Source organism: Salvelinus alpinus, chromosome 4 (genome assembly GCF_045679555.1).
Source record: "Salvelinus alpinus chromosome 4, SLU_Salpinus.1, whole genome shotgun sequence".
NCBI lineage: Eukaryota > Metazoa > Chordata > Actinopteri > Salmoniformes > Salmonidae > Salvelinus > Salvelinus alpinus.
Genome location: NC_092089.1, coordinates 73,340,173 through 73,445,736, shown reverse-complemented (window position 1 = coordinate 73,445,736; position 105,564 = coordinate 73,340,173). Strand labels below are relative to the sequence as shown.

Below are 105,564 nucleotides of genomic sequence, written 5' to 3'. Positions count from 1 at the left end.
TAAACAGTTTACGCTGCTGCTACTCGCTGTTTATTATCTATGCATAGTCACTTTACTCCTACCTACATGTACATATGACCTCAATTACCTCGACTAACCCGTACCCCTGCACATTGACTCGGTACCGGTAGCCCCCGTATATAGCCTCATTATTGTTATCTTATTGTGTAACTTTTTTTTGCTTAGTTTATTTAGCAATATTTTCTTACCCTGCATTGTTGGTTAAGGGCTTGTAAGTAAGCATTTCACGGTAAGGTCTACTACGCCTGTTGTGTTCGGCGCATGTGACAAATACAATTTCATTTGATGTACTACAATAACATTGCTACTTTTGTCAGTGCACAGTATTGGAGTAGTGTTTGACATAAGGAACTGTCCCTATTTCTCCAATTACATAAACCACTTGCTGTGCAAAAACAAAAATACTACAACATGTTAATTCAGTGTTGTGTAAAAAAAACTGTCTCTACTAGGTACAAGACCAACCTAACTTAAAGTGTTGCAGTGGGTCAAAAGAACAGGAGCAATTTTGGGGCGTCACATTATTTAATGTATCTGCATTCCTATTAAGGATGTGAAATGCTTGTGTCTTCTACATCAATTAAGTGTTTATTGTTGGTTTGTCAGCTGTCCTCTTTTAAAAGAGATTTAGTGTTGCAACCTTACGCAGGTTCAAGGTGAAAAGCATTTATGCTACGACTCAATAGAAACAGAGCACACATTAAAGGTGGCTGACCCATATCAAACATATAGCTTAACTCAAAGAGATGCCCGTATTATCATACATCCAGAAGGAATGGCGGTGTTTCATGCATGTGTGAAAGAGCCTACGGTTTGAAGTCTTGTTTGTGTAGCAAAGTCTGCTCTGGCTTGTCTCAAGAGCCCTTTGTGCAGGTGATACATGGCCCATGCACTCAATCAACACTTCTCTTCCAGGCGCCCTGTGAATCATAAGAGGGAGCACTCTCATGTCACCACGATCAGGTAGCTCTGGACTGATGCCACAAAGACTACCGTCATTACGACAAGGCGACTCCGCCATTCCACAGGTCAGATTCCACTTGATGTGAAATATCATACAATAGTAGCTTGTCTTTGTGTGTTAAAACACTGAAAGTTAATGCTATTTATTTCTCCAAGCAGAATGTCTCTGGTTTGGTGACAACAACACGCTTATTGTACACATGCCCTCAGTAGCTACATATACCTTTAGGACGACCCCAACTTGTAATATTAAATCAATTTTGTTTAATAAAAATACATTTTTAATTCAGTGAGTGAGAACTAAAATGGGTGGCTATTCTTAATAATTTAGTTAAGGACAAGATAAAACATTTTTGGCCGATTATATCTATTTAACAGGAAAACAACAAAGATCCCAATCTCCTGTGAGACCTATGGACTGGGTTTATTTAATCAGCAGCAGCGTTTTGGCTTATCTTTGACGTGTGTTGACTTCTTCCCACCAAAGCGAATCTTCAGTACAAAACATCCGTGCTTCATTCAGAAGTATTCATTCAGGAGTATTTTGAAGTCATACACATGCTACTAAAGATACCAGATCCTGCTGACGGTTGAGGAAGAGGGCAAAAAAACGAAACCTTTTCTTTTTCTCACACTCTCAACAGATTGAGTGTTGGAACCAATTGGAAAATGTAGAGGTCTTCGATACTTCTCTTTGAGTGTGAACTACTTTTTTATGTATTTATCTAGTCACAGGTTTCATTCACACAAAGGCAGCTGAAGAGGTTGGGTGAATGCTGGTATGGTATCCAAAGGAAATATTTTTTATAGGCTTTTTGACTGTAAATGGATCCAAAATCACAACTGACCATATAGTTGTTTTGCTTTCAATACACTTTAAGAAACTGGAAAAGGAGAATCTTTATTAATAGAAAAGGGTAGTCGCAGTTCTAACATATGATGTATAGTAGTGTTTTGGTGTCCTGATTGAAAACAGAGTACCTGATAGGAATTCTGATGTACTTTGAACCTCTTGCTCTTGTTCTTGTGTGGTGACATTTTATTGGATACGGGTAAGGCTCTTTGGTGGAAAGGGTAAAAAAACATACTCAGCTTTGGAAAAAAAAGTTTTTAAGCACCTGTAGCAAAACACAATGCACGATTTTGAAAACAGTAAGGATGAGGTATTTTTGTAAAATGGGCCAAGTCACGTCTTTATGGCATCTGAGACAGCAGGATGAAAGAGGCCCATGGTCTGGGCAGAGGAAATGGGGGTTGAGTAGGCGTCACCTGGACAACTGCCTGCAATTGACAGGATCTCAACCAGGCGAGACACCCTCTAAACCGACAAAACACGCAGTCTCCGTGCAGAAAGGGTGGCAGACTGTTGTTTTGAACAATGGAGATCCTCCAACTTGGGTAGACTGATGCTGTTGATATCACCAGAAAATGGAGGTGGTTGAACGTGAGATTTTGCCAGGATTCTAACGTTGAGTTCCAGAAGGTGTTTTCTGGGCTTTTTGTGAACAGTACAACAAGGGAACACTACACAATGGAATAGTACTACTTCCTGGTGTAGGCAACCATCTGTGATCTACGTGAAGTAGAGAGAGTGAAGCCTCATTTACAAACAAGAAAACTGCAGTTATAAAATGCCCCACCCTAGAGATCTATCTAGATTAGCAGTGTGTTGTACTTCCAGATAGGACATTTTTGTTTTGACTTGACATGGATGATAATGGAAGTTGTCAACTGTCCAATGTCTCTAGGTAGACATGGATATTTGTGGATCCCAGACCCCCAAGGTCTAGGGTTTTAGAACAAACTGTTCAGAAGACATCCCACCTGGGCCTCGTTTCCCAGAGAATTCGCTGCGTTAGGTTAATTTTTGGATTCGGACTTTATGTGCATCATTAGCATCCAAGCAGTCTCACAAAAAAACATTGTTGTAATAAAACGTATATATTGTAACTCTCACTTTACTGATAACAGCACTCTATGCAAAACGTTGAACCTTTTCTGGTGTTATGTGAAACAAGGCCTGCTGGTTTGGCTGTGGAGAGGAAGTTGTCATAGGGGTTGAATATTGGAATGAATGAGAAACACTGAAAGATTCCAATAAGTGTGGCATAGTCAACAACATCATGTTGATAGATTAGAGGACACTTACTTTAGGAGGAATGAAAACGTGTGAAACTGTGTGATTGCGTGAAATGATGCAGTTATCCTTTCTGGTGAAAGAACAACAACAAAAGAGAGGCTTCCAATGTTGATCATCTTTTCAAAAAGTCATGATATCATTTAATATAAAACACCTTAAAAGGTGTAAAACACCTTACGAGTAATCCTCTCGAAGAGATACCACTTGCAAACTGCAGTCAGGGAAAGGATCCACCTGGAAGGCTGGTGACCAAGTGCACACAGAAATATTTGAAACATGCATTACTACATTGTACAAAGTCAAAAGCAAAGGAATGGGATCCAGTTTTGTTGCCGTATGGCTGAGAGTCAGTGCTCCCTGTTGGCAACAGGACAGTCTTGATGGTAGGCATCTACCGATGTGTCTGTTAGTGGTCTGGTAGTGAGGATTTCGCTTCGTTCTCTGTTTAGACAGACAGCTGAAGGGAGAGTGAAAATCTAGTGTAAGGTAGGAAAATGACTTGACAGAATCAGGTCTGAAAAAAACTTAGTAGACTCATTGATCATTGTCCATTTCAGTGGAACTAAACGTATGTCTGTCCATGCCAAGAAGTCCACATATGATCTATAAAAGAGAATACGTGGTTTGTAAAGAAATACATAGACAAAACGTCATATCCTATAGGTTTCCTCCTTGTCCTTAATGGCAGTAGGTATGCACATTAAATAAGGATATAATGTAAATTTTAATCATCCAAAACATATTACTGTACAATCCCACAATGCAACAGTCTTTACATAAAATACATTTGAATGTTAAGGCCTCAGGCTCCTCATATGCATCCATCTAGATATGAGTGGTCACTCCCCAACAAATGGCCCACCCACATTTTCCCTTAGAAAAATCATCAATATTACTATTATATTCTTATTATAAATTACGCACACACACACACACACACACACACACACACACACACACACACACACACACACACACACACACACACACACACACACACACACGCACAACCCCCCCCCCCCCCCCCCCCAAACACACACACACAATCATTCAGACCACAGATGCCAGGGAGGTGACGGAGGTCACCTTGTTGTCCTCCGCCCAGGGCTGTAGGTTCTGTAAGGCGTACAAGGAGGAGTTGTGCAGGCAGAGGGGGTCCTGCTGCAGGGGCTGGCTCAGGGTCTTCTGAAAGGCCTCCTGTTGGAGCTGCAGCATCAGACGGTTGGCCTGCTGTCTCTCTGCCTCGCGCTCCTCGGCTGTCTGTCTCCTGGTTCCACAGTGGGGAAAAGGGCATTTTCAAAACAGTGCCTAAATATTCATACAGTATGTCACCATAAATACTACTTTCGAATGCAAAAAGCCAAATACTTCCTGAAATACAAGTATTCAGTCCACGAAAAAGTGATACTGTATTGTTAAAAATAACTACATAAAAAAAATGGATACCCTGATTATTTTACTTAATTATTTTTTACCCTTATTTCCTTTGGATTACCATTATTTAATTTTCATGAAAACAATGATGTATGTCATTCTCACATGGATATTATACTGTATGTATTTACATGTGATTGTTAGGCCTGCATGTGCAACAGGGTCAGAAAAACACCTCTAAAATGCTGTTTCATACACACCATCCTCCTTTCATTAGCCACACGTTATTGCTAACTACATTATCCTAATCCGATTTCGTTGCTGTTCATTTGATCATATGCTTGTTACTAGCGTAGACGTCCCACAAATACATCCTTCATGCACATCCTATCTACACACTATGGGGAAATATCATAAATCACACCAAAACTAGCTCAGAAATCAGGAAAGTGAGTTAGCCAATCCCCTGGTTATTCATGATATGCCATCTAGTCGTTCTTTTTTTCATCTGTGTTTTGAATTTCAGAATTCAACAGAGATATAACTGATCACTAAAATACAAACTGTACCATTACATTTAATTGTCCTTTAAACAGATCTTGATGTTTTCTATCGAAAACATGACCCTGTGTCGACACCTTGCATACAAATACCTATTGAAATAGGATCTCTTACATCTGGTATTAAAATGCGTCGTGTGCCAGCTTTTCCCATATCAGGTCCACCAGATCTGATCACAGGACACATTTTAATGCAAGGTGTGCCAGAGCCCATGAGTCAAGATGACTCAGATATACAGGAACTATTTCTACATTCATTCCCTTTAGGTCCTTGTTTGACATCAAGGTTAAATAAAGGCAAGGTATTATAATTTGATAGTCCACTCATTTATTCCATATGACCATAAACAGTTTGAGTGAATTAGGGGAAGAGTTTCTGCCATGGACAATGCCCTCAACTATTCAGACTAGTGGGTCAGTATTGTTTTTTTAACCTTTATTTTACTAGACAAGTCAGTTAAGAACAAATTCTTATTTTCAATGACAGCCTAGGAACAGTGGGTTAACTGCCTTGTTCAGGGGCAGAACAACAGATTTGTACATTGTCGGCTCAGGGATTCGATCTAGTCCAACACTCTAACCACTAGGCTACGCTGCCGTCTTTGGACAGCACCTTTCCAGAAAAGCCTTTTAAGAACCGGGTTAATTGTGCTTGGTCAAGGGAATTGGCCTCTAAAAACAAGTAGGAGCTAAGCTAAGCAAAAAAAGGTGTTTCACTGTCACAACAAAAAAATGGGCCAGGCACATTATCAACCACAGGAATATAGTATATTCATATAACACATCACAAAAGCTTGCTCACCACAAGCAAAGCAATTCACATACCATATTTAAATGGATGCACAGTTGTTACTTTGTGTCACTTCCCGCATCCATCTAATGTATCATAATGCTTCAGTCTAATGTATCATAATGCTTCAGTCTAATGTATCATAATGCTTCAGTCTAATGTATCATAATGCTTCAGTCTAATGTATCATAATGCTTCAGTCTAATGTATCATAATGCTTCAGTCTAATGTATCATAATGCTTCAGTCTAATGTATCATAATGCTTCAGTCTAATGTATCATAATGCTTCAGTCTAATGTATCATAATGCTTCAGTCTAATGCATCATAATGCTTCAGTCTAATGTATCATAATGCTTCAGTCTAATGCATCATAATGCTTCAGTCTAATGTATCATAATGCTTAAATCATAATGCAGCAAGTACAATGGACAGCAGTTTTGATAAAGAATATCTCCTTTCTTGAAATAATGAATGTCATGAAAGGAACAATAAAAAATGCTTTAACACTGAAAGTGTTTGAAGAATGTCTAGAAGTTTGTTGCTGTAATGTGTTGCTGTAATGTGTTGCTGTAATGTGTTGCTGTAATGTGTTGCTGTAATGTGTTGCTGTAATGTGTTGCTGTAATGGGCCCCTACCTCCATTTTGTCCTCCTGTTCTGGAACCAGGTTTTGACCTGTGCGTCCGTCATCTTCAGGGCCTTGGCCAGGGTGGCGCGCTCCGCTGACGCCAGGTATTTCTGCCGGTGAAAGCGTTTCTCCAGCTCGCAGATCTGCACTCGGCTGAACGAGGTACGGGGCTTTTTTCTCTTGGGTGGTGTCCGGTTCTGATAGGGGTGGCCGATGCGCCGGGTCACGGAGAAGGGCGAAAGGGCTGCTGAGAGAGAGAGAGAGAGAGACTATGTTCATTTTTCAGAGACAAACCTTGGTCAAACAAGAACCTTCTCTGACATATTATACCTTTGCCATAGATTTAGTATGCATGATCACCAGTGTATATTTTATGGGGGATTTTGTTGTCCTTCACTAATTCAACTCAATATTCCAGCATGTATCTTTTTTTTTTACCAGGAATTAGCCAACATTTAATGGTTCATCACTGGCTATTACCCGTTGTAATATGAGGTTTTTTACAAGGTAAAAAAGGTCCTATATTCATGTTTTTCTCATATCTAACGCATATAGTACAAACGGTACATAGAGTTTTGTCCTATGGACCTAAGCATTTTGGTATTTTAACATCCCTGATGGAAACCAGGAGAAAACCAACCAGGCCAAGATGAAAGGCACATTTAAAAGAAGACCAAGGAAGTGACTCACCTGGACAAGTACCCTTTCGAAAGGGATAATCTGCAAGTGGGCCAGTGTCTCGCAGGTGAGCGAGTTCAGGGTAATAGTGTTTGGCTAATGTCTCCATAGAGCTCCAGGTAGGGACCCTGCCGATGTCCCCCTTGGGGAGAGGGCAGAGGCCTGGCAGGGTGGGGGGGGCTCCTGGCCTCCCATTGGGGTCTCCTGCTTGTCTGTCCTCTGCCTGCTCCGCTAAAGAAAGGGAGACACAGTCAGGGACCCATGTGGAGCTGTGCGGGGCAGGTGGGGGTACTCAGGAAGTACCCTCTCATTGCTTTTATCCCAGATGGGGATTGTCATTTAGTACAATAAATGCCTTCAGCTGATTGGTTAGGCCGAAAGTATCACATTTGGTCTGATGCCAGTTCATTACAGTAGGCTATCTAACCTATCCAGTTCTACATAGTAACTTAGGTGATATGTACAAGATACATTTGTTTACTTTTTTACTAATTAAAACCTAATACAAAAGAAAAGTACCAATCTCAAGCATTTTATGGTAAAATATTTATACCATATTGTCTATTGTGTCAGGCATGAGTAAACAGAACATTCACAAATGTAATATAATATGTTTGGATATAGAGCCCTTTTCAAGTCCTATACTCATCTACATCTATAAGATGTAAAACAGACGTTTCTGTTGAAGGGAATCAGGAGCAGGCTTCCTTGTTCCTCACAAGCTGTTTGCCTGTTGTCTTACAGTGTGTTTATTGGTCTAGTTCTGTCTGAGAGCTCACCAGCAGCCAAACTGCATATCAAACATCTCCATAGGTGCCCTGGGGGACCAATGCTACTGTGTTGAGAATGTAGTAACCTGGATTCAGTGTGAACAATCTAAATTAATTTTCCACTGAGGCACTTTGGAGATGAGATGAAACACAAATGAAACACAAGCCATATAATGCACTCAACAATCATTTCAAATCACTCTCAACCTCTCTGATTAGTTATAAACATAAATGGCAAACAATAAATGATTCACACATGATTAAAAATATATATTTCAAAATGTAAATTGGGTACATTTGTAATTTAATTGTAAACATTGACTGCAAGTATTGAGTTTTGAAAAGGTATTTTTAATCTAGAGAGGGTCCAACCCTTCTTTGCCTGAGGATAGAGATGAATAGGTCACACATTTGGAGTAAGCATGTCTGCTCCAGGCTCAACATGCAGGTCTGGGTACAGATAATACCACATTAGACTTCTATTTCAGGCCATCTGGGGACCAGCTAATGGACCAGGCACATACAAGCACGTTCACATGCAACCGAAGAGTAACACGCAAACAGACTGCCATCCAGTCAAACTTGCTAAAGGGCACCTTCAACCTAACTTGAATTCTGACATAAGATTTTCTGAATAAACAATTAAACCATTTGAAATGTAACAATATTCCTATGGATGATGATTGACTGATTCATGTCACAGTAGAACAAAAGACATCATGCCGTAGGTTTTTATTTTATTTTGTCTGTGATGTCCCTATTTATGACCAGCTTCCAAATAAAGAACCGAGTGTGTGGTAGTATTCCACTAAATGCAGCAGTGTGCCAAGAGCCCAGAACACACCTGTCTGTCATCAAAACCTGCAGACCTTTATGGAACAAGGCAGTTAGTTCAATTTAGCCCTCAGCTTCTTTACAGTAATAGTCGTTATAATGTGATATGATTGCGTTTAATAATCAGCCCATATTGCAAAGGACATCAATAAGTTGTTGTCCGAATGTTTATGCATGCACAGACAATTACCACAATAATGTTATTCATTGAAGATATACTGTAATTTCCCATAACTGGGCAAGACCAAATATGGAGAGAGTGATAGAGCAGATGTCCCTCAAAGTCTCAAGGTCACTGAATTTCACAAACCAGAGAAATCGTGTTATGTGTTTCACTTCATTCAATAGTTGTATTTTATTTTCACTTGAATGTTACATAGGACATTTTCAAGAACACATTGCAGGAATTGTTCTAATGTATTTTGCTCTAAGGGATGACGACGGAAATGGTGGGGAATACTAAATCTGATGCCTGGGTAATTTGATTTAGCCTAAGCTATATAAAAAAATTATACCTTAGAGAATATGGGCCCATAATAAAACCACTTATACCTAATAACACATTTCTGTGACAGCGCCTCTCTTCCCCACTGCGGATATTACCTGTGTAGCAATCTAATAAATATATATAAAGGATTCTAACGGGGATATTGAAATATAACATGAACATATTGCTATTTATTACACTATGAGGCAAAACAGAGCCACTTGCCCATGCAACACTGGCTGAGAATAGAAGCAACTTCCCGAGAAAACTGTCCCGCTTTCCCCATCAACATCACCATTACTGCCGCCATCTTTAAATACATGTATTTGCAGGGAAGATCATTATTTCTGACAAAGATAAAGCACTGTTATATTAATGCAATGAGATGTATAGGCATAGTCTTACCTCAATGGCCATTATGGGACCTTACACAGGTACAGCAAGCAGGTACAATGTAATCACTTCGTATTATACATTGTACTTACAACTGTAGTATCTGTTAGTGGTTGTGTAATTACATGGCATTAATGTATTTTATGGTAGGCTATATAATGTTTTTACTATAGACACTAATCAGTGTCCTAATGCTAAAATCTCAAAATACATTAATTATTGCCGGTATGGATGCCATTCATTAAATTACAGTTACCTTACTTTAAGATTATAGTGTGTATTTTACAATATTTTACAAGTTTTTATGGCAATACATGCAGATATTGTAAAAATGAAAATGCCTCTGGGCCTACATTTCGATTTGAAGTATCCTAGTTGCCCATTTCTCCAGAACTTAGAGCCATATGAACAACTTTGTTTATTGACTTGAGGGGACAAATCAGTTTATGCACTTCTTTGCTTCATTAAACCTGAAAACTGCCAAGAAGTCAATCAACGTAGAAACATGTGGTATTCCCTTTCAGCGCCTTCCAATCTGTTCAGATACAGTATGTCCGGTCTGTTGTGAATATCACATCTCCAATCGTAGGCCTGTTCGCTGTTTCACTTGCTTTGACACTTGCGGTGAAATTCAGCGCTGCAATCCAATATGAGAGGGAATTATTTAAAAAAGGAGAGGTCTATTTCAAGCATCCAAAGAAACGCTTTACGGTTTGAGATATGAATTTAGGTTAAGCCAACCGAACAGACAGGTGCTGACTGCTGAGCTAAGTCCATCCAGCAACTAAGAGATACATTTTATACCATATTTCTTACAATGTTTATTATTTTTAAATGTGGAAATACAATTTGCCCCCTATGCTACAATAAAAAAGTATTAACTCAAATGAAAATCGATGGGAGTATGATTTTAAAAAATAAATGTCTCAAACAATGTTGACAAATGGCTACACTGTAATATCCTACTTCAAGCACTTTCAATAAATCTCAAAGATAGGCCTTTGTCTCAAATGGGGATCACCAATGATAACAAAAAGTGATCACTTAAAAGGAACGTCTTGTTGGTGGATGGTTGAAGATGAGGCTATAACCAACACCAAACTATAAACCAAATGAAACAAGTGGCCCGTTGTGACTATGAATGCAATTGATAAGCATATTTACATAAGATATTTTACAGTTGACATATCGTTCTCTGGTTTAAATAATTAATTAGGAAAGCACATCATTGTTAATATTTAATGCGGGCCAATACATAATGGTCTTCATTTCCATCTTCATGGTGGTGACGTCATGCCAGAAAAACTAATATCTCGGCCGAGTGGGGGTGAGGTTATGGTCATTGTAGCCTAAAATATATAGGCCAAAAGCAGGCCATCGAACTGCCAGCCCGTCGAATTAAGTTTCATTTGCACGGCAGTTATAAGTTACTACTATCCCTTTCTGCCCTTTCTATAATATTAAAATGAAATGAAATGTGAAACAGTAGGCCTATCATGTAATAGGCCTATAATGGCCCGTGCAACACTTAGTGTTATGCCTTTTTATATTGGCTAATCGAAAACACCAGAGCCTATGTGAAAAAGGATTATGACATAAGCATAACATATTTTGATCTGTCGTGCTTTTGCTAGGCCTAATTTTTGAGAAAGCCACTTTTCCAATTTCCTAAAATGCGAGAATATCGTTGGTCAAAGGATTCCGGACCTGCAGGGCTATACAGTAAGTCCTATATTCACAATCACAGCCACCGTACTTGGATTCATTCTTCATCTTTTTGTAAATGATATAGATCATTAATTACACCTGCCAATGTCATAGAGATATAGAAGCGTTTACAAGTTTAAGCATTTGCAATATTATCCAATTTACCTTGACAGCCCAATGGTGAAGATACAACGTCAATTCAATGGTTTATGGGCGAAATAAACTGTCCGGCCGTACGCTAAATGTTTAGATGTCATACTTCAACGTTTGTAAAGAATTTGTCACAATTCTTTTCCCTTTTTTATTTTCTTTCAATGGGTCAGTTAGGCTGGACGTAAGACTGGACAATTGTTCAACACTGTGTTGAAGATAGTTCTACTAAAATAAGACAGCGTTTATTCAATAGACCTAGGACACGAATTGCGTTGACGCTTTGCATTTATTGGCATGATATTCAACGCGGAAAGGGACATGTCAAATAACCCCGTGTATGCTAAACACAAAAAAATAACATGCTTGTCAGGTGTTGATAGTGACGGTGTTGCTATCTTCTCTCTGTTTAGTTGGCTGTATATACAACTATAGGCCTATAAATAGCCCGGCAGAGTCCAGACAAAATGATTTACGTAGCCCACCTGCAGGACTGCATCCTCAATGACTTGCCGTAGACTGAATCGCTACATTTAGATACTATTATTGGACGAAGCTATAGGCCTATTTGCCGCAATAACTAAGAATGAGCTACTATGCCTCAAAAAGTCAACGTAATAATGATAATACTACGCTAGAAAAAGGTTGGTTTTAATTGTTTTTATTATAGTAAAGTGTTATATTGTTATTAAACTGTTACAATAAGCAATAATAATAGCCTATTAACAACAACAATACTCACAGACATAACAGTTAACCTTTTATTTTATTATAGCCTATTGAAACTGATGTTGCTATTATTAAACCACATTTGGATGGTGAATATTATATTCAGAAATAAATCAGGTGTTCTGCATTTGGAAAAACAGTCATCTCTTCAAATCATGTCATCCATTTTGTATGGTGAGCTATTCATTTGATTAGGATGACGAGGGGATTTATCAACGTTATCCCCTCCATGTATATATGGATTGAAGGTCGCAATCTTAATGGTTGGCATTATACCCATAAAATTATACAAATGTACATAACATATATTATTAACAATACCTGCAACTATTCACTTGTCTTTTAAATGAACTAATATGATATAGCAGCCCAGCCTCACATTCAATTCGCGCATATATGTAAAACGCACGAAATCTGCTGAAATACATTTTGTACATATATGCGCGAATTGAATGTGAGACTGTGTTGCATATAGACAGGCCTTGGTGTAAAATCGAATTCCTCATGCCATATGCCCAGTAGCACATATGGTTTGATAAATGAGTCTGTCACAAAATTGGCTGCCATGCCTTCTTAACTGACAAAGTCAAGATGCTAAAAACAAAATCCTAGGCATATGCCATACTTTTAAGGATGTGGGTTAAACTGTCAAACAACAACTAAAGGTGACTTTTTTATGAATTCCATTTAAGTTTGAACCTCCTTTCCACTGGAAAATATTTAATATTCCTATGGAGAAATCCATGAAGCAATAGTCCCATTTTGTGACAGAATTGTAGTCTACATAAACATAAATGTTCAGAAGTTTAGTTGAATCTTACCAGTGAGTCTGTCCTTTGCGAATCTTCTACTGCTCTCCATCCACGGGAAGGTGAAGTTGGCCGCATTTCCCATACTTGTCATTGAAGTCACTGAGGGGATGCAAGCCGCGAGGCAAGGCGGATGGCTAGGAGGTGGCGGATGCGGATTCGGTGGCATGGGTCTGTGAGCTGGTACCCTGATAACACCACCGGCGTTCCCTCCGTTTACGTTAACGTTCATGTTCATGCTCACATTCATGTTCATATTCACGTTATAGGAACCAGCGAGCCCAGCCGCCATGGAGCAGGCCGGGTTATAGACGCTGTTATAGCCATTGGTGTAAACGTTCGTGTAATCCGTGTCGCTGGTTCGGTTGGGCAGCATGCAGCTGCTGGACGGGTCAGTGCTGTTCAGTATCTGGTCTATTCCAAAGCTGATGGGCTCGTGCTGCTGGTGTGTCTGGTTAACCTCTTCAATTCCAGTGTTCTCCATTGCTGTATTCATATTAGCGTCTCAAAACGACTCATATGTTGATTAAAAAAAGTATGCTATATATTTGTTTTCCGTGTTGTCGCAGTATCAGGCGCATAAATGATACCCACGTCTGTGTTCAGGTTTTACCCTAAAGATACTTCCTTGAGCAGTGCGCGACCCACACCGACCGAAGCGTTGCCATTATCTGTCCCGAAGACATAGATACGGAGTAGGCTAAAATGCAATGTTAATAATCCATCGGGATAGATTGGGAATCTTAAAATGCATATCCATCACATTGTAGTATGTCCTTTAACATATTTGCTTGCACATATCACAGTAATCTATATCGATTAATAGCCTATTGGTCATGTAAAATAATTAGCCAGACTACTTACAGCCAAATCCGCAATTTGAGGAATTCCCAAGTTCCTTTGAAGAGGATACTGGTGCTCTGTTCTGGCATTATTATTACGACATGTCCAAAAGCAGAGGGTATTGGCGACTCAACCTCTTCGTATCAAAAGATGTAGCAAAATGAAGTGTTAACTGTGCTAAACATGAGTATTAATTGGAAAAGATTGCTCTGTTACAGTGCGTCTTGAAGTGATTTCAACAGCTGAGACACCCCTTCTGCCTAAATATTGCCATTCGGTCATCCATTGGCCCCCGCATTTCCAGTTAGACAATGTTTTGTAGCCTGCTCCCTTCTCTTAAAGAACCCGCAGCCAATTTCCAGTAGCAGTCCAAGTTTTACTGTGCTTTATGACATATAGATTACAGTCTATCAAATGTATAACTGTGTTTAATTAGGCTACATAGGCTATCACCAACCTTAATCCCACTATAAAAAGATGACATGAACAACTGCCTAATAGATATGGACTGTCATGCATGATGGAACTATGTTTAATTGCTATGTAACTATGGATTTTACATCCCTGTTTATTGCCTTTTCATTGTAAGCCTGATAGCAGTCAAATAGCCTAACTCAGAATTTCAACTCATTAGGCCTATGGAAATCGCCTTATTACACACCATTAACACTGTACATCAAGAAGACAACCGTTAGTGAGGTGGGAAGTTGGAGTATAGTGCAGGCTGTTTAATCATGATTATGACAAGATTGTCTTCTTCCATCAGTGTCATGCAAGTAGAAAAACATATCTCGGACAGCAAACTGGGAATCTTGCACTTGTCCACTTGTGCATGAACAACTCAGAAAGACATAAACATGGTCCCGCAATAGGCCTATTCAATGGAACGTTTCATAAAATAAATTAAGATAGACTAGTGCATGGATATTAGGCCAACATTATGGCAATAAGATCCATTAGAGAATCCTGGCTTGCCTTTGATAATGCAAAACACAGTGTTGATTGGCACAAATGATTTAACCTTTCTCTGCCTGAAGCAAGAGGACGGATTGCCCAGTCTAAATGTAATAAACATGAAAAATTACTCATAATAAAACTGCAACACCGGGAAAACGAATTTAATATATGATCGTTTTATTACGGACTTATTTCAGCTTCCGTGCGAATGAAGATATTTCACAACTGCTCAAACTGGCTAAAGGGAATCATAAAAATCAATTGTATGAATTTAAAGCTATATTAATAATGGACGTTGACACGTGAAGCGACAATAATGGGGGTAGTGTAAACCTAAGATGTGTTTGTTTTTAAACGTGATCGAATAAAATAGAGGGGACGAATATTTTGGAGAGCCATCCTTGCAAGCGCGTAAAATTGAACTATATTGCTGTTAAACTGCCTAACTGTTGATATCGCCTTGGTGACGATAGGCTATGCCACTGGACATTTGGGCGATGGATGCGTCATTATGACAAAATGAATGTGTAAAACGTCCATGATGTATCACACAACATCTCCAATTGGTGACATAATGGTTATTGGAGAGGTTCTCTCTTTCGTTCTTCACAATGAAACCTCGAGAGCTAAATGAGGATGTCTCGCTGTATCTGCGCGCGCCCTAAGGTCATAGCAAGGTGGCATTTTAGGCTGCGGCAGTTAAATCTACCCACATGCAGCATAGTGTGAATTAGCGGAATGAGCGTAATGCAGGTCTATGATAAACCTTGACAACGATTTTGATTGACTAAAATAGGCTAATTGTATGGGTATGGGACACGTCATTGCCTTATAGGCTAATTGATCATGCCAATAATTGATGTAGTCTTGGCTCATATGTAGTGTAACAGAACACTGTAGTCTGATTGACTTATCTCAATTATAGATTCATCTGTTACATTCTACCCTCCTGGACGCGTTTATTATCGAGGAGGGACTCATTGAGAAGAGTATGTGAAAAGCATTCATAACTGCATAATTTCTTTGCCCTGTTATTGACTTCAATTAAATGATCTTTCAAAAGAGCCAAACGGTGTTCATTGACGGTCCAGTTTCTTATCTATAGGCCAGCGAGTTATAGTCGCTAATGAAGGCTGCGTTTACACAGGCAGCCTAATTCTGATCTTTTCACGCGCGTTTGTCTTTTGACCAATCAGATCAGCTCTTTTGCCAATAATTGGCGAAAATATCAGAATAGGGCAGCGTTTTATAAACTCGGTTCTCGGGACCTCAACGGGTGCACGTTTTGGTTTTTGTCCTAGCACTACACAGCTGATTAAAATAATCAAAGCTTGATGATAAGGTGATTATTTGAATCAGCTCTGTAGTCCGAGGAAGAAAAAAAAAACGTGTCTTTGGGTTCTCGGGGACCGAGTTTGGGAAACGCTGGAATAAGGCTACTTGTGTAAACACAGCCCTGTTAAATACAAAACTAATTCGAATGAGGCAACATAATATAGCCTTTAATTATGTCTAGTTTATTATATGTTCTAATTATTTTGAACCTAAGAAGCTCTCTCGTTATTGAACCTGACAACTTGAGCCTACCTAACTGGTGTTTCATTTCATTACGTTCATTACCAGCTCATACTGAAATGAAACTAATCAGGCAGGCAAAACATAGTTAAACCTGTATTTTCTAACACAATCGAATAATCCACAAATAAGACCAAACAATGACAGTTTCGAAAAAAATCGAATAAAACTCAAAGCCAACATTTTTGTTCAGATATATAAACAATAGGCCTAAACCGTACGTGAATTAAGGTACATTAATAACACGTGAAACTGTGGATGAAGCATTTGCCTTCAGAAAAAAATTATTTAATCAACCTCTCCCTCAAATGTGTGTGTCGCCCCCCGCCCTCCTCCTTCGCAAGCTGCTCTCTGCGTGCAATCCCCTTCTCAAATGGCAATATGAAGGCCCTTAGCTGGTTGCCCAGAGGCGATGTCTATGGCGGCTTCCATGCAGCCGGTGATGAATCGTTATCTCCAGGCAGTGTTGCTCGTCTGGGTAATAAAGTACCAGCAAAGCACAGACAGAAGGAATTTGTCACAGTTGGTTCCCCGATATATTATAGTGACCCCCCAACCTCTGGCGTGTGCAACGTTTCTGAAAAAGGCTTCAAGAGATTTGCAAACAACTGCGATAGTTTTGCACAAAAAGAAGCCATATAGAAAGTCAGTCCTCTAAGAAAATGTCAAATTATGATGTAAATGCTGCAGTGAAAGGGCAATAAAACAATATTGTGAAACAAATCGTCAAATTGGAACAAAAACAGGCTTTGTGATCATTGTAAGGGCACAGGCACTTGTCTGCTCGTTTTAAGCTAAAGGTATATATTCTGTGCTGTGCACTAGTCACTGATGCCGTATATGCAGTCTATATTCAATGATATTGGTTATTCATACCTTGACTCATTGCATTTGTAATAATCATCATAAGGTTTAACATATTCATAATTAGTACAAAGGTTTATCTTTAGGTTCTATTAACATAATAATATGCCAATAACAGCCTGCACAGACTGTAAAATAATAATAATCGCCTAATAATAATAATGTATATAGCCTATCACTCAATAATTATGTTGTTATATAGTTATTATTATCACTTTGCTGTTACGTCTATTCTTATAAACTTTATTTTCGATAATCACAAGAAAATAGAGAATATGATGTTGTTTAGCTTTGTTTTGGCGAAGGAAAATGGAAGAAAAGCGCCTGCATTGACTCCTGTCACTCAGGCAGGCTCGCGCTATTTGGTGCGTCTGTTCCAAAGCTCTCCACTCGAGGATGTCGTGCATTACGCTGATGAGCCTGCATGTCATCCCGAACCATTTGCATTCGCTAGACTCTCTGCCTGTTTTGCTTTCTGCTGTAATTAGGTTGAATTCAGACCAGATAGAATTACATTATTCTGCATTTCGAGCTACAGTCCTTGACTCCCAGCTCCCCGGGGATAACCTGGCGCCTCCTGCCCAGATCAGACAACTGTAACCGGACTTAGTCGACGGACCACTATGGGAAAAAAAGAAAAACGCTGAGATGCAGGCTCTTCAGGAGTATTGAGAGACCGTAGGCTACAAGAAGCAGCATGGTTCAAGAATCTTGAATAACGTAAATTGACAAGGCCCTGGAAAAGGTGATTTTTGCTTCACTAATTAGAAGAGGATAATTATGGCCTATTGTTACTGTCTCCACAGCAATATTGGGATGTAGGATTTTTTGGTGCAAATTATTTTCACTCGTCAAATTGCATGAAGACTGCTGTAGGATCTGTAGTGGTTATATTGTTTTAACATTTCATGCTTTTATTAAAAAAGTATTCAATTATTATTATTATATAAATGTATGTATTCATATTATTACTAGGCATATTATTATTATTAAGCTATCATTGATATTAATAATAGCCTATTATTATTGCTACTGAGGTTTTCTAATACAGCTACCAACATTGTTTTCCTCATCAGAACAGTTCATCATTGTAAAGTAAATTATTTCCCACTTTTGCATTTTTCGTGGATTGTGTTTCTTTCATTAAAAGTAAATAAAGATCTTATAAATTGAATTGCAGATGCTGGTCATTTAAGTGTTTTGTTCTGAAACCTGGAACCATTTATTAAATTTGGCAAAATGCATGAAATGACAAATGTTAGCATTTCAGCACTGTGTCTGAAATATTGACATTCAGTGTCGATTAGATATCAGTTTCACTCCCAACTCCAACTTTTTCGTTTCAAAATGAATTCTAGAGATTGGGCTACTTTTGGTTATTTTTTTATTGAACCTTTATTTAAAAGGAAAGTCAGTAAAGAACCAATTATTATTTACAATTACAGCCTACCCCGGGCAAACCTGGACCAATTGTGCTATTGGACTCCCAATCACGGCCAGATATGATGCAGCCTGGATTCGAACCAAGGACTGCAGTGATGCCTTTTGCGCTGTAGCGCCTTAGACCGCTGTGCCACTCGGAAGTTCACGATATTTAGATTCATATCATTTACCCATGATATAATCAATCAATTTTAACTTACTTGGTGTTTGTCAAATAGATTATTGACAAAGAAGTTGGAGCTGGGTGATTGACTCATAAGTGTGCAGATACATGATACATACTTACTGTCTGAGTGGTGGTAAGCAATTCACCTCATTTAGACTTGATCAAATGATTATTTTGTATATAACAAAGGTTATGACTTCAACTAAAATAACATTACCCCAATGAAGAATGCGATGATTTCAATGTAAAATCTTAAAGGTCCAATGTAGCCGTTTTTATATCAATATCAAATAATTTGGGTAACAATTAAGTACCTTACTGTAATTGGTTTTCAATAAAAATAATAATAATTACAACAACAAAAAATAGCTTCTTAGCAAAGAGCCATTTCTCAAGCAAGAATATTGCTAGGACTGTGTGGGAGTGGACTGAGTGGGGAGGGGAAAACTGAAAACTAGCTGTTATTGGCAGAGAGGTTTGGAACTCTCTTTCTTATTGGTCTATTAACAAATTTACCACATGGTTATGTCACCAGGCAGACCATAACTTCATCCCACCAAAACAGGCTGAAATTCCAGGCAGTCTTTTCAAACAGCTTTTACACTAAAACGGCATTATCATAATTTTCACAATTTCATACTATTATTCCAACCTCACAGTGTGGAAATATACTGTATATAAAACACAGGAAATCACGTTTTTGACTGAACTAGGCCTTTAATGAACAAAAAGATATTTGCACATTTCTGGTCAGATATACAGAAACAAAGAAAACGGCAGAAAAGTATTAGCAATGAATGATCAGCTTTACTGTAGCCAAATAGGCATTGTAATAATGATGCAATTGTCACGCCCTGGCCATAGAGAGGCTTTTATTCTCTATTTTGGTTAGGCCAGGGTGTGACTAGGGTGGGCATTCTAGTTTCTTTATTTCTATGTTTTCTATTTCTTTGCTTTTGGCCGGTTCCCAATCAGAGGCAGCTGTCTATCGTTGTCTCTGATTGGGAATCATACTTAGGCAGCCTTTTTTCCCCACCTGTGATTTGTGGGTAGTTATTTTCTGTTTAGTCTCTGTTACATGACAGAACTGTTCGCTTTCGGTTTGTTACTTTGTTCGAGTGATTTTTGATAATAAATAAAATCATAAACACTTTTCACGCTGCGCTTTGGTCCACTCCTTCTGACGACAGGCGTTACAGCAATACAGATCAGAAATGAATTGCAGATAGTGTTGGGGGTTTATTCTATAACAAACACTACAACAAGGACTTGGTGAGAATGTATGTTGTGGCTCAATAACCTAAATAACAGTGGGCTGTTATCCATATTTTTGTGAGAGAAAATAAACATTTTGTGTAGCAGAAACATAATTCCACACAGACTACAGGTATCATTTCCCAGGAAAATTAGTGTTTTAGTTTTTAGAGCACGTTGACATATCCCTTTTTCATTTCATTCATTGTATCCCAAATTTTTGTGTTGAGCTGTGGCTGCTATGCTGCCTGATGGGTTCAGGGCAGTCCATGGTTGTACACATGCATTGCATTGAAGTGTAATTGTGCGTATCATTGGCTTTGTGTTGTTTACCAACTGAGCTGCACGAGCAGTAATTTAATTCCCGCTGCCGCAATGAGGAGCCACCGACCGGCCGGCCGGCTGTCAGCTCGCCACCCCAGGCTCTGTTGAAGCAGTGTGGCCTGGAGGCATGCTGGAGAGAGGGACCTTGTGTTAGCAACTGGTAGCTATAATACTCAATACCCCAAACCCTATAAAAACCCATTAAATGAGGGACCATGTCTGGAGAACATAGCGGACCGACGTTTAGGCCTATACAGATCTGATGACGGGCGGCAGGTAGCCTAGTGGTTAGGCCAGTAACCGAAAGGTGGAAAACCCGAGCTGCTAAATTACATAAATGTAATTAACATGCAAGACATAATAGGATTTCAACCAAGTAGAATAGCGCTTTATTAGGTGTGGCTGAATGCAACAATGACCATTCAATGACCAAGCTGAGTAAAATCAAAACGGTTTGAGTCACCAACGTGTATAGGCTAGTGGTTTGGAAAATTCAATGGACGATTTGGTTAGAATCTTTAGAACCTTAAATGTACAGTGTGTTTCTCCATTCAGAGAGAGAAGGAAAGTGGGCGGGATGGAGCAGAGTGATAGACATCATAGCCACAGAGGCCTGAGGAAACATCATTATTACAAAACCTGCATGGCTCCTCTCTCTCGATCGCTCCATTAAGAAGTCCCTATTTAAAAATAAAAGTATTTGTTTCAACCAGGAACACAGAATGGAAAGAGGGGATGTCATTTAGAGTCACGGGGCAGGCATATGCTCAGCATCGAGTTTAAATAAATGTGTTATATTACCCAGACTTAAGCCGAGTCAAACGATTGATTGCTTATGTTTTCCTTACCCTGTCTATGATGATGAGCATGGAGAGTGATTGATGACTGCTCAAAGTCTTCCCCATCAGTTAATAGCTGGAGTTAACCAAAACAGTTACTTCTAATGATAAGTAATCATGTTGTTCATGTGGTGTTTTGTATTTTGGCACCCAGTGATCTCAAATACTCATTAGTATTACAAAATCATTATAAAAATAACATGTAGACTTCCAAGCACAACATTTTTCCTAAAATGTGTCACTAAAAGGTGGAATGCCAGGTAGACCAAATTAAGCCAAAACATTGAGGTACTGTGCTAAATAACATGGTGTAGCCAAATGAAACAGTGTTGGCATGCCTACCCTCCCTCGCCTTTTAAAGTTCAGCTGGATCATACAACAGGGTGCAGTCATTTTTCATAAAGAACATTCTGAGGCTGGATCGATGATAACAGTATGTTTGGCAGGAAAAGGAGGGGAAAATAAAAGGCCAAAAGCAGCAGGGTCCTGTGAGTCAGTGTGAGTGTGACCATTGCTGCCGTGGGGATATTGCCCTGACAACATTTATCATTAATAATATCAATTTCACAGGTGCCTGACGCAGGTGCACCAACAGACAGATGAAAACGCACTCTGCCTCCATTTCTCTCAGTCTCTTTCTCCCTCAAACCTCAATGCCCTCTCTGTCACATCAGGGCCGTTTCCGCCGCCGTCGTTCATAAAAAGCGAAAGGACCTCTGTTGCACAACAATATTTATTTGCTCAATAGAGCTTTTAATAAAAGCTCAAGGCGGAAGAGGAAATCTGAAATAAGTAGGATTTTGCTGTCAAGAAACAGAATGCATTACCCGTACACTTTATACGGTGGATGCTGGCTCGTTGATCTCTGTTATAGCTGCCTAGTTGTTTTAACATGAGAGCTCAGCCAAGCCGAGGCCCTTAGCGCCAACCAGTCCGGCTAATTACGTTTCCATCTCTACAAGAAGAGCTGAGGATCCTTCCGATGTTATTAATCATAATGAAGCCAATGCAATAACCACCATGCATCATGCCTCTGACAGTCCGATAGCTTGCCATTTGCAAGCACCAGTATTATTTTTGTATTTTAATGGCTTTAGTTTAAACCAAATTAACGTACTCTGTATTCTCACTGCTCCATGGCGACAATCATTTATGGATGAGTTGACCCTTTTAGCGACATCCACCTTTACGTTTTTTCAGGGCGAATTTTTTGAAGGTGTCCCTTTAAAGCAAGAGTCCATAATTGAAAAAATAACAAAGCGTTACCAATGTGTTTTGGTAAAAAGCTGAGGGATGGGCCTGCAGAAATGTAACCACTCTCAATTTCATAGACAGACCTATGGATGCAAAGACTGACCATCCATCCAAAAATGATAGTTTTAACCATGTTTTGAGGCTAAAGTGTTTGCTTACATTATTTACAATCATTGGAGTAAAACAAGCGTATCTGTAAGTTCTGATGGGGTATTACAGTTGAACTTAGCTCGTGAGACATAAGTTATCCACTTCAAGAATCAATGGGTGTATATTATTAATTTATAAGTCCTAAAATGTATATAGCAACTAAGGAGTCAAGCTTTAACAGGATAACTGTGTGTAACCTTTAACTGTCAAAATATTGAGAGAATGCTAATGTACATGAGGTGTTTTTCATACCAGAAACAGGCACATGCTATGCAATATTGGTTCAAAAATCGACCACAAATCTCTTTGACAAATAAAGCACATGAATCATGACATGACCTCTGGTAGTAGTTCATTGGAAGAGTATAGAGCCATGTTCTGTGATTTGATGCTAGACCTATGTTGTGACTTGAGACAAGCCTTCTCTTGAGGTGTTGATGGCCAGCTATAGCTTGTGTCATCCGGTCTGGCCTCTCTACAGAGCCTTGAGTGACCGACAAGAGAAAAGCTTCTACATCTGAATTGCTTGCTGTTTGGGGTTTTAGGCTTGGTTTCTGTATAAGCACTTTGTGACAACTGCTGATGTTAAAAGGGCTTTATAAATACATTTGCCTCTACAGGATCGGTGGGTCCCATGCGGGACGGTTGAGCTAACGTAGGCTAATGCGATTAGCATGAGGTTGTACGTAACAAGAACATTTCCCAAGACATAGACATGTCTGATATTGTCAGAAAGCTTAAATTCTTGTTAATCAACTGCACTGTCCAATTTACAGTAGCTATTACAGTGAAAGAATACCATGCTATTGTTTGAGGAGAGTACACAGTTATGAACTTAAAGTTATTAATAAACAAATTAGGCACATTTGGGCAGTCTTGATACAACATTTTTAACAGAAATACAATGGTTCATTGGATCAGTCTAAAACTTTGCACATACACTGCTGCCACCTAGTGGCCAAAATCGAAATTGCGCCTGTGCTGGAATAATACATTATGGCCTTTCTCTTGCATTTCAAAGATGATGGTACAATTTGTTATTTTTTTATTTGTATTATCTTTTATCAGATCTAATGTGCTATATTCTTCTACATTCCTTTGACATTTCCACAAACTTTAAAGTGTTTCCTTTCAAATGGTATCAAGAATATGCATATCCTTGCTTCAGGTCCTGAGCTACAGGCAATCACATTTGGGAATGTCATTTTAGGCGAAAATTGAAAAAAGGGGCAGATCCTTAAGAGGTTTTAACAACTTATCAACTGGGGTTGGAAGGAATGTCTTGTTTTGTAGACAGGGCCTGTTCCAGGAATAAGCGATGTAAGCTGTTGCTTAGGGTCCCCAGCCGCTACAGGGACCCCGACCAGGAAGGAACTCAGTCAGGGTCTCAACCTACTAGTGCTGAGCGATTAGGGGTTTTTGAGTTCTTTTCGGTTTGATTATAAAAAAAATTATCACAGTTTTGATTTTGCTTATAAAATGTTAAAAAATGCACTATGCATTATGTAGGTTGAATGCTGTAACAACACAGAATAAAACAATTAATAAAAGTCCTATGATGGTAGTGACTGCCATTACTGCTTTTCACTTATTAACTGTAATTTATTCACATTACTTTACTTTAACAAAAATTTGTTTTATTTGCTGACTTTATTATTTCATTAAAAGATGGTTTCTGCGTGAAACTCTGTCAAATATTGGCTTGTTGGAAAGTCCCTACTGCATCGCACTGTTTGGACTTGATCTGATTTATCTCTACAGAAACTGCACCAAAAAAATGAAAGAAATAATTCAAATAATTGAACCAACGACGATCAATTATTTGTTTAAAAAACAAAGAACATGCCTCCCGAGTGGCGCAGAGGTCTAAGGCACTGCATCGCGGTCTAAGGCACTGCATCGCAGTGCTTGAGGCGTCACTACAGGCCCGCGTTCGATCCCAGGCTGTGTCACAGCTAGCCATGACCGAGAGTCCCATAGGGCGGCGCACAACTGGCACTGCATTGTCCGGGTTAGGGGAGGGTTTGGCCGAGGGGGCTTTACTTGGCTCATCATGCTCTAGTGACTCCTTGTGGCTGGCCAGGCACCTGCAGGCTGACTTCAGTCATCAGTTGAACGGTGTTTCCTCCGACACATTGGTGCAGCTGGCTTCCCGGGTTAAGCGGGTGGGTGTTAAGGCGTGTGGTTTGGCGGTCATGTTTCAGAGGACGCATGACTTGACCTTCACCTCTCCCGAGGCCATTGGGAAGTTGCATGAGACAAGATTGTAATTGGGAGAAAAAGGGGGTCAAAAATACAACAACAAAATATATACAACATTTTGGTTAATCGCTCAGCACTACAACTTACTATTGAGAGTAAGAATAGTAGAATACTCCAGGTGGAATTTCAACATTTGGTTGTGCATCAGCAGTTTTTCTCTTGTCAGTCACTGACAGTCACTCAATTAGCCATGCCAGCTAACAATTTTTAGATTGGTATTTAGCCTATCCAGCTATCTAATCACACAAGGCACATGAGGGGCCCTGACCTCCAGGGGGCCCCCATTCATTCTGATAGTCATTCTCACTCCGATATCATGGCATAAGTCATTACAAAATGTGTAGAATTGCAAGAAATTTGCTTTAAAATGGTTAAAATGTATGTTGACTCCATGACGGAATGGGTAGAATTGCAGAAAACTTGCTTTAAAACTGAAATATTTTCTCCGCACTGTGGCGAAATGTGTAGAATTGCAGAGAATTAACTTTAAAATGTAAATGTTTCTCTCTGCTATCAAGAGGGGGGCCACAAAAATGTTTTGCCGTGAGGTGGGGGGCCCTCCAACCAAATCTCGCTTAGGGCCCCCAAAAGGCTAGAACCGGCCCTGATGGTAGACCTCTGAGTTTCATCTTTGTGTTTAATAACACAGAGAAAAATGAAAAGATCCTGAAGGAAACCGTGCTACCAAATGTTGTTATCCGGAGAGACACTGCCATAGATGTAATTTATTGTGGTTCAGTCTATCACCTCAGGCTTCCTTTAATAAATCCCCAAACTAACAAACAGGTGAAGAACATTTCTCCTCATCATCTTTCCTTTCTGTGGTTCAACAAAAAGATCCAATATAATGACTTCATTACAAGATGACGAAATAGGGTCAAATTGATCTGGTCAGTCTTTTACTAACTTCATCAATCTTGGAAATACAATCGCACACTGTCCACCCCTAAGTTATTTTCGCCCTTTAGGAGTAGGTGATAGAGATTCATTTTCTAAGAGGGGAACCCATTCTCCCATGTGTAATTAAGAGTATCCAAATAAACTAGATGTTAGCCCTGAAGACAAACACTTGGAAACAAATAAAGGACTAATGAAGAAATGATTGCACTTTCAGTATAGGGAAGAAATGAATCTTAAGGCAGTAGAACGCGTATGCTCATCACTGTTTTTCTCCTTGATTCAAATCATCTGTGGGTGACTAACAAATCTCAACATACGGTAAGTATTTCACGTCATATGAAGCTTGAAAACACATGCAGAATGTCATTGTTGAGTGTCAGTGTGTTAAGAGCTTCACCGGTGAAGCATAAAAATAGATGACAAACCACACACACATTTTCATGACTTGCCTTTACAAACAGATTGAAGAAGGACACAACAGCTAATTTGTGGCATGCGTACATCCTGACCTGATAGGTACACTCATTCATTCTACAGGCGTGTATCTACAGCAGATTTGAGATCAACGGCTGTTAATTATAACAATATTAAATCTGTATTAATAGAGAGAGTATGCTTCATTACTCCTTTCTTAACCTATAGTACCTTTTGTAGTCAAATTCATAATGGGTGTCTTCTCTCGGATCTCCTCAAAGACATTTTTGATAATGCCTTGTTTTTAAGATATAGAATGAATCAAATCTTTGGTGAAACCTTGAAGTAAACTTATAGCCTGCATGATATTTATCTGCCAAGCTGTCGTGGTCTTGTGAAGGCTACTTCGTGGTACTTAAGTTATAGTTAGTGTAACTTTCTCACAATTAAAATGTATCTCATAGTTCACATAATCCCAAACAGGTTTTCGGTTTCTCCAAAGTGTATGCATTTTTTTTGAGTGTTTACTTTTACGCAAGGTAACTGATGGCAGATCAACCCTTTGAGCCATTTGCGATGAAAGGTTTTGACTACAGAGATGAAAGTTTGTGAATTCCACACTACAACTGAGTCTCTGATTACAAAGGGGGCCAATCCACTTGCAGTGTCTGCATTCTAGTGGCAGGGACCTATACATGGTCATAGTGCCAAAGCGATGTCCGTCAGCTATTTCAGGTTTTCATGTTCAGCTGTCATGTTATGTTTCTTTTTTTAATGGTCAAACATTCATCTTAAATATATAAATGTCATATGTACAGTACCAGTCAAAAGTTTGGACACATCTACTCATTCCAGGGTTTTTCTTTATTGTTTACTATTTTCTACATTGTAGAATAATAGTGAAGAAATCAAAACTATGAAATAACACATATGGAATCATGTAGTAACCAAAAAAGTGTTAAACAAATCAAAATATATTTTATATTTGAGATCCTGATGACAGCTTTGCACACTCTTGGCTTTCTCTCAACCAGCTTCATGAGGTAGTCACCTGGAATGCATTTCAATTAACAGGTGTGTCTTGTTAAAAGTTAATTTGTGGAATTTCTTTCCTTCTTAATGCGTTTGAGCCAATCAGTTGTGTTGTGACAAGGTAGGGGTGGTATACAGAAGATTGCCCTATATGGTAAAAGACCAAGTCCATATTATGGCAAGAACAGCTCAAATAAGCAAAGAGAAACGACAGTCCATCATTACTTTCAAAGATGAAGGTTAGACATTTCAAGAACTTTGAACATTTCTTCAAATGCAGTCGCATAAACCATTAAGAGCTATGATGAAACTGGCTCTCATGAGGACCGCCACAGGAAAGGAAGCCCTAGAGTTACCTCTGCTTCAGAGGATAAGTTCAGTAGAGTTATCAGCCTCAGAAATTGTAGCCCAAAAAAATGCTTCACAGAGTTAAAGTAAGAGACACATCTCAACATCAGCTGTTCAGAGGAGTCTGCGTGAATCAGGCCTTCATGGTTGAATTGCTGCAAAGAAACCACTAAAGGACACCAATAATAATAAGAGACTTGCTTGGGCCAAGAAACACGAGCAATGGACATTAGACCGGTGGAAATCTGTCCTTCGGTATGATGAGTCAAAATTTCAGATTTTTGGTTCCAACCGCTGTGTCATGCGTCCTCTTTATGAGACGCAGAGTAGGTGAACGGATGATCTCCACATGTGTGGTTCCCACCGTGAAGCATGGAGGAGGGGGTGTGATGCTGTGGGGGTGCTTTGCTGGTGACACTGTCTGTGATTTATTTAGAATTCAAGGCACACTTAACCAGCATGCATACCACAGCATTCTGCAGCGATACGCCATCCCATCTTAGTGGAACTATCAATTGTTTTTCAACAGGACAATGACCCAACCAACCTCCAGGCTGTGTAAGGGCTATTTGAACAAGAAGGAGAGTGATGGAGTGCTGCATGAGATGACCTGGCCTCCACAATCACCCGACCTCAACCCAATTGAGATGGTTTGGGATGAGTTGGACCGCAGAGTGAAGGAAAAGCAGCCAACAAATGCTCAACATATGTGGGAACTCCTTCAAGACGGTTGGAAAAGCATTCCAGGTGAAGATGGTTGAGAGAATGTCAAGAGTGTGCAAAGATGTCATGAAGGCCAAGGATGGATACTTTGAAGAATCTAAAATATAAAATATAATTTGATTTGTTTAACACTTTTAACACTTTTTGGTTACTACATGATTCCATATGTGTTATTTCATGGTGTTGATGTCTTCACTATTATTCTACAATGTAGAAAATAAATAAAAACCCTTGAATGAGTAGGTGTGTCCAAACTTTTGACTGATACTGGTTATTACAGCAAAATGTGACACTGTGTTCCTCCTGTAGCTTCGTAGCCTATGGAAAGTGTGGTGCATAACTCCCCAGTGAGCTGTTGCAGAGGCTTGTTGGCTACTGGTGTATCAGCACACATCTGAAACTTGATCTTTCACATCTGCGTCTTTCCACCATGGCTAAATTCCTAGCTACTGTAGCCAAGGGATTGTTTTTGTTCCACTGTAATGCAACTTCAACGCTCTTTTCCTTGTACTTCCATAAAAGTGTCAAGATCGAAATATCTGGATTAAGAGAGTAAAGTAGCCACTATTTTCAACATGCCGTTTGAAATTTCTCTGTTGGTTGAACTTAGCTATTTTCCAGGAGGAAAATGCATTAGCCAATAGTTATTAGTAAAAAAAAAGAACCCCAAAGAAACCAGATATGTCACTTCCTTGAGTAGGACACAAGTAAATTTATGCCAGGGATTAAAATGTTGGTTGACTAAGTCTCGTGTTATTTCTGTTTCATGCTATTCCATGATAACAGCTTTGTATGCCTTGCAGGTGTTCTTCGAGTTAAGTCCTAGTATTGGCTGGGGTCATAAACTGTTCACCACTCTTGTTACAGGCACCTGTAGCCACTGTCTATATTAAATGACCTATAATGACCTGTTCTTTGGATGAGCTTTTATGTCGTATTTTTATACCTTTATTGCCAATACATGTATCTTTTTGTCTCTGAGTCTTGTGGTCTCTTACTGGGTTGTGCTGTCCATTCAGGAGTCAAGCATTTACTTTAGCTGAAGAAACATGGTTTCTAAACATTTAAACCACCACAACAACAAGTTGACATGGGGAATCATCAACATCGAAACCCTCTTCAAAGGGGCAGAAGCAAGCTACCTTAAAACGCAAGACAACCGAGTCAAAGAGGAGCTTGACACTGTTGAACTTTGCACGGCGTGTCCTTACACGTCGAGGCTTCCCGCTAATATTGATGCATTCCCATCTGCCATTGTCTCGGCGAAGCGGAGCGAGATCATAGACAGGACAGTCTGCAGATCAACAGCTACTCGGCTCCTTACCACGCTCCTCCACCCAGTGACTTGTGGATGAAAACAGGGAAAGAGTCTGGACAGCATCTCTTCTCTCAGGCTTGTCTGGCCCCTCGGAGCTATCAAGGCTCTTGAAACGTTTTGTCGCCATGCAGTCCAGGCTGTTCCATTTTCATTCCATTCCTCCTGATCCTCTATTCCACCTGTCATCCATCCCACAAGCCCCCTCTGGGTGACTTGATGACAGCTGCCGAACGTGAGGGGATTCATAAACCGCAGAGCAGAGGTGTATCGGGGACTTTGGTGTTTTTTTAGTCACAAGTTTACTGATCAAAACGCGTTTGGTCTAACAAGCAAACAACAAACACAACACTCTTATTTTGTCTGAAAATCAAGAATGAGACAACTCCAGTATTCCCACATGGACTTAGCGATCATTTCACACAAGCTCCAATAACCGATGAACCCTGTGTAGTTATCTCACTTGTTACTTGGGTGAGGGCTTGATATGGATCTGCAGATCAAGACACCACTTCTTCCTTCCAGGATGTGAGAAAGCCCTCAGCCACCATGATGGGCTGGATGATCTATGAGGCTGCGCCATTGAAGTCAGTCCATAATAATCCTGTGACAAAGCTGAGGGTGTTTGGGGAAACAGAAATAGTACCATCATGGCTCTATTTCAATAAGCTGGCCCCCAGTCCTGACTGTATCTCACAGCCATTTTCTGCTTGACTTGTATTACCTTAACCTTGTCTGATGTAAAAGAGATGGTGTTAATGGTTAAAACAGTGAAAAAAGACTATGTTGATGAAATATTTCATCTTTGGTGACACAGGACAACCGTTGTATTTTACAAGCATTTCATTACACCCACAAACGTGCTAAAAACGTGTATGCGACCAATAAAATGTGATTAGATTTCTTATTTATGTTTAGCACCTGTCTACAAAGGGTGAAAATCAGGCATACAGTCTAATACCCAGATTCTGCTGTAAAAGCATGCATGTCTGTTACTTTTCAGTCTACCTTTCAAAACAATAACTATCATGTTGGAAAGTTTGCCTGACTTTTTGTTGTATCACTTCAGCTCCAAATCCATGAGTGATGGCAGTTAATGAAGTGTAGTCACAAGTTCCTCACTAGCTACCATCATTAGTACATTTCAAGCCTTGGTGACTCTGATTCAATCGTCATAAATGAAATAAAAAATGACAGCTGAATAAGGTGATTTAGTATTCTTTGATTATCTAGACACATCATACAACTATTCAAAAGTGATTATATTAATTCCACAAGGTATTTAAACCACGTTTATAGCCTCCATCAACCATCAAATCTCTAAAAATGAAAACGAGCAACAAATTAACAATTTTTGGTCAAAACCAATCCCGACCAATCAGCCTAATTCGCTGCGGGTGTGACGGCATCACACTGTTCGTGGTCTCTCACTCGGTGCCTGTTTTGGGCATAAAACACTCTTGCCCCACTATGCGGTGCTGCCTAAGCAGGAGGAGTTCTTTAATGAGCCAGCAGGTACCTGCAGCTGGGCCTAACGTAATTTCTCCCCAGCTAAAGAACAGATCCTATGGCACGTAAGTGGTTGTGATGGATGAGTGCTACAGCTCATCGTCCCCCTCTCATCCTCATCATAACCACCCCAGCTGCACCCCCTCGAAGGTTCCCCCTCTAACCCCTTTTTAAGAACGGAGCGGTGACTAACTGGTGCCGGGCCTCTGTTCACCTCTCTTCTGTGACATCACCACCATTGGCAGAGGGCTAGTGTTTTGGTTGCCTGTAAGTGCTAAGCATGTCTCCAGCATCAATAATGCAGCGCTCCAGTGGTTGGGACCTGGGGTTTCAGTTAGCCAAGTATGAGTGCAGCACTTAAGCTGGCATGGCATCCAGTTGTCAGGGGTGTCAATCCCTCATTCCTGTCCAAGGAGGATGAATGGTGTCCCCCCTCTCAAGGGCAGAGAGAAGTTGTCATTGCAGAGAGATGTTGTTGTCGTGGGTCAAGGGACCATGTGGTGGGATATCCATATGCGGTAACTTGAGTAAACACTTGGTAAAATGGAGATGCGTCGCTGCTCACTGACTGTTTACACCAGCATGTTTTCAGAAAGCAACCAAGTACACTATCAGGGAATTCTTAATCAAGAGTCAGCTGACCATATCAAACTTGTGGATCTCATATCCAGCCACCTTCATTATTTCAAATACTTTGATGTTTGTGTTATAGTTCATTGCAGTTGACTGTTGTTTTTCCTTCAATTCATATATCATTGGAGTCCCAATCTAAAATGGTTCGATACCAAATGACCCAAGTGGTTTAATCAACATCAAAATATGTATGTTATTAAAATACAAACAAACTGTTATGAGAGTAGGATGGTAAACTTGTAAAACATAACGTAGCATGCTTTATTTGAGTGACACTAAATATACAAATCAAATACTTACTGTAGGTTTAATAGCACATGTAGATATAAATGAATGAATCTACTAATTGAGCAATAAGGATCGTCATTATAAAGGTGGTAGAAGTGACAAAGTTAATTGATTGTAGCATAAGGATCTTTCACGGTAAAGTCTACACCTGTTGTATTTGGCGCATTTGATTTGATTTAAATAAGTGATATTTAGAGACCATTTTGCAGTCGTTTTGATCGTAGCGTCTCATTTTGAAGAGGATTGTGATATGAGGGGGGCTGGTGGTCAATAAAGAAGCACACCGGTCAACTAAAAGTGGAAAGTGTTTTCTCTCCTCCTCCATGCGTTTAGAATGACAGACCGGACTGGGACACCATCTGTTACAAGTCTTCCTAAACTTGACCCTGTCGCTCTGGGTTTTGACCTCTAGGATTGCGCCGTGACCTGTGGAACGTGGAGTCGTTAAAAAGAGTAAAGGCTTCAATATAAATCACGTCGACATCTGTGGGATTAATCCCGAGTCTGGAGACTTTGCTATTATTACCTGAACGCACTAGTTTCAAAACAACTACAACAGTATGAGACTGAAAGGAAAATAGGAGACAGCATTAAATGGCCATAAATCTAGAGAAGGTCCACTTGTCTTCTGTCTTTGGCAGTATTTAACATGACGGACATGAAGACTAGACAACTAGACAACACATTACCCAGGATGCATTCCAGAGCAGCAGAGTAAGGTGCACTTTCACCAGCTCGGGAAAAGTGCTGTCGTTTTCCCTGGCTCTGTTTTTAATCTTTTTCCACCATTTAAGATGGTGTCTGAGATGCCCAGAGGCAGCAGACTAACATTTAATTATGTTTTTTTTTCTCCCTGTATTTGAAATGAAAATAATTTGTCGTTTTGATATTGTTTTAGAAAAGGCAAACAATACAGATAATCATTACATTTTCATTTATTTGCATAATCCACTGGGACACCCTAGGGCAGGATTTTCATGTAAAATGCCTGTTTTGGTTATAATGTGACTTCAGACAAATTTCCTTTACAGTGCCTTTTTCATGGGTAAATGATTGCTACAAAATCGATAATTCGGTAATGAGATGTTGCATGAAAGATTATCAATGAGGACTGCCGCAGACACTGCAAGAAAGGTTATAAACAAAAACGAATTAATGAATATGTCATTAGAGCTTATCACCAACTAGAAAGGCGAATGGTCCACCTCAAAAAGCATTAAGCAAAGCACTTCCAAGTGTGTTACACTTTCAACAGGCGAGACTCCTCTAACTCCCCTCCCCCAGAGGGCAGCACCTCAGTGGTATTAGAACCTGTAGCTACCATCCCAGCTTCAAGCAGCTCAGTGCAAGGCCTGACCTTGGCTCAGCTCTGATGGTGCAATCCTCTCTGCCCCATTGCCCACATCAATATCCATAAAAGTAGTGTAATTATGTATTATGTACTTGGACCATTACATTCCAAACCGGCAGAAGATAACCGAAGGCTTCACTTGGAAGTGTTTTGAGAACTTCTGAGACAACATGTGGTTATGATGTCCAAATACCATTTTCTGCTTCATGTGTCATGTTAGTGTTATGGCAGAACACATCAACTTAAGTGGTATAGATGTTTCCTCATATCGTTGTCCCTTTTCGTTGTCCCTTTGAGGAAGAAAAGAATGTGTGTGTGTGTATGTTGGTGTGCACGTGACAAGTGTGTGCGTGTGCCTGGCTGTGTGCATGTATTATTATAAAACTGGTGATGTTAAAACTTGATTACCCTTATCAGATGAGCCATCTCCAGCACAAGGCCAAAGAGGCAAATGAAGAAGGATAAGATGGCTTTGTTTGTTTGGCTTCTGTCTGCCACCGGGTGACGTGACGTATGTGAGTGGGGTGTCTGTTTGACTGGGTCCTAGGGCTCCGCTTCACTGGTCTGGTCAATTGATACATGCTGCAGCTATTGATCTGTGCTGGTATTTTAAGTTTGCTGAAGTGTGCTCGAGTTTCCATGCACAACTACTCAGTCTGTTGCCTACCCCATCCATAGAAACCTCCGACATTATGGGTCTCTAAAGGCTGTGGGGTTGGGGGATAGGTTAACCCAGGACTCTAACGGACAGAAGAGGAAAATGGGGGAAACATTTACAACATTTTTGACTCATAGAAGACACTTTATATAGAATAAGGGAAAAATGAGGACATAAAGACCACGAGTCAAAATGACGCCAATGCTTACTATGCCACACACGTTACTGAAAACAACTGAATCACATCTGTAAGTGTATCTTAAGTACTTTCATTTGAAGCGAATACATTTAATTGTATTAGTTAATTCAACGGCATTGAAAATTTAACACGTTATCATTGAGCGCAGTAGAGCATCTCCTTATCATATCTACCCTTCAAGCAGTGATAGAAATATTACTCAACACCTGAATGGCAACAAAAACACATGACTCGCGTGGGAAATAAGCTCCAACGAGCCTAATGATGGAAACGGCTTAATGCGTCGGCAACATTACCCAGTCCTCCTCCCCGACGACGGCTGCAGCGGTGTGTAATGTCCATTTGGGACAGCCAGCTAATTTACTGCATCGGGCATATACCCGCTCAGCCATAATGATCACTAAGCCATCAAAGTCTCCCCCTATCACAATCAAACGCTCTCTAGTCACAGCTTCAGCACGAGAGAGCTGGGTTAATTTGAAACCAAAGCTGAGGTTTGAAAAATGACCTTCCCTGTTGTGGCACGTCAGGCTGACAGGAAATATGTGGATGGTGAGGCGTCCTGACATTAATGAGACACCTTGCAGCTGTGGGGCAGCAGCACAACACAACACCGATCCTCTGACCGGGCTTCTCTCAGTAGAAACTGTCTATCACGGTCTTATTCACAAGAGACCAGCAGCTCGATAAGGGTCCATTTAACTTACTGAAGCTAAATTAATGCATATTTAAAATTGAAAACAAAAATAGGGAAATATACTGTACATAAAAGGCTGTTCCCCAGTGACAGTGCAACTACAGTGTATTTTGCGTAAATCCAGGGCGATTTTGTTTGATTGGTTAAAAAATGCCAGTAACACCACAAAGAGAGTCTCTCAGAACTGGGAACAAACCTCATGGATCAATAGTGATGCTAGTGATAGATATTTGCTACTTAAGTCAGTAAGAGAAATATGAAGACAAATGTGGATCTGACCAAAGCATTGTAAAGGGAAGATACATATGAATGCTAAGAAGGTGTAACTGATCACGTGAATGGCTAACCCAGAATAATGAGGCATCGGGTGCGTCTCCCAAAGGCCACTCTGGGGAAACATCATCTCCACCTCGCCGCCATTGGTCTTCTCCGTAACGCTATCCACATCAGAGACACTGCTGCATTGATTTAGCACTTAGCCCCACCGTCCCATATGAACGCTTATCATTTTGGGCTCCCAGCCAATGTCCAGGCGTCAACGTTACCAATCAATGCTCAGAACTTTGAAGACGGGTGAGGGGTGGGGCAAAGTTGTTTTCAGTTTGATGGAACAGCGATGGGGGAGACAGGAAGTGGTTTACTTGAAGGATGTAAGGCAGCAGATGGTGAAGTCTCTACCAGTCGATCATCTGTTATGATAGTTCTTGGTTTGACACAGCAGATACTCTTTCGGTAACACTGACCAGTTGCATGAGCATTTCTAAATAGAACATTGCCACAAAATGTGGATGGGAAGGTGATCATGTTTACTGAGTTTGATTGGTATGATTAGTAACATGTCAACAATGGCTAGAATCTATAGGAGAGAGACAAAAGTATATCAGTGGCAGAGTCAAATGTTTCCCCACTAATGGATGTGACCACCAGATCCAGTTACAGAACTTATTAATAATACTACATTACAGTACATGTATTATTCAAACCCATTCCTTCAAATGGCAATTTGGAATCTCAAGTGATGGTTAATGTGGTACATCTGTTCACTGCGTTGGTACATTTATGGAACGTACATGCAAGATACAGTAATGGGTTTTTCATACCTCCAAATGGACAGTAAGTGGCTCTTCTTGACTTTTTCTCACATAAATCTATCCTAAATCATTTTTCTACAATCAAAGTTCAAAATAACTATAGGCTATGTTACTTCACCCCAACCCAGATCAGACTCTATTGTCCCCAAAGGAAATATGGAGTGCCATAATTAACTATCTTCCCACATAGTCTGACGTTGGGATGTGTAATTATGTTAGTATAGCCTCCTTAATTAGAAATTATACTTCATACTTCATTTAAGATCATGATATATGTTCTCCAGTTCCAGAGAGGTATAGCCTACCTGTGGCTCTGTTGTGAACCACAAGCTACAGTATGCCCCTATTACCCCATGTTTCTTAGTCAGTCACCTCGGAAATAAAGGAGAGAGGAATTGATTCACAGGACTAATGCCAAAAGACAGCAGAAAACACATTTATAATGTTGCATGTAAGCTGCAAACCCTGAGCTCTGGCTTCGTTGACCCTAGGCTAAACACTCATTTGTCTCTACGTGAGCACGTCCCTCGTCTTCCCTGTCAAGCTTTTAACTGAAGAAGTTTCACTGTCATGCTTGATCAGACAATGAGAGAAAATGTGCAACAAATCTCAAAAACATTTCATCAGAGGTCTTATTGGGGCTTTGGCAACAAAGCCTCACATCTGACATTGACAAATGAGGCCTCGTGCCGGGATAATAGCAAATGCATTACAGTACTTCAAAGCAAATGGCTCGATAGAATGAGCTCACACAGGCCTGTTGTCTTTTTAGTTTCATATTAAAGCACACCATAACCCCTCCCTCTTCATGTTGGCAGTCAAAAATGAGTGGCATCCATGTTTAATCGGCAAACAGAAGAGTTGTAGAATATTTATTTATTTGTGCCCTGTGAGCCCAGCCACCTCCAGGCAAGAACTCACACTAGCAGAGGAGGAAAGTATTGTGTAATTACAGGAGCTGCAGCAGCTTGCCGGGCAGTAATATGTTAAGTGACTATTAATCATTTCGGTGACAAATAACAAAATAAAAGCTGGACGTGTTCTGCAGGAGACATGGATTTGATTGATGCTCCAGAGGTAAGGCGTAAGTCACCACGACAACTGGGCGTTGTTGAGAAGGCATCCCTATCAGTTACAATCTTTATTATGTTAATCTTCATAAAACAATATCCTTTGATAACTCAATTAATTGTTTTATATTGCATTTTTGAATATACCTTTTTGCAAATGAGTAAATATGAGCGTTAAAGGAGATGGTTCAGTGAGCAATGCTCATGTGATCAAAAGCATTGCCTGAGACCTGAAGACCCACTAGCTCCCTGAGTTATTGCTGAGGCTTTATCTCCGCAGGCTAATGTGGTCTTGAAACGTGTGGACAGACTACATAAGAACAAAACAGAAAAAATGAACATGGAAATCCCCTTTTTAATTTTTTTGTGTTTCGACTCTTCCGCCTGCCCCACTGGCGTGGACTATTAAAGCACTCACGCTACACACTTTATCATTCTTATGACCTTATCTTCGACAACAGTGCTGAGGCGGGTCTCCGCCTCCACCTATAATTCATCATCCTTTACAGAGACTAATAGGCTAGAGGTGACACTAGGGATAGCCAACCATGATTCTGGGTTGCTGGAGTAGGCCTCAAATCCACTCGGAGTAAGGAGTTTTCATTTGCCTCAGAGACAAAGCGGTATTCATTTGTTGTAATGCACCCAATTTTCTCATGTCTAGAAGGAGCTTCTAGGTCAGCGAATCTGAACAGAACATGGGATACTGTAACCTGTGCCTGTAGTACCATAGTGTCTTCATGGTAGACGTTGCTCCTGAGCACAGATCTAGGATCAGATTAGCAGTAGTACAGTAGTTAAAGGTGCTATCTGTAGGTTGATAAAAAAATGCTACTCTGCCAGGAACAAAAACTGTTGCTGGCTAGCAATGTAGCAACTGCGGTTAGATGACTGTGGTTAATGTTAGCTAGAAAGCTAAGTTAGCTAGCATCTGTGATATTGATACCGTACCATGGCTGGCAAAGTAAACAAGGCAAAAATACTTTCACACATCATTGCATTAACATGTCAATGTAAGACTGATTTATACTTGACTAATTCTCTACATGCAGTGTCTAGAAAGTGAATTGTTGTTGTTGCAAAATGCCCTTTTTTCTCATCCTAAACTATATCTCACCAAGTGTACCCTGCACATCCTCCATCACTGGGTGATTAGAGATAGGGGGTGAGGGATGGAACCAGAGACAAGCTCTCTCTGCAGTGGAGCATGCCTCTTCTCAGGCCAAGTCACAGGCATCAGGCATGATCCCTGGCTCCCATCAAGCCTGACTGAACGGCAACTACATAAGTTTAGCCGAATAAGATGAGCAGCGCATCAGAGTAGGGGAGAAAACCTGTTCACACTGACAGCAAATATACCTCGGAGGGTCGACAAGAGGAAGCGCTGAGTGACTGGCAACGTGGATGACCGCCTCCGGTCTAAGTCTATGTTTCAGTGTGTCTATGTGAGTCTAGGGGTGTGTTTATGCGTGGGATGTGCCAGTGAGCAGTCCCTATTGCACTTGTGTGATTTTAAAAAACTGATAAACTCCATTACTATGCAAATACATTGGAATTACTACACTGAACAAAAATATAAATGCAACACACAACAATGAGTTGCAAATAAAGTCATCTTCAATTGCTTTGCGAAGTTGCTGGATATTGTCAGAAACTGGAACAGAGCATCCCAAACATGCTCAATGGGTGACATGTCTGATAAGTATACAGGCCATCGAATAACTGGCCGTACATTATCATGCTGAAACATGAGGTGATGGTGGCAGATGAATGGCACGACATTGGGCCTCAGCATCTCCTCACGGTATCTCTGTGCATTCAAATTGCTATCGATAAAATGCTATTGTTTTCGTTGTCTGTAGCTTATGCCTGCCCATACCATAACCCCACCTCCACCATGGTGCTGTCTGTTCACAAAGTTGACATCAGCAAAGCACTCGCCCACACAACGCCATCTGCCATCTGCCCGGTACAGTTGAAACCGGGATTCATCCGTGAAGAGCACACTTCTCCACCGTGCCAGTGGCCATCGTAGGTGAGAATTTGCCCACTGAAGTCAGTCACAACGCCGAACTGTAGTCAGGTCAAGACCCTGGTGAAGACAATGAGCACACAGATGAGCTTCCCTGAGACAGTTTGTGCAGATATTCTTCGGTGGTGCAAACCCACCGTTTCATCAGCTGCCTGGGTGGCTGGTCTCAGACAATTCCGCAGGTGAAGAAGCCGGATGTGGAGGTCCTGGGCTGGCGTGGTTACACGTGGTCTGCGGTTGTGAGGCCGGTTGGACGTACTGCCAAATTCTCTAAAACAACGTTGAACATTAAATTCTCTGGCAACAGATCTGGTGGACATTCCTGCAGTCAGCATGCCAATTGCAAGCTCTGCATCTGCAGCATTGTGTTGTGTGACAAAACTGCACATATTTAATCAGCTTCTTGATATGCCACAGGTGAACAGTCAAGTGGATGGATCATCTTGGCAAAGGAGAAATGCTCACTAACAGGGACACAAACAAATTTATGCACACAATTTGAGAGAAATAATATTTTTGTGTGTATGGAACATTTCTGGGATCTTTTATTTCAGCTCATGAAACACGGGAAAAACACTTTACATGTTGTGTTGATATTTTTGTTCAGTGTCGTTCTGGAATTTAGGGAGAGCTGTGTATTTTGACCAATTGCCAGGTTTGAAAGAATCTTTTAAATCCAGTGATTCAATTTCAGTTAAATGAATCTGAGAAATGACTGAAGAGTTGTGACGTTTCCCTTTAACACTACTTATGAAACTGAAATAAATAAGTAATAGGGTTACCGACAGATAAGTCATTAATGCCACCAATACTACCTACATGAACATCCCTGTCACCTTCTCTTTCCCAGAGTGACGAGGGATGTGATTGCACGGAGCAGTCTGTACTGGCGAGACAGTGACACTCCAGATGGGGAGACAGGAAAGTGAACTTTCATGACAGTGGCTTGATCACACACAACCAAACACTACAATAACAGTGTTTGTAGTGCGCAACAAAAAGGAAACTCAACTGCATAAGAGGTACTTTTCACTGCAGAGGAAGTACGCTGTCTGTGACTTAACCCGGAAACCCTGCAACCAGGTTTGATTGATTTTTTTTAAACGGCAGTGAAAATGCACTCTTTCCTTTTAATAACCCTATGTAACATATGAAGAGGTTTGTTGAGCTTTGGGCCTAGTTGATGGTGTGTTTTTAGCTGATAGTCTGTCTGTGCTTTCATTCCTCCAGTCTAGCAGAGCCTCTACTGTCAAAACAGAATACGTGTCTATATAATGAAGATGGATGACTATGTTGCTGCTGTGTGTGCAGACACTGAGGGAAACAGACAGAGAGGGGACAAGACACATAGGGAAGCGTTTCCTCTGTGCACACTCTTTCCTGTAAGGGCTTTTACAACGTATATCTAATGCTTAGCTAACCTTGGACTACAGTGTCCAAACATTCCAAACACCAAAACAGAGATGTGCTCTGTCTACGCTATGGGTGGGATGCCGGTCCTGCCTTAAGCTCTCTTTCCTCGGAACGCCATCCATTAGTGATGACCTTTGACCCGATCCGTTGTGATCATGTGATAGTGGAACATAGAGGTCAAACAGGCCCGGTCAAGTCAGAAGTGTTGATGAGTGAAAATGGGATAACCCCATGGTAGTTTAAAATATCTGTTTATTGTTTTGATGGCATTAAGGTGGCATTAATTCAGTTATGTGATCTAGCTGAAGAGAGTAACGTGTATGTCTCTTGATCAACCCGTCTTTCTAAAGGTAAAGGTGATGCGTAAATCCAACAATTCAATAGAGTTAATTGTTAAATGCTCTAACGAAATATTCTCTTTGAGCGCTATTAGCCCAAAGTCCTGATTAGGACCAGAATTCATAAACACCTGATAGCTCCAATGAATCCTGCAACTCGAACCAATGAGACGTCGGAGTTGCAGGTAATATTTAGTGACGTCAATAAATATCAGTTTTATTTGGATATAATTGTGGTCATCGCAAAGGTTATTGCTTTCATTGAATTTAATATTTCAAACACTTCAATTTCAGCTTTGACTGTAATTCAATCTGCCAATTGTTTTCAGCAAAAAGCCCATCACAAGAAGCTGCTTTTTTTTGTGATACAAGATCTGCACGTTAATCAACAGCTTTGTCAAATTCTGCCTAGAGTACAAACGTTCAGACCTTTCAAGCCATGGTGAATTATTTTAAAGTTAGGTATCTCTTTAAACCCATCTCTTTAATTTCCAGATCAGCATGGTTTGGTGGATGTTTGTGAAGTTGGAGAGATTGGATTTGACTGTTAATGAGCACGGTAGACAGAGAGAAATGAACAACATGTCATGACTTCACTCAAATTGTGAACGCAAATCTAAGCAGTCACTGCAATGTGGTTACACTCTCTCCTCTCCTGCTATTACAAGGCATTACATGCTTATTGTTGCTATGATATAAGAGGAGCTTATTTCTTAGTGGTTCCTCCTGGAAGGAATCACTTTAATCCTAACTCAGAATCTAATCAGTAGGGTAGTAAAATTCCGGGAACTTTCAATAAATTCCCATGTTTATCCGAAATCCTCTTTTGGACGATTCCCAGAACCAGGAAGTAATAAGCAGGAAATCCTGCATCCTCCAACCAGGATTTCTGGAGAACCAGGGAATTTATGGAAAGTTACTGGAATTTTGCAACCCTACTAATCAGGTACATACAGTATGACATATAGCATGTTATACTGTAAGGGTGGATAGGATATTAGGCTGTAAATATTTGATTTTTTTACTGATGCATCCACTTAAGTACTTCTTAACTGAGGAGTATTGGGACTTTACAGGACATATTGTAATGATGATGGTGTCACAAATGACAAATGGCCAAAGTAACTCTTATGACTCTAGGAACAACCTGCAAGGAGGAGTTGATAGGGGAGAGAAGGATGTTGGCGATATATAAAAAAGAGAAGGAGAGATATTGAGAGAGAGAGAGAGAGAGAGTAGGTTTTAAAAGGATTTTGTCGGTTATTGACTGGTTGCACTCCTCTGCTAATAGCCATTTAAAGATTATGGGCCTGCTGGTGGAAATCAAGGCCTCCATTGTTCCCCTTATTGCATTCTGGCAGATGGGGGCTGACAACAACACACAGGCTCCCTCCGGGCACACTCACTCGCTGCACGCCCACCTCCATCAGCAAATCTCCTATTGAACCAGCCCTAATAACTGCCCATGCATTATTAATCTACATACGATATTGAAGGCGAAGAAAGCGGCGGGGTGAAGGGGCTTGTGGGCCGGCTGAATGAGGGAAGATTGCTGTTCAGGTGCCAGTCGGAAGGAAAAGGTCCATCCAAAGAGTCCCAGGGTGACCATTTCTCGGAACAGGGCGTACATTCTGATAAAATATAAAATATATATTCATTAAATATCAGATTGCTGATGAAATGAGTGCGATCCATTAGTGGGCAGCCGAGCGACCGGCTAATGTTTCCCGGTCGTTCCTGGGTTGGGTGGCTTTTAGCGTAGCTGCCGCTGGAGCTTGTGGGAACAAACTTCTTGATATGAAAAAGTTGATGGTGGTTACGTAAGAATGGTGAGAAATAGGAAAGGAACACGGAAAGAATTAGACGCGTGAAATCAACCAAACATTTTGGGGAAATGGAATTGTGTGCTTAGCTGTGTGGTCCCACTGGGCACACACTGGTTGAATCAATGTTGTGTTCACGTCATGTCAATGAAATTATATAGAACCAATGTGGTATAGATGTTGAATTGACATCTGTGCCCAGTGGGGTGATATTGAGTGATTTGATCATTGATCACAGTTACAGTACAACACAGTCCCAGCGTCAGAGGAGTGTGGACCTACATCAGATTCCACAATGAGAACCCATGAACCCTCTCAAACATGTCAACGTCTGCTAACAAATGTGTGTATAACTAACAACAAGCATTCACAATCGTCGGGGTGTAGATTCTAACATTCACGTGTCTCGTGTGTATTACCTGCAGGATAAACGGTTAACATTTGGAATTGTTTTAGAAAAGCAGCTGAGGCTGCTCTGTGAAGAAAAAGAGGCCTTTGGCAAACCTCTTCTCCTTCCAGATGATTCCAAATGAACTATATGTAGGGTGTGATGAATTGATTTCCTTTGCCAAAAGGCTCACATTTGAATGAAAAATAATGAACAGTGCCTGAAGAATCCCATTTCAGATTTCATTATGAAACATGGCCTTTAATTGTGAGGAAATTAAATTCTTCCACTTCAATATGAGTTCTGGAGCAACGACACTGATTATCTAGTGTACTTTGGGGTGAAAATGGCTTGGCCTGTATCAGGATTACTAAACACACAACCTTCTAGCGTATCAACATCCTTTAAGTACAACCTCCATTCTGATAGGCTAGCATAGCTAATATGTCTTCACTCCATTGAAACAACCTGAACACGTGTCATGGGATAGTAGAGGCAAGGCTTTTACTGCTTCCTCAATCCACTCAATGGGTGAAGATAGAGGGTGCATGTAGTAGCCTATACCTCTCAGTAGGTGAAGATAGAGGGTGGAGGTAGTAGCCTATACCTCTCAGTAGGTGAAGATAGAGGGTGGAGGTAGTAGCCTATACCTCTCAGTAGGTGAAGATAGAGGGTGGAGGTAGTAGCCTATACCTCTCAGTAGGTGAAGATAGAGGGTGGAGGTAGTAGCCTATACCTCTCAGTAGGTGAAGATAGAGGGTGGAGGTAGTAGCCTATACCTCTCAGCACCACTCGCTGCCCTCAGATGTCTCTCCCCTCCTCGTGAAGACCTGCCTGGATGAACGCTCCCATTTCATCAGATGCACAGACATGAGAGGAAAAGGAAAACTAATAACATGCTGGCGGCGAGCCAAACTAAAGACGATTAGCCTTGGGTCGCTTCCAGAGAAAACATGCCAGCACGCCATTTGGTTGCATGATCATAATTTGCACTCTGTCAGGTCGAAAGAAATAGAGGTAGGAAAGAAGAAGAAATTAGGAAATGCCATGAGCATAGACATGGGTTGGGTGATGTGAGTGGTGCATGGACATGGACATGGTTGGGTGATGTGAGAGGTGCATGGACATGGACATGGTTGGGTGATGTGAGAGGTGAATGGACATGGGCTGGGTGATGTGAGAGGTGCATGGACATGGACGGGTGATGTGAGAGGTGCATGGACAAGGACATTGGCTGGGTGATGCGTGAGGTGCATGGACATGAACATGGGTTGGGTGATGTGAGAGGTGGATGGACATGGTTGGGTGATGTGAGAGATGCATGGACACTGACATGGGCTGGGTGATGTGAGAGGTGCACGGACATGGACATGGAGTGGGTAATGTGAGAGGTGCATGGACATGGGTTGGGTGATGTGAGAGGTGCATGGACATGGTGGGTGATGTGAGTGGTGCATGGACATGTACATGGTTGTGTGATGTGAGAGGTGCATGGACATGGACATGGGTGGGTGATGTGAGTGGTGCATGGACATGTACATGGTTGGGTGATGTGAATGGTGCACGGATATGGACATGGTTGGGTGATGTGAGTGGTGCACAGACACTGACATGGGTTGGGTGATGTGAGAAGTGAATGGACATGAACATGGTTGGATGATGTGAGAGGTGCACGGACATGGACATGGAGTGGGTAATGTGATAGGTGCATGGACATGGGTTGGGTGATGTGAGAGGTGCATGGACATGTACATGGGCTGGGTGATGTGAGTAGTGGTCACGCACTGACCTTAGAGAGCCTTTTTATGTCTCTATTTTGTTTGGTCAGGGTGTGATTTGCGGTGGGCATTCTATGTTTTTGTTTTCTATGATTTTGTATTTCTATGTTTTGGCTGGGTATGGTTGTCAATCAGGGACAGCTGTCTATCGTTGTCTCTGATTGGGAACCATACTTAGGTAGCCCTTTTCCCTCCTTTCAGTGTTGGAAGTTGTCTTTGTTTGTGGCACTATAGCCTTAAGCTTCACGGTCGTTTTTGTATTGTTTATTGTTTTTGTCGGCGTCATCCTAATAAAAAGGAATATGTATGCTGACCACGCTGTGCTTTGGTCTACTTCCTTTGACGGCCGTGACAGAACTTCCCCCCACCAATGGACCAAGCAGCGTGGCCAGGCGTATGAGACAACCTGGGAGGAGGTAGAGTGGTGGTTGGTTGACCCAGGGAGAGTGCCAGAGCCCGCCTGGGATTCAATTGAGCAGTGCGAAGAGGGATACCGGAGAATGGAGTCGGCGAGACGTACACGGTTAGCGAGGAAGCCCGAGAGGCAGCCCCCAATTTTCTTGGGAGGGGGAACACGAGGAGATTGGCTGAATCAGGTTGGACACCTGAGCCAACTCCTCGTGCTTACCGTGGCGAGCGTCGTACTGGTCAGGCACCGTGTTATGCGTTGGAGCGCACGGTGTCTCCAGTGCGCGTTCACAGCCCGGTACGCTACATCCCAGCTCCCCGCATGTGCAGGGCGAAGATAACCATCCAGCCAGGACGGGTTGTGCAGGCTCTAAGCTCGAGAACTCCAGTGCACCTCCACGGCCCAAGATATCCGGTGCCTCTGCCAAGGACAAAGACTCCTGTATGTCTCTCCAGCCTGGTGAGTCCTGTGCCTGCACCCAGAACTAGCCTCCTGTATGTCTCCCCAGCCTGGTGAGCCCTGTGGCAGCTCCACGTACCAGACTGCCCATACGTCTCCTCACTCCAGTGATGACCCATGGCACGAAGCCTCCAGTGATGATCCATGGCAAGAAGCCTCCAGTGATGATCCATGGCACGAAACCTCCAGTGATGACCCATGGCAAGAAGCCTCTAGTGATGATCCATGGCACGAAGCCTCCAGTGATGATCCATGGCAAGAAGCCTCCAGTGATGATCCATGGCACAAAGCCTCCAGTGAGGATCCATGGCACAAAGCCTCCAGTGATGATCCATGGCACGAAGCCTCCAGTGATGATCCATGGCAAGAAGCCTCCAGTGATGATCCATGGCATGAAGCCTCCAGTGATGATCCATGGCAAGAAGCCTCCAGTGATGATCCATGGCACGAAGCCTCCAGTGATGATCCATGGCATGAAGCCTCTAGTGATGATCCATGGCACGAAGCCTCCAACGACGGCCTCTAGTCCGGAGCCTCCAGCGACGGTCTCCAGTCCGGAGCTTCCAGCAACGGTCTCCAGTCCGGATCCTCCAGCGACGGTCCCCAGTCCGGAGCCTCCAGCGACGGTCTCCAGTCCGGAGCATCCAGCGACGTTCTCCAGTCCGGAACCTCCAGCGACGTTCTCCAGTCCGGAGCCTCCAGCGAGGTTCTCCAGTCCGGAGCCTCCAGCGAGGTTCTCCAGTCCGGAGCCTCCAGCGACGGTCTCCAGTCCGGGGGTGCCCAGTCCAGGGCCCGCAACGAGGGTGCCCAGTCCGGGACCCGCAGCGAGGGTGCCCAGTCCGGGGCCCACAGCGAGGGTGCCCAGTCCGGGGCCCGCAGCGAGCGTGCCCAGTCCGGGGCTCGCAACGAGGGTGCCCGGTCCGGGGCTCGCAACGAGGGTGCCCGGTCCGGGGCCCGCTACGGGGGTGCCCGGTCCGGGGCCCGCAAAGAGGGTCCCCAGTCCGGGGCCCGCAACGAGGGTCCCCAGTCCGGGGTTGGCGACGAGGGTCCCCGCACCAGAGGTGCCACCAAAGTGGGGTGAGCCAGTGGTGGAGCGGGGTCTGCGTCCCGCACCTGAGCCGCCACCGCGGATAGATGCCCACCCAGACCCTCCCCTATAGGTTCAGGTTTTGCGGCCGGAGTCCGCACCTTGGGGGGGGGGGGGGGGGTACTGTCACGCCCTGACCTTAGAGAGCCTTTTTATGTCTCTATTTGGTTTGGTCAGGGTGTGATTTGGGGTGGGCATTCTATGTTTTTGTTTTCTATGATTTTGTATTTCTATGTTTTGGCCGGGTATGGTTCTCAATCAGGGACAGCTGTGTATCGTTGTCTCTGATTGGGAACCGTACTTAGGTAGCCCTTTTCCCTCCTTTCAGTGTGGGAAGTTGTCTTTGTTTGTGGCACTATAGCCTTAAGCTTCACGGTCGTTTTTTGTATTGTTTATAGTTTTTTTCGGCGTCATCCTAATAAAAAGGAATATGTATGCTGACCACGCTGCGCTTTGGTCTACTTCCTTTGACGACCGTGACAGTAGTGCATGGACATGGACATGGGCTAGCTGATGTGAGAGGTGCATGGACATTGTCTGGATGATGTGAGTAGTGCATGGACATGGACATGGGTTAGGTGATGTGAGAGGTGCATTGACATGGATATTGGCTGGATGATGTGAGAGGTGCATTGACATGGACATGTGTTGGGTGATGTGAGAGGTGCATGGACATGGACATGTGTTGGGTGATGTGAGAGGTGCATGGACATGGACATGGGTTAGGTGATGTGAGAGGTGCATTGACATGGACATGGTTGGGTGATGTGAGAGGTGCATGGATATGGGTTGGGTGATATGAGAGGTGCATGGACATGTACATGGGCTGGGTGATGTGAGTGGTGCTTGGACAAGGACATTTGCTGGGTGATGTGAGGTGCATGGACAAGGACATGGGCTGGTGATGTGAGAGGTGCATGGACACAGTTGGGTGATGTGAGTGGTGCATGAACATGGGCTGGGTGTTGTGAGAGGTGCATGGACATGGACATGGTTGGGTGAGGTGAGAGGTGCATGGACATGGACATGGTTGGGTGAGGTGAGAGGTGCATGGACATGGGCTGGGTGAGGTGAGATGTGCATGGACATGGACGGGTGATGTGAGAGGTGCATGGACATGGGCTGTGTGATGTGAAAGGTGCAAGGACATGGTCGGGTGATGTGAGAGGTGCATGGACATGGGTTGGGTGATGTGAGAGGTGCATGGACATGGACATGGTTGGGTGATGTGAGAGGTGCATGGACATGGGTTGGGTGATGTGAGAGGTGCATGGACATGGGCATGGGCTGGGTGATGTGAGAGGTGCATGGACATGGGTTGGGTGATGTGAGTGGTGCATGGACATGGACATGGGTTGGGTGATGTGAGAAGTGCATAGGAATGGTTTTGTGATGTGAGAGGTGCAAGGACATGGAATTGGGCTTTGTGATGTGAGAGGTGCATGGACATGGACATGGGTTGGGGGATGTGAGAGGTGAATGGACATGGGCTTGGTGATGTGAATGGTGCATGGAGATGGACATTGGTTAGGTGAAGTGAGAGGTGCAATGACATTGACATGGTTGGGTGATGTGAGAGGTGCACAGACATGGACATGGGCTGGGTAATGTGGGAGGTGCATGTACATGGGTTGGGTGATGTGAAAGATGCATGGACATGTACATGGGTTGGGTGATGTGAGAGGTGCATTGACATTGACATGGTTGGTTGATGTGAGTGGTGCATGGACATGGACATGGTTGGGTGATGTGAGAGGTGCATGGACATGGTTGGGTTATGTGAGAGGTGCATTGACATGGGCTGGGTGATGTGAGAGGTGCATGGACATGGACATGATTGGGGGATGTGAGAGGTGCATGGACATGGACATGGGCTGGGTGATGTGAGAGGTGTATGGACATGGTTTTGGGTGATGTGAGAGGTGCATGGACATGGTTGGATAATTGGAGAGGTGCATGTACATGGGCTGGGTGATGTGAGAGGTGCACGGACATGTACATGTGTTAGGGTGATGTGAGAGGTGCATGGACATGGTTGGGTTATGTGAGAGGTGCATGGACATGGGCTGGATGATGTGAGAGGTGCATGGACATGGAGATGGGTTGAGTGATGTTGGTGGTGCATTGACATGGACATGGTTTGGGTGATGTGAGAGGTGCATGGACATGGACATGGTTGGATAATTGGAGAGGTGCATGGACATGGTTGGGTGATGTGAGAGTTGCATGGACATGGGCTGGGTGATGTAAGAGGTGCATGTACATGGTTGGGTGATGTGCATGGTGCACAGACGTGGACATGGTTGGGTGATGTGAGTGGTGTATGGACATGGGTTGGGTGATGTGAGAGGTGCGTTGACATGGACATGGTTGGGTGATGTGAGAGGTGCAAGGACATGGGCATGGGCTTGGTGATGTGAGTGGTGTATGGACATGGGTTGGGTCATGTGAGAGGTGCATGGACATGGACATGGTTGGGTGATGTGAGAGGAGCATGGATGTGGACATAGACTGGTTGATGTGAGAGGTGCACGGATATTGACATGGTTGGGTAATGTGAGAGGTGCATGGACATGAGCTGGGTGAAGTGAGAGGTGCATGGACATGGTTAGGTGATGTGAGTGGTGCACTGACGTGGACATGGTTGGGTGATGTGAGTTGTGCATGGACATTTGTTGGTTGATATGAGAGGTGCGTGGACATGGACATGGTTGGGTGATGTGAGAAGTGCAAGGACATGGACATGGGCTGGGAGATGTGAGAGGTGCATGGAATTTGTTGGGTGATGTGAGAGGTGCACGAACATGGACATGAGCTGGGTAATGTGAGAGGTGCATGGACATGGTTTTGGGTCATGTGAGAGGTGCATGGACATGGACATGGGCTGGGTGATGTGAGTGGTGCATGGAGATGGACATTGGTTGGGTGGTGTGAGAGGTGCATGGACATGGACATGGGCTGGGTGATGTGAGAGGTGCACAGACAGGGACATGGGCTGGGTTATGTGGGAGTTGCATGGATATGGGTTGGGTGATGTGAGAGGTGCGTGGACATGGACATTGTCTGGGTGATGTGAGTGGTGCATGGACATGGACATGGTTTGGATGATTTAAGAGGTGCACGGACATTTACATGGGTTGGGTGATGTGAGTGGTGCATGGACATAGTTGGGTGATTTGAGAGGTGCATGGACATGACATGGGCTGGGTGATGTGAGTGGTGCGTGGACATGGACATGTTTGGGTAATGTGGGAGGTGCATGGGCAAGGACTAGGGCTTGGTGATGTGAGTGGTGCATGGACTTGGACATGGGTTGAGTAATGTGAGAGGTGCATGGACATGGACATGGTTGGGTGATGTGAGAGGTGCATGGTCATGGTTGGGTGATGTGAGTGGTTCGTACATATGGACATGGGTTGGGTGATGTGAGAGGTGCACGGACATGGACTTTGTTGGGTGATGAGAGAGGTGCATGGACATGGGCTGGGGGATGTGAGAGGTGCATGGACATTGTTTGGTGATGTGAGTTGTGCATGGACATTGGTTGGGTGATATGAGAGGTATGTGGACATTGACATGGTTGGGTGATGTGAGAGGTGCAAGGACATGGACATGGGCTGGGAGATGTGAGAAGTGCATGGAAATTTTTGGGTGATGTGAGACGTGCACGAACATGGACATGAGCTGGGTAATCTGAGAGGTGCATGGACATGGGTCGGGTCATGTGAGAGGTGCATGGACATGGACATGGGCTGGGTGATGTGAGTGGTGCATGGATATGGACATGGGCTGGGTGATTTTGAGAGGTGCACAGACAGGGACATGGGCTGAGTTATGTGGGAGTTGAATGGATATGGGTTGGGTGATGTGAGAGGTGCGTGGACATGGACATTGTCTGGGTGATGTGAGTGGTGCATGGACATGGACATGGGTTTGGTGATGTGAGAGGTGCACGGACATTTACATGGATTGGGTGATGTGAGTGGTGCATGGACATAGTTGGGTGATTTGAGAGGTGCATGGACATGGACATGGGCTGGGTGATGTGAATGGTGCATGGACATGTACATGGGTTGGGTGATGTGAGAGGTGCGTGGACATGGACATGTTTGGGTAATGTGAGAGGTGCATGGACAAGGACATGGGCTGGGTGATGTGAGTGGTACATGGACATGGGTTGAGTAATGTGAGAGATGCATGGACATGGGCTGGGTGATGTGAGAGGTGCATGGTCATGGTTGGGTGATGTGAGTGGTGCATGCATATGGACATGGGTTGGGTGATGTGAGAGGTGCACGGACATGGACTTTGTTGGGTGATGAGAGAAGTCCATGGACATGGGCTGGGGGATGTGAGAGGTGGATGGACATGGTTTGGTGATGTGAGTGGTACATGGGCATGGGCTGGGAGATGTGAGAGGTGCATTGACATGCTTGGGTGATGTGAGTGGTGCACGGACGTGGACATGGTTGGGTGATATGAGAGGTGCATGGACATGGGTTGGGTGATGTGAGAGGTGCATGGACATGGACATGGGTTGGGTAATGTGAGAGTTTCATGGACATGGGCTGGGTGATGTGAGAGGTGCATGGACATGGACATGGTTTTGGTGATGTGAAAGGTGCACAGACAAGGACATTGTTGGGTGATGTGAGAGGTGCATGGACATTGACATGGTTGGATGATGTGAAAGGTGCACAGACATGGACTGGGTGATGTGAGAGGTGCATGGACATGGACTGGGAGATGTGAGAGGTGCATGGACATGGGCTGGGTGATGTGTGAGGTGCATGGACATTGACATGGGCTGGGTGATGTGAAATGTGCAAGGACATGGTTGGGTGATGTGAGAGGTGCATGGACATGGACATGGTTGGGTGATGTAAGAGGTGCATGGACATGGGTTGGGTGGTGTTAGAGGTGCATGGACATGGGTCGGGTGATGTGAGAGGTGCATGGACATGGACATGGTTGGGTGATGTAAGAGTTGCATGGACATGGGCTGGGTGATGTGAGAGGTGCATGGACATGGGCTGGGTGATGTGAGAGGTGCATGGACATGTGTTGGGTGATGTGAGCGGTGCACTGACATGTACATGGGTTGGGTGATGTGAGAAGTGCATGGTAATGGTTGGGTGATGTGAGAGGTGCACAGACATGGAATTGGGCTTTGTGATGTGAGCGGTGCATGGACATGGACATGGGTTGGGTGATGTGAGAGGTAAATGTACATGGACATGGGCTGGGTGATGTGAAAGATGCACGGACATGTACATGGGTTGGGTGATGTGAGTGGTGCATGGACATGGTTGGGTGATGTGAGAGGTGCATGGACATGGACATGGGTTGGGTGATGTTGGTGGTGCATGGACATGGACATGGGTAGGATGATGTGAGAGGTGCATGGACATGGACATTGTTGGCTGATGTGAGAGATGCACGGACATGGACATGGTTGGGTGATGTGAGAGGTGCATGGACATGGGCTGGGTGATGTGAGAGGTGCATCTACATGGTTCGGTGATGTGAGTGGTGCACGGACGTGGACATGATTGGGTGATGTGAGTGGGGTACAGACACTGATATGGGTTGGGTGATGTGAGAAGTGAAAGGACATGGACATGGTTGGGTGATGTAAGAGGTGTACTGACATGTACATGGGTTGGGTGATGTGAGAAGTGCATGGACATGGGCTGGGTTATGTGAGATGTGTATGGACACAGTTGGGTGATGTGAGTGGTGCATGGACATGGTTGGGTGATTTGAGAGGTGCATGGACATTGACATGGTTGGGTGATGTGAGAGGTGCATGGACATGGGCTGGGTGATGTGAGATGTGCATGGACATGGATGGGTGATGTGAGAGGTGCATGGACATGGACATGGTTGGGGTATGTGAGAGGTGGATGGACATTGACATGGGTTGGGTGATGTGAGATGTGCATGGACATGGACTGGGAGATGTGAGAGGTGCATGGACATTGCCACGGGCTGGGTGATGTGAGAGGTGCATGGACATGGTTGGGTGATGTGAGAGGTGCATGGACATGGGCATGGGTTGGTTGATGTGAGAGGTGCATGGACATGGACATGTTTGTGTGATGTAAGAGTTGCATGGACATGGGTTGGGTGATGTTAGAGGTGCATGGACATGGACATGGGCTGGGTGATGTGAGAGGTGAATGGACATGGTTTGGGTGATGTGAGTGGTGCATGGACATGGACATGGGTTGGGTGATGTGAGAAGTCCCTGGGAATTATTGGGTGATGTGAGAGGTGCACGGACATGGAATTGGGCTTTGTGATATGAGAGGTGCATGGACATGGACATGGGTTGGGTGATGTGAGAGGTGAATGGCCATGGACATCGGCTTGGTGATGTGAGTGGTGTATGGACATGGATATGGGCTGGGTGATGTGAGAGGTGCATTGACATGGGCATAGGTTGGGTGATGTGAAAGATGCACGGACATGTACATGGGTTGGGTGATGTGAGTGGTGCATGGACATGGACATGGGCTGGGTGATGTTGGTTGTGTGTGGACATGGACATGGGTTGAGTGATGTGAGAGGTCTATGGACATGGACATGGTTGGGTGATGTGAGAGGTGCTTGGACACGGACATGGGCTGGGTGATGTGAGAGGTGCATGGACATGGGCTGGGTGATGTGAGAGGTGCATGTACATGGTTGGGTGATGTGAGTGGCGCATGGACATGGACATGGTTAAGTGATGTGAGAGGTGCTTGGACATGGACATGGTTAAGTGATGTGAGAGGTGCTTGGACATGGACTTGGTTGGGTGATGTGAGAGGTGCATGGACATGAGCTGGGTGATATGAGAGGTGCATGGACTGTGTTGGGTGATGTGAGAGGTGCACGGACATGGACATGAGCTGGGTAATGTGAGAGGTGCTTGGACATGGGTCGGGTCATGTCAGAGGTGCATGGACATGGACATGGGCTGGGTATTGTGAGTGGTGCATGGAAATGGACATTGGTTGGGTGGTGTGAGAGGCACATGAACATGGACATGGGCTGGGTGATGTGAGAGGTGCTCAGGCAGAGACATGGGCTGGGTGATGTGGGAGGTGCATGGACATGGGTTGGGTGATGTGAGAGGTGCATGGACATGGGCTGGGTGATGTGAGAGGTGCATGGACTTGGACATGGTTGGGTGATGTGAGAGGTGCATGGACATGGACATGGGCTGGGTGATGTGAGAGGTGCATGGACATGGGCTGGATTATGTGACAGGTGCATGGACATGGACATGGGCTGGGTGATGTGAGAGGTGAATTGACATGGACATAGACATGGGCTGGGTGATGTGAGTGGTGCATGGACATGGGCTTGGTGATGTGAGAGGTGCATGGACATGGACATGGTTGGGTTATGTGAGAGGTGCATGGACATGGACATGCACATTGGCTGGGTGATGTGAGAGGTGCATGGACATGGACACGGGCTGGGTGATGTGAGAGGTGCATGGACATGGACATGGGCTGGGTGATGTGAGAGTTGCATGGACATGGACATGGGCTGGGTGATGTGAGAGTTTCATGGACATGGGCTGGGTGATGTGAGAGGTGCATGGACATGGACATGGGTTTGGTGATGTGAGAGGTGCACGGACAAGGACATTGTTGGGTGATGTTAGAGGTGCATGGACATTGACATGGTTGGATGATGTGAAAGGTGCACAGACATGGACTGGGTGATGTGAGAGGTGCATGGACATGGACTGGGAGATGTGAGAGGTGCATGGACATAGGCTGGGTGATGTGTGAGGTGCATGGACATTGACATGGGCTGGGTGATGTGAAATGTGCAAGGACATGGTTGGGTGATGTGAGAGGTGCATGGACATGGACATGGTTGGGTGATGTAAGAGTTGCATGGACATGGGTTGGGTGGTGTTAGAGGTGCATGGACATGGGTCGGGTGATGTGAGAGGTGCATGGACATGGTTGGGTGATGTAAGAGTTGCATGGACATGGGTTGGGTGATGTGAGAGGTGCATGGACATGGGCTGGGTGATGTGAGAGGTGCATGGACATGGGCTGGGTGATGTGAGAGGTGCATGGACATGGACATGGGCTGGGTGATGTGAGAGGTGCATGGACATGGACATAGGCTGGGTGATGTGAGAGGTGCATGGACATGGACATGGGCTGGGTGATGTGAGAGGTGCATGGACATGGACATGGTTGGGTTATGTGAGAGGTGCATGGACATGGACATGTACATTGGCTGGGTGATGTGAGAGGTGCATGGACATGGACATGGGCTGGGTGATGTGAGAGGTGCATGGACATGGACATGGGCTGGGTGATGTGAGAGGTGCTTGAAGAGATTGAGGAGATGGGGGAGAATGAAGTCAAGGGATATACAAAGGGCTGTTTGATTTATGGCAGATCTTTCAGAAAAGTTGTGTCAACCACTAAGGGAGCCTCCTGATGTTGAGTTGTCTACAGACAATAGGCAATAGAGAAAGCGAGAGAGGGTGAGAGAGAGAGAGAGAGAGAGAGAGAGGGTGATAGAGAGAGAGGTTCATAGATATAGATGGGGTTCTAGAGAGAGAGAGATTGTAGTAGAGAGAGGTTGATGGAGAGAGAGAGGTTGACTGAGAAAGAGAGAGAGAAAAGAGAGAGAGAGCGGTTGAACATGGCTGGCGCCAGTTTGCCCTCTCTCCCTCCCATTAGCTCTGTCATCATCAGATCCTCAAAATGGAGAGGAACCATATGAATCATCCAGGTTGCAGTCATACAGTTTAGATATGGTGCAGACTGACTAAATGTATAAATGGATTCATATGGAAATTAATGCATGTTATTAAGGGTCCAAGCCTCTCAATGTTATCTACCTTTTATCTACCAATGGATGCCATAGATACTGTACATACTGTTGGTCTGGTTTACAAGTGGCTGTTTGTGGGGCTGCACATCAGAGCACTAGACTATTGAACAATAATTAGCCCATAGGCTATGACATGCACTGGAACCCCTATCATATACAATGAACAAAAATGTAAAACACAACCATTTCAAAGATTTTACTGAGTTACTGTTCATATAAGGAAATCCGTCAATTGAAATTAATTCAATAGGCCCTGATATATGGATTTCACATGACTGGGAATACAGATATGCAACTGTTGGTCACAGATACCTTAAAAAGAAGATAGGGGCATGGATCAGAAAACCAGTCAGTATCTGGTGTGACCACCATTTGCCTCATGCAGCACAACACATATCTCCTTCACATAGAGTTGATCAGGCTGTTGATTGTGGCCTGTGGAACGTTGTCCCACTCTTCTTCAATGGCTGTGCGAAGTTGCTGGATATTGGCGGGAACTGGAACACGCTGTCGTGCATGTTGTTAGAGAGCATCCCAAACATGCTTAATGGGTGACATGTCTGGTGAGTATGCAGGCCATGGAAGAAGTGGGACATTTTCAGCTTCCAGGAACAGTGTGCAGATCCTTGCGACATGGTGCCGTGCATTATCATGCTGAAACATGAGGTAATGGCTGCGGATGAATGGCACATCAATGGATCTAAGGATCTCGTCATGGTATCTCTGTGCATTCAAATTGCCATCAATGAAATGCAATTGGATACGTTGTCCGTAGCTTATGCCTGTCCATACCATAACCCCACCACCACCATGGGAAACTCTGTTCACAAAGTTGACATCAGCAAACAGCCCGCCCACATGATGCCATACACGCTGTCTGCCATCTGGTCGGTACAGTTGAAACTGAGATTCATCTGTGAAGTGCACTCTTCTCCAGCGTGCCAGTGGCCATCGAAGGTGAGCATTTGTCCACTGAAGTCGGTTACGATGCTGAACTGCAGTCAGGTCAAAACCCTGGTGAGGACAACGAGCACGCAGATGAGCTTCCCTGAGACGGTTTCTGACAGTTGGTGCAAAAATTATTTGGTTGTGCAAATCTACAGTTTCATCAGCTGTCCGGGTGGCTGGTCTCAGACGATCCTGCAGGTGAAGAAGTCGGATGTGGAGGTCCTGGGCTGGCGTAGTTACATGTGGTCTGCGGTTGTGAGGCTGCTTGGACATACTGTTAAATTCTCTAAAATGACGTTGGAGGTGGCTTATGGTAGAGAAAAAACATTAAATTCTCTGGCAACATCTCTGGTGGACATTCCTGCAGTCAGCATGCCAATTGCAAGCCTCCTCAAAACTATAGACATCTGTTGCATTTTGTTGTGTGATAAAACTGCAAATTTTAGAGTCATCTTTTATTTTCCCCAGCACACAATGCACCTTTGTAATGATCATGCTGTTTAATCAGCTTATTGATATGCCACACCTGTCAGGTGGATGGATTATCTTGGCAAAGGAGAAATGTTCAATAACAGGGATTGAAACAAATTTGTGCATAAAATTTGAGAGAAATAAGCTTTTTGTGAGTTTGGACATTTTCTAGGATATTTTATTTCAGCTCATGAAACATGGGATATGTTGCATTTATATTTTTGTTCAGTATATTATCAAAATCAGGACAAATATCCATCAGCAGCCAAGTCTAAGCCTCCTGCAGCAGAAATTGCAAATTATCTCAAGAACATAGTGCCAAGAACCAGTGAGGGGTGTTTTTGAAGCATCTTTGGATGTGTGCACAAATATGCCAGAGAGGAGAGAGAGAAAGAGATAGAAAGAGAGAGAGAGCGAGAGAGAACGAAAGAGAAAATTGGAGCCTTCAGGCTGAAGATGAATGGATGGGGGGAGTGCAGCAGTGAGAGGTCAAAATGAACACCATCTGGGTACATGAAAGGGAGGGAGTGAAACAAACAAAAGCACCAGTGGTGCCAGCATGTAGCCAGCACGCCCCTCAACCCCTCACCCCCCCTATACTCCCTCCGTCCAACATCAGGTGGAGGGTGTAGGCCGGCCATCACTCACTCACAGGCCCCCTTATTCCCCCGTGGGCACAGATCATTGCCAAAGGAGCTACAGGCCACTTGCCGGCTGACAGTCATCTCCACTAATGGGCCTGGCTGTTTATTTTGTACTGCCTGGAAGTGGATTAGCAGGGGTAATTATGGTTAATGATCTGCCTGCATCACCCCAGTGATCTGTAGTCACCCATTGTTGGCTAGTTGTGTTGTAGCCACCGGTACATTAATATAGTATAATGTTACCCATTAGCTATCGGAGTGTGGTGGACAATTAGGCAGGCGAGAGTAGTTTATCAAATTGAAGGACTTGAATGGGAGTAGCAGTACTGATAACTCAAAATGGGCAAATTATTGTTTTGCAAGGGACGATTGAAAGTCTGATCTGTTGTCAAAAGTTCCAAATGTTTTTGGTCGATAATAGTACATGCTGATCAATGGGTGGCTTTCTGCTCTGCAGGTTTTGGGTTGACAATGCTGTAACAATGCCTCAGTGGATCTATTAACTACAAAAAAATTATGGAGTAGAAATAGATAAACAAAAACAAAACTGATAACAGGTTTATTTATAAGTCATTCTTGTTATAGTTGGCACAACATGTTAATCTTTCCACGTTTATTTACTTGTGCCATATTTGCCGACAGGGTGATGGTTGACTGGAAAAAAACAAATAAAGGTGCAGACTTGATTGATGACATTTTTGTGTGGTTTTATGAGCAAGCTATAAATCATGTAAGTTGATGATTTTTTCCCCTTCTGTATCTTCATTTATTTATGAACACACCTATTACAGGAAATCCACAGTAATGTTGAATGTGGATATTTCCGGGACATTTTGAGAGTAAAATGAAAATAGGAAATGTTCCTGTAGCTCTAATGTTCAGCATTAATCATCTTCTTCATAAGCTCTTTCATCTTATAATGCAGCATTATTGAGAACAGGAGGCTCTTCCCTTGAAAAGCAACATGCTAGTTCTCCTCAGCAGAAATTGATCAATTGAAAGGGACATCCAAAAATGACATTTCAAAGAACAACCTTTTTTTCCACATACATCCATCTTTAAAATGTGCCAGTAATAGCAACAAAGTGGTTTTCCCCCCAAAACGAAGTTTTGCTTGATCGAATCAGGGGTCAGAGAAACATATTTTCGCATGAAAATGACAGGACACATCAGGGTTAAGCCAATTACAGCCTGTTAAACAGGGATTTTAGTGTCTCCATTTCAGACACATTTTCCTGCCTTTTCCAGTAATTTTTGAAAGCCTTCAAGCTGTAATAAAATATCACTTTTTGTGCATTTGTGCATTAAACGCTTATGGCCTCATTGCATTTTTCTCATCATAATCACATTTTCCTCTAACCTTCCCTCCCGTCTATTCCCATCTCCCTTTAAAGCACTTTGGTCTGTTTCAGTGAAGATGACACTAGGGCTTGGGGTATAACTGTTGCAAATGGAAAGCTTCGGCTGGGGCCCCCTCTCTTCCGGATGGCGTCAAGTGTTGATGTGGCTGCGCTAGAGAGAGGACCCGACCTCCTGGGGATTTGATAATGCTGATCATTACCCATAATGCCGCTGGAGATCCCAGGCCCCCACTTAGACGTGGTACTCCCAGAGTCCTCACAGTGTGATGTACAGTGGCTTGCGAAAGTATTCACCCCGTTGGCATTTTTCCTATTTTGTTGCCTTACAACCTGGAATTAAAATTTATTTTGGGGGGTTTTGTATCATTTGATTTAACCAACATGCCTACCACTTTGAAGATGCAAAATATTTTTTATTGTGAAACAAGCAATAAGACCAAAAAAGAGAACTTGAGCGTGCATAACTATTCACCCCCAAAAGTCAATACTTTGTAGGCCCACCTTTTGCAGCAATTACAGCTGCAAGTCTCTTGGGGTATGTCTCTATAAGCTTGGCACATCTAGCCACTGGGATTTTTGCCCATTATTCAAGGCAAAACTGCTCCAGCTCCTTCAAGTTGGATGGGTTCCGCTGGTGTACAGCAATCTTTAAGTCATACCACAGATGCTCAATTGGATTGAGGTCTGGGCTTTGACTAGGCCATTCCAAGACATTTAAATGTTTCCCCTTAAACCACTCGAGGGTTGCTTTAGCAGTATGCTTTGTGTCATTGTCCTGCTGGAAGGTGAACCTCCGTCCCAGTCTCAAATCTCTGGAAGACTGAAACAGGTTTCTCTCAAGAATTTCCATGTATTTAGCGCCTCCATCATTTCTTCAATTCTGACCAGTTTCCCAGTCCCTGCCAATGAAAAACATCCCCACAGCATGATGCTGCCACCACCATTGGGTGGGGATTGGTATTCTCGGGGTGATGAGAGGTGATGGGTTTGCGCCAGACATAGCGTTTCCTTGATGGCCAAAAAGCTACATTTTTGTCTCATCTGACCAGAGTACCTTCTTCCATATGTTTGGGGAGTCTCCCACATTCCTTTTGGCAAACACCAAGCGTGTTTGCTTATTTTTTTCTATAAGCAATGTCTTTTTTCTGGCCACTCTTCCGTAAAGACCAGCTCTGTGGAGTGCACGGCTTAAAGTGGTCCTATGGACAGATACTCCAATCTCCGCTGTGGAGCTTTGCAGCTCCTTCAGGGTTAACTTTGGTCTCTTTGTTGCCTCTCTGATTAATGCCCTCCTTGCCTGGTCCGTGAGTTTTGGTGGGCGGCCCTCTCTTAGCAGGTTTGCCGTGTTGCCATATTCTTTCCATTTTTTAAATAATGGATTTAATGGTGCTCCGTGAGATGTTCAAAGTTTCTAATATTTTTTTTATAACCCAACCCTGATCTGTACTTCTCCACAACTTTGTCCCTGACCTGTTTGGAGAGCTCCTTGGTCTTCATGGTGCTGCTTGCTTGGTGGTGCCCCTTGCTTAGTGGTGTTGCAGACTATGGTGCCTTTCAGAACAGGTGTATATATACTGAGATCATATGACAGATCATGTGACACTTAAATAAAGTCCACCTGTGTGCAATCTAACTAATTATGTGACTTCTGAAGGTAATTGGTTGCACCAGATCTTATTTAGGGGCTTCATAGCAAAGGGGGTGAACACATATGCACGCACCACTTTTCCATTTTTTATTTTTTAGATTATTTTTTAAACAAGTCATTTTTTTCATTTCACTTCACCAATTTGGACTATTTTGTGTATGTCCATTACATGAAATCCAAATAAAAATCCATTTAAATTACAGTTTGTAATGCAACAAAATAGGAAAAACGCCAAGGGGATGAATACTTTTACATGGCACTGTATCCATGTAGATCCTCGGGACACTCCATTCCACCCCACCATCGACCCGTCAATGGTGACGTTTATGATACAGAATTGTCCCCGTAAGACTCTTGTAATACAAAGCTCCAAAAGTTTTGGGACAGTGACACATTTTGTTGTTTTGGCTCTGTACCTTAGCACTTTGGATTTGAAATGATACAATGACTATGAGGTTAAAGTGCAGACTGTCAGCTTTAATCTGAAGGTATTTTCATCCATATTGGGTGAACCTTACAGCACTTTTTGTACAGAGTCCCCCCATTTTAGGGGACCCAAAGTATTGGGGAAAATTCACTTAGAGTACCAGTCAAAAGTTTGGACCTACTCATTCAAGGGTTTGTAGAATAATAGTACATTGTAGAATAATAGTGAAGACATCAACACTATGAAATAACACATATGGAATCATGTAGTAACAAAAAAAAGTGTTAAACAAATCAAAATATATTTTATATTTGAGATTCTTTAAAGTAGCCACCCTTTGCCTTGATGACAGCTTTGAACACTCTTGGCATTCTCTTAACCAGCTTCATGAGGTAGTCACCTGGATTGCATTTCAAATAACAGGTGTGCTTTGTTAAAAGTTCATTTGTGGAATGTATTTCCTTCTTAATGCATTTGAGCCAATTAGTTGTGTTGTGACAAGGTAGGGGTGGTAGTCGCAAAAACCATCAAGCGTATGATGAAACTGGCTCTTATGAGGACCGCCACACAAAAGGAAGACCTAGAGTTACCTCTGCTGCAGAGGATAAGTTCATTAGAGTTAACTACACCTCAGATTGCAGCCCAAATAAATGTTTCATAGAGTTCAAGTAACAGACACATCTCAACATCCACTGTTCAGAGGAGACTGCGTGAATCCAGCCTTCATGGTTGAATTGCTTCAAAGAAACCACTACTAAAGGACATCAATAAGAAGAAGAGACTTGCTTGGGCCAAGAAACACGAGCAATGGACATTAGACCGGTGGAAATCTGTCCTTTGGTCAAATGTGAGATTTTTGGTTCCAACCGCCATGTTTTTGTGAGACGCAGAGTAGGTGAACGGATGATCTCCGCATGTGTGGTTCCCACCGTGCTGGTGACACTGTCTGTGATTTATTTAGAATTCAAGGCACACTTAACCAGCATGGCTACCACAGCATCCTGCAGTGATACGCCATCCCATCTAGTTTGAGCTTAGGGGACTATCATTTGTTTTTCAACATGACAATGACCCAACACACCTCCAGGCTGTGTAAGGGCTATTTGACCAAGAAGGAGAGTGATGGACTGCTGTATCAGATAACTTGACCTCCACAATCACCCGACCTCAACCCAATTGAGATGGTTTGGGATGAGTTGGACAGCAGAGTGAATGCCAAGAGTGTGCAAAGCTGTCATCAAGGCAAAGGGTGGCTACTTTGAACAATATACAATATATTTTGATTTGTTTAACACTCTTTTGGTTACTACATGATTCCATATGTGTTATTTCATAGTTTTGATGTCTTCACTATTATTATACAATGTAGGCAATGACTTCAAAATAAGGATGAGGGTCATAAACGGAAAGGGGCATGCTGGTGTAACAGTTTAACTTTAGTCCGTCCCCTCGCCCCGACCCGGGCGCGAACCAGGGACCCTCTGCACACAGACAACAGTCACCCACGAAGCATCGTTACCCATCGCTCCACAAAAGCCGCGGCCCTTGCAGAGCAAGGGGAACCACTACTTCAAGTTCTCAGAGCAAGTGACGTCACCGATTGAAAGGCTATTAGCGCGCACCACCGCTAACTAGCTAGCCATTTCACATCCGTTACACTGGCAGTCTGCTCCCATTCACACATACATTTTTGTGTTTGGCTGCCAACCGGTTTGACATCCTGCAACCATCTCGAGTTCTCACTATTAACCCTTCCCTACCTAGACAACTCTGGTTGAACAGAGATGGTGCTCCAGGTGTTGGAGAGAGGGGCGGAGCTCGTTTAATGAAAGCCCTGGCATCTGGATCCGATTAATCATCAGTCAGCATCCCGCCGCCGTCTCTGCCCCTAACGAAACCCCAGCATGCCTTGCAACGAGGCACTTTAATTACTTTCTGTGGTGCTGAATGGCGGAGTAGGAGACACCCCGACAGTGACAGACAGGTGCAGCGATCCTGATTCATTAAAATAAAACAAACGGGTGGAGGGAGAATAAACAGGAGGACGAGAAGATGGGCTTTGAGGCGGAGGCGATGGGATAGTGGACGGGGGGCGGGGCTTTGATTTGCTGCGTGACAAGAGTGGCTTTCCGCCTTCGGGGCCTGACGGATTTATATAGAAGGGGGTGTGCTGCTTGTCCCATTTATGTCCTCAGGCCTTTCCTCTAGTCCCAGTGAGGGGACAGAATGCTCACGTGTCTGACTGTCACATGCTGGAGAGCCAGACCAGTGCATGGCTGTCAATAGAGGATTAACTTAATAAAGAAACTCTCTAGTGATTCATCTGTCTAATGGTTATATATTTGATATTGATATATTTAATCATGTGGGTTAAGAAATCAAATAATATGACATCAAAACGTTCAATATTGCTAAATGCTGCAACGATGCGAACGGTCAAAATCGACAACTTTTTCCATTTAAATCTCAATCTTAGACCTTATATTCATCCTAATCTTAAATAGCTAACTTTAAGGGTGGAGAAAACTATCATTCACCCCTTTGGCAGGAGGAAACCTGAGGGCGGAAAGTTTGTTACTGGATCGAATATCTGAGCTGACAAGGAATAAAAATCTGTCGTTCTGCCCCTGAGCAAGGCAGTTAACCCACTGTTCCCCGGGCGCCAAAGACGTGGATGTCGATTCCCTTTTGTGTCTTTGAAAGCTGACCTGCAGTGCCAACATCCTAAAGCTTCCACACAGAGTTGCCATATCTCAGCTGAGCGTGTAAGAGAAACACAGATGAGCAACAACGATGTGGAAAGGACCAGCATGTTTACTACCTCAATCTGAAAGGACCAGCATGTTTACTACCTCCATCTGAAATCAAATACTACAAGCTGCCAGGAGGTCAGGCCATTATGAAAACCCAGCATAAACTACAGTAAATGTATTACCAAATATTATTGGAGAAAAGACATCCATTCAACCTTCCAAACCATAAGTAACATGTATATCAGAGATCATCCACAGCTATTGTTGCTTGAGAAACCTTTCCAGAAAGTCCAGAAAAAATATGAGATATAAAAACAGACCGTATGACGTTTAAAACAAAAAAAGGATCAACATCTGACAATATGGTGGGAAGCTCAATGGCCTATTCACAGCAATAAACAGTAGGGCAATCATTTCTAACGAGCTGAAAAGCCATCAGTCACAATATGAAAACACAATTTGCTTGGATTATTGACGATATTATTGCTGGGTAATTATCAAATTGTGTGTTAATGACTTTTAATATATTAGCTAGCTAATTAGGCTAAGCTGATGCATAGATCCGAGAGGCATACCAATGGGTGGTTAAAATGTAATTTGACAGAAATTAGTATTTAAAGAGCCACTAAGTCATTACCATGCATGCACAGGAGAAGACGCATCCGCTACAAGAAATCATTAATAGAAAGGTTTGATTTGACAGAGTATGACTTTTCATTCTTTCATTTCTCAATGAAGAAGAACAAAGTAAAGCAACTTCTGCCAATGAGGTTTCTTTATTACTTTCCCACAGAGGCAGACAAGGCATATATCAGTCATTGCTATCATGATTAGGGTACTTGGAATCCATCATGTAAATACCAAGATAATGTAGGAAGGAGAGTCTACGTCACCTAGCAGTAGGCTAAACATGGGAAATTAGAGTGCTATACGCCACCTTATGGACACATATTGTATTAGTATGATCCAAGCCAATGCTTGGTAGGTGTTCTCACTGGCTTTGTTTCAAGAAAATAAATGCACATTAATTGTTGTTTTACATTTACAGGCAGGTACAGCATTTCCACCCTTTATTTAAAATATATATTTTTTTTTTAATTCTGTGTGCTTGTTTCTCATCAACAACATCATAAAAACTGATTGGACATACAATTTAAATACAAAAACCCAAAGTAACTTATCTACAAAAGTAAATCAAAATCACTGTCTTATGTAAAAGCATTTTATTGCTGTGTACGGTAGTTAGTGTGAGGAAAGTAAACAGCCCTGTAAAAGCTACGTGTCATTTGTTGTTTTCATATCTGATGAACAGTGACACATAACAAACGGGATTCTTTAACCGTGATGGATTTGACATGAGATGAAACTGTTTGATTGTTTTCAGTTACGAGTCTGTGCCCATCCCAAAAAAAGCAATTTGAAGAGCCAGACTGCCTCGCCCTACTGTCTAATATGAGACTCCCTATATTTGGCTCAAGTCTGGCTGGAGTGCCGGTAATATTAGCTCCCACTTTATTGAGAGATCCATTAATCGTAGCCTTCTGCCGGTGACCCCTGACCTCCCAGACTGACCCTTTAACATCGTGTTACTGTCTGGCACAGATAACTTCTGTACCAGCCCCCTTGGTTCTCATGAGTGGCAGCAGTTCCCTTCGGAGCTAAATCATTAGACGGCTATGAAAATAGGACCAGGGGAGAACTTTATACAATCAAACACTGCCGTAATATACAGCTTCCCTGCTAATAACCATGGGTAGTGTTTCACTGGAGCGAAAATTTATCAGGACGTAAATGCAATCCTTTTTTTGCAGTTATGGTAATAATAATTGTCTAAAATTATGATAGGAATAACTACCCAAATAATACAAAATATGCTTATTCAATTGTTACTAGCTTTTTCATAGGTGTTCACGAGACATATTTATTTTAAAAGGGTCCAATGAGCTCGTTTTTATCTCAACATCAAATCATTTCTGGCTAACAATTAAGTACCTTACTGTGATTGTTAATAATAATTACTTCTTAGGAAAGAGCTATTTCTCAAGCAAGAATTTTACTAGGACTGTCTAAAGTGGTCAGAGTAGGGAGGGGTATACTGAAAAATAGCTGTTATCGGCAGAGAGGTTTGGAACTCTCGTTATTGGTCTACTTTCTAATTTACCGCCTGGTGATGTCACCACGCAGGCCAAAACTCCATCCCACCAAAACAGGCTGAAATTTCAGGCGGTCTTTTCAAAAAGCTCTTACACTAATGATCATTTTCACAATTTCATAGTATTATTCCAACTGCACAGTGTGGGAATATATATGAAACACAGGAAAATCACATTTCTGACTGCACTGGGCCTTTAATTTTACATTAGGTAATTTAGGTATAATTTTTCCAGCGCTTCAGAGACTAACTTCATCCGCCATAAAAGTACCAAACAGAAAAAAGACTTCTGTAACTTTATATAAGCCATAGATGGCTACAACAAACTGCACTCTGCCCGTTTTAGACAGCCAGGGCTTAACTAGGACGAGTGTTGAAAGCAAATACCTGATTGTATTAGTGTCTCCCTTTAAGCTGTTGTCACCTAGCTGACCGATTATGGGCAATTACCTGATCTGTCGGAATCCCAGCCGAATAGATTGAATTCGGATTGATTTCTGCCCAGGAAAGAGGAGGGAATTTAAAGGCTTTTTTAATTGGGTATTTGGTGTGTGCTGATCTGAACACCATGGCCTTCCCAGGGGATCCTTTATAGGGCAATAATGGCATTGGGCTGCAGTCTCGTCTGCTGACTCCCTCCCAAGGCCATAACCCTGCATTTGCTCTGAGTGCTTTTCTATTATGCATTGATAGTTGAGCATCAATCAATAAGTGGAACCAAAAACCCAGCGAAACCAACTTCTTAAGTGTAAAACTCCTCTTAATACCGGGCCTTTCAAACAACTTAACCTGGACGCTTTCTCTCTTCTGCTCCCTCAGCACTTTGAACACATTTACAGGTGCCTGGCGACAAGATGTTTTATTTAGCAGGCTGGGTCTACAGTATGTGTTGGGGGTGGAAATGTCCTGTGCTTGAGTCATAACTCAAACTGTTAGGGAATAAATATAACATGCGTATGATGAAAGAAGAAGCCCTATTTGATGAAAACCTGACCACCAGGTTCTCGGTAAGGGTCACAACTAGGTCTATTTCTTATTTTTGCGTTGAGAGCATGTGCAGCCATTTGTTTTTAGCCTACACAATTTTGTGTGACCTTTGTCGATTCCACATAATGGTCACACTGAAAAAACAATATATTTTGTAATTGTTGTTAGCAAATGATTGTATTTATATCTTTGTATTACCATGTTTTGCAATAACAGCTTTAATACAAAATGGTAAACGCAGGACATATGAAGCCAAAAAATATTATTCTACAACAGTCACCTTTCATATTACCAGGCACTGCCATAGTTTACTACATGGGGAGGATTCCGGGAAAGAAACTGTGGGAGAACTCAGTCTGTCCTATAGTATAGTATTTAACTCAGTCTAGAACTCAGACTGTCCTATAGTATTTATTAACTCAGTCGAGAACTCAGTCTGTCCTATAGTACAGTTTTTAACTCAGTCTAGAACTCAGTCTGTCCTATAGTATAGTATTTAACTCAGTGTAGAACTCAGACTGTCCTATAGTATTTATTAACTCAGTCTAGAACTCAGACTGTCCTATAGTATAGTATTTAACTCAGTCTAGAACCCAGACTGTCCTATAGTATAGTATTTAACTCAGTCTAGAACTCAGACTGTCTTATAGTATAGTATTTAACTCAGTCTAGAACTCAGTCTGCCCTATAGTATAGTATTTATTCACTTAGTCTAGAACTCAGTCTGTCCTATAGAATAGTATTTAAGAGAAATACTGTAAGAGGGAGACGGTCACAGCTATGACTCGCCACATAATACACAAGCCCACGTCTAAATCTCCCATAAGCCCCGGTCCCCATCAGCCTGCCTATCACCACTAATGCACCTTTTCCTTTAGGACAAAGCCCAAGACGCCCAGTACGCCGTAAGGTTATCTGCGGCGAATTTCTCGGAATTGGCAAGTTCACCTTTCCCTGTGTTCAGATGATAGGAAGCGATAGTCAGAGGGATCGATTGCCGATTATTGTTGATATGTATAATGTATGTCTTGGTCCGACATATTCAACCAGTTCATCAAATAAATTCAAACCGACTGTGCCGTAAAAAACTTATGAAACAGGCGAAATAGTAATGTCCACTCTTATGTTGTTTTCTGGGGTTGGTGTTACCTGGGTAATGCGGTTTATTGGGTTTGCACCATGATCTGATCATCATTGCTTGGTAGCAGATTTATCCTTCAAGAAATGTCCACTATTTCCCTGGATTTAATTGCATACACACATAACCTCACATTGTTCAACCAAAAATAAACAATTCGGTGTTATTAAGGTCCCATTGCTAATAGTAAATGATGCATCATGGTTATCAACTGATGGTGTTGAGCTCATTCACTGGGCTCCACCTAAAGAGTGATTCTTATTGGAGTTAATTGCTACAGGCTTCAGAGGACTGTAGTAGTGAAAGCATCGTTGAGAACATTTGTTCTAATCAGTGAGAGTGAAACACCTTCTCAGATGGCCTTTAGTTTACCCCTACTGCATGTCTTAGAAGGCTGCCCAAGGAATCATCTAAGTCATCATTATTGCCAGAAGGTGGGCTTGTGCCTTAATGGTTATGTACTCTTGTTCAAGGCATTCAAACTGTAACTTCCCTGATGTGGAGTCAGTTTTAACTCGTTTAACACCACTGCTACAGTATAAACATTCTTAGTGAACCCGCAGTGCGTTTTTCCTTAATCTGACAATGATTGAATTGGGGCAATGGTTCAGCTTGTGAGATATAGCACCATCACGCCCCAGTGGTCTGTTGAGAAATCACCCATCCACCTGTCGATCTACAGTATAGAAATGGGTGAAAATTACAGGATGAACAACCAACTGTCAAAAATGTTAATAAAGAACAAACCTTCTTTTTTATGCATCAATGACCAACCAATACTTGAGGAAGTTGTATAATTATACCATCAATACAAAGTAACAAAAATGTCCCCCATCAACCCTGCTCCTGGAAAACCTAAGAAGTAGAGGGAGGTGCCCTGGTGAAGCAACAAGACCCTCCAATCTACTTTGGTTACACAAACTTTGTTTACAGCCTCAATACATCAGAGCCCTGAGCCCTCTCCACTCCGTCTACCATCTGCTCGTGAAGAATCTGTTTCACTCGATGAGCCAAGCCCAGCCTTTATTGGTCCTAATGGCACTATCAGCTGAGCCGCCAAACCCAATTACTGCTTAAAAAGGGAGGCCACCCCAGCTAATCATGGCCGCCTAACCTGATTTCCCTGTGATGAAGAGAGGGGATAAAGAGCAGTTAATGGAGGGAGAATGATCTCTCAAATACAAAAAACTCAATTCATTTCTCCAGGAGAGCAATCTGTCTGATTCAGCCTTAATGGAGTGGAGTTTCATTAGACACCAGGCCTTAGTAGTAACGCCGATGTCCCCTTATCAACCAAATGACAAGATTTTCCACATCAAACGGGCCCCACTCATAAGTGCCATGTTGGAAGGATAATATAGCATACATGAACTAGAATCATAGTCAATTCACCTAGATGTGATATTAAACATTTGGGGGGGGGGATTTGTTGAATGTGGCAACAGTACCAACTGATATTCTGCAGAAGCTTAAAGCACTTCAAGTGGCTTACCCGATGTCATGTGACTGATCATTGCATCATACTTAGCATGCATTATGTCACTTTAGCATAGCTTTTTTTTGGTTGCCACATTTGTCAAATCACCCTAACAACCTGTTATCTCACCCTTTTAAACATAATATAATTTGCTTGCTTATACAGGATTTGTATAGAGGCATTATGAAGGCTTTACTACATTCAAATTCAAAGTACTCATCATTCATCACTTATCAAGTGTTGCAACCTTGGCATGACCAGTGAACCATCTCAACTGGAGTCATGGACTGCTTATAACTAGGCCTAACTGACATCACTGCCCCTCACCTGAGGGAGAATTCAAGAATAATTGACATTGGCCACTCAACAGTATTTACCACACAGTACATTGTTCACTAGTTACAGTATACAAGGTCAGCAGCAGGTATGTTGTCCTGGACATCCGAGGGATACCAAGGGAGCATATTAGGTCCATGTGTAAAAATATGCCTTTTTATGGAAATTTGAGTTAAATGATGGGTTCCTGGAATTCAATCAAAGTGAATATCCCATCCCTCACGGAGTCAGATGTTGAAAGACCTCAGGCTTTTCCCATGTTCTGTCTCTGACTATAACCTGTATACATTTCCTATCAATTTAATGTCTTTGTATGTCTTTCTGGGAATGAGTCATAAGGGCAGAGTACGACTGGCAATCGGTGCACATGGAAGGACGACACAGCAGCACACACACACACACACACACACACACACACACACACACACACACACACACACACACACACACACACACACACACACACACACACACACACACACACACACACACACACACACACACACACAGAGACAGATATGATCCAGAGGGCACTGGTTGGCTAGGGCACAGGGCCACAGCCAGGGTCTGCAGACGGACATTAGGCCAAGCCCAAGTTAAAATCCTATTAGTTTGAGTTGGGAATCGGATTATCGTCGTCGAGAATCACTCGTCTGGCAACTAGGGTCTAATTTATGCCAATCAACGACAATTATTGAGGGGAAGGGAGCTCCTATTAGAGAACCTCATCCACTTAGTCTAATGAATGGGGAAGATTCAATCTCTGCTGTGGAGACGGAGCATTGGGGAGCTGCAGCTGGAGGCGATTGCTCCAGGCTGGAGAGCCAGTGCTGTTATTTATCAACAAGGGGGTGCTGTCAGGGCAAACATGAGCTGGGGAGAGGGCACTCTATGGTAGGGGCATTGCAGAGGCTAATGGCATATTTCTGTATTTCTCTGATAGAAATGTGTCACTCCCTAATCTATGGTCATCCATCAAAACAAATTAAAGATTATGAATTTGCTAACAAATTTCATAAACTAGGGATAGTTTTCTGCCCAAATCATACATGTAATTTAATACATTGAGGGATTGGCTTCTAGGGCCATCTAATGATGTGACTCAGGCACCAAATGCAGAATTACAGTTCACATTCACCAAAGGTAAAATTATAGGGTGTCAATGACTTTCTGTCACATCAGTTTCATTACATATTGAACACAGTAAATTGTTAGATTTTCTAAAAGGCAGATAGATATTTTTTATAAACTGTAGATGGGTATTGAAACAGAATGGTTAAAATGTAGTCATGTATTTATGTGTAAATACTGCCCTCTAGTCTCAGAGTTGCAAATAGTAGGCTTGAAGCTCTTCACACAAAACAAGCACAAAGGTCCAATAATGCATTCAGTATCAGAAGAAAATCAATGACCTAATATAGCAAAATAAATTGTCCCTTTCTGTAATGAATGGCAAATGATAAAATCATATTGGCAGACACACAATCATAGCCTGATCCCAGACAGGTTTGTGTTTTTGCCTACTCAATTGTCATAGTCAAACTAAACATGTTTGGAATAAAAATTCCATAAGGAGTTGGCAAGAGCTTACAAACAGACTTGGCACAAGCAAACACAATCCCTTCATCTTGCAAGGATGCCATATTGGCCACCCACTCAATTAGCCCTCAGCTGGAATCTATGAATGGAGATGAGCATCAGTGTTTCGTAGGTCAAACATTTTTCCATGCTACTAATATATATATATATATAATGTTTTTCCTCATGCTGATACTACTTAAATTCTAACGCAAATCCCAAGTGAGATATTTGAGAATATGGCCCAAAAATATGTAACGCCTGGCAAAAACGTTTAGTGCCCTAATTTGCATTCACCTTGGTTTCGGAATGTTTTGATACGACACACAAGAAATAACCTATCAGTGGCCTGCATCCTTTTAAATTTGAACTGCATTCATGCAGAATCTGCTGAGTGACTGACCCGCTAGCCGCACCTGACATTCAAGACAGCAGGTAACGTTAGGTGATGTTTTTGAATTAGCTAGCTGGTTATCAGCTCGTATAAAATGACTATTTTGGAAATGTTTGTCAATAGGTACCTAGCTAAGTAACTATTTAGCTACAGTAGCTATATCCCCACGTGCAATAACTAGCTTCAGACAGTTCTACAAGATGTTAGCTAACTCGCTACATAGTTAACACACATTTTAGCTATCAGCAAATTTTATTTTGACGACGTGCTAGTTAGGTAGATACCGTTTGTAAACGCAGAGACGCAATCATTTAACTAACGTTAACTACATGACTAGCTACAGCATACGCCGCGTTTACCTAATGACGGCTGAGATCCGTCACGCGTAAATTCTAGTGATGTGCAGTTCGCGACTATTTTTGCTTAGTCATATAGAGGAAGGTCTAGCCATTACGAGAGACCCTACTGCAGCCTATAGTCATCACGATTCGTTTTTTCTGAGTAACTCGTTAATTTTGTCCTTCGTTTGACCTGCTGGCCGCAATCACTTATGGAGCGAGATGCCTGCCAAAAGGTTGAACGTACATATCGTAACATGCTGACCAGACCGGACACGTCGCGTGCGCGAGCGTTGCAAAATAAATTTAGAAATCCATGTTATTCAATTATTGCACCCACACTGCTTGTGCGCGCCAAAGAGCGTCTGCGACACCAAGGGCTAAAATAGATGTCGTTCCTATTTCTGAGCAGATCGTGCTGCAAGTCCTGCCTCTCCCATCTCCTCATTGGTTTATAGAAGCAGGTATCCACGTGCCATCTCCTCATTGGTTTATAGAAGCAGGTACCCACGTGCCATCTCCTCATTGATTATACCCACGTGGGTGATAGAAAGACGAACTGTTTTGCCGGTAGTCGTGGTAATACAATGAAAGTTTAGATGCGATCACCATATAATTTAAACAATGAAAAAGTCTGGAAGGAGGAGAGATGACTAGAAACGATTCGGTTCTCCGTTTTATGTGTGGATTAATTGTCGGAGTAGAGATCCATGTGCATTTCAGGTAAAATAACAACTCAATGTTTATATCCCAGGACAAATTAGCTAGCAACAGCAAGCTAGCTAAATAGGACAAATTAACGTTAGCTAGCAAGTGCAAGCTAACTAGCTAAATTACCATACATGTTTAATGCTTTTCGACCTGTCCCCAAATTAATGTCATTGGTTCAGAGTTTGTTTTGATATTTTAACCTGCGTGTCGTGATCGCGTTTGGTGTGGGGGCAAAATAAATTTATGCACGGAGGGGTTAATATGAATTTAAAACAATTTTACATGATTTATATGAAATCAGTCATGAACATATGGACATTGAAATGAACAAGGGAGAGGTTAAACGTAGGCCAACCGAATCGTTTCTAGTCATCTCTCCTCCTTCCAGGCTTTTTCATCTTTGAATTTATATGGTGATTGGCATCAACTTTCATATTATTACCACGACTACCGGCAACAAAGTTCGTCTTTCAATCACCCACGTGGGAATAACCAATGAGGAGATGGCACGTGGGTACCTGCATCTATAACCCAACGAGGAGATGGGAGAGGCAGGACTTTCAGCGCGATCTGTGTCAGAAATAGGAATGACTTCTATTTTAGCCCTTGGCGTCGCAGACGCTCGTTGGCGCGCGCAAGCAGTGTGGGTGCAATAATTGAGTAACATGGATTTCTACATTTATTTTGCGACGCTCGCTTACGCGATGTGTCCGGTCTGGTCAGCATGTAAGAAATCCATACATATATTGTTAGGGGTCAAAAGAAAAGCCATGTGTGAAATGTAAATGTTAATTTAGATCTGTAAACATACTATTGTTTACGTCTATTAATGAGTATTTACACATTTCATTCTTACCTTGTCTCCCTTAACTTGGTTACAGATGTTTTTTTATAAATGCAAACTTTTCTCAGTAATGTGGCATCTGCAAAGGACATGAACGAATGTAGCTAATCGAAGTTACCTAGTCAATCAACTCTAGCCCAGATGTTAGTTGCTTTGCAGCTTCCGGCTTTTCATTTCCAAAATAGCTTGTTTTAGAACTGCATTCAATAACGATGTTACACCGGTAGGTGGCATAGTATAAGCTTGGGCCATCAGTAAATTACTTGGGCCATCAGTAAATTACTTGGGCCATCAGTAAATTACTTATGTGAGAGTGATAAAGTAAATATGATTTAAGATAGGCCAATTCTGCTCAAAATATGCCATGCTGTTGTGTTTATTGGCCATGTAATTGCATAATTAATTGTTATAGCTGCGTGGGGCTACTGTGGTGATCATGTAACCTAATGAATCACACTTTTTCCAGTATTTGGGAGTACGGATGGTAGGCCTTATATTAGGCATTTTGACTGTTGTATTAGTGAATTCCACTCTGTATGTAGGCTTGTTATAGCCATTTGCGTTGCACAACTGCATCACGCAGAGGCTAAATCCATATCAATAAATTAGACAAAACAAAATATTGATTAAGTCTTGGCTATAACCTGTCCTGAGCAAAATAGCCAAGGGGTCAGAAATGGACAAGGCTATCTATAGCCTATTCTTATTGCTAGATCTGTTTTCCGTATCAGCCACTGCACGTTCTTCAACTATTTTTGTTTAACATTTATTTAGAGGCTATATTTAGAGGCCTGTGAACTAGGTTCTAATTTAAAGGGAGCCCTATAATGAAAACAGTTTTACAACACAAATAGAGTTGTAAAATTATTCAGTGAGTTACCAGTACCCTAAATTACAATGCCTACAAGTTGAAGGCCTATTTTTATTTTTTTGGGATAGGCCTAATTAAACATTTAATTATTAAAGTGATAGGCTAAAGAACTTTGTAGAATTGAGCATTTTGAATACACACATGGATTATAATAAACAAATGGATAAGACTGTTCTATTCTCTTTGATTTAGTTAATTTTGCAACTCAGACAAATGACTGAATAGATGATATACTGACTGAATAGATGATATACTGACTGAATAGATGACATACTGACTGAACTGAATGAAGGATGAATTAAATGTTCAAATATGTTGGAATGATGAGTTGCACGTATCATGCATGCTCTGCACTTTATTTGGCTAGTAGGTAAATAGGCCTACATTAGGGTATAATGACTATGGCTGCATGCCTCCAGAAGGACATCTTCTGTGGCTGAGGGGTGCTGCATGGAGATCACAAGCTCTTAAGCTGGGCAGCGGTGTCGCGATGGAGGGAATAACCTATATGGAGACTACCTAAGCCCACAGCAACAGAGTTATTGTAAAGTGTGGGAATAAGCTTATGCCAGACTTAGCCTACGTTTAACCTCTCCCTTGTTCATTTCAATGTTCATGACTGATTTCATATAATTAATGTAAAATTGTTTCAAATTCATATTAACCCCTCCTACACAATGTTCTTTGGCAAGATTTTGAGTGATGAAATATACAGTAATCCCTCGTTTATCGCGGGGGTTACGTTCCGAAAATGACCCGCGATAAGTGAAATCCGCGAAATAGAAAACTTTTTTTTTTTTTTACAATTAGCAACTATTACATGTATACAAATACAGTGACTCACGTGTAGGCTGTTTCGTCGACATTATGGGTTTAGGAGATGTTCGAAATTACAAGATAATTTGGCCAACTTAATGTAAATTTGCCAAGCTGTTTTATGTACGTACACATAACTGCACGAGACGACAAAATGATAGCACAATTCGTAGCATGTTTTGATACAAGAAGCGGGAGTGAGTTTTTAGCGAATCAGAATGCAGAGCACAATGCACCAACAAAAAAAAAAAAAATGCATTATGAAACTCCGCGAAATAGCGAATCCGCGATAAGTGAACCGCGAAGTGGCGAGGGATCACTGTATATCAAAATAGTCGATTAAAAAAAATATTTTGAGTGTCGAAGACTCCAGTGGTCATACGTAATTCATATATTCATCAATTATTATTCTATGTTTCATTATTCCTGGTAGATACTACTGGTTATGATTCATTAATCCTGGTAGATACTACTGGTTTTGATTGCAGATGGAGCCCAGAGAATGGGATGGTGCAATATTGAATGAGTCATATTTTGATAAGGTGGATGCATGGGGATGTCTACGTCACCCAGAGATATGCCCATGCTGTAGAGATACACCTAGCGGACTGAAACTTCACTGTTTTAGGCATACAGCTAATGCTGTCTAGACTTGCGCTGGCAAACAAATCCATTGCATTAGCTACCTAAATGTGAAGTAAACTCAACTGAGGAGTAATAGAGAATGGAGACTTTTAACTTGAAAATGTGCAGGATACCTCTTTCCGGTTTCCCTGACTTCAGTTTTTTTTATACTGTGTTATGCTTTAGTGATGGGCATTCCGGCTCTTTTCAGTGAGCCGGCTCCTTTGACTCCCAAACGGCTCTTTAAAAAAATATATGTTTTGTATTTTTTCAAGTCAAACAGTTTGCGATAGTTTGACTATGATTGGTGTTAAAACAATTCTAATTAAATTATTAAATGAAATCATACTCTACCTTAACCACAATGTATTTAAAAATTAATTGGTTTGTTATGAAAAAGAATGCTATTAAACATTTGCATTTAAAGTATAACTTTTTTTATGTATATCAACAAAGTGCATATACATCTAACCATTCAAAATGATTACAATCTGAACAGCATAATAGAATATTGCACCATATCAAAGAAAAATAAATAACAATGTGCAAACTGCAGCATCCCACTTAAAACATTAAACTGGTCCCTCTTTTCTCTCTCTTCTTTATTGCCATGTTATAACCAGCAGCACACAGCAATGCTGACCATGTTTTGCTTTTATGAGAGATTTGCATTCAGAAATGCAAGCTGCCTCACTTTCGAGGGGCTGATGTGGTTTCTTCTCTCAGTAATTATTTGTCCTGTTTTCGAGAAGACCCTCTCAGAGGGAACGGATGTGGCCACTATGCAGAGTCTCCCTGTCCTGACATTAGTAAGCCGTGGGTAGACGGACGCCTTGTTCTTCCACCAGCTCAGAGGATCTGCAGATCTTTGGAGGAGGGGCTCCTCCTAATAGGATCGGACCTCCATTATGGCATCTGCTGAGGGATTCCTTCGGGGCTGCATCCCCAGTTGCTCTCTCGTCAAACAGCATCCAAACAGCAGACGTTTGTGGCACTACTGCTGGTGCTTCTACTCCATCTGATCCCTCTTCTTCCTGTTGCCCTGGTGCCTGAGCCAGCTGACTGCTGGGGCTGTCCCTCCCTGCTGCTGAGGTTATTCTTTGAAGAGCCTCATCAATCGCTCTGGCATCACTGAAGGCAAAATTCTTAAACCTGGGGTCAAGTGCAGCGGTTTCTGATAGCACATGATTATATTTCATTCTGTGGAACTTTCTGTACATTGATGAACATAGGGTGTCCATCAACTCTGTCACATGTCCTGTGGTTACTTTGCTTCTCTCTGGCGGTTGGCTGTGATTCGCTGCAGACCCTTACACAGGAGTATCATTTTTGAGGCTGTCACAAAGCTGAAAAGAGAGAACAGTAACTTATTAGTTCAGGTTCATGTTTTGTCTACTGATACTACATTTTCATCTACTCCTCATTTACCGGTACATATATAATACAGGATTAAATAATGATGTAGTAATAACTGCTTACCGTACCTCTCCACTGATCTCCACAGTGACCTGCTCAAAGGGTTCCAGGACTCTGCACACCTCCTCCACCACCTCCCATTCCTCTTGGGTCAGAGCATCAACTGGTGCATTGACAATTGCTAGGGTAGAGATGATGGCATCCTTTGACTCAAGAAACCGCTTCAACATATAAAATGTTCAATTCCATCTTGTATTGCAGTCTTGCTTAGGCCCATCTGGCGTTGTGTAGACTTGAGTTTTTCAGCACCTACTGTGCTCCTGTGGAAGTATTCCACAGCTGCTTTCACAGCTGCTTTCACTTTGTCCAGCTAGACATCGAAAAATCTTCAATGAAGTGACATGTAACCAACATGTAAGTAAGTAGTGGTTACCCTTGATGTCCAACAGTCTGTGGTAAGGCAAACTGCAGTAGCTTTTTGGACTCTTTCCCGCACTGAAGCATGTGTGCCTCGTACAGTTGTGGAATAAGTGATTTTGAAAAGATTTTCCTGCTTGGATTTGTGTACATTGGATTTAGTCTATTGCTATAATTTCTAAAACCTCTATCCTTCACGATCGAAAATGGCTGGAAATCGGTGGCAATCATTTTAGCCAATTCAATATCAATTTGGCCTTGTTTTGCTACAGACAGACTTTGGCATAAACTGGTCCATAGAAGACTGCGTTGCTGTGGGTCGCGGAGTAGGCCTACTTGACTGAGTGGATACATCTCACTAGCAGGCCCGCTAGTTTCTCGAAGCTCCGCTACAGCTAGCTTCACAGTTGGGTGTACAGTTCGCATATGCCGGTGTAGGTTGTGCGTAGAACAGGCTTTATTTGAGTTTTTGTTTTGGCAAATTCTACACTGCTCTAACATTGACTACATTATTAAAATGCATCCAAATGCTACTGTGCTTCCAACTCATTTTCCAGCTGTTGTTTTCACAGCTGTCCTTCCTCTCTTTTCAGCTGCTAAGTGTGTGACTGTGAGTGAGTTGGCTCGGCCCTCCCTCACGAATATTTGGTTCATTGGTTGACACTGCGTGTCTGATTGACAGGAACAATAGGTGAGGCTGTTAGTCTGAGCAGACAGTCAGAATGAATGTGTGTGCGCTTGAGCATGTAGGCCTATTATTTTATTTATTTTTTCGTTCTTTGAATTAGTTAATTCTATTAATTTCAATCTAATTTTTTTTTTATAGATTTGTCTCTTCTGATATGCGACTCCTTCGCGAACGACCCATCACTCCTCACTTGCCGTATGGTGTACTTTTTTGTTGTTGTTTTGTTGGTGAGATGAAACTGCCAAAACTCTGAAAGGTATTATAGTACGTCATTGGTTCCTTCATGAACACCCCCCCTCTCAAGCATCCCATTGCCCCTTTGAGTCAAAAGGGAAATAAAACTATTTTGAGTTGTTTCACTCCCGACTGCCTCACCATCATTAACAGAACTGCGGGTAAACAGTGCCCAAAAGACACTGTCTACCGGTCGCCTCCCACTAGTACAGCAGGCGGGAGGCTGGAGCGACACCGTGTGCTAACTAGCTAGCTAGCTACACTGTGCGATAGCTTGCTAGTTAACTAGCTAGCACACCGTGTCGCCCACGCCTGCTGTGTACCGGAGAAAACCATGCCCGACAGGGCAGCAGCAAAGGACACTGTCTACTGGTGTTGCCCCCGCCTACCACTAACTACTCAGGCGCACAGTAGACGGGGGGGCAACGCTGTGTGCTAGTTAGATAGCTAGCACACGGTGTGGCTCCCGCCTGCTGTATACTGGAGGCCTCCTTACTAGCTGGCACACACTGTCCTTCGCTCGCACCTGCTGAACATCTGCCCTCACCGTTATTAACAGAACTGCAGGGAAACAGTGGCAGACAGGCTGGGGGCGATGGACACTACCGGTGTGTAATAGATCAGGCAGCAATAACAGCATGGAGAAGGAAAAAGAGATGTTTGCACAATGAAATCATTATTGAATGGTGTGATGGAGACTAGAGGTCGACCGATTAATCGAAATGGCCGATTAATTAGGGCCGATTTCAAGTTTTCATAACAATCGGTAATCGGCATTGTTGGACACCGATCATGGCCGATTACATTGCACTCCACGAGGAGACAGGCTGACTACCTGTTATGCGAGTGCAGCAAGGAGCCAAGGTAAGGTGCTAGCTAGCATTAAACGTATCTTATAAAAACAATCTTAACATAATCACTAGTTAACTACACATGGTTGATGATATTACTAGTTTATCTAGCTTGTCCTGCGTTGCATATAATCGATGCGGTGCCTGTTAATTTATCATTGAATCACAGCCTACTTCGCCAAACGGGTGATTTAACAAGCCGTTCGTGAAAAAAGCACTGTCGTTGCACCAATGTGTACTTAAACATCAACGCCTTTCTTAAAATCAATACACAAGTATATATTTTTAAACCTGCATATTTAGTTAATATTGCCTGCTAACATGAATGTCTTTTAACTAGGGAAATTGTGTCACTTCTCTTGCGTTCCGTGCAACAGAGTCCGGGTATATGCAGCAGTTTGAGCCGCCTGGCTCATTGCGAACTGTGTGAAGACCATTTCTTCCTAACAAAGACAGCCAACTTCGCCAAACGGGGGATGATTTAACAAAAGCGTATTTTGCGCAATCGTTGCACAAATGTACCTTACCATAAACCTCAATGCCTTTCTTAAAATCAATACACAGAAGTATATTTTTTTTAACCTGCATATTTAGTTAAAAGATATTCATGTTAGCAAGCAATATTAAACTAGGGAAATTGTGTCACTTCTCTTGCGTTTATTGCACGCAGAGTCAGGGTATATGCAACAGTTTGGGCCGCCTGGCTCGTTGCGAACTAATTTGCCAGAATTTTACGTAATTATGACATAACATTGAAGGTTGTGCAATGTAACAGCAATATTTAGACTTATGGATGCCACCCGTTAGATAAAATATGGAACGGTTCTGTATTTCACTGAAAGAATAAACGTTTTGTTTTCTAAATTATAGTTTCCGGATTTGACCATATTAATGACCTAAGTCTCGTATTTCTGTGTGTTTTATTAAATTATAAATAAGTCTATGATTTGATAGAGCAGTCTGACTGAGCGGTGGTAGGCAGCAGCAGGCTCGTAAGCATTCATTCAAACAGCACTGTCCTGCATTTGCCAGCAGTTCTTCGCTGTGCTTCAAGCATTGCGCTGTTTATGACTTCAAGCCTATCAACTCCCGAGATTAGCCTGGCAATACTAAAGTACCTATTAGAACATCCAATAGTCAAAGGTATATGAAATACAAATGTTATAGAGAGAAATAGTCCTATAATAACTACAACCTAAAACTTCTTACCTGGGAATATTGAAGACTCATGTTAAAAGGAACCACCAGCTTTCATATGTTCTGAGCAAGGAACTTAAACGTTAGCTTTTTTATATGGCACATATTGCACTTTTGCTTTCTTCTCCAACACTTTGTTTTTGCATTATTTAAACCAAATTGAACGTTTCTTTATTTATTTGAGACTAAGTTGATTTTATTGATGTATTATATTAAGTTAAAATAAAAGTGTTCATTGTTAATTCAGTATTGTCTTAATTGTCATTATTACAAATTTATATATATATCGGCCGATTTAATCGGTACCAGCTTTTTTGGGTCCTCCCAATAATCGGTATCATAAACGGTCGACCTCTAATGGAGACAGCTTTGTAGACCTAAAACCAACAGTCTGCTCAACAAACAAACTTGAGAACGAATCATTTGGGGGCTGCAGTTTGCAAAATATATTGTGCTTATCGCCCTGGTGGCAGTCAAGCAATGCATTCCAACTAGGTAGCTATTCTCTCTTACCAACAACTTCAAAAATGTGTAGATACTGCCCTCTAGTGTCAGTTGCAATCACAATTAAATAACGAGCAAAAGAGCAGAGACTGGCATCCAGGCTACTGGAAGTTGGGCGAGGCCTGTTTGCAGTCCAGTGCGAAAACCTATGACTACCTTAGGGAAAATAACATATGGCTGCTATCTATGAATGACATGTTACTCTTTCTCTACAGTTTCCAAGATGGCTTGGACTCGAGGTGGATCATTTCGTGGTTCTAGGGGTGCCAGCTTTGCCCAAATCCTCAAGAAAAATATTTGTGCCCCACCTGGATTGGCAGTGGCATATGTGTCTCCGGCTGTCTCAGAAGTTAACAACAACCTCTTTGACCCGGCATGCAACACCAATTGTAAGCTTAAGTAAATGTTGTGAAAGGGATGGGTCCTGTTGGTTTCTGTGCTTACGGTTTATGAAGGTGAAAATGGTCACCCATCCCACTTTGGCACTAGCACCAGAAACTGATGTTTGGTTGTCTTGTTGTTCTGCCACAGGTGGTGGCATCAGATCGAAAAGCATTCCCCAAGAGTTGATTGACCGGTACAAGCGGGGTGAGACCCACGCAGTGTCAGCTCTGTACCAGCTCTCTCAGGTTCTACAGTTCCAGGTTGAGTTAAAGGAAACGGTAACCACAGGTACGTCTAAAACCATGTCCTCCATTGATCCTCCATCCATAGGCTCTTATTCATGGCAGTGTATATACATGGTCAGTAATATGATGTGATGCCTGTCCAGGTAACATCCAAGGCTTCTACTTTGCCTTCTGTGTCGTGATTGATGGGGTGAAGTACAAGACTGGGATGGGTATCAATAAGAAGGAGGCCAGGGCCAGTGCAGCTCAGCTGGCCCTTGAGGACCTGCTGCCCACCTTGGATGGAGATTCTCTGCTTCCAGAGGCATTGGGTGAATAGCTGTACCAACTAGTTTGATGAAATGTCTGTGATTGGAAAAAGATTTTCAATTAAAATTCAATATTTTAGGGAATGGTTTGTAAATGGACTGTCAATATAAGATAGTGTGTGGTTTCAGATGGCCCTCCTCCCTTGCCAGTGAAAGAGAGTCAGTCTACAGGCTCAGAGATCCATCCTAGAAGAGCCATTTATGGCAAGTCATTTCTTTTTTAATTATTCAGTTATTTTATTTATGTTTTGTAGTTGTTGGAAAGCACATTGTTTGTCAAAGTTGCTTAAAACTATTTGATTTTGATCTGCAAACAATGACATGTTAGGGGTTGTTTCTGGACATTAAGCAGTGATGGTGTTTTTTCCCCCTACTGTACCGCAGAGCGTCAGAACCCCATCAACGAGCATGTTCCCCAGGCAGTGAGAGAGCTGCTGAGTAAACTGATGGACAGCTACCCCGAGTTCTCTGCCTGCAAGAGCACAGTGGCAGCATTTATCACTCAGTCACGTAATTAAGGAGGCACTGGGAGACACTCTTTTTCCATGTCTGGTTATATATTGGCTATATTTAAATGTTATATACAGTACTGTGCAAAAGTTTTAGGCAGGTGTGAAGAAATGCTGTAAAGTAAGAACGCTTTCAAAAATAGACATGTTAATAGATTATATTTATCAATCAACTAAATGCAAAGTGAGTGAACAAGGAAAATCAAATTAAATCCATATTTGACCACCCTTTGCATTCAAAACAGCATCAATTCTTCTAGGTACACTTGCACAAAGTCACAGATTTTGTAGGCATATAGTCAGGTGTATGATTGAACAATTATACCAAACAGGTGCTAATGATCATCAATTCAATATGTAGGTTGAAACACAATCATTAACCGAAACAGAATCAGCTGTGTAGGAGGAATAAAACTGGGTGAGGAACAGCCAAACTCAGCCAGCAAGGTGAGGTTGCTCAAGTCAGTTTGCTGTCAAAAATCATACACCATGGTAAGACTGAACACAGCAACGAGACACAAGGTAGTTATACTGCATCAGCAAGGTCTCTCCCAGGCAGAAATATCATGTCTGACAGGGGTTTCCAGATGTGCTGTCCAAGTTCTTTTGAAGAACACAAAGAAACGGGCAACGTTGAGGACCGTAGATGCAGTGGTCGGCCAAGGAAACTTACTGCAGCAGATGAACGACACATCATGCTTACTTCCCTTCGCAATCGGAAGATGTCCAGCAGTGGGACCCTGGTACACCCATCTACTGCCCGGAGAGGTCTGGACAGAAGTGGCCTTCATGGAAGACTTGCGGCCAAAAAGCCATACCTCCGGCGTGGAAACAAGGCCAAGCGACTCAACTATGCACGAAAACACAGGAACTGGGGTGCAGAAAAATGGCAGCAGGTGCTCTGGACTGATGAGTCAACATTTGAAATATTTGGCTGTAGCAGAAGGCAGTTTGTTCGCCGACGGGCTGGAGAGTGCTACACAAATGAGTGTCTGCAGGCAACAGTGACGCGTGGTGAAGGTTCCTTGCAAGTTTGGGACTGCATTTCTGCAAATGGAGTTGGGGATTTGGTCAGAATTAATGGCCTCCTGCTGAGAAGCACAGGCAGATACTTATGCATCATGCAATACCATCAGGGAGGCATCTGATTGGCCCCAAATTTATTCTGCAGCATGACAACGACCTGGAAGTGATGGTATGGCCCCCACAGAGCCCTGATCTCAACATCATTTAGTCTCTCTGGGATTACATGAAGAGAGAGAAGCACCTGAGGCTGCCTAAATCCACAGAAGAACTGGTTAATTCTCCAAGATGTTTGGGCCAACCTACCTGCCGAGTTACTTCATAAACTCTGTGCAAGTGTATCTAGAATAATTGATGTGTTTTTGAAGGCAAAGGGTGGTCACACCAAATATTGATTTGATGTAGATTTTTCTTATGTTCGCTCACTTTGCATTTTGTTAAGTGATAAATATAAACTATTAACATGTCTATTTTTGAAAGCATTCTTACTTTACAGCCTTCTTTCACACCTGCCTTAAACTTTTGCACAGTTTGTACACACACAGTGTATTCGGAAAGTATTCAGACCCCTTGACTTTTCTACATTTTGTTACGTTACTTATTCTTTAATTGATTAAATAGTCCCCCCCCCCCCCATTAATCTACCCACAATACCCCATAATGACAAAGCAAAAACAGGTGTTTAGAAATTTATAACATGTCAAGGGTGATCAATGGAAACAGGATTCAACTGAGCACAATTTCGAATACGTATGTAAATAAGGGTCCAAATGCTTATGCACAATTTATTATTATTATTATGATTATTATTATTATTATTACGTCATATGGATTTCCCCCCCCAATTTTCGCCTAAAATGAAATACCCAAATCTTACTGCCTGAAGCAAGGATATGCATATTCTTGGTACCATTTGAAAGGAAACACTTTGAGGTTTGTGGAAATGTGAAAGGAATGTAGGAGAATATAACACAATAGATCTGGTAAAAGATAATACAAAGAAAAAGCCAACTTTTTTTGTACCATCTTTGAAATACAAGAGAAAGGCCAGAATGTATTATTCCAACCCAGGTGCAATTTTGATGTTGGCCATTAGGTGGCAGCAGTGTATGTGCAAAGTTTTAGACTGATCCAATGAACCATTACATTTCTGTACAATTTTCTGTCAAGAACTTTGCACTCTCCTCAAATAATAGCATGGCGTTATTTCACTGTAATATATACTGTAGATTGGACAGTACAGTTAGATGAACAAGAATTTAAGCTTTCCGCCAATATCAGACATGTCTATGTCCTGGGAAATGTTGTTGTTACTTACACCGTCATGCTAATCTCATTAGCCTACGTTAGCTCAACCGTCCCGCAGGGGACCCACCAATCCTGAAGAAGTTTTAAGAAAAACCTGTTTTCGCTTTGTCATTGTAGGATATTGTGTGTTTAGATTTTCTGTTGATTTTTATTTTATTTAGTCCAATTTTGAATAAGGCTCTAACGTAACAAAATATGGGAAAAGTCAAGGGGTCCGAATACTTTCCGAAGGCACTTTTGAATTATATTGGATACATTTTAAGTTGCTATTATGAATGTTACCGGTAAATGTGTTTTCTGTGTGTGGTCCATGATCATCCATCTAGCCAGTGGATGTGAAGTGGTGGCCATTGGAACAGGGAATTACAACACTAAGGAGAGTGCTACACCAAATGGACGGGTTCTTCACGACTCCCATGCAGTTGTAACAGCAAGGAGATCACTGATGCGGTACATTTATCTCAATCAGTGTATTCATGAATGTGAAAAAACATCCCTTCATAACACCCTTTTTTCTTTATATCCAGGAAGCAAAGATGATTCTGAGAAAGTTTAAATTGTTCTTATTATGGTTCCTGTTGTATTTCCTGGAACTTTTCCACCCTCTGAGAACACTGCTTAGATCATGTAACTTACAACATCGTAAGTCAGTCAAGGGCAATTACAAATGAACCTGACAAAACTAGTTATATTTTTTCCAACCCCTCTCACTACAACCCAGCGATATTCTATAACAGTTCATTCATTCACTGCCTCCTACAATGTTCTCCCTATAAACTTTAGAGCAACAACTTTCAGGGTACCAAATATGCATTAGATTGTAGTAGTTATACCTGTATAATCATGTTTTATTTGCAGTTATCTGTACAGGCACCTGTTGCTGTTCTTTAGTAAGAATCGCAGCCTTGAGGAGAAGTCCATGTTCCAGCAGGACAAGAACACCAAGCTGCTCAGTCTGAAGAGCAACATCACGCTCCACCTGTATATGAACCAGATGCCCAAAGGAGCCGCCCAGATCCCCTCCAATCTGTTAGTGACTGGCACCTCTAAAACTCCTTATGCCCCACCAGTACTCATCTTATAGCCAAGTTGATATTTTACAGCCTGTCTGTCCCTTCAGCCTTGATCTTTTTTTCCCGTCAGGCGCCTGAACCCCCTCTCCATCTCAGCCTGGGAGGTGAACAACCAGATCAGCCTGCACGTGACGGTGGAGGGCAAGGTGTTCTCAGTCTTCTCCCCCACCTTCGACCAGGCCGCCTCCAGGGTGGTTAGCATGTCGGCCAGTGACAAGATCACCCAGTGGCAGGTGCTGGGTTTCCAGGGAGCCTTGCTCAGTCACTTCACTGAGCCCATCTACGTCAGCAGCATCCTCGTAGGCAAGTCCCTCAATCATAGGTTACACCTCAATAGTCTGAAAAGCAGTGTTTCTCAACTCCAGTCGTATGTAGCCCAGTGGACAGGACGTTTGTGTTCTATCCCTGCACTAACACACCTGATTTAACGCATCAACTGATCAGGTCATCGAGCACATAAGTTGTATCAGGTGATGTAGTGCTGGATTGGAACAAAAACGGTCATTCTCTCCTAGTCTTTCCCTCTGGGCTGATTTCAAAGAATAGATTTCTTTCAAATGGTGTAAAACGAAGGCGAGTGCTTCTGCCATCGTCCTCATCCTCAAATGCAGGTGACGTGAGCTGCTGTGACGTGCGGGGCATGGAGATTGCGGTGAACCAGCGTGTGGACGGCATCACCCCCCGCCTACCCATGTACTACTGCGTGTACCGGCCCCACATCAGCCTGGTGCCCACGGCGTGCCCTGAGGGTGGCGCAAACACCAACGCCCAGTGGAGCCACGGCATCAACTGGAGCCAGGGGGACGTCTCCCTGGAGGTGGTGGACGGCCTGGAGGGCAAGACGGTGGAGGCGTAAGACTATTTCATACTCAGACTTTCCCCAAATGTTCTGAAATAATATGCACTTCATGATATGAAATAGGCCCTATTCTGGCTTGAAAACCCAGGGAATCTACAGGTGATCTGTTAGCTGATTCTTCACAACGGCCATGTTGATTTTTGTGTCAGGTCTCCGTTTAAGAGCGGCCCTGCCCTGGCCAGTCGCCTGTGTAAAGCAGCCATGCTGAGTCGCTTCAACCTGGTGGCCCAGGAGGCTTCAAGACGGGACCTGCTAGCTACAGTCTCCTACAGAGAGGCCAAGGTAATAAAAACGCTCCTCTCGTCTACCCCCACCACGGTTGGGCTCCATTCAATTTGAATTCATGCCCTGCCCACTAGCTCCACTAGGAGACCATGAGTGGGTGTGGGACAGGATCAATTACAAACCCTCTTAGATGTTACCTTTCACAAACCTCAGTGTGAAGCATCCTGTCCCATTGTCTAGCATTAATAATCCATGTCCCATTAATGGGTTTTCTAGATGATGGCCAAGCCCTACCAGGAGGCCAAGAGTGTGCTGAGGTCCTACTTAGCGCAGCAGGGCTACGGCTCCTGGGTGGCCAAGCCTCCAGTGAGCGATCACTTCAGCATGTGAGAGGACCCCAGCTTGACTCTGCACTAAAAAAGACATTTGTGAAACTTCTCCACCTACACTTGAACAAAAAAGGACATCAAAAAGCATACCTCAGCAGGACAAATGGGAGCATAAAATAATAGGTTGACATGATGCCCTTAAACTGCAAGTTAATCTTCCACAGCCTGCAAAGTTAAGAGGTTGAGGTTTTTATTTGTTTAATTTGTGCTGTTTTTTTGAGGTGTGTCACAATTTGTTAGAAGGCGCAAAAACCACGTTTCTGAAAATGTTTTTCTCACAGATTTTTTTATGTTCTATTTAGTTCTGTGGTCATGTTGTTGTGCATTATGCTTTGAGATAAGAAATTGAAAATAAATAAAAACCTCTCAAAAGATAAAGGGTTGGCAATAATATCAATAGATTTCATTGATTGTGTGCTTTTTGACAAAGAACTATGCCATTAAAAGTTAAAGGTAAGACTTTCTCTGTAATACAGCCAAGATATTGTATGAACTAGTTCAGTCAACTCTTGGGGCTGATGGGAATTCATGCAATGATCTTCATTATGCACGCAACCAGAGCAATTCAAAACAGGTTGAATTCAGACTAAGGATCTGCAATGCATTTATATCAATCATCCAACGTGCTCTCATCAGGAGTTGTTTGCATGCACCTTGACATTGCACATGAGAACAAGTCAATTGCATACCAATGTATTATCCGTTTGTATGAAGTCATGTTGTGTGTCAGAAGTCCGTAGTTGTAATTTTGCCTTGCGTTGATACCGCCAGTGGTTTCACAAGCTGATCCCACCATCTAAGAACGAGCACGGTCTTTACTATAAACACACACACACAGGAAATGCTATGGTTTCCTGTGCAGGCGACGCAGCATATCATATCACTCGTTTTAATGTTTACACAGCCCTGTTTTGTTGTATTAAACTGGCTTCTTTTTACTTCCTTGTACACAGGAAGTTTCCCGTGCATTAAGGGACCCGACGCTCTAGGATCAAACACCTGAATAGTATGTATGAACCACTCTAGATCTGCTGTTTGTGGCATGCCTGGATGGGTTATCATGTAAAGCCTGGTATTTATGCAAATATGCTGCAAGGCTGGATGCAAAATTGTTCATAGTGAAGGTGTCACTGTAGTGACATGAATGGAACACATTGATATTGAAACTGTCTTGATACGAGCCTTGGACGCTGATGTCCATTCAGACGTACATTGTCATTGTTTATCTGAATTACATGTTAAACATTCGTTGACGAGTGACTACTGTCAAGGCTTGGTTTGGATGCATGTAATTGTCCTTTCATGTCGAGCTAGTATATAGAAGATACTGTGGTGTTTGAGGCATTTGGTTATTGACGTATTCAAGTCAAGGCGGTTGTCCAAAAGACCCGATGTACAAACGGATGGCCGAAAACTCTGCTGGTACACAAGGGGTTGGCCAGAGAGTCATTATCTGATTCTTAAATCACCGACTCCCAAACAACTGATCCTTGTTATCAGAAGGTGTGTGAATCATATAATTGGAATAGTAATGAATAGGATCTCTGATGTGATTAAAGTGCTTGGCACAGCAGCCCTGTCGAAATAGTAGATGCGGAGATAAACAGGATATCCAGTTCTCTTGATGTGGTCGCACACTGCTTTTTAGGCCTACCTCTCATTTGGGTAAGCTAGATTTAGGTCATGCAGCCCGTGTTTAGAATAGTCATGTTTGAGGCACAATGTTAAGAACTTGATCCTGGAAAACGTTTCCTGTTCACATAAGATGGGTGGGTGGCCTGACGGATACGAAGGGAACATTGGCAGTAGAATAAAGTCAACCCGCAGATGTGTTTGTGTGCTTGTAGCCTTGCGAGTGGTTTACACATTACTGGAAGGCAGCTACTTGGGCTGTGTTTTAGAACAGCAAAATGACTGTTTAAGATCTTCTAAGATTCCATTGTGTTTAAGGAGCTTCAACACATTGCATTAGCTACATCATATCCATACTACTGGTGATGTCAATGGGTTTTCTTTTAGGCCAGGTGCAGCAGACCAGCCCACCGTTAACATGAATCACTACAGTACCCGAGCTTGAGGTTAGAATGTCACTTACCTTTAGTACCATTTTGTGGATGAGGACGAGCTAATTTTCCATCCATGGACTTTATTTGTTTATTGCCCTATAACTGACAAGGGAATTCCCCCTCCTACATAGGTCACCTATAGGAACCCATCTCCTAAGTTGGCCTGCCTTTCATTCTCGATTTTAGCATAGACCCGGCAACAATTTGTTCAAACCACAGTATGACTAACCATAGTACACAGTCAGATATTGTGATATTCCATTGTAACATACAGTAGGAGACGGAAGGATGCTCAGTAGAGATGAATTTAGATGCGGCTGAGAGCCCCAGACCCTGACACCTCCGAACTATCCCCACATGGGCCGATAAGCAGTTTATACTTGTACAATGAAGTGGTCCCACGAGCCGCGAACGTAGGAGCCCACCTAAGTCTAGGCGACGAGGATTCCAGATTCGGGCAAAAGGGCATTCGACTCTTGGTCTTACTGCGCCGAACTCTAATTCACATATAATTAACGATAAAACCAATCAATTTAAATATATCTCATTTGCTACATTAGTGTTAGCAATGTTTAACCCCCAAAAAAACAAAGTAAATTAATTTCAAATACTTTTAATTGCAAATTTATTGTCAAGGTTATAGGAACAGACCATGTGTAGAAATCAAAATATAATAAATATGTAATAAATACATAAATAAATAACTTAATTAGAGCTTTTTAGAAGCTTAAATACATTATAGTTAACAGACATTGAGAACTCAAACACTTGCATTCAGAGCAGTTCAGACACAGTATATGGATATCACATCATTAAACAGAACCTACAGTAGCCCTTTCCTTCATTATGTAGGGCTTTCATCCCAGGTTTTTAAGGACATCCAGTTAGACATATAAAAAAAAAATATATAAATATGCTTTAAAAGCTGGTGTCACACAATGTTACACAAATTGTTAGAGATAATATATAGTATCAGTGCAATGACAATCTACTTCCTGTGACCCCATCCTCCCCCCATTTTAACTGGGAGCTAGAACCTATTTTATGATTGGGAATATTTGACAAATAGAGCTTGAGCTAAATTGGTCATATTCTTCATGAACTCCTTGCAAGACTTTTTGGACAGCGGGTTCTCACGGCTGCATTCTGACGAGTCCGTTGTCTGAGGAGATAAGGTATGATTTAGTCTAACGCCATGTAAAGTGGTACACCAACGTATATGAGCCGACCTGTTTACTAAGAACAGTTATTTTTTTTGAACTTTCAAGGCGTTTAGGGAAAGTAATAAGACTTACGGTGTCATCAACAAATGTCGCTTGTAGGACTGCCAAAGTGTTGTTGATATGATGCTGCAGATTTGGGGTGTTATTGAGGTGGTTCAGTTGTTGAATAGAACAGGCCAGTGCTCCAGCAATGCTTTTCTGCAACCGAGAAAAAGAGACGTAACTGTTTGCCCTGGGGCTCTTTGATTTTGTGACATGGAAAAAGGGGCTGTGGATTAGTTGTGGTGAATTGCACTGCCAAGACGGGAGTGGGTTTTAGATGTTCAAAGTGCTATATGAAATGAGTTGAACCACCGTCTGCAGCCCTGCTGTGTTTCCTGTACTAGTGGTCTTCTATGAACCGTCGAAGCAGAAATAAGGCTTTAGCAAGTCAGAAACCCAGCTAGGGCTAGAGGCTACATGTGAGTGGAAAGGTTAAGGGCTACTGTGTTGTCCATTTGCAGATATCAGTTGAACATGTTAAGTTAGCCTTACCTCTACATCCGCTGGAGACGGAGCATAGAAGACTGTACCTTCTGGCTGCTACAGGACAATATGGAAAAAGAGAAATGTTAGTTGATCACAGAAATACATTAAAATGATTTGAACACCTCTTATGTCATGAAGGGACTTACACATGTAATTTGTTTTTGTAGATGTTTGATTCCACGTTGAACTATCATGAAATTCTTAGTCGGAAGTCCTTGAAGACCAACTGAGAGAAAAAGCATCAAAAAGGCAATCCTGAAAATGTTTTCCATGATAATCTGAAGGTCTTGTAGGCAGTGTCCTGTGAGGTGTACACGAAGGGAGGTCTGGAGTCTGTAAATGTTTGTCATCTTAGATTGTTAGCAGTCTTTTATATACCCTGCTGTGTGGAAAATCAAAGGGCGGGTTGAATTTATTGCTCTAGATATTACCACATGCAAGCAGCTATATTTTTCCTCTTGATGACTGTTGGGATTTTTTCTCTGCATAGTTGTTACAAGGTGGTAAAATCCCCTTGGTGACATATAGTGGCACAGCATTTGACTGTACACAGTAGATAGACTTTTCAATTTGTGGTGGATGAGGGGTGATTCTTGAGCTGACGTGTGGGTTTACAAACGTGTCATCTGGAGTTTGTGGTCGTTGGTCAGTTCTGAGCATCACTTGCAAAAAAAAATGTTACTCCAAGGAAAGGGAGATACCTCTAAATATCAAATGTGTTGCTTTGTCCATACCGCCTTTAAAATATTCCCATCTCTGGTTAAGATGTGCCAGTTGAAAAGCCATTACAACAAAGAAACTACAACACAATTTGTGCATGCAGAGAGCCACATTTTTCTGCAAAGTTGCTTCAGGATCAGTAGCTATTATTTTCCCTCAACATGTGATCAGTTAATTATGTTGCTGCCAACAACACGTGGCAGGTAGCCTAGTGGTTAGAGCGTTGGACTAGTAACCGAAAGGTTGCAAGGTCAAATCCCCGAGCTGAAAAGGTAAAAATCTGTCCTTCTGCCCCTGAACAAGGCAGTTAGCCCACTGTTCATAGGCTGTCATTGTAAATAAGAATTTGTTCTTAACTGACTTGCCTAGTTAAATAAAGGTGTAAAAAAATATATATATGTTGCTGCCAACGTGGTGATCAGTTAATTATGTTGCTGCCAACGTGGTGATCCGTTAATTATGTTGCTGCCAACGTGGTGATCCGTTAATTATGTTGCTGCCAACGTGGTGATCCGTTAATTATGTTGCTGCCAACGTGGTGATCCGTTAATTATGTTGCTGCCAACGTGGTGATCCGTTAATTATGTTGCTGCCAACGTGGTGATCCGTTAATTATGTTGCTGCCAACGTGGTGATCAGTTAATTATGTTGCTGCCAATGTGGTGATCAGTTAATTATGTTGCTGCCAACGTGGTGATCCGTTAATTATGTTGCTGCCAACATGTGATGATTGCTGTCTCCACTCTAAGCTTCTGACTATCAGATTTTCTTTGGTATGATGTCAAGATTATCTGTGATTGCATGATCTCTCTTGTCTTTCTGTCTCTGGCTATCTGCCTCTGTCGCGCTCGCTGTGGCTCGTTGTGTCGCTCTCGCTGTGTGTCTCTCTCGCTCTCGCTGTGTGTCTCTCGCTCTCGCTGTGTCTCTCGCTCTCGCTGTGTGTCTCTCTCGCTGTGTCTCTCTCGCTGTGTCTCTCTCGCTGTGTCTCTCTCGCTGTGTCTCTCTCGCTGTGTGTCTCTCTCGCTCTCGCTGTGTGTCTCTCTCGCTCTCGCTGTGTGTCTCTCTCGCTCTCGCTGTGTCTCTCGCTCTCGCTGTGTCTCTCTCGCTCTCGCTGTGTCTCTCGCTCTCGCTGTGTGTCTCTCGCTCTCGCTGTGTGTCTCTCTCGCTGTGTCTCTCTCGCTGTGTCTCTCTCGCTGTGTCGCTCTCGCTCGCTCTCGCTGTGTCTCTCTCGCTGTGTCTCTCTATCGCTGTGTGTCTCGCTCTCGCTGTGTGTCTCTCGCTGTGTGTCTCTCGCTCTCGCTGTGTGGTTCTCGCTGTGTGGCTCTCGCTGTGTGTGTCTCTCTCGCTCTTGCTGTGTCTCTCGCGCTCGGTGTGTCTCGCTGTATCTCTCACTCTCGGTGTGTCTCGCTGTGTCTCTCCGTCACGCTGTGTGTGTGTCTCGCTGTCTCGGTCTCGCTGTGTCACTCTCTCTTGCTGTGCGTCTCTCTCTCTCTCTCTCTCATTGTGTGTGTGTCTCTCTCTCGCTGTGTGTGATTCAATTCAATTGACTTTATTGACATGGCAACTTAAATTACTTACATTGTCAAAGTATACATATAAAAAAATGTGTGTGTGTATATATATATATATATATATATATATATATATATATATATATATATATATATATATATATATAGTGGTGGGACCAACAGCAGGAGTGGTGGGACCAACAGCAGTAACAATAGTAGTAGTGGAAATGGGATTAGCATTAACAGCTTCTACAACAACAATATTAATGAGAATAATAATAATACATTAAAGCAATAGTAGTAGACCAGTCTCAACATGAATGAGAAGACACATGACATGGTATGAAAGCCAAAACAAAACTAAATGGGAAATATTATTGACATTACATTGCACTTTTCACTGGCTGTCCCTCAGGTTGAGGCAGGAGGACACATATTTGGCTGCCAAACTGCACATTTTGGCTTTTCACCCCAAAAATATGAGCTTTTTTCTTCATCTTTTATAGTTTCAAATTCTTTGTATTGAATTAGAATTTTGGGAAATAAATATTCTCTTAGGTCTGAGTATTTGTCACAGTGTAATAGGAAATGCCCTGGAGCAGAGGGAGCACAGCTTGTCCTCTCTGGGCAGCCAGGTTTGCCTGTGCTCTCTATAGCCAGACTGTGCTCACTGAGTCTGTACCTAGTCAGTGTTTTCTATCAGTCACAGTGGTCAGATAGTCTGCCACCATGTACTCTCTGTTTAGAGCCAAATAGCATTGAGGTTTACTTAGATTTTATGTGGTGTCTTTCCAATAGGTGATACATTTTATGATTTGGTTGGGCCAGATTTTTGGAGTATTATCCTGAGGCTCTATGTGGTTGGTTTGGGTTAGTGAACTGAGCCTCAGAACCAGCTGGCTGAGGGGACTCTTCTCTTGACATTGTAGAGTTGTGATGGAATGTTTTGGGGTCACTTGTTTTTAGATGGTTGTAAAATTTGATGTCTCTTTTTTTCTATTGGAATGAGGAGGGGGTATTGGCCCAATTCTGCTCTACATGCTTTACTTGGAGTTTTCTTTGCACTTGCAATACAGTCTTGCAAAACTCTGCATGCAGTGTTTCGATTGGATGTTTGTCCCATTTGGTACATTCACTGTTAGAGTGGACCTCATACTTCACTACCATATAGAGCAATTGGTTCTATAACTGATTGGACATTTTTGAGCCAGATTCTAATTGGAATTTCGATTTTAATGTTCCTTTTAATGGCTCTTCTTTCTTTCTCTCAGCTCATTCACAGCCCTGTAAAAGCTACCTGTGTTGCTGATATTTAGCCCAAGATACGTGTAGTTTTTGGTGTGTTCTAATAGAACTGTGTCCAAATAGAATTTATATTTGTCATCCTGATTTCTGGACCTTTTTTGGAATGTCATTGTATTCATTTTTTTTAGATTAATGGTCAGAGCCCAGGTCTGACAGAACCTGTGCAGATGATCTAGGTGCTGCTGTAACTCCTCCTTAGTGGGAGACAGCAGCACCAGGTCATCTGTGTACAGCAGACCCTCCTTAGTGGGAGACAGCAGCACCAGGTCATCTGTGTACAGCAGACCCTCCTTAGTGGGAGACAGCAGCACCAGGTCATCTGTGTACAGCAGACCCTCCTTAGTGGGAGACAGCAGCACCAGGTCATCTGCGTACAGCAGACCCTTGATTTCAGTGTTGTGTAGGCTGATGCCAGGTGCTGCCAATTTCTTCTAATGTGTTTGCCAATTCATTAATGTAGATGTTAAATAGTGTTGGACTTAATGCGCAGCCCTGTTTCACTCCACATCTCTGAGAGAAGAAGTCTGTTTGCTTGTTGCCAATTTTAACCGCACATTTGTTTTTAGTGTACATTGATTTAATAACATCATGTTTTCCCTCCAATACTACTTTTTGTTTGTTTATAAAAAATACCTTTGTGACAAATTGTATCAAATGCTTTCTTGAAAAACAATGCTTTACTTGTTTGTCAATTGGAGGGTGTAAATGTGGTCTGTTGTACGATAATTTTTTAGAAACCCAATCTGGCTTCTGCTCAGGACGTTGTGTACATCAAGAAAATTATGTAGTCTGCTATTTATGATACTGCAGAAAATGTTCCCCAAGTTGCTGTTAATGCAAATTCCTCTAATTATTTGGGTCAAATTTGTCTCCATTTTTATAGATTGGTGTGATCAATCTTTGGTTCCAAATACCGGGGAAAATACCTGCAGTGAGGATAATGTTGAAGAGTTTGAGTATAGCCAATTTGAATTTGTGGTCTGTATATTTGATCATTTCATTTAAAATACCATCAGCACCACATGCCTTTTTGGGTTGGAGAGTGCATAGTTTTTCCAATAATTCTTCTGTAATTGGGGTATCCACAGGATTCTGATAGTCTTTGACTGCTGATTCAAGGATTTGTAATTTTTCTTGTATATCTTTTTGTTCTGGTCTCTTTGTTATATTGCTGTAGAGGTTTGCAAAGTGATTTCTCCACATATCCCCATTTTGGATAGCCAATTCCTCCTGATAAGGTTTGTTTAATTTATTCCAATTCTCCCAGAAGTGGTTTGATTCTATGGATTCTGTCACGACTTCGGCCGAAGTTGGTCCCTCCTTGTTCGGGCTGCGTTCGGTGGTCGATGTCACCGGCCTTCTAGCCATCGCCGATCCACCTTTCATTTTCCATTGGTTTTGTCTTGTCTTCCTCACACCTGGTTCCAATTCCATCAATTACATGTTGTGTATTTAACCCTCTGTTTCCCCCATGTCCTTGTCCGTAATTGTTTCTTGTAGTGCTTGTGTACGTTATGCTGGTGGATACCGGGTTTTGTTTGACCCATTTCATTGATTGTTCTGTTTACGGTGGTTTTTATGTTTATTAAACGACACCGTTGTAAATCAGTTTTCGCTCTCCTGCACCTAACTTCTCTGCCGCCAGTACGCACCACGTTACAGATTCCTCAATTACATTCAGCTGATTTCTAATGAGCTGTTCCTTTTTTGTTTTTAGGGTGTTTTGTATTGCTTCAGTGTTTCCCCATATTGGAAGGCATTTATTTTTGTTGTGTGTTTTTGATTAGATATATTTCTCAATGACTTTCTTAGATTTTTGCAATCATTATCAAGCCATTTTTCTTGATCTTTTCTTTTTGGTTTTCTCTTATGTTTCTTTAAATTAGGAGGCTAATTTGTCAAATATAAAGTTTGTTCCAAATGGCCAAGTTTACACCATTGCTGTAGGAGAATATTAAGACTAAACCGTTGTCCAGGAGAGATTGTATTTTTTGGCTACTAATTGCTTTTTGGTAGATTTCTGTACTGTTTGCACTCCATCTATAGGCCTGTTTAGTACCATGTCATTTATTGGGCCGTGATGCTTCATTGCTGGGTACCGCTATTCTCAGATACACTGTAGTCTGATAGGGGTGTCAGTGGGCTGACTGTGAAGGCTCTGAGAGACTCTGGGTTTAGGTTGGTGAGGAAGTCGTCTACAGTGCTCCTGCCAAGGGATGAGCTGTAGGTGTACCTACCAAAAGAGTCCCCTCAGCCTCCCATTGACTATGTACAGACCCAGTGTTCCACAGAGCTTCAGGAGCCGTGCTCCATTTTAGTTTTTCACTTTGTCATAGTTGTTTCTGGGTGGTGGGGTGGAAAGGTTGTTGCTTCCTGGTAGGTGTTTATCCCCATGACTGTTAATAGTGGCTGGTTCTTAATAGTGGCTGTTCTAGCATTCAGGTCTCCACAGACCAGTACGTTGCCTTGGGCCTGAAAGTGACTTCTCTTGGGCCTGAAAGTGACTAGGATGGAGAAACTCTCTTCATTGAAGTAGGGTGACTCTGAGGGGGGAATGTATGGGGCGCAGAGAAATACGTTTTTATCTGTTAAGATAGACTCCTTGTTGATTTTTAACCAGATGAAGAGTTCTCCTGTTTTGATCAATTCGATTTATACCATATTAGCATTCCCCCTATCTCTGCCCTGTGTGATTCCTTTTCATTTAGTGGATGGTATGATTATCTCCCTATAACCTAGTGGACAGCCAGTGGAAACATCACCCCTGCACCATGTTTCCTGTAGTACCACAATATCAACATCATCAATTTCTTTCAGGAAGTCTTGAGTTTCTGCTCTTTAGCACAAAAGCAGAGGACTTCAATCCTTGTAAATTCCAACATGCAACGTTAAAAGATTTCGTAACTGTTTTTTCTTTACCTTCAAAATGAGACAAGCACTCACAATCCAACAAGAACTAATAAAATAGGATTTTTCAATTAACGTAAACGCTGTATTATGCAAATGAGTTTGTTAATAATTTAAGATGGCATTTGTGTCATGCCACTTGGGTGGATGTAGTGTGAGGAGGGTGGAGTTCTTGTGCTCATCTTACCATGACCCTTGGCCTATCACATGTGACCGTAGTAGACTCAGCCTGTGTTTAATGTCACTCATTTGGTTGGTGGGGGGCTGGGCCAGTTGCTCCTCTCACAGCCTGTGCGTAGCTCTGCCCGCCGGGCTGTGGTTCCTCCAGGTAGGCCTCGTCTGAAGACGGGCTGGGTTGGTCTATGCTGCGCTGGCTGTGGTGGGCATTGAGGTTGGTGGTGCTGTGGCTGTGGCCGTGGCTGGGAGGTCCATTGGTGCTGGTCCGGGGTGTTGTCTCGGTGATTTCGGAGGGGGGGAGATTTCTCCGCTGTTCCTGGGTGGAGAGGTCGGGCTGCGGTTTAAAGCAACGTCCTTGAGAGTCTTGGCAAGGATGTGTGTGTGTGTCTCTCTCTCGCTGTGTGTGTCTCTCTCTCTCGCTGTATGTCTCTCGCTGTGTGTGTGTGTGTCTCTCTCTCTCTCGCTGTGTGTGTCTCGTTGTGTGTCTCGCTGTGTGTTTCTCTCGCTCTGTGTGTCTCTCTCTCGCTCTGTGTGTGTCTCGCTGTGTGTGTCTCGCTCTCTCTCTCTCTCGCTGTGTGTGTCTCGCTCTCTCTCTCTCGCTGTGTGTGTGTGTCGCTCTCGCTGTGTGTGTGTGTCTCTCTCGCTGTGCGTGTGTGTGTGTCTCTCTCGCTGTGTGTCGCTGAGATGATTTCTAGGTCTTGACCTTACAACCACATGGATGGTCTATGGGGTCTGGGCCTCTGCCCAGGTATTGGTGGCAATGGACTGCAAGATAATACAAATCCTAACATCTTTTAGATGGGCAACACTGATAATATAAAAGTGATTTAAATATTGATGTGATGCTGGGTGAATTAATCAAATGTATTTCATAAAGCCCTGTTTTAAACTCGATATCAGCCCTTACGCTTCATAGTTGTATTTTCAATTGACTTATGCAATTTGAATGAGGGGAAAACCATTGTGAATATTGACACAGGTAGAAATGACTAGCAGAAAACAATCATTTTATCGATTGAGTGCAATATGAGAAAGGAAACTTTGAGTAGTGAAAACTACGGAATAGTTTTAGGTTGACATTTTAGAAAATGTGTATTCCCTCCCTACTGGTTGAGAGAAACTGCTCAGCATTTTGTATGGCTGTTCACAATGCGTTTCTATTGGGCTAGTGACCTGCACAAACCCTGTCAAAAGTATTAGTGTCTTGGTGTTGTCTGGAGAACCGTAGGAGCATTTATTTGGACGTCACTGCTCCCGTCACATTGTAGGGCTCGCAAAGTCCTGTTCCTCACCCCGACCTCGAGATTCTACTATGATTTTGAAAAATGGTCTGGGACGAGAAAAACGTATTCTGATATCGAGCTGCAGTGTATTCCCATATCCTGCTGTAAGATCTGTTCTTGGCCTTTGCACCAAAACAGAATATTTTATGTCCACTGGGATGAATACAGTACCCTCATCAAATGTCCTGGTCTGGGACAATCTGATATATGTATGTGGTCAAGATATTGATGAAATATATCCCGAATAAAATATAACAACTATTTTACTGAGTTACAGTTCATATAAGGAAATCAGTAAATTGAAATAAATAAATTATGCCCTAATCTATGGATTTCACATGACTGGGCAGCAGCCCCAGCCACTGGGTTGCCAGGCCCAGCCAATCAGAATAAGTTTTTCCCCACAAAAGGGCCTTATTAGACAGAAATACTCCTCAGTTTCATTGGCTGTCTAGGTGGCTGGTCTGACGATCCAGCAGGTGAAGAAGCCAGATGTGGAAGTCCTGGGCTGGCGTGGTTACACGTGGTCTACGATTGTCAGGCCGGTTGGATGTACTGCTAAATAAATACAAAAAATGACGTAGGCAGAAAATGGTAGAAAAATTAACATTAAGTTCTCTGGCAACAGCTTTGGTGGACATTCCTGCAGTCAGCATGCCAATTCCATGCTCCCTCAAACCCACATTTTAGAGTGGCCTTTTACTGTCCCCAGCACATGGTGCACCTGTGTGATGCTTTTGTTTTAACAGTTTATTGATATGCCACACCTGTCAGGTGGATGGATTATCTTGGCAAAGGGGAAATGCTCACTAACAGGGATGTAAACAAAATTGGAAAGAAATATGATTTTTCTGCATATGGAACATTTCTGGTATCTTTTTATTTCAGCTCATGAAACATGGGATGAACACTACATGTTGCATAAAAATTTGGTTCAGTATAGTTTCACCTTCCATTTTAGAGCAAATAGATTACCACTATTCTAATCTCCCCAGTTGTCTTATAGGGGAGAAATTGAAAGGACGGCAGATGGCATAACTCATCTTCACACCTACAATGAGCTTTGTGGAAAAGGGGTTTCCCCTATCAAACCTAGTCAGTTGGGAAACCCGTACAGATTCAGTGATCTTTTGCTATTCATACCTGACACTTGTTGGTCTGTATCATAGAACAGTCCCTGTGCATGTCCTCATTCCAACACATGATGACTATGGTTAGATTTGTATCACGAGGGATGAAGGTGGGGAAATATCATGAATAAATCACATCCGGAAGTATCGCTCCTGTTTCCATGAGCGCATTCATACTCCCCTGTAAAAACCCTTTACATTTGAGTTAGGTATTTATCATTTGATTGGTGGATGTGGCTTTCTCAGAATAACAGGAATGATTTTACCAAATTCCAGATTGATTTAGACTGTTGGTATTACCTTTTGAATCACCCTAATGCGGAACATTTCTTAACTGGCCACTTTATGCAGCCACTAAGTGGAGTAGGAAAATGTGTTCTAGTCACCGATTCAGTTTCTCTCGCTGTAACGTTAGCTAGAATGGGGTGCAGGGAAAACTACATTTTTAACACTGCCTTTTTCAGAAATGTATGATTTGAAAGATATTTTTAGAACGAACAGCTCTCTGGTCAGATATTATGCAATTTTGAAACTTAAGGAGCTCCTACATCGAGTCATATTTGACATACACCCACCACAATATGCAAACGTGTCCCCTGTCCACCCTCTGGAACTTCCTCTGATGTTTTCCATTCTCGACCTGACTGGGAGCCTCAAAACCCCTTTGTAGTCCCTAACCGATGATATATGTATTTTTTTTTAAATATTGTCTGAAATTGTCATCCAGGGCAACTGTGATTGCTTGCAGACTGGCAGTGTCTCGTTAAGGCAGGGCTTTACATTTAAAAAAAATCACTGGCGCTACCAACTTAAAATAAGTAGGAGCACAATTTGTTTTTAGGAGCATCAAAAAATATATCGTTTTTTATTGATTGAGATGGCCATATTGAGTCTATTTGAATTTCTAGTTACTTTTGTGCCATTAAAAATGAATTTTAACAATCTAAAATCCATTTTGTTTATTATAAAAGCTAAAATGTTGATACAAAAACCTGTAATTGGTGGAATATTATGTTTCGACATAGACTAACAGCACTGCCAATGCATTACATTGGAAATTGTACACTGTGTCAAGTTCATTGCTCTGATATGGTCATTGATTTCCTGAAGAATCTATCCTGTTTTCTTTCTTTCTGTGCCCCCATGTTTGGATGTACTGGTAATTAAGTAACCAAGTTGTTAGCTAGCTATCTAATGATGTTACATGGGCTGAACAAGGTGTAAACAAATGAACAAGTTGTTTTGGAACAGCCTGCGAAATGGTTTATGGATGTATAGCCAATTCACGATAGGAAGAAACAAATATTGCCCCGGTATTATGGGTCATGTCTGCTGTTTACCTGTTTGTGCTAGATACAATCGCTTTTTGCTGTAGTAATGGTGCAACCATGACAGTAACGCTGGCTTTTATCTGTAGGGCACTCTAAAACAATAGTGCAGCGAAGCCCAATCATTACAACAATTATCTGGCTGATTATGTTTCTAGGCACATGGTGCTCCCAAATGTCAGGTTGCACAGCAAAATATTTTGGTGTATGGGACCAAATCGGACACACTTTTTAGAGCCCTGAGTACAGGGTTTCCTCTAGCTTTCATAGTCAGATGCCACAGTCAACATTGGATGCAACAATTCGCTTTTTGGACATAGGTTAGGTTTTAAATCACATTTTTAAGAAGAGTAACTAGAACTTCTCAGGGTTCATCTTCAAGGTTTTATGGCAGACTGCACCTATTGGTGTATTGCCGCCACCTAAATGGGCAGGGTTTATGACTTCCTGGCTGTAGAAGCCAGTGACGACCCTAATTCAGACCTGGGACACCAGGTGAGTGCAATTAACTACCAGGTAGAAACAAAAACCAGAAGTGTTTTGGCCCTCCAGGACCAGAATTGGGCAGCCATGACAGTAGCCTATGCCTTGCACACATGAGTAGCCACACTTACTAATCCATGAAAAAGACAACGGGGCCATACTTGTGAACATAAGCAACCATCTAGGGTTGCCTACCCCTGCTTTAGCCCAATGCACCAAATTATTAGATGAATTTTAAGGACATTATCAACATTATTTAATGGGGGGGGGGGGGGGATACATGTACAATGGATCTCCATTATAAAGGACGAATCCACTGGCACACAAGACCAATATGGTATTCACATTCTGTAGGAGAGCTGGGAGATCACGTTAAAGTTATTCTGGCTAATGAAGTGTATTTACTGGCAGTGAAGTGTCAGACTGTCATTCCCAGTACCTGCGCTTTTAAGAGTGCTTTGTGGAGGCGGAGCAGTGTATCTCTCCAAATACCGCGGTTTAACACAAGTTGTTGTGTATTTTTTCTTTTTATATAAACAGGCTATGTTCTGAAAATGGTCTACATTTTTCCCCTCTACATTTTCTTATATAAAACTGCCTATCATACCCATATGTTAAGAACAGACAACAAATATGTAGTGAAATATTGTCGTGTTATGTTAAGGGTGAGACTGCATCGCTACATCTTTCACAACCTTCTAAAGTAGAATATTTCTTCAGTTTTTTTGTTTTTTTTCAGATGGCTGTTTATCCCATCTTTCTGTTTTATAATCTGATGCTAAATTGCAGAATATTGTAATGAAACAGTGGGGAGCAGGTCTCGAACCCTCGAATTCGAGCAAAAGCATGCTCTTGCGGCAGAGTCGATTTCCGCGCTTATAACCCCAGGGTCGTTACAATATATTGTCTGCACAGAGCGTCCCAGCAGTGTATTGGCGTGCTCTTTTCTACTTGTATTAATAGTCTCTCCCCTTTAACTGTCTTAATTGCGACATCCAATGATCAGGGATTGAGTTTGTTGGAGAGGATCAGTTTGAGCAAAGTCAGGTGTAGAATCACTGATCTACAAATGGTATAACCTGGCAAATATTAGCCTTTGTGCTATTAAGATTCATATGCTACCCCTACGCTGGTTCCCCCCCCCCCCACCACCACCAAACACACACACAACCAGACATTGAGTGATTGATTAGAGACAGCTTGTGTAAATTAAAGAGCGTTTCCAAATATTTTTTTTCTGCTTGATAAAGATATAATTACCGGTTAAAAAAAACACCTGTCTTTAGCCATGTCATCTGAAAAGCTATGCATTTTGAGCTGGAGAGCTAATTTCACTAAATGGTTGCTTACGTTTGCAAGTATGAGAGAGAAATGTTTGAACTTGTGATTTATATTTTTTGTTTATTCAAAGTAGGTTGGCCAACGTGAGTTTGTTTCAAGTGCTGTAGTTGTTTTTGTTAAAGGGTAAGAACCATACATTTTTACTCACCAAAGTAACAACACAGTGTGGTCAAAGACTAACTTGGTTGTAGTCACTATCTGGTTACCTCTAAGTACAAACAGTTATATGTAACTGCATATAACATGCTTTGATAACTGGTTAGACTTGGTTATGTTTTTCCAAAATGTTGGGTTTACTTTAATGTAGCTGTAATCTAGGTAAAATTCCTGACGGTAAAATTAGGTAAAGTTCCCGACGGTTAATATTACCGTCTCAAATATTTATTATCATTAAAACCGTGTTTGAAAAACTCACGGTAAATACTGTCCAGCATCAACCAAAGTTAGCAACAGTCTGATGCAGGCTCAGCCTGCAACGTGGGTTTTGTTTTGTGTGAAAACATGGCGGAAGGCGGTGACATCGCTCGGGAGATTTTTCAGCCTTTTAAGAGGACCAAATCTGAAGTGTGGTCGTATTTTGGGTTTTACAAGAGTGAAACGTAATTGAAGATGGTCACCCTGTCTGCAGAACAGAAAACAAACACTGCGAAAGGGGGCAACACTTCAACTCTCTTGAGTCATCTTTGTGACCACCACCCTCTACTTTACAGCGAATGCAAGGTATGTTACCTTTTAGCTCAATGCATGATGTGGGGACTTCGGAATGGGGGAAAATGTCATGGTTTGTCTGTCTAATTTGCTAATAGCTTGTCAATAATGTAAACTGAAGCTTTCAGTGTTACCTACTCTTGTAAAAACACTACACGTTGTTCTGCTGCTGTATGCGTCGTGTATCTGCAGACTATTCTCCCATTGCACACGATAACACGTTATGCAGTTTAGTCACCCAACCAACATATTTTGTTCATTTAAAATCCGTCAGTCATCGACTTGGTTGTAAAAGTGTTCCAACAGGAGAAACACTATAGACTCCTATACAAGACTCCTGTATTTATGTCAATTGTTAGGCTCATTGCAATTACTATCACTGTCTTAAGACTAATTTGTATTTATGTAAATTGTGCATGGGGTCATTGCATATACTCAAATGCTAGACAGACTGTGAGTGAGTAATAATTATAATGTAACAACACTAGTAATAATAATACATTTGCTATTCCCTTATTTACAGTGTGGGCGTGCAGCAGGCAAACCCAGTCATGCTACTGGACCCTCATCTACAGTTGTGACACAGACACTCCAGCAAGCATTTTAAAAGGCAGGCTGCTTATGCATCCACATCAACAAATGCTCACTGCAGCCCTTTCATATTACATTGCAAAGGACATGATGCCATTTCATACTGTTGAGAGGCCTGGCTTTCTGAGGCTGATGAAGGTTGCCGTGCCTACCAACAAAGTGCCATCACAAACATTTATTTTCCAAGACTGAAATCCCAAACCTGTACAACCAGGTTAAAGCTGATGTTGGAAAAAATTTGGCTCAAGGCACATGGTTTGCTGCAACTTCTGACCTCTGGACCAGTGAAAGCGGTGGTCAACCCAATCCATTACCACACCCCAGACTGGCAACTGG

General features: G+C 42.3%; 2 protein-coding genes across 9 annotated transcripts; one reads left to right on the top strand and one right to left on the bottom strand.

The window, feature by feature from the left end:
- Nucleotides 1-3,236: 3,236 nt before the first annotated feature.
- LOC139574412 (T-cell leukemia homeobox protein 3-like) lies at nt 3,237-14,124 on the bottom strand. Of its 4 annotated transcripts, none has more exons than XM_071398950.1 (5): nt 13,047-14,124; nt 7,168-7,386; nt 6,487-6,724; nt 4,211-4,391; nt 3,237-3,727 (listed from the first exon to the last, which is right to left on the bottom strand). In XM_071398950.1, exons 1-5 carry the CDS (start codon nt 13,528-13,530, stop codon nt 3,659-3,661), a joined length of 1,191 nt encoding a protein of 396 aa, XP_071255051.1. In that variant the 5' UTR covers nt 13,531-14,124; the 3' UTR covers nt 3,237-3,658. The 4 variants fall into 4 exon arrangements, with proteins under 4 accessions (XP_071255051.1, XP_071255053.1, XP_071255052.1 ...); XM_071398952.1 differs by having other exon boundaries at nt 3,237-3,581; XM_071398951.1 differs by having other exon boundaries at nt 6,487-6,721.
- Nucleotides 14,125-40,201: 26,077 nt separating this feature from the next.
- On the top strand, nt 40,202-88,305 carry adad1 (adenosine deaminase domain containing 1 (testis-specific)). Of its 5 annotated transcripts, none has more exons than XM_071398948.1 (12): nt 40,202-40,308; nt 81,820-81,993; nt 82,136-82,276; nt 82,377-82,544; nt 82,671-82,745; nt 82,926-83,051; nt 85,708-85,831; nt 86,240-86,410; nt 86,525-86,757; nt 87,066-87,306; nt 87,463-87,595; nt 87,815-88,305. In XM_071398948.1, exons 2-12 carry the CDS (start codon nt 81,828-81,830, stop codon nt 87,926-87,928), a joined length of 1,692 nt encoding a protein of 563 aa, XP_071255049.1. In that variant the 5' UTR covers nt 40,202-40,308; nt 81,820-81,827; the 3' UTR covers nt 87,929-88,305. The 5 variants fall into 5 exon arrangements, with proteins under 5 accessions (XP_071255049.1, XP_071255048.1, XP_071255050.1 ...); XM_071398947.1 differs by lacking the exon at nt 40,202-40,308 and adding an exon at nt 71,735-71,828; XM_071398949.1 differs by lacking the exon at nt 40,202-40,308 and adding an exon at nt 71,832-72,134 and having other exon boundaries at nt 86,252-86,410.
- Nucleotides 88,306-105,564: the final 17,259 nt, after the last annotated feature.

Excerpts from the sequence above, each read along its gene's own strand:
- adad1 (XM_071398948.1), top strand. The coding sequence starts at position 81,828 with ATGGCTTGGACTCGAGGTGGATCATTTCGTGGTTCTAGGGGTGCCAGC. Across the intron at positions 85,832-86,239 it reads GCAAGGAGATCACTGATGCG|TTATCTGTACAGGCACCTGT; the intron begins GTACATTTATCT and ends TTTTATTTGCAG. Across the intron at positions 87,596-87,814 it reads TCTCCTACAGAGAGGCCAAG|ATGATGGCCAAGCCCTACCA; the intron begins GTAATAAAAACG and ends TGGGTTTTCTAG.
- LOC139574412 (XM_071398950.1), bottom strand. The coding sequence starts at position 13,530 with ATGAATACAGCAATGGAGAACACTGGAATTGAAGAGGTTAACCAGACA. Across the intron at positions 7,387-13,046 it reads CGCAAAGGACAGACTCACTG|CGGAGCAGGCAGAGGACAGA; the intron begins GTAAGATTCAAC and ends CCCTTTCTTTAG. Across the intron at positions 3,728-4,210 it reads CCTGGGCGGAGGACAACAAG|ATCATATGTGGACTTCTTGG; the intron begins GTGACCTCCGTC and ends TCTCTTTTATAG.